This window comes from Puma concolor, chromosome A1 (genome assembly GCF_028749965.1).
Source record: "Puma concolor isolate L17-30 chromosome A1, mPumCon1.1.hap2, whole genome shotgun sequence".
NCBI classification, from domain to species: domain Eukaryota; kingdom Metazoa; phylum Chordata; class Mammalia; order Carnivora; family Felidae; genus Puma; species Puma concolor.
This window is the reverse complement of record NC_141667.1, coordinates 41,521,258-41,665,436: the sequence shown is the minus strand read 5'-3', so window position 1 is coordinate 41,665,436 and position 144,179 is coordinate 41,521,258. Positions and strand designations below refer to the sequence as shown.

General features: G+C 43.0%; 1 protein-coding gene across 6 annotated transcripts; it reads left to right on the top strand.

Annotated features, from left to right (window-relative positions):
* The first annotated feature begins 39,334 nt into the window (after positions 1 to 39,334).
* LOC112860480 (chondroitin sulfate proteoglycan 4-like) lies at positions 39,335 to 114,663 on the top strand. 6 transcript variants are annotated; one of them, XR_015241213.1, is made up of 13 exons: positions 39,336 to 39,672; positions 58,233 to 58,396; positions 58,738 to 62,304; positions 63,741 to 64,211; positions 68,770 to 68,946; positions 77,274 to 77,472; positions 81,104 to 81,235; positions 83,617 to 83,691; positions 90,514 to 90,686; positions 104,583 to 104,766; positions 105,653 to 108,127; positions 111,813 to 111,850; positions 113,138 to 114,663. XR_015241213.1 is itself a non-coding variant. In XM_086678670.1 (11 exons), exons 1-11 carry the CDS (start codon positions 39,594 to 39,596, stop codon positions 107,698 to 107,700), a joined length of 7,269 nt encoding a protein of 2,422 aa, XP_086534796.1. In that variant the 5' UTR covers positions 39,336 to 39,593; the 3' UTR covers positions 107,701 to 111,061. The 6 variants fall into 6 exon arrangements, 3 of the variants coding, with proteins under 3 accessions (XP_086534821.1, XP_086534796.1, XP_086534816.1); XR_015241215.1 differs by lacking the exon at positions 111,813 to 111,850; XR_015241212.1 differs by having other exon boundaries at positions 111,813 to 114,663.
* The last annotated feature ends 29,516 nt before the right edge of the window (positions 114,664 to 144,179 follow it).

Sequence of the window (144,179 nt, the reverse complement as noted above, 5' to 3'; positions counted from 1 at the left end):
CCACCATTCAACACTCAGGGCCCTCATTATGCAGATTTAGTGCACATCACCCCCAGGAGACTAGCTTTCTCCTGTCTGGTGTATCCATCCTCGCCTTTCATTTAGCTCAGTCACTAAGCTCTGGTCAAATCGGCTGCAGCAATATTACAGTAGATGTCTTGGTTTCACTCAGTGACAGTGGTAAAAATTATGGTTACTTGGGCAGAAAAAATCCCATTTAGAGCCTCAGTCACTAAGCTCTGGTCAAATCGGCTGCAGCAACATTACAGTAGATGTCTTGGTTTCACTCAGTGACAGTGGTAAAAATTATGGTTACTTGGGCAGAAAAAATCCCATTTAGAGCCTCCTCCCCTAGAAGAGATGGGGTAACTGATAGGCACATAAAAGCATTATGACCTTTCCAGTATTCTTTGGCTTTTCTCTCCAGTTCTTGACATGGCCAAAGCACACTGATCGTCTGCCCTGGCAGACTGCCCCCTACCAGCCCTGAGGGAAGTGTGACTAGAATGAAAGAGTGATAAGTAGTAAATAGGACTGATAGCGTAGAAAATATTACTATTGTAATATTTGACGCCAGAATTTCCCCTTGAATTTTCCAAGATTCAATTGGTGCAAAAAGGGGGGAACCCCTCGAGTCTGGAAGTGCTGCGGTAGCTTTAGGGAAGAGTGAATTCCTCTGCAGGAAGAAAGAAAGGAATTTATTTGTTTCTCTAGGTGGGGAAAGAGAGGGTGGCATTTGATTTCACCTTAGTGATACTGGGCTGCTTTTCCAATGGCCACTGAAGCCTGCTACGTTCCATTTTGGAAATGGAGATGCTAGTAAGTTGATCTAAGCAATTAAAATAATATTCCTTTTTTTTTCCAACTGAGTAGCGCTAGAGAGACCAAAGAACAGAAGAGAGAGGAACCAACAAGATGGAGAGAGGCTGAGACCAGGTAAGATGAAGGTGCATGAAGTTCAAACTCCTGGTGGGTTAGCTGGGGACCTTTGAGGGACGGTGATGTCTCTGATTTAATTTGCAATCATGCATGCTGCTTTGTTGTAAATGTGTTCTCCGTCACCTCTCAACAAACCCAAAATCTTCAGGCGTGTCTACCACTCCGTCAAATTGTTTTCTCCTTCCTCTGTGCCTCCTTAGAAATTTGCTTGTTGCCCTCTTCCGTACTTGTCACATTTTGCCTTGTATTATAGTTATTTACAGTTTGCCTTGTATATAGTTATAGTGTGCTTGTTTCATTATCCCTCCTAAAGTGTGAGCAGCTCAGGAGTGGAGACCATTTTGGTCAGCACTGCTTCCCTCGCAGTGCTGTCTGGATCTTGCACATTCAGTAAATGCGTGTTAAATGGAATAGACCATGCGCATTCAAGAGGGAAGAGGAGATCAGCTTATATTGACACATATCTTCCATGGGCCAAGCTCTGGGCTGGCATGTGACATGGGGTAATGTGTGCAATCTTCACACTGTCCCTTAACTTGGCTGTGTAATGACATTTAACATCACCCTGTCCATGTAAATCCCCAGACAGTGGGGAGGACCAGCAGGGGTGTGCTGGAAGCCTGGCCAGAGATTTGTTGCAAAAACTGCCTTGGCTGGTATCATCCTGGCAAGAATTCAATTTCATGAACTTAAGAATCAATCATTCTCTCGTCAACAAGGAAATCCTTCTCCTTAAAATCAAATCAGAGATGACTAGATACAAAAGGGATAGAACAAAAGTTATTTTTCTTTCTGCTTGGAAAAGAATCTTATAGTGAAGTTTAAGTAGAAAAATAGAACCAACTGAGTATAAATTATAAATGCTCTATTTGGATAGATGCTTCCCCTCCATTCTTTCTCATCACACTATGATTTTGTTTATTCTGTTATGCTTATGTTTATATTACTTCTTAGTGCATAGTTTTGAAAACAATACCCCGATTAAGTGACTTAAATAAGATTGTATAAATTAGATTACATTAGTTTCTTTTTTTTTTTAATTTGTTACACACTTTTTAAATGTTTCCTTATTTTTGAGAGAGCGCAAGTGGGGGGAGGGACAAAGGGAGGGGGACAGAGGATCTGAAGCAGGCTCTGCGCTGACAGCAGGGAGTCCAATGTGGGGCTCAAACTCACAAACCCTGAGATCATGACCTGAGCCAAATTTGGAAGCTCAACCAACTGAGCCACCCAAACTAATGAGCCACATTAGTTTCTAAAGAGGAACTTCAGTGTACAATGTCCAGTGGCCCTGTCTGGCCAAGACTTGCGGGGTCTTGGACAAGCATTTTAATGTTGAGCATTGATTTTCCCATCTCTAAAATGAGGTGGAAAATGATGGAAAATACCGCATCCTAGAGTGGACAAGTGCAGTTTTTCTGGGCTTATCAATGATTCGGTTTTCCTTCCACGTGACTCCCAGGTGCTGTGGCCTTCAGAACCGCATGTAGGGCCAATAATGCAGAATAACTAGTGATGACAGCCCCTTGCATTAGTGGTATGTGCCACTGCTCACGTGCTGTCATCACATCTATCATCTCCTGGAGCCTTCACAACCACCTTGTGGCGCAGCTCTCATTTTGTACGAGTGAGAAGTCCGGGCTCAGAAAGGAGAAGTCACTTGCCCAAAGTCATAAAGCTCCAGGTAAGTGGCAGATCCAGGACTCAAAATCCGAAGTAGAGGCTTTCCCCTAGTTTTTCTCTTGAACATATTTAAGAGATCAACAGGCTGGAGGTGAGTCTGGGGGAGGGGAGGTGGGTAATAAAATCTGAGAGACCCTAGAAGGAAAGGGCCCTACGTGAAGGGCAAATAGATCATAAAGGTAATATTTCAACAACTGATTTCTAGACTTACAGGCTTTGATGTCCACCTAAATGTGCACTTACATCTGATGCTTAAAGGAGGGGAAAAGAAAAATGAATAAGCATCAGGCAAATGGTCTGTTGGCCCCAGTAAGTACTATTGCCCCAGGACACAATATTCCTTCGCAATCCCCCCCTCTTTTATATATATTCCTTATTCATTATTGAGGTTTACCAGATCTATATACCCTATTAACTTGCTTCCAAAATGAGCCAGAACTGAAGAGGACAGAGAAATGTAGAGAGATGCTGGGCTTAAAAGGCCACTTAGACTGCGGGAAGTATTCAGGTGGAGTCTTCAAACCTAAGTTTGAAGTTTAGCTGCAATTTCCGTTGGTAAATGTTCATCTCAAAAGGTATTCACTTTCTAGTTGTGGGATTTTAATGCAAGTTGAGTCCCATCTTAGAATATTGCTGTCCAATGATAGAAACGTCCAGTAATGTCTGCTTTCCAATTAGATAGCCGCTAGCTACATGTGGCTATTGAGTAGCTAAAATGAGGCTAGTGTGACAAAGAAACTGGAATTTTACTGTTATTTAATTTTAATTGCTTAAATTTAAATAGTCACATGTGGCCAGTGGCCATGGCATTGGACAGTACAGTTCCAGAATGTATTTGCTGGTGTCAGTCTTCAGTGCATGTTTTATAAGCATATTGATACAATGAAAAGAAGATTTATAAAAACAGCTGTTTTCCTGAATGTTTTTGATGACAAGGATTCTTATTTCTCAAAAACAGTAGACACTGAAAATCATGATAAATATGTATTAAAGAGACGATAAGAAAATCTGTGTGCATGTCGTATCTTTCCAAGTTTTATAAAGTCTCAATTCAGTAGTGGAGGAATACGAATTTTCTACTTTAATTGGCACAAAGCCTTTGGCTCAGGAGAGTTCTAATCTGTATTGATTAAACTAACTACATGGTGATTTGGCAAGTAAAAAATCAAACTTCGGACTCCTGTAGTTTGGAGCTCAGAAAAATCAATTATTTCTCATTGATAGGTCTTTTCAATTGTTTTCTATTTTTGTATGGGCTCTTTCTAGACTGTGGAAATTCTCGTATGTGCTATAATACACATTCACTGACATAGCTATCAGAAGCACGTGGGAAACAGAGAGAACAAATGAATGATAACCAATTGTCTGTCCATACAATTCCACAGCGTTTGCGCCTTGCCAGAGTGCTCAGTCCCTGATGAAAACACGTTTGTGAGGTTCCCAGATGATATCCCACGACTGTGATAATTGTCACGTGCTTATTTATTTTTCCCTTGAGAAACTGAATGAGTAAAAAAAAAAATCACAACTAAACAAAAGCATATCAATAACAGGAAACTGTTGGTGAGAAATACCCTGATGTTCCTGTAAATTCACGTCACCAGATTCCCCAGGGACAAAGGTGCATGAACTGCATGGGTAAATAATTATGATTTAATACAGGGACCTTGCAATGCTGTTTACATAAAACAACAAAAAAGAATTGTTTCTGGAGGGGCAAATAAGCAAATAATAGAAACACATATCAATATAATCAGGAAGCGGTGATGTTATGTCTAGGTCAGCTACTGAAAACAATTTGTAATCTATCAAAGTATCTCCTTTCAATTGCAAGCAGAGCGAGGTGGTCCCTGAAGAGGAAGAATCATCCCCAGGGTGATTAGAAATGGTGGACTAAAATGGGATGCCCATCCTGGAAAAGTTCTGGAAAGGTTTCGGCGTCGTGACACCTGTCTGTCTGCAAGGTTTTCTTCCCATAGATGATAAGAGAGAGAATGACCGCAGATTCTCCCTCCTTCTTTAAAAGGATTTCCAGCTGGAGAGCAATGTGAGCTTGTGAGAGTGTGCCAATGGGTATGTGTGTGTCCCAGCTAAGAAAAGAAGTGAGTGGCTGTGCTTCGATGGCTCAACCGTGTTCACATATTTAGGGTCTTTCCTCTCTTTTTGTTATAAATGATGTCTTTCTTGACAAAAATGGGAAACCCATAATTTTCCACTTTTTCTCCAAATGTACTTACTATAAAAAGCACTCAGGCATTTGTCTAGTAGCCTGAAGAGAAACCTAAAGTTGTACTGGAGAGTTTGGTCAGAGGCATGAAGGGAAGGAGCCAGCAGTAGTGAGAGTCAGACCAGAAGCCATACCTGAAATCTCTCTGCTCGGGTCATGGGATAAAACTCATTCTCAGGGTCTAAGCAATTTTTAAATTTCTTTTCAATTTTTTAAAATGTATTTTGAGATAAAGAGGGAGAATTCAGGGAGAGCAGGGGAGGGCAGAGAGAGAGAGAGAGAGAGAGAGAAGAGAGAATCCCAAGCAGTCTCCATGCTGTTGGCACAGAGCCTGGCAGAGTGATCAGACCCACAAACCATAAGACCATGACCTAAGCCCAAATGGAAAGTCATACACTTAACTGACCTAGCCACCCAGGCAGCCCTAAGCAATTTTTAAAATTTACCCAGCTATGCAGCCAAAGGCAATTGCACTTTGATGGACCCCTGCTACCATTTCTCCATTCTGGAAAGATTCTGTGGTCGGCAGAATAATTGACCTCCCAAGATATCCACATGCTCACCTTGGGAATACGTAAATACATTACTTCACGTGACAAGATAGATGTTGCAGATGAGATTAAATTGAAGATATTGAGATGGAGAGATGATTCTGGATTATCAAGATGGGTCCCCTGTAATTATAAGGGTCCTTATATGTGTCAGCGGAAGCAGTGAAAAAGATTTGCAGATGCTAGTTTTGAAGATGGAGGAAGGAACCACAAGTCGAGGAATTCAGGTGATTTCTAGCTGCTGGAAAAGACAAACAGGTTCTCCCTTAGGACCTCCAAAAAAAATGCAAATACCTTGATTTTAGTTCAGTAAGACCCATTTTGGACTTTCGATCTCCAGAACTATAAGATAATAAATTTGTGTTGTTTTAAGCTACTAAATCTGTAATAATTTGTTACAGCAGCAATGGGAAATTAATATAGATCTAAATTGTGCTTTTTTTTTGTTCAATGGCAGTATTAGACCTGTGGAATTATTTCCCAATTTTATAGTTTTAATGTTAGACCATTAGGCTGCACATTGGAATTATTTTGGACGCTGAAAAAACACAGAAGCCACAGGGTTCCATCCCCAGTAATTTAGATTTAGTAAATCTGGAATGGAAGTGATACACTGGTATTTTACAGAACTGGCAGATGATTCTTATGGTCAGCCAAGGACGGGAACACCATTGTTAAAGGATTACCTCCTTCGTATGATCTCTTGGCTGTGTAAGCTCAGGGAATATGCCTTTCGTCAGTACAAATGAAAGGATCACTTAGTAAAGTGACCAGGGCAACAAAAAGTGTTGTCTAACTTTTTGGTCTTTAATGCTGCATTTGATTTTTGTCGCCAGCTGAACATAGTCACCTCCTGGGAGTAGACGCCTGGGAGGCAACCCCCCCCCGCCCCCCCCGCCCCGCCCCCCCCCCCCCCCCCCCCCCCCCCCCCCGTCTCCATTTCTTCCATTTCCTCTGGGGCTCAGTTTCTATTGAGAAGCAGTGGAGGATGACTTCCCCAGCCAGGACCCCTCACAGCGGTAGTCTGACAGTTATGTATAAAAGGTGTTGAGTGGCATGGAGTATATGGCAAAGATCGTGTTGTGGGATCAGGGAAATGATACTCAGAAAAGAGCCCACTCTCCCCTGAGAGCTTGTGTATTCCATGAGAGAAAGATGGAACTATGGATTGGATATCCTTACTGGCCCTGTTTCCAATAAACATCATAGTGGAAAAGGACTTGAAAGGGACTTGAATGCGTGCCAGACAACTGTACTCTGATCCTTTCTCTGCCACTTAGGTTGATAATACCGGCTCCTCCTCTTTGGCTATGCGCAATGTGCTGAGTGTTTCGCACAATGATGATCTCATTTAATCATCATACATTTGTATCTTCATTTGGTTGGTTCAGTCTTCAAAGAATGGTGAGACTAGTGGTCTTTGAGGATTCCTGGATGTGTCAGTTACAGAAAGGAGCCACAATTTCAGATAATTGAAAACGTACAGGGGCGCCTGGGTGGCTCAGTTGGTTAAGCGTCTGACTTCAGCTCAGGTCATGATCTCACAGTCCGTGAGTTCGAGCCCCATGTCAGGCTCTGTGCTGCCAACTCAGAGCCTGGAGCCTGCTTCAGATTCTGTGTCTCCCTCTCTCTCTGCCCCTCCCCTGCTCATGCTCTGTCTCTGTCTCAAAAATAAATAAAAACATTAAAAAATTTTAAAAAAAGAAAACGTACATGGTGAGCTCTCCCAGACAGTACAATTTTTTCTATGTTTTACCATCCTCTGAATTCTATACCAGTCACCATCTGACACCTTATAACAACTGATTTCTATTGGGTCTTGTAGTTGTTTGGGTGTATGTCCTACCTCCCTGGAGAGGAAGGAGTTGAAGCAGCTGGCCCAAGATCCATTTTCTCTCCCCATTACTCAGTGGGGTGGGGTGCTCCTAGGGCAAGAAAAGAAGGCAGGTGACCTGGTTGAATGTCCTTGTCAACACGATAAATGGACTTCCAGGAAATAGACTCATGGTATTTCTTTTTTTTTTTTTTTTTTAATTTTTTTAATGTTTATTTATTTTTGGCAGAGAGAGAGAGAGAGAGAGAGAGAGAGACAGAGCATGAGCGGGGAAGGGGCAGAAAGAGAGGGAGACACAGAATCCAAAGCAGGCTCCAGGTTCTGAGCTGTCAGCACAGGGCCCGATGCGAGGCTTAAACTCACAGAGTGCGAGATCATGACCTGAGCTTTAGTCAGACGCTCAACCGACTGAGTCACCCAGGCTCCCCAGACTCATGGTGTTTCTAAGGAGGAGAGTCTTCTTCTGTGAATTGCTTTTAACAGGATGTCTTTGGTTTGCTTAGGGAACATATCTGGTATTTATGGATTATGAAGCATTGGTCCCTGGAGAGTGTCTTATAAGCGATACAATTTTCTTGGTTTTGAAATGGAGATACGTCATAACGTCCATACTCCCTGCTATTTAAGGTGATCCATGACTGTCACTTAGAGACTTTATCTACACTGGCCAGAAGGCACATGTCTAATGTGGGAGAAAGGATCTGGAGTGGGGGGGCCACATGGGATATTCCAGATCTCCTTGTCTTTTGTCTGGGCTTCCTGAATGCTTGTATCCTTGCATTGTTAATAAAGCTTGACATTGGGTAAGATGTCTGATTCACATGAGTTTGATTTGAAAATCTAACCCTTTGTGTTAGCTCACTCTCCTGTTGGACTGGAAGCTCATGGAAGGCCAGATCTCGGTGGGCATGACAGTGTGTCTTTACAAAGTAGCTGTTCAATAAATACACACAAATCAACATATTGAAGGATTGATGGGTTATAAGAAATCCAAAAGGGGAAGAGCCAATGGAAAATGTAGGAATATAAATGTATACAAAGAAGTGATGCGTTTTGCCAGTACTGTGACTATTACCGTACCGTTCTCTCTACTCTGGGCATAATGTCTCTTAAATGTAAATGTAGCTTATTTCCACATTAAACTCAACATTTTTTGTATGAGTGCAGTGAAAACCGTAAAACGGTGTGGGCTTTTAGAGGTTTTTCCACTTGAATTGAATTATAGGGCTTGCAGACATATTTTGAATGCTGCTTGACCATTTTGGTTCATAGCAGTTCATCAATCAATGGTTGTATGCAGTAGTGCCAAGTTTGACTTCCCTCGGCTTCTACCACATTCATAATTTGCAGTTCAAATTGATCCCCATAGAGAAAAAGTAGTTTATGTCTTTCCCTAATGAACAAAGCAGCTTGTTCAGGCATGGGACCTCTGTTTGTTACATTGTGGTTTTAAATGTAAATATGGAGGGCATGTTCTCATGTTCACATGGGGCAAAAGCATCTACATATGGGTTTACATGGGTGTTTAGGGATATGTATAGGAACCATGTGCCTTTAAGTGTCTCTGCTGTGGACTATAACAGTGCCCCCCAGTCACCAACTCCACTGTCACCTCCTTATATCAAGGGAATCATTTTTATTTCTCCAGAGAGGGCATCTGTAATCACTCAAGTGTAATCTAAAAATGGCAACTTAATAATACAATGACTTGTTGACAGATAGAATAAGCGGTATCTCTTTAGGGTTTCCCACAAAAGGCAGACCTTTACATAAAGACTCCTGTGCAGGCAATTTTCTGGAAAGTGATTCCAGGTAGGTGGGAGGAAGGAGTGGAGGAAGTCAGATGGTGAAGAGAAAAAAAATCATTAAAAGCTGTACTAAAGAGAGAATGACTGCTGTTGGCAATGAGGCCTCACTCCTGCTGAAGATCCTTTAAATGTAAAGAAGATGTATGAAATGCATATTAGAACTATTCCCTTGAGATCAGGTACTACTCTCCTGACATCCATCCCTCCATGGCTGAGGGTTTCCCCTGGGGTGTTTAATTCCTGGACCACCCAGGATGCCTGTGCATGGGCGAGGCAAGTTCCCAAGGCACAGGAGAAAGCCCCAAGCAGAGGACAGCAGGATGGGAGTACCTGATGTGGGCATAATGCACAAGAGTTCCCACAGCAACTGCAGGTAAACTCGGGTGGGGTAAGACAGTCTGGGGTGGGCATCAGTGGTGTCTATCTCAGGTGGGTTATCCTGAGATCTAGAACAAAAGTGTGAAAGAACAAAACAGAGATCAGGTCTGAGTTGTTTTGGGGAGAGGAGATAGAATGAGGAAGAGAAAAGTGAACAAAGTTGGGATAGCAGTCCCTGAAGACAGTTGAAGTGACAGTTCCAGCTTAAGAACGCTGGGAGATGGAAGGAAACTAGAAGATACGCTTCGTAGCTGGTGTAGAAACTGCTCTGACCTTTTTGGTCGTTCTGTACTTTGGGGATTCCATCAACATAATGACAGAGTAGGGCTGTGCTCCCTTGCCTCATCTCTCATCATTTGCTTGCTTGGTTCCTTAGTGCTCTCTTCCTCGGGCTATTGGGTACATCCCTGTGGGTGTGGGGCCAAGTGCATGAGACCCACCTTTCCTCACTGTGGCTGGGCACAGGACACAGCTGCAAAACTTGTTAGCATTCACAACCCACTTGTTCTTTCTAATCCAGCTCTTAAACTTTTAGGATGATCTGGCCCCATGGATTCTTCTAGCACGACTGTAGAGTTTTGTTTGTACTGATTCATCTGCATTTCATTATTCCTTGCAACTTCTTTCTGTTGAATGCATGTTTTAGACATCTACCCAAATCCTACCCAGGTCTTCACAATCTCCTGCCTAAAATATAGCAGTAGCCTCATAAATTATCTACGTGCCTTCCACTTTCCCTCCCCCAACTTTCTTCCCTACTTTCTACTCCATCAACAGATTAACTTTTTTCTAGCAGAACTCACATCACTCCACTTTACTGCCCAAAAATATTCACTGTCTTTTTTTAGAGCAAACAAATTTAAGCACAATTTCCAAACCTAGAATCGTTTGTTTTTTTTTTTATAATATGACCCCAGCCCAACCATATTAAATGTTTCCCATTATGTCCCACTGTTAACATCACATTAGTGGTTGCATAGAGCCTGCAGCCTGCTTATTCACAATCTGTAGACTTTGTTCAGTTTGTCTTAAATTACTAATTTCAATTACTGATTAAGGTTGTTAACTATTACTAATTCAAATTACCTGTTAAATCACTGCTTATCTTAAATTACTAATTCGTTGTTCACATTTAGACATTGAGGCATTTCACACACACACACACACACACACACACGCAAATATAGATTTCTGGCTTCTCCTGAAACAGTGAAAGATTTGTCAAATTCCCTGGGATTCCCTACAGCTATCTCACAGTTGATCTTAGATGATGGCTAACAATTGGGGCAAACAATAAACAAAAGCTTAAAAGGAAGTGCTGGAGAATAATGTATCTGTAGGTGCATTGAAACACCCCAACATATTCCTGAAAACCTAGATGACCATGTGCATACATAGGGCTGTGTGCCTGCTCATTAATGACACTTGGAGGCCCCAGTCTTTCACCTCTGGTTGACTTTGAGGCTCTGTGATTATAGGAAGTGAAGGTTAAGGCAGAGTTGTAAACTGAATGTCAAAGGCATGGCCCGATGCTACAGAGCCCCACAGCAAAGACTGGAAGATTTACTAGGTTCAAGCATTTAAGAATTCTGATTATGAAGCTGAGTAGAGACTTCAGTGATAACACGTGACAAAAAATATATGTTTTATGGTATTAGTTCAGAAGAGTCACTGAATAAAGAACTATAATGGCAGCAACAAATGGGGGAAGGGAGATCTGATTTCCAGAGTTGCCAAATTACATTATTTTAAATGTCCAGATTTCAACCAAATTTGTGAGATATGTAGGGAAACAAGAAAGTCTGACCCATACACAGGAAAAAAAAAAAAGGCCATCAATTGAAACTCTGCTTTTGAAAGAGGGAGAAACGGCCATTTCTCCCCTTGTCATTTTCAACCTTTTGAATGTAAACCATTGATTTCAGGAAGAGAAAGGGGAAAGTCCCTTCCCAGGAATGCAAACAAGTGTTTGGCTCTTGGGGAGATAGGTTTTACTCCTCTGTGAGTGGAAGCCTACCGCTTCAGATCTAAAACCAGTTCATTTCTAAGGTTTGTCCTCTCGCTCAGGTTTTAGTTTCCTCTGCCTGAAAAGCCCTCACTGTGCAGGAAAAGGGGAAATATTTTCTCTGTCATTTCACAGTCAGGCCAAGATGAGGGCCACCAAAAGAATGCCTTAGGAGACACAGTAATTGCATGCTCTCACTTCTCAGCTTGCCTCAACAGTCCCAGTTTATGCCTGCTGTAGTTCAATCAATGCTTGTTAATGATTTGTTAGTACCTAATTTCACTGGCAAAATTGTCCCAGTGTGATGATTAGTTATACCATCACCTGACCTAAAACACCACTGGAGCCCTTTACACGGAGAAAGGTGGAAGAAAGCCAGAGGGAAGGGGATGGGGCCTGCGGGTCCTTACTAATTCGTCACAGAATGAGTCACACGTTCACAGTTCACAGAGCCTGATGTTTCATTTTATACAGCCAGTATTTCAAGCTTGACCCCATACTTAATTAATAAAATGAGCTGCTTATGAGATAACTGTGCCATTTTGAATGGAATAAGTCACAGGGTAGGGGAAGTCTAAACTTCAGGAAGTTTTAGAAGGTAGATAAGCTTCAGCCACAGACAATAACAAAGGAAATAGCACAAAATAGCATAGAAATGAACAAGCCCTGAATCACAGGTAAAAAAAAAAAAAAAAAAAAAAAAAAGCTCCTGGTCCACTTCAAAGATATGAGACACAGAAAAAGGAAGAAAGAAAGAAAGAAAGAAAGAAAGAAAGAAAGAAAGAAAGAAAAGGGAGGGAAGGAGGGAGGGAGGGAGGGAGGAAGGAAGGGAGGGAGGGAGGAAGGGAGGAAGGAAGGGATGGTCCCAGGTCCCAGAAGAGTTTGACTTTCAGGGAAGCCCAAGAGTTGGTGAGTATTGACTCCGATCTGTATTTTCCCTCAGGAAACACTTTGATATGAATGATGCAGCTGCGGGATATTAGGTTCTTTACATTACCTGAGCTAAGCTCTGATGTTGTTGAATCCCAGGGGGCAATCCTTCTGCTCTTCAGAGTGGAATGGTAAGATGTTGAGGAGATTATCCCAAAGCTTTCTTGTCCAAGGATCCTTCATAGATCCATAAAGTCTTACCGGAAGCAACATTTCTGTGAGGCTCTCATTGATCTCCTTTGCCTCCTGGTTTCTCAAGCATTTTACCCTGACATCGACTGTAGATTGATCACATTTCGTTGTTTATATATGGCATCTGTCTTATACACTTACAGGGGCTAGGTCTTATTCACCATAGTAATGAGTACCTCAGCATTTGGCTACAAAGTATATGCAACATGGCTTATTAAAATGAAACAAAAGTAGTAAAATTCATTTTGTGCCTCTGTTTCCAGACATTTGTGTGCCTTTGTGCCAGAATCATGCATCTAAGCCTTTAACGTAGCAATGCCTGTCCCATGCCTGTTTCCATCAGCAACCCACTGTTTGGGGACGTTGGCTTGAATTTGTGAGCCAGGAGAGCCTGGAGAAGAGATGTAAAAAAAGGGAAGGCTGTTAACTTCTCCCTCTCTGACCTTAGACATTTCTTTAGACATCTATTTTGGAATAATAAGATAGTGGAGAACTAAGTCCAGCTTTTGGGTTCTCTACCCACACATACTCTTCTGTCCTTTATTCAACCACACACGTGAACTAAGTCCAGAAGTACCAGACGGCATGCTCCAACAGAAAGCCACCCAGTTTCTTCAATACCAAAAAGATGGGAAATGGGTCACAAAGTTGCTACTTGGAGGTGAGCCGCTCCATCAAGATGACTGGTGTTGGACTGTTGGAAGAAACCAAAATAACTCACTTGGATTGTTTGTTACAATGAAGAGCCTTCCTGACCGATAGACCCTGTATGAGATCTCCATTCTGTAGATAACTTTTGCTGTGTGTCAGTGAAAATAGTTGTCACTACCTCCAGGCTGACCTGGTTCCAACGGAAAGAGAGCTCCCTTCTCTCTCTCTATCCACACATCAATGCCAAAACAGCTTTGATTATCACTGGCCAATGGCTCTATTCTTGGACCAGTTATGGTTTCTGAGGTAATGAAATGGTGTGACTTAGTATTTGTGAGTATGAGTTCTCAAGCCGCACTGTCTGGATTCAAATCTAGGCTCTAACATTGTCTACCTGGAATATATTGGACAGGCTACTTGACCTCCCCATGCCTCTGTTTATCCATATGTAAAATGGGAATAATAAACAGTACACTCTGCCTTACTGTGAGGAGCAAATAAGTTAACATGTAAAGTTAGAAGAGTGACGAGGAAAGCAAGTACTTACATAGCATTAGTCCAGCTGGGTCATCTGTCTATTACAGCGACTGAGAATATGTGCATGCTAGGAGATGTAATTGAAAGAAATACCAGACGTAGGAATGTTTTCGCAATTCGCAAAGTACTTTTTATATCTCTTTTCTCATTTGATTCTTGTCTCAGTCCTGCAAGCAGGTCATAGAATACGCAGAGGCTCGGCTAGCCCTAGACCACACGATTAGTAAACAATAGGGCTGAATCTTGAACCCAGAACTTAGAAACTTTCCAAGATACCCTGAGGGCTATGGAGATCACCAGAGAGGGTGGTGATTATAGGCACAGACTGGCCTGAGCTGGATAATACAAGTCTTTGCAATCTATGATTTGAAGCCATCCTCAGGAAACGATCTACTGGAGGCTGCAATGCCAGTAGCATCCTCTGTACTTCCGGGAGCTGACATCTAGAGGCACAAGCATTATGCCTTGTTTCCATCTGTTTCCGGGTCTCATTGGTTTGATGTTTGGGGTGACCATGGCGTTTGATCTTTGGGGATATTATTCAGTGTTCTTAAGTCTATATAAAGAGTCTTATTAACTCAGTGGCACAAGCAGGTTGCAAATCCAAAATGATCCGGGCATAGAACACAATCCCTAATTCAAATGAGGCTTTGCCACCATTCTCTTTTTCACAAATCTGAATGCAGCGTATCAACGTCGTTTCATTTACACATAGCATCAGTAGTCTTTAGGCAAGCCGGCATTCACTGCAGGTTAGAGTCAAGAACTTGGGCACCTGACCCAGATTTTGTTTTTTGTTTTTGTTTTGAGTATCAGATTAATTTTCCTTTGGGATACGTGAAGGCAAATAGACATAAAACACAAAGGAAGGTTAATATGCTCATCTGGGGCCTTAAATTTGGGGATGCGGAAAAGGGAAAGTTGCGACTTCCTCCCTTCCCTGTTACACGTGCTGCTTCATCCACCAAGAGATGGGGTCCGTTTCCTTTCCATTTGAATATGAGCCAGACTTGTTATTTACTTTGGCCAACAGAATGGGTTAAATAACACTTAGCCGGTTCTAGGCCTACCTTTTAAAAAACTAGGCAGTGTTTACTTTCCCCCAGGAAGCCAGATGCCATGCTGTAAGATGACCATAGGAGGAGCGATGAAGGGGCACAGAGGTCTTATGACGTCGTCCGTGGTCATATGTCTTGTACATGTGGGTGAAGCCTTCTTGGGCTTTGTAGCCCAGCCCGGCTGCCACCTGGAGGCAGCTGAGTTAGTGACGCTAGCCAATGCCTTGCAGAGCGGAGCGACCCAACCAAGTTCTAACTCAATATCTGATTCACAGGATTGTGAGAAAAGATAAATAATTGCTGTTTTAGCCAGTGAGGGTTGAGGTGGCTTGTTACAAGGCAGTAGATCTTCCTGAAGCATGGAGTATCCCTCAGTAGTCCCCGAAGGGAACTCAACCTGGTTTATATTCTTGACATGAATTCCAGAATGATGATGACAGTGGGAAGTTAACCAACACAAGAAAAAGTTGCAACGCAAGAAGGACGGCAGTACTTTCAAAGATGAAGCCCTAAGGCTTATAGCCTCTGTCCATGTTCCTCTTCTGAGATAGCAACTTCTGACCATTGAATAATGGCATTTTGCTGAGTTCATCGAAGTGAATCCAAATTCTTCATTCAATTCCACATAAAAAGTACGTACTGAGCCCCTTCCTTGTACCAGATGCTCCCCTAGGAGCTGGAAGCAGAGAACTGGACAAGAGAGACGGGGCCTCCGCTCTAATGGAGCACACATTCCAGTAGTGGAGCCTGAGAAGAAATGACAAATATGCTGTCATAGAAGGCACAGGGAACAAAAAGTGGGAAGGGTTCGGTGAGGAAACCCTTTAGGTTGGTACAGGATGGGGACTAGGACCTGACCACGTGCAAGGGCAAAGGGAGGTGAAAGGGACAGAGGAGGGCCAGACAGGGGCAGTAAGAGCAACAGAGACTGTCACTCAGGTGAGAAAGAGTGGGGCCCAGCTCTCCAGAGCTGAGGAGTCTATTGTCACACAGACTAGCACAGGTTTGCTGCACTGTGCAAGCATTTCCAGGCACTCCTTGTTTTCAGTCTCCTTCTAGAATCAAAGCCCATTCACAAGCTCGAAATGATTGTGTGGCTGTTTCCTTTCTTTCTAGTCCAAGCCTCTTCCCTTCCAGATGTAGATTCCATTCTGCTTCTCTCGGCCCCTCAGGTCACTTCGTTTGCTCATTCAGGCAGGGTCCCATGGGCTCTGTTCACAGCCATCCTATGAGCGGCTTTTTCTTTGGTCCTGGTGCTTACACTTCCATTGTTTCCCTGGGTTCAGTTTCTTTCTTGAATCAGCACAAGTGGATTCATTGTTATTCTCCCTCTGTCTTTCTTCCTGCCTCTTTTATTCCCTTTACACACACACACACACACACACACACACACACACACACACACACTGGTGTCAGCAATATCCTTTTCTTCGTAAACCACTAGGGTTCTCCTTTGCAAAGCTTATATAGCTCTCTGGGGTTTTTCTCCCAGAGTCATCAAACATGGATTCTACCACTTATCCAAGATGATGAAACACTAAGTCACCTGTCTTATCTGAGAGTCAGTTTCATCATTTATAAACTGGTAAAAATAATATCTGCCCCTCAGAGTTACTGCGTGGAATAAATGGATTTATACTCATGAAAATACTATTCAGACAGTTATCTCTTTACTCTTCCTGGGCAGGGAATCCAAAGTAGCCTGTATCTGACGCCAGCATGAATCATGATATCAGAAAGGTTAAAACAACAACTACAAGAAAACACATCAGTCAAGTAGAAGCTGGTCGCTGTGAAAGGTAGCTTCGGCCTTAGGCAACTATTCTAGATTATTTTGTGAACATCTAAGTGCTGGGGCCACTTGCTGGGTGGTCAGAATAGCACGATGGAGACAGTGGGAACTTAATGAGTGCATTCCGCTTCCGCGGATGTGGATGACGGCGGTGCTGATGAATCTACGTCCGGAGTCCTTGCGCGTATGAACATTGGGGCGCCCAAGTGTCGCTGACAATTGCAAAGATTCAGCCATTTTTGTAATGGTGCTCTCTGAGGACTTCTCATACCTAGATTCACTGATGAGTGGGCAATTCTTTCCCACTGATCTGGTTTTACTCTTTGGCTTTCCAATTTACTGCCTGGCTGCGGAGCTAATCAGCAGCTATTTGCAGTGGAGTCTTGCTGCTTGGCTGAACACTGAGCCTGACAGCTGTGTCTGGAGGGCCACAGGCGATTAACCACACGGCTTTCTTTCAATGAACCAATCTTCCAGGGACTCGTGATGGGCTGATGTCTTCTGAAATCATCTTGTGGGTTTGGATAGAGGACAATGGGCCACATTTCATGATTCAAGACACACGACCACCTTGACTGAACAGTCAAATTTCCAGACAAATAACCAGCAGAGTTTTAGGGGGAAAGCCAGGCGAAACAAGATAGTCCCTGCATCATCAAGTAATACAAACCCGTGGTCTTTGAGGCGTCTCCCGTGGCAGTTCAGGCTCCTGAGGAAAGTATACTGAGCCTTCCACGCTGCCGGGGCACAATTTAGTAAGCTACTGCCATGTTTCAATAAATTAACTAATGTTCTGGTGATAATTCATATCTGGAGACTAGTTTGATTCCCGCCTTATTTTAAAGTAACCCTCGTTTCTCCAGGCGGTACAACCGGGCTCCAGTGGTAATGAAATGATAACCCCTGGTTCTGCTTCCAGAAGCAGCAAAATCACTAGAGCCTTAGTGGCGTCCATTGCCACCGACTGAAAAATAATTCTCTATGTTCTTATGGACACCTGGGATCTGAAACATGATTACTGATGGTTACCTACCGCTCCCTCCTACCTCTTTGCCCTTGTTGGGCTTTCCAGTTTCTGGAAGATAAAGCTGCTTGGTGTCTTGATCAATGGGTGGTCTCAGAGTCGGAGCATAGGTTTATGTCCCAGCTGAGCGATGGGGCCCTGGGTGACCACCCACCCAGCCCCTCTGTGCCCAGGCTTGGTTCAAATTTCCCCTTCTCTTACACTGTATGGGAACTAACTGGAATTTAAATAAAAACTGGAAAAAGGATAAAACAACAACAACAACAAAGTCCCCATCTCCTCTCTTTACGTTCTTGCCCTTGGCAATCTCACAGCTAAAGCTATTAGTCTGCATCAATAATTCAACATGCATTCAACTAATATTTAGTGACTGCTCACCATGTGCCAGGCACCGTTCTTAACGCTTGCTGAAACACACACACAGGCACACACCCGCGCACACACGCGGCTTCTAGTGTCAGAAGATGGACAATAAAGAGTCACTTGGGGTGGGGTTACTGTCACTTGAAAGTGAGGGGTTGCAGGAGGCCTCGCTGAGAAAATGGCGGCTAAGCAAAGTCCTACAGCGGGGAAGGGAGTGAAGCATAGGGCTGAGTGGAAGGAGAGGCTGTAAGCAGAGGAAGAGCCCAGGGCGGAGGCCGGGGTGCGGGTGGGCCTGGCCGACACGCACTTCAGGCAGGAGGCTGGTGTTGCCGGAGCTGGGTCAGCAGGGAAGAGGCAGCGGAGCATGACGGCTGAGGATGATGACGGGGCCACTGTCCTTCAGGTGGGGCCAAGCAGGCAGGCCTCTGTGAGGACTTGGGTATTTACTCCGAGTGTGGAGGAAGGCCATGGCAGGGTCTGAGCTGAGGAGGGAATTGAATGACACTCTAGAAGGATAACATGACCCGCCCTATTGAGAACAGGTGGGAGGTGGGGGGCGGGGGGCGGGGGATGGGGTACGGTGCCAACGCAGAAAAAGCCAAGCCGGTTAAGAGGCATCCACAATAATTGGGACAAAAAGCAATGGTGGCTCCGACCAGGTAGTGTGGTATCAGGGGGAATGAAAAACAGTGAAACTTTGGATGATTTTTAAGTCATGGCCAACAGGATGGGTTTCTCTCCCAGCCGCCAGCCCTACGGTTTTAAGCTGTGTCTGGGCAAGTCCATCTGGATGTCTTTTTAATGCTACAAGTGTATCGTGCCTCTAACCCCTCTCACTCTAACCACCTCCCCTCTGAGTTTTTTTTTTTTTCCTGGACATAGACTCTTAGAAGCATATGAAAGTCTTCCTCACTCTCACGTGTGCTAACTAGTTGGTAATTCTAGATTTTTTTTTTCGGCCCTATGTTTCCTTTCTGGCCCTACTACCGTAACCGTAGTTAGACTTGCCTATCTCCCTCCGGAAGATTCAATGCCACAGATAGTGAGTGCCAGTGATGGGGAAGGCCTTGCTGGAAATGCAACAGGGCGTTGGAGGCAATCCCAGCTCTCCAGGTGGCCACCTAATAATGAGAGGAGACCACAGTGAGATGGGACGGCTCCAACTGGTCACGTGGCAACGCCCGCAGGGCTCAGAGCCCAGTCCCCTTAGAACCAGGGAGGGGCTGGTGCTCCCAGCACCCACAAAGGCTGAGCTGGCAGCAGAGGGCTGCTCTGCTATCCTACCCCAGCTCTGGCCGAGTGCTTGCTCGGCCTGCGGCTTAAAACCCCACAGCCATTATCCCAGAAAGGCCTCCGTGTAGTGAAAGGGTCCTAATCTTTGCATCACATGCTCAGAGTTTGAGTCTCAGCTCTACCAGCCAGTCACCCCAGGCCTTTGATGCGTTGCTTAGTTCTCTCCAAGCAAGATTCCTGGAGCTTAAAGAGAATAACTAGAAAGTGGCTTGCACAGAGTCAGCCTCTGATAAACAATAATGAATTTGGACACCGGTTTTTCCTTCTGATAAAACTTTGCAATCCTACCAGATTCTTTTTCCCCAAAACACAGCTCTTGGATTGTTTTTTAATTGACCTTAAAAAAAAAAAAAAAAAGCCTCAGTGGCGGGTAGAGAACGTGCATGCGTTTGTGTTGTAATATTTATTATTGAAGTCTAGTTGACATGCAATGTTATATTAGTCTCAGGTGTACAACATAGAGATTTTCCAGTTCCATACAGTACCCAGTGCTCCCGCATTTGTCACAGTATAACATTACTGCAATATTATGGACTATATTTCCTGTGCTGTATTTTTTATCTTTGTGACTTGTTTACACACACACACACACACACACACACACACACACACAGTGGAATTTTACTTAGCCATAAAAAAAGGATGCAATTTTGCCATTTGCAACAATATGGAAGGATCTAGAGGGTATAATGCTAAATGAAATAACTCAGACAGAGAAAGACAAATATCATAGGATTTCACTTATATGTGGAATCTAAGAAACAAAACAAAAAACAAAAACAGACTCATAAACACAGAGTCTGGGGGACTGGGCAAACTAGGAGAAAGATATTAAGAAGGACAAACATCTAGTATGTATGTGTTTTTAAACTTGGATCCGTATTTCTTTTCAAGTCCTTGACATCCTCAAGCTTTTTCACTAATAGAAATCACCTTCTTTTCCTTTAGAGACAAGCAAATGGAAGGAAACTCTTTGCATCTTCTTATTTCTCTTTGGATAGATGACTCAGTAAATTTGGAAACATTAATTATGTGCCCGACATGTTCTTGGGCTGGGCAATAGGAATGACAAAGATACAATATTTGTTCCTTATTTTCAGGGATCTTATAGTCTAGTGGGGAAGCCTAGATTCACATGTGAAACAATTAGAGCTGTATATATATATACACACACACACACACATATATATGTATATATATATATATATATATATATACACACACACATACATACATATATGTACATATATGCATAAATTAAATATAATGCATACATTAAAAAATTAAGAAATGAAATGATCATGTGGAAAAATAAAAGAAAGCTCTATGAAAATCATGGACCTTGCACTCAGTACCAAATATTGAATAGATTGGGTTAGGTGGAAGGCGGGGAAAAGAAATACCAATTTGGATCAATACCACTCTGTTGTGTTCTCTGTAACTCTGTTACAATCTACTTTCCTTTTGGATACCTCATTCTGAAAATTCTTCATAAACACTGATATGTTTCACTGAATTTGAAAATTCACTCTCAAGCTTCACCCACTCTCCCACAGGAGCCCTCTATAGCACCTAGTTTGGGAATCTAACCCCACCACCCCTCCCCCACCATCATTTTCTACTATTCCCCTCTGAAATAGGACCTGTGTCGGGAAGACAAAGGCTGATAAGGAAGCTAAGGTCACATATCAGCTTTTCTTTTCTGTGGGAGTTTTCAAATCCCCAAGTAAAGCAAAGTTTTCCCCGTGGAACCCAAACAGTTTCAGTTTCCAGTTTAAAGTCAAGAAGGCTCCTATTATGCAATTTGTTCCCACTATTTTTCTCACTTCACGTTGGAATGTTGATCTTAAGCAACTGTCTCTTCTACAAAAATACACAGAGCATCTTTTAACACAATATCCCTTTTTATTTCATTTGGCTGGGTAAAGGCTGCTTTGTAAAAGGGAATTTAGAACTTGTCAACTGAATCTTGGTTCATCCCACTTGAGCTTAAAGAGACTAGATTACTGTTTCCCTTTCGTTTCCTAGAAGTGAGACCCAAATTAAGTCTTATTTCATAGAACTTGTTGGATATATATATTGCTCCCAAAGAGAGCACTTGAAAGGAACATAAAGTTCTTTTCTTAAAACCTGATGGCGCCCTCAAGTGGCACATCCCATTTCAGGATCCTAAATCTCATCATCGTCCTTTGAGAAGCTTTCTTTCTTAGAAATTGGAGCTTTCTAAGATTGATCTAATGATCAAAGCTATCAGGTAGGTTTATTATCTTTTAAGATGACTATCCAAATTCTCCCTTCTTAGCCATTGATCCCTGGAGCATGGGAGATATTTCTTGCTACCTGCTGCCGTGAGAACAAAACTTAGATGCATACACTGATGTTACAGCGCATGGTTGATGGTTTCTCTGAACATTCTCATGAGAAGGGTGAGTTTGCTCTTATAACCAGAGATTCATGCTGAGTTGGTGTTTGAGTAACATCTTTTACCTTGAAAAGAATAAGTAAGTACTTTCAAATGAAGCATAGTGTGGACCTCTCCCTCCTACACATACAGTCTCAAGAACCACAGTGATTTATACTTTACAAGGTAGTAAATACTGCTTCGTTCTCTGGCTTCCTCTGAAGTGTCAGTGGTCAAGTTACTGGTGGGATGAAAGAACCACTTGGGGCATTATTCTTCAAGACTGACTTTGAACATAAAATCTTTGAAACATTCTCGGTAGATGGATTCAGAGTTTCCCACAGGTTGGCCAACCATTCACCAGACCTCTTCACAGCCCCTCGCACAGTAGAAATGAGGCGGCTGATATGAGAGACAGGAAGCCAAGGGCTGTGGCTGGACAATTCAATCTCTGTTGTGTGGGTGTCCTATTAGTCACTTGAACCAAAGAATCAGCCCTCTAGAGGCTGAGAAGCGCTGCACCTCCCCTCATTCTACCAGGCTGAGTAATTTGATCAAAAGTCAACAGAAGCCTAGCTTGGCACATGTGGTCTGGGGCCGGAGACAGCGAATAGCTTCACCCAACATGAGTCAGAAAAGAAGGTAGAGGGGTGCCTGGGTGGCTCAGTCGGTTGAGCGTCCGACTTTGGCTCAGGTCATGATTTCACAGTCTGTGGGTTTGAGCCTCGCGTCGGGGTCTGTGCTGATGGCTCAGAGACTGGAGCCTGCTTCCGATTCTGTGTCTCCCTCTCTCTCTGCCCCTTCCCTGCTCCTGCTCTGTCTTTCTCTGTCTCAAAAATAAATAAAAAACATTAAGAAAAAAACTTATAAAATAAAAAAAGAAAGAAAAGAACGTAGAATGAGTCTCAGGCTTACACTTTACCAATAATTTGGGTATTTTATACAGGCTTCACATAAGCATCAAAGCGATTATCTAAGAGCTTAAACACTACAGAAGTAAGAAAGAAAAGCTCCAATAATGTGTTTTCATTGTTGTGCAAATGAAAGATCAATTTAATAGGGTGTCAGAGATCTAGGCACAAGTAAGGAGGCTTGTTGGTTTCACAGACATCAGAAGGAAGTGGTTGTAGTTGCTAAGCTCATTAATATGCCCAGGAGAGCAATGAAGACACTACTGTGCTGGTTTTGGGAGTACAAGTCCCCACACTGACTTGATGCGTTTCCTTGGCACAAAAGAGAACGAGTTCCCTGGTTTACATGCTTCCTCTTCAGAAAAGGGCACTCTGTACCTTTCTCTTGCCACTCAAAGCTGTATTCATAAAGTTAACAGACTGGCGAATTGGAGGAGTTTCATCATGAGGAGAGAAGCCTCATGCTCCATGCTTTCAGATAAATTCATGTGCGTGGGGGAGGAGACAGTGCCTGCCAAGGATAGGACACCCTTTCCAGTTCTTCCACTGGAAGTTGAGCCAACAGTGGGGAAAGGATTGAGACCTGCAGCCACTCACGGATTTCGGCTCCTGAGATTCGCAATGGCCACTGGAGGGCACCCCTGGGACTTAGGCTCAGATTGATCCCTGCCCAGAAGCCCAGACAGGACTCCAAGCCGTACAGGTACAGCTCTAGATGTATTAATGCAGTTTCTCAACATCTGCACCGCTTCTGTTTTGGACCAGATAATGTGTGGCAGCATATCTGGCCTCTACCCACTAAGTGCCAGTAGACCTTGACCAGCACTCACCCCTACCCAGCAAATGTGTCTGGGGGCAAAATCACCCTCACCTGCCGACCAGCTGTGGATTGAATGTTGGGTCTGGGCGTCATTCGTCCATTGTTCTTAGGCTCAAATTCACTTTCTCCAAACTCTTGCTTGGTCTGGGGTCAAGGGACAACCCTGTATTAAAAAGACACAAGAGTTGTCATGGCCAACATCTGCCGTCATTGTGCAGTGAAACCCCAGACACGGGGCTCCCAGACTGATATGATGTCGGTGTCTCCCCACTTTCTGTCTCTGCACCTGCCTATGCCCTCTCTTCGGAGCCTCCTCCTCCAGCTCTGCCAAAAAGTGCAGACCTCTAGGAGGTGAGGCATCTTGTAAATTAATGCACACTAAGCTTTGTTTTTCCTCTGGAATACTTCATCACGTTGTCATACTGAGGAATATGTGCATTTAAATGGGGAGAATTGCCTGAAAGAGGATGTGGTTTAAATGAATCTCTAACAGCAGGCACCATGGAATCTATAAAACAGAGATATTAACAGCATTTATCTTATAAAGTTATAATACGGACTAAATGAGTAAAGCACTCATAACATGTCTGGCAAAAAGTAAACACTCTCAAAATACTAATTTTTGTTGTTATTATTACTAATTTTTTTCCTCGATCCAAGAGGTATGTGGGAAGAGGTAGGCTAGCTTACAGCCTGAACCAACTTCTCATTAAACCCTTCTTGTCTCCAAAATCTGACCTGCACGTCTTTTCTAGATACCTGGAACAGACCCACCCAGGGAGCAGAGCTCAATGCTAAAAATTAAATCATCTTGAAATTGCCCCCTCGGAGTCTTTTTTGAATATTCCACCCTGAGTCCAAAAATCATTGAATAAGTCAATACCCTACAGAGAAAATGGAAACACCTATTTGTGAAGCACCTATCCTGTGCAAGGTGCCATGAGGCTGTTTAAAATATTAGATTGGATCTAACTGTGTGGCTTATAAGAAAGATGTGAGTACTCAAATCACCAGGGCACAACAAGCCAATGTCAGTGGAGGAGACTAGAAGGGGTAGGGTGTGGCATGAGGAGGAGGAAGAGGTGACCCCCACACAGCGGTTTGGTGGGGAAGGCCTGTGACTGGGTGGGGGAGGAGACTTTCTGTGGGAGTCCTGGGGTGTGACCGTGTTACCAGGAATCCGCTGCCCCTCAGTCGCAGAGTCCCATACTTGGTGCAGTGGGAGTTCTGCAGTTTTCACAGCAGTATTTGTAAGATCTGAAACCCCAGGGGTGCCTGGGTGGCGCAGTCAGTTAAGCGTCCGACTTCAGCCAGGTCACGATCTCGCGGTCCGTGAGTTCGAGCCCCGCGTCAGGCTCTGGGCTGATGGTTCAGAGCCTGGAGCCTGTTTCCGATTCTGTGTCTCCCTCTCTCTCTGCCCCTCCCCCATTCATGCTCTGTCTCTCTCTGTCCCAAAAATAAATAAACGTTGAAAAAAAAAAAAAAACAGATCTGAAACCCCAGACTCACACAAAGACCAAATAAGCCGTTTCAGAACCTTCCAGTCATGCTCCCAGAATGCATGTTCCCTACGGTTTCTGAGAAATGCTCCATGGAGAGTAAATGAACTAAATCATCAGTTTTGCTGAGCTAGAGAAATAGGAGCCTTGTGAAAGTGCACACTGCTGCCTAATTTTCTCTGTTCCTTCCCATTCAAGCAGAGAAGTGTGTTGAATGTGTGTGTGTGTGTGTGTGTGTGTGTGTGTGTGTGTGTGTGTAAGAGAGAGACAGAGACAGAGAGGGGAGAGGGTGGAAGGGAGTAAATGAGTGAGAGAGAAATACAGACAGAGAAATTGATTACTAGTTGCTTTAGGTGGGAAGGAAGTGAGGGCTACCCGTGAGTAGGGGGTATTAGCTGTTATTCTTGGCAAGTAGCAGCAGAGTCAATGTTACATTGTCTTTAGATTAATTGACTTTAAAATAATTTGTATCAACTGTAATTTTTGTGTGCAAGTTAACTCCAATCTGCACCCTAGAGGTGATTAATAATTTTTGAAACTCACAGTGTTATTAGTTATGCAGAACATTAAACAGAAATCCAAACCCCAGGAGTAGATTTCGGGGCACTTAAAGTATTCTTATTGCAATAAAACCTAAAACAGTGTGTTAATTAGCATAAAGGATGTCAGATAATTGTAAGTGGTAAGTTTCATGGTGTGAGATAGAGTTTAATTTGGATACTGTAGGAGACTCACTGTCCTTGAATGAATGGTGTTTAAAATTCTACAAAGTGCGGAACTTTAATAATTGATTTTCAGACCTAAAATCCCTTTGGACCTGCTTCTGCTGGCTATCAGGAGAACTTTGTCACTGGACTTAACTACAAAGATGCACCCACTCACTTTGGAACAGGCCTTTCATGTAAGGGCGATTGTGTGGCCAGCGCAGATAAGAGGCCTCTTCTCAAATGCATAGGCTCTGTGGGACTACATTGTGACTTTGGGTGCAATTTGTCCCTCTCATTGTCCCCCCACCTGGTAGTGGGTTGTGGAGGAGGCAATGTCTACCCACCCAGCCCCCCACTTAGAACAACCAAAAAAGATCAGTTTCTGATATTTACCGAGAAAGAACTGGACATTTGCTGAACGGTCAAATCAACTTAGACCAGTTTGCACCAGTGTAAGCAGCCCTTTGATGGTAGTTCTGGGGACAGGGACCTGCTCAAGACTTCTTGTTCAAGCCTCTTTTAGGAAAACAAACTTCATGAGGACGGGGGACACAGGGCTCCCCCACATTCTGTGAAGTGAGTCATGGAAAGAGTCACGAGCAGGGGGATCTCTCCAATCCTAAAAGCCTCAATGAAAAGGCACAGAGCAGCTGTCCCCCGGACACACTCTGTGGGTAGGTCACAGCAGCTTTTTGGAAACTGTTTCATCAGGTGACATTTTCCAAGCATCTGCCGATGCCTGCGAATGCTCTAGCAAAGTGCCTGGCACTCTGCCGTGGCTATGGGAGGCAGTATGGCATAGCGCCTTAAGGGCCTTGGTTCTAGAGAGACTCGGCTTTTGGTCCCAACTCTCCTATTAGTAGATGAGGAAGAGAAACAGGGAGGAGATCCACCACTCATCCAAGAGGGTCCTGAGTCACATTTCCCTCTAGATGCCTGTCTTTCTCTCTCATGATGCAAAGACAGAAGCTGTCACCCGATTCCTGAATAGGCAGGAGAGACCATGGGATTCCGGGTAGAAGGAATGTGATGGTGTCGTGTGGAATGCCACCTCTCAGTTTCAGCAATTGTTCCTGCAACCGTGGGGTCTACGAAGGACTTTTGTGGGGCTTGTGCTGACGGACTCGCCGCAAATATGAATGTGGCTAAAGGAAGTGCCTCACACTGCCCTGAGTCTCCAGAGCCGACTCTTGGAGGAAAGAGAAGAAAACCCTCCCGGCCCCTATCTGCTTTAACTTTCTTCCACCATTTCAGGGTCTTGCTCCCAAATGCTGTGGGAGAACCATCCTGGAAGCAGCCATCACTGATGTATATTTCCGTACAGGAACCCTCAGGTCCTATCTTCAGCGTAGGTTTTCATTATGACAAGTCACGAAGACAGCAGAAGAACAGAAAGGTCCCTTGGGAGCAAGGGCAGGGCTGGCGTTTTGGGGCAAAAGGAGGTACACTTCACTGATGTCTAAATTTTTCCTGGGGTCTCTGAGTTCTGCTGGGAAGGAATCCTTGGCTCTCACGTATTCTCCCACGACATCAATAAACTGACAAGTCCACGTTGAAAAAATCATTGCAACTCATTCCTTCATCAAATATTTGTTGCATACATGCTACGTGCCAGCCACTGTTCCAGACCCTGGGATATCTCACAGAGATGACGGTGACTTGCGTTAGGGTAGCCGTCGAGATGGAGCGAAGCAGGTTGAGGCGGGCCATGTAGAGCAGGAGAGATGCAGAACTTGGGATGTGAGGAAAAGAGACTGATGGAGGTTGATTCCTAAGAATGGACTTGAGCCACTGGATACATGTGGTTTCATTTACAGAGATGAGGGAGGACGAGGCTTGGGGGCAGCAATGAGGGGCTCTATTTTCATCACATTAACTTTGAGATGTCTATTTGACCTCTGAGAGAGGAGGCAAGTAAGCTTTCCTTATGCCGCCCAGGCTGCTCTCACAAGATACCATAGACTGGGCGGCTTCAATGATATGCATGTATTTTTCATGGTTCTGGAAGGTGGGAAGTCCAAGATCAAGGCACCAGCAGATCTGGAGCTCGCTTTCTGGTGCACAGACCGCCCTCTTGTCCGTCCTTGCGTGGCAGAGAGCGGAGACGGAAGGACAAGCGCTCATGTCTCTTTCATAAGGGCATGAATCCCACCAGGAGGGCTCCACCCTCGTGACCTGGTCACCTCCCAAAGGCCCCCCTCCTCATACCATCACACTGGGGAGTAGGATTTCGATACATAATTGCAGGGGAAGGGGCCACGAACACTCAGTCCATAACAAGGCTTTTGGCAACACAAGTAAGGCTGAAACCCAGGGGGGACGTCGGAACTAGAGATAGGAATTTGGGAATCATTTCCATGTAATACTTAAAAGCAGGGAGTGGGAAAGAGTTTGCTGATGGGGAAGAAAAGAGGAGGCAGGGCTGAGCGCCGAGGCGTTGCATCAGGCAGAGATGCTTGGAGCTAAGCCAAGGAGGCCGTGCAGGTGCAGTCGTTGAAGCGGCAGCCCAACCAGGAGCCTGTGCTTTATGGAAGCCAAAACCGGTAAATGTTTCAAGGAGGGAATAATTAACTTGAATGCTAACCGAAGGTAGGATATTCTGAGAACAGAGACGCGCCATTGGATGTGGTGACTGGGGACCATGATGCGGACAGATGCTGGAGAGCAGGGAGGAGGAAGCCAAGTGAGAGCTGGCCAAGAAGAGTTTCTGGTGGAGGAAGGGAGAGGAAGGGAGGCATGCTGTGCTACGGAAACAGCATGAAATATGGAGTCAGAAGACGAATCCTAGGATAAAGACCCATCCGTTGGATGGTTTTGGGCAAACACTGTTCCATGTCTCCATGTCAATCCGCAACGTGGGTTTGACAATAATGCCTGCTCCCCGGGGCTTTTGTTTCTAGTTTTAAATATTAATAATGTTTTATACCCTTGATCTCGGAAACTGAGCATTGCTTTCCTGCCCAGGAGATTTTCCTGAGGGGGAAAGAAGCAACTGGCCTACTCACATTTTAAGAATCCAGACTCCGTTCCTGTCTTAGAATCTATCTCCCCAGTTTGATCATGACGACTTCTCAAAATTCCATGAAAACAGACACTGCGTTAATACGCCGAGTAGCCTACTTATTCATTTCTTTATTTATTCATTCATTCAACACATACTAATTAAAAACCCATTATGGTCCAAGCATGGTTACAGACACTGGGGTTACTGCAATGATCAAACCAAACCCCTGCCCACATGGAGTTCACATTACAGCACGGGAAGGCAGACGATAAATAAGGACGTATATATTTACGCGATCATAAATGATATGGAGAAAAATAAAGCAGCTTAAGTGGGATGGAGGAGTTATTTTCCAAAGGTGACCAATGAAAGGACATTTCAGCAGAGACCCGTAGGCAGGGAGGGACGAGCCATGAGGATACAGGAGCGTTGCAGGCAGAGGGAATCAGGTGTGTCAGGACCCTGAGGAGGGAATATACTTCGGGTGGCTGTCTACTGTGGGGTCGACTTTTCCCTGTCACTCCAGACATACCTGGCATCTTGTTGTTCCTCAGAGCTCCAGGTTTCACAAACTGCTACTCAGAGAAAGGAAATAAAGTTTAGTAAAATGATAGGTTGCTGCTGTTCAAGTAGGAAGCGTTGTAATCTCTTTGAAAAGCACACAATTGCTGTTCCTTCCATCTGGCCCTTTGATGTTTGCTGACTTAGGGGTACAGTATTTCCCATTTTCCAGCGATCCCTAGAGGTCCCCTCCCCTGCCTATCACAAGTTCCCTCCAACTTTGTGTTTCACAGACATCCCACACCCCTCCTTTTGCACAAAGACACTCCCAGGTGGTGGTGGTTGGGGTCTGTCTTAGGTTGTAAAACCAAGTCTATAACTTTGATGTATTAAGGATCTGGGCTGTGGTGTTTGCCGAACTTCTTGGCATTTCCTTTCCTCCTTCCCACCGTGCAGTCCTCACGTAAATTCTGAGGCCAGCTACTTTTCCACAGAGGAGTAAATAAGAGAAAGGTGGTGGGGGTTTGGAGGTGAGCACAGGTCATATGGGCCTTGTAGGCCTTTGTAAGGATGTTGGCTTTTTCCCTGAGAGATCCCTAAAATCGTGAGCTTTTCTTGTCTCCTTACCTCTAGGTCACAGAAGCAGCACTGATAGATGTCATCGTCCCCATGTTACCCAATCGTCAGAACTTTTAAATCTCATGAATATCTAGCCTTCTACTTCGCTTACCTAGAAAAATGCCGACACTGGGTCAATAGTATACTTGACCTCCTCTGTATCTGATGCAGAAGCTGGTACTACAGGAGAAAAGAACACAGTTGTGCAGGCTGATGAAAGACCAATCTCTCTCTCTCTCTCTCTCTCTCTCTCTCTCTCTCTCTCTAATATATAGTCACCATATAATTTATTGATCCAACTGGGACACGGTAGGGATTGAATGGTTACCATACATAATTATACCGTGAAAATAGACATAAACCAGGACTGGCTTGGACACACCAGGAGTAATGTCAATGTCCATATAAACAAGTTTACGTAACTAAAGTGAGATAGGGAAGCTACAGGATTTCATTTTAGAAAGGTTCCACTTCTTCTGTTTTCCTGCTAGGCCCTATTTACTCATGTTCTGTATCTTACTTTGCATCTGGGTAAAAACCACTCTGTTCCCAGTCAAAGGATGAAGCAAGAAAGTTACTCATTCTCTTGAGTTTCTCCTGGGCCCCCAAACACCTGATACATCTAAGAAGAGCACGATCCCAAACATATTCCAGGGCATTAGCTTTATTTTTTTATTTTTTTAAATTTTTTTTCAACGTTTTTATTTTTATTTTTGGGACAGAGAGAGACAGAGCATGAACGGGGGAGGGGCAGAGAGAGAGGGAGACACAGAATCGGAAACAGGCTCCAGGCTCTGAGCCATCAGCCCAGAGCCCGACGCGGGGCTTGAACTCACGGACCGCGAGATCGTGACCTGGCTGAAGTCGGACGCTTAACCGACTGAGCCACCCAGGCGCCCCCAGGGCATTAGCTTTAAACAAACCCTGGCTGGTACTGGCGTCAATGCCTCTACCTTCAATGATTTATAAAATAACACCTATTGTTCACCTGTCATTCACCTTTGATCAGATCTCACCTTGGATTCCTGGAGAAACATGGACCCTGGATCCCTTTCCAGTACAAACCTCTAGTCCCAAGCCATGAAGAGACTCATTCCCCTTTCCTTTCTGAGTCTTCCAGACGCCCCATCTGTTATTCTCTGTCACTCAAGCCATTCAGTATACTCTGTTTTCACTTTTTCTGGCTCAATCCAGGGAGCCCCTTGGCTGGTCCTGCAGGAGTCCCCTCTGGGTCCTCAGACCCTGCCTGCCTGCCTGCATCGAAAGGAAAGGGAAGGATCACGCCAATGATGAGCCTTCCGTGCCCATATTGAACCCACCGATACTTAGCAGACACCTTTCATCCCATTTCATTGAGAAGAGTGAGGCTACCCAGCTCAGTTCTCTGTGCTCTGGCCCATAAACTTGCCATATGCCTTAAGTTCATCCTCCCCTCCTCTTCTCTTGCTCAGGACTGATCTGCACTTGTGTCTGGACCCCATTTCCTTCTGCTTCTTCCAGGACCCACCTCTAGTATCCCTTCTCCTGAATATTCCAACTCTCCTTCTCTATTTTCACCCCCTAAAAGCCAGCTCTAATTCTAAACATCTCTTCCTGATATTGTGTTCCCCCTCATTCCTAGTTGAACTCCATTCCTACTCTCGCTCCATTCCTACTCTCCGACCCAAACACTTGAAGCAAGAGCCACCCAGGATGCCTCTTTTCTGTGTCCCACCCACGCAGGGCAGTATCATTCCTATCTTCCGCTGAGTTATTACCGCTACACTCATCAAAATCAGCTTTCTCCAAGGGGCCCAAACCATTGGACAGTTTTCACCTTTATCTTCCTTGGCTTTTTTTAGGTTTTGATGCCTTTAGCACTGTTGAACATTTGTAATAAACATTCTCGACTTCCTCGACCCCCATGCAGCCGGGAACCCCTGGTCTCTTGGCACCTCTCTCAGGCTGCTCTCATGTCGTGTCCTCCAGAGTCATTGTCACCAGTACATTACGATGAACTAATACCAGAAGGTAGGAAACACTTGGAAGTTGCAACTTCCTGCAGGTGGCACCAGAGACACAGGATCACTGGCAGGTAGGCTGAGCAGGGGCTGTGGAAAAGTTGGTGCTGCTCTTTATTTTTCATGAAAATACTCAGCGCTCTGGATCTGGGGGAGCCACGTGGCCCAGGGGTCTCCTCAGTGCATGTTAACATGTTAATCCTTCAAGGCTCACCCAGTCGTGGGTGGAGGCAGGACTGAGTCACACGAATAACTTGCATGGGGGGGGGGGGGCAAATAGTTCTTTGGAAAGCAGAGTTCAACAACTTAAAAATCAATTTTTTGTTCTAAGATAGCCAAAAATGGTTGCTTGTGGTTTCTTCTGTTTCTTTAACTAGGGGTACCAGAACACAGCTTTGTGTTAGAAATGCAAGGTCAGCAGTCTTGCCTAATGAGGTCTGGAGCCTGCTGGTATTGTGTCTGAGCCCCTGGGGCTGTTCAGTGGGGGGTGGTGGCACTTTCTGATTTTCCAGTCGCTGAGAAGTCCACAGCCCCTTGTGGACATATTAAATGGCCACAAACTACCCTGGAGCTTTGGGCTTCCACATGGGGCCTGACTCTACACAAGCCTTGCGGTGGGCTTGTGGGGAGCACTTACCTCCTAGAGCTGGCCACGTAGACCCCTGTCACTCGGTGGGTGACTTTCCATCAAAGCCTGTGACCTGACAGAGGCTTGATTCCGAATAAAGCCAAGCAGGAAACGGTGTAGTTGGAAACAGTGGATCGCCACTTGTGGGAAGGTTACAACGATTCCCACTGTGGCTACAGACAAGAGCCAGCTTTGTGTGTCCTGTGTTGCTGAAAGGTCCCCGTAAAAGTTCACTTGTTGAAGGCAACACGGAATGTCAGAGCTGACAGGGTCCACAGAGACCAGCCAACCCAACCTTCTCGTTCTTTTTTATTTTTTAAAAAAAAAATTTTTAATGTTTTTATTTGTTTTTGAAGGAGAGAGAGATCCAGAGCATGAGCGGGGGAGGAGCAGAGAGAGAGGGAGACACAGAATCCGAAGCAGGCTCCAGGCTCCGAGCTGTCAGCACAGAGCCCGATGCGGGTCTCGAATCCACAAATGGTGAGATCATGACCTGAGCCGAAGCCGGACGCTCAACCGACCGAGCCACCCAGGCGACCCATCCTTTGCGTCCTTCGTAACATAGATTTCAAAATGCGGATTGTGGTTTGAGCCTCATCGTTGCATCCGGCCACATGATTTCAACATTTTTTACATCCCTTCAATGTTAAGCTGTTTGTTACTGACCGCAGTGCAAGAAATGACAGCCAGGTAAAACGTGGAGATTTTTGAAGCTAAATCCTTCATACCAACTGCTTCCAGGACATCCCTCATCTCTTTATTAACCCGTGGCCAACTGACTTCTGTTCTCACTCTGTACAGAAACAGCTCTCAAGGCCTTTGTGTTCCCCATCCTCTCGTGTTCGTATGTTGTCTCCATAGACTCATTCTTCAAAGTGTGGTTCGAACACCGAAAAGGTCTCCCGTTCCGCTCACGTTCATCATCAATGGCCTTTTGTTCTAGTTAAAACCCCTTTCGTGGGGTTTTGTTCCTTGCAAGCAAACTAGTGTGGGGGAGTAATATTTTTTTAAATGAAACAAATCCCTGCATCCCTCCACACCTATCGCTTCCTTTTTTCCCTTGGTCTTTGCATGCCTTTGAACAGAATCTTTCAAGGAAAGGATAACTTACTTTGCTTAAAGGCAACAGGAATAGTCAGCATTCCAAGTTGCTGCCTCCCATCCTGTGCCAAGCACATCATGTAGATGATCTCATTTAACCTGGAAACATCCACATGGAGGTAGGTCCTACACCGTGTCCATTTTTCAGGTGATAAAATAGAAGTACAAGGTCAAATAACTTGCCTTACTGAGCAGTGGAGCTGGGATTTGAACCTCTCACCGTTTACCCAGTTAGAGATTATAGAGCCTCCATGAAAAGCCACCCCCACAAATGATGGCGCTGTTACCAAACTGCAGCTCAGTTGTGTTATTTCCCCCTCCCTTCCTTACAGTTACTGTTTAAACTTGGGCCTGGGGTTCTTTGACCTCCCGGGAAAAAAAGGAGCTGAACCTAGGTTCCTGCAGAGTCAGACTGACCCAATTCCAGTCTTCTGGTTTCCAAGCTGCCCCCTGCCAGCCACCAGCAAAGATGCCTCGGCCTCTACATTATTAGCTGTGGGTTCTCTTTTCACGTAGACTCTCCCATAAAGTGTTTATCTTCCTATATTCGAGGAAGGGCAAAAAAATATTTGCACTTTCCCACATGGAGGAATTTCCTCTTTTCTACTCAGAACAGCTATCTTGAAATAGCCCATGCCTTGGGCTAAGCACAACTCTCCTGTGGCCTGGGTAGAAGACTGTGTTGTGCTCCAGGCCACTGTGTTATATCAGTGTGGCACCAACTGGGTTTTGCAAGGTAAGAAGGGACCTCTTGTTTGCTCGAGGTAGTTGGTTTAGAATCACTCTGCTCCTTCCAGGCAGTGGTTCTGTTGAGAAATTCAGAATCCTTGACAGAAGCCCTCGCTTTCCTCAGGCAGCTTTCTAGAACTCAGAGAAGTTAATCCTGCAGCAAACTCTGACAAAATCACATTTGCCCTTTCTTTCTTCCTTCTGTTGACTTCCCAGGAGATTTAAAACATCCTGAGATGTTCTTTTAAAGACTGGTGTTTCAGAGCACCTGGGTGGCTCAGTGAGTTGAGCGTTTGACTCTTGATTTTGGCTCGGGTCATGATCCTAGAGTCACGGGACTGAGCCCTGCATCTGGGCGCTGAGCGTGGAAGCTGCTTAAGATTCTCTCTCTTTTTCCCTCTGCCCCTCTCTCCCACTCTCTCTCTGAAATAAGAAAAATAAAAAACAAACAAAGACTGGTGTTTCTGAAGATAGCAGTGACTTCTCAGAGTCTGCCTCATTTCAACCCCACTGAGGTCACAGCCATTGCCACAAAAAAATTGGCTCAATTGTCTTTAAACTAGACTGAGAGTAGGCTCTATGGGAGTTCTTAGTGCTCTTGGGTAGGCTCTTTAATATGGCAAATACAAATCCCAGTCTACATCTCAGATTTGCAAGAATGATGACTTTATTTTTTAATAGTCAAATTTCATGATTCCATATCCTTTTCTGCGGAGTGGCTAAACTCCATCTTGTTCTAGGCAATGTTCCTTCTCAACACCCAGAAGGCTGAGAGGAATAAGATTTCCTGCTCTGGGATGCAGGATAATCAGGGGGAAGCAGTCAGAATGGTGACATTGGCGGGTCCTAAAGAAAGGCAGGGCCCCATGGAAGCAGTATAATCCCTACATGTAGATTTATGGGCTTCAGGAAGACAGGAAGACACCAGGAGAGAAAAATGGCTGTGATGTGTCTTGGCAGCCAAGGCCTTATCCAGCCTCACAAAGAATATCTACACCAGGTTGGCTGAGAACGTCCAGAGTGGCTTGGGAGAAACAGACAAGTTTCTGACAGAGCCATTCATGTGGCAATGAGGTGTCTCTATGGAGCCTATATGGATTGATATCCAAAGACCCCAGGGGGTGAGGAGTGTCTCAGGAACCACCCCCACAAGGGCATTGAAGAGCAGATAACTGCCAGCCCTCTTCTCTCAGTCATCCCTGATGCCTTGGTGCTACATAAATCTCATGGAACTTCAACAGCTTGGGGGAGCGAGATGCAGGAGTGAAAACTTCAAGGGACTGAGATACAATTTTGCATCCACAGCAAATTGGGAGGTCAAAACTGAAAGCAAGTTGAGTTTGGGAAAAATATAGAAAATTATCATTCATGCACACCTGAATCTGTGAAGCTAGACTTGTATACCAGTCCTAGTGAAGTATGGATTCATCAAAAGAACTCAGAAGAATCTTATGGAAACAAAATCCGGAGGTACACCTGAGCTTTGCGGGGATGAGAAAACCAGGAGCAGTTGCTGCCTGTGGCTTTGACTGTCCCTTCTAATCAGCTTTTTCTCTGGGCCATGGGGCCAATCTCCTGTCTGTAAAGACTGAGACAGAGGCACACGGCTTTCTCTTCTGACTCATAGTCCCTCTTCCTCCATAACTTCAGTGAACATGGGTCTTTGGTTGGTGCTCACTAAGGAGCCATGTCCCTGTGAACCACTGGCCCTGTGGCTGCCACAAAATCATTGCATTCATAGTGCCTCTTGGTTGAAATGTTCTCGTTTGCCAGGGTAATGCCCTTTTGATCAGGAACCCACCTGGTTCAATTCTGCAGGGTCAGAAGGTGAGGAGTCAGGTAAATCAGACATGACTGCTCAAAGCAGTCACATCGTCAAAGGTATATAGGTTGGAAAGTTTCAGAGAAGAGGGTCTTGGTCCCAGAGGCTTTGCCCAGTCTCGAACTCCCCCGTGTTAAAATTACTGCTGTACATGTCTTGTACACCTCTTTACCTTGTAATGTTCTTGAAAGTAGAAGCTCTAATTCATTCGTTTGCGCCATGATATCTTTGTGTGCCTTCTGCATCTGGGAGGGTTCAGCGAGCACCTGCTGAATGAGTGCACATCTCTCTAGTCTTACACCTTCGTATCTCTGTATTCCTTTTCTGTTCTCTATACCTTTATTTCTGAGCGAACAGCATTCTGGTTAAAAACCAAATAGAATAATTCTGGTTGCTGAGATGTCACAGGTGAGGGCCAGCCAAAATGATTAGACTTGAGTATGACCCTGCTGCATGTGCATTTCCTGATGAGACGCTCTTAGGAAACATCCTGAGGTCACCATGGTTACAGTTGGGCTTTCCCTAACAACCGAGCATCTTAGTTCCTCATCATTTTAGAGCTGTCTTAACCGCTATGGAAATTAGCTAGAGACCACATTCAATCTTTGAAGCATTTAAGTGATAGATTACAACTAATTTAAAGAAGAGGAGCAAGTGGCACTCTACAGGGAGATAATTCCTAGTCCCTTTTTGACACTTGGAACGATCTTTCTAAATTAAAAGCTTCAAGTTTATTAGTAATCATCCCCTCGGTTTGAGTCAAGAAATGAAACTATTTCAAGTTTCTCTGTGTGCTAATTAAAAGAGCTCTGTTTAAATGGCAGAGCTGTCCCGATGCCAATGATGGTAAAAGAGAATCATAAAGTTTTGAGCCTAGAGGGAGTTTACAGATCATTTAATCCAATCCTTTCATTTTATAGGGGAGAAAACTGAAGCCGCTATAAGGTATGTGACTTGTCACACAGGTAGAGCCCAAGCTATAACTCCCAACCACCTGGTCCAGGGTTCTTCATCCTCAAGAAGATCAGAACTACTGTGGGCAGTGGGGTGAAGCCAGAAATTACTATCATGGGGTGATTTGTGATTTATAATAAGAAATATATATTTTGTCTTAATTTTTTGTTTGTCTTAAAACCCTTGGAAGTTCCTAGGTGATGAGAAGGATAAAAAGTGTCTCTTTTGTTATGTTACTGAAGCTTTTTGGAAAGCCCCAGGTAACCTTAAAGATGGAGGCTCCTTGCCCAGGGAACCAATCCTGTGATTAGAAGGTAGGAACTTTCAGTCCCATTCCCAGACCCCCAAGGAGGGGAGAGGGGCTAGAGATTGAGCTCAATAACTAATGGCCAATGATTTAATCAGTCGTGCTTATTGTAATGATGCCTCCATGGAAACCCAAAAGGAAGGGGTTTGGAGAGTTTCCAGGTTGGTGAACTGGAATGTTTCCATGTGCCACTGGGCCAGGCCCCAAACTGCATGAGAACAGAAGTTCCTTTGTTTTTGACCTTGCCCTATATATCTCTTCACCTGGCTGTTGGTTCCGATAACAAGTTTCAAGTTCAAGTTGACTCTTACAAGTTGATTCATGTTTTTTCTGCATAGCTGGGGTGCAGGGGCCCAAGAGCAGCTGGCTCCAGGGGTCCCAAACAGACGGGGTTCAACCACTCACCACTGATAAAATCCGAAGGCAGAGAGGCCAGCAGTGGTGAAACAAGAAAGGAATTTATTTCCGTCAGGCTAACACTGGGAAGGAGGACTAGAGACCCAAAGACTATCTCCAAAGTGCTGAAAAAGCTTCCAGGTTTATGTAAGGAAAATGTGGGACAAAGGTCAGTGGGTCCGTGCAGGTGGGCTGTATGTCTCTCAGGGATGCTCAGAAACTGGCTAGAGAAATCCATGGGCCTGACTGAGCTCCCTGGTAAAATGAGAGTGCCCAGTGATTTCTTACCATGGACCAGGCACCGTGCTCAACAAGAAATCCTCATGAGCTAGCTAAACCACACAACCCACGATAGGATCAGCATTTTCTTCATTTTACAGACCAGGGGACCCAAGCTAAGACAAATGAAAGATTTGCCCAAGGTCACATACCAAAGTCACTAACTAGTACCCAAGCTGGCATTTGCACTCAGATCTCTTAAGGTACCCTACCTGTGTTCTTAACCAGAGGTGATATTTGAGTAGAGCCTTTTGGGGCACACCGATGAATAGTCTGGGGCCTCTCGGGGGAATCTTGTTCTGCACTGCCCATGTGTTAAACTTACGTGAGTACCTGAGGCTGTCAGGAGAAATTCTGCATGTCTATATCAGCCTGAGCCGAACCGGCCCTTCAGCCCTGGGCTGATTTATATGAGAAGCTGCCCCTCCAACTTGGGTAGAACGGATCCTGCCAGGGGTGGGGGCCAGGGAGAGGCAGGAAGTAGAGAGCAGTTCCCTTAGAGAAGTAGGGTGAGGCTGCCAGGAGACTGGAGGGCTGCTGAGCAGGAGAAACATGTCTGTTCAAGAGCAAAACAAATTACAGATTGTCTGCTGACGAAAAGGTCAAAATTGGATTCCACGCTGTAAAAAGGAAAAAAAAAAAAAAAAAACCCTTCATTACAGAACTAAAAAAGGAAAGGAAGGGGATATGAAGTCATCCTTAATTTGATTAGGAACAAAATATCACCAGCATCGATGGCCTCTGTGGCACATTCGTTAGCATTTTGTCAGACTTCTTAGTTGCAGAGAACATAGCCAGGGAAGCGCAGCACCCAGAGAAGTTGATCTAGAAGGCCCCTGCTTTTATTGGTCAAGCCCTGTTCTCGGCAGATTCTGCTCAAGTCCGTTTTACCAGAAACCTCACACCTGGGCGGAGGCTTTTCCTCTCTATGAGCGTGTGCCCCAAATCAGAAGGGGAGAGTTTCTGCCCAGGACTCTTGGGCCTTGATTAATCCCTCTGATAGTGGCTCCAAAAATTTCAATGAAATAACTTGACGGGCCGTCCTTTAACATTCATACAAATGAGGCTCACATTTGATAAGCAATGATTATGTCCTCTTATCGCCTCCCACTCTCAGTCGTTCGGCCCACACGTTTGCTTGAGCCAGCGCAGCAGGTATACATTGAAGACACAGCAGTAAGCGGAACGCGCCCCCTGTCCTTCTGGAGCTCAGGCGGGTCAGGGGAACCGTCTGGCTCACGGCTGGTGTGACAGTCCCACCTCCTTAACTACCAATTCCCCTAGCCTCCCTTTGTCACCACCTCCTGCTTGCACATTTCACCCCGCCGTAGAGGTCGCCCGGCTGGGGGGTGGGGGTGGGGGGGAGCACGCGCCCTCTGCCCGCGACGACTGCATGGGCGCAGGGCCCCCGCACCAGCTCCGTTCGGTTTCGCCAGCGGCCTGGGAGAAGGTCGGGCCGGGCCTGTCGCTGATGGGGCGCAACAGCTGCAGGTCGCAAATGGCGCTCCCCGCCCCGGCCCAGCCCCCGCGCTGGCTGGGGGCGGCGCCCCCCGGCCGGGCTGCGGGCCCCGGCCGCGGGCGGAGAGGGGGCGGCGCAGGTAGCTGGGCGGCCGCCCCGAAGTAAGCGCGGGCGCGGGGCCGCCGCGGCGGGATGGGGCGGCTCGGGGCCCGCCGCCTCTTCCTGCTCGCCGCCTGCCTGGGGCTCTGCGGGGCGCGCGGGGCGCTCGGAGGTACGCGCCTAACTCCCCCTCCCGGTTCCTTCCCCGGCCGGCCGCGCCGAGCCCGTGAGCAGAGGGTGGGCGAGCAGAGGCCAGGGCGCGCGGGGGGCTCTCCCCGGACTCCGGGGGCCCCGGAAACCCCGCGGCGACCCTGACTCTGCCTCTCGGGTTGGGCTTTCCCGAGCCGGGCGGCGGGGAGGAGACGGCTCGGCCCTGCGCGGTGGTGCCCGCGCGGCCGCGCGAAACTTCCAGCTCCCGCCCCGCGCGGCCCGGCCCCGCTGGTTCCGGGGAGCCCCGGGGTGGGGGCTGTTCCCGAGATCCGCGCGGCCCTCGCCGCCGCTGGGGGGTTTCAGAGTTGGACTCCTGGCGGCACTCGGACGAGCGGGACGAACGAATCCTGTCGTCCTCCCTTCTGCTCCTTTGCGGCTCTGCGCCTTCCCCAGGCCGGGTGAGGGGTCCTGGGCTGCACAGGACCGGCCCGGGTTTGGGGCCTTAAACTCGTGAAATTCTTTGGTCGCTGGCCTGGCCTGTTGTTCTGTAAGTCCCTCCACCAGTCCGCCTACATTTTCTGGACCTCATTCACTGGAAATGCTTTGCACTTCCATTGCGCATTCCAGAAGTCAAGGATTACTAATAAAAGCATGATTATTTAGACTTTTTACATAACCGAGCCCTGCACTTGGGCCTTCCCGCCCACCGTGGCTCCCTGAAATTTAATTTAGTTCAATGAAAGACTTCCTTTGTGACTTTTTAAAGATAACACATTCTAAATCTACGGCCTTGGACCTCTTTGTAGGATTCGGATTAAATTCTGAACGCTTATTTACTGCACGTTAGGCATAGAATAGGCAAACAGTGCCATTGCCGCCTACACCGCCTGGTGATTTCACTGGGCGCTTCAGAGTAATGTTGCAGCCGTAATGGCATCTGGAGTATGGACACTTCACTCTCCTCTTACCCTTGTTGCTCTGTTCCAAGCTCCTCCTCTCCACCCTCCTCCCTCCTTCCTGAATCCTGCCAGGACTGAAGGGTGGATTGGCCTGGGCTTGGAGGTCTAGGGCTGCGTAACTGAGGCTTTGATGTGGCTTTGAGAGGGACGGTTCCAGTTGTACAACGGGGAGATCTGGGAGGGCAGTGCATGGTTCTGATTCGGTGGTGATCAGGGATAAGCCAGTAATCCAGTGGTTGGGGTAGGGGGATGGTAAGTCCAAGCTTTGGAGTCAGATGGGCTTCAACTTGGGTGCTATCATATGTTCCCAGAATGTCTTTGCGAAAGTGGCTTTCCTTTCTCTAGGTCTTAATTTTGCATCTGTAGAATTGAGATAATCGCTTCTTCAGGGAGGCTTGAAGAAAATACTCTATAAGACTTATTCACAGCCGAAGAACTACTTAGTCATTCTCATTTCCCTCATTTTCTACGGATTAGCATCTTTCTTTGTCATCCATGCAATTATTTGGGAATGAGGCTAAGAACCTATGGATTAGATATCTATTTAGGGGTACGGAATGTGGATAGGGAATGTTTCTTGAAGAATTCCATGGGGTGCCTGGGTAGCTCAGTCCATTGAGTATCTGACTCTTGATTTGGCTCAGGTCATGGTCTCACTGTTCTGTTCCTGGGATCAAGCCCCGCTTGGGGTGTGGCGCTGACAGCACAGGAGCCTGCTTGGGATGCTCTCCCTCTCTCTGCCACTCCCCCACTCATGCACTCTTTCTCTCAAAATAAATAAACTTTACGTTTATTATTATTTCTTTTTAATTTAAATCCAAGTTAGTTAATATACAGTGTACTAATGATTTCATGAGTAAAATTTAGTGATTCCTCACTTACATATAACCCCCAGTGCTCATCCCAACAAGTGTCCTCCTTAATTCCCCTTCCCCACTTAGCCTTTCCCCCCACCCAACATCCCACCATCAACCCTCCGTTTGTTTTCTGTATTTAAGAGTCTCTTATGGTTTGTCTCCCTCCCTGTTTTAATATTATTTTTGCTTCCCTTCCTTTATGTTCATCCGTTTGTATCTTAAATTACACATGTGAGTGAAATCATATGATGTTTGTCTTTCTCTGTGCGACTTATTTTGCTTAGCATAATACACTTTAGTTCCGTCCACGTTGGTGCAAATGGCGAAATTTCATTCTTTTTGATCGCTGAGTAATATTCCATTATATATATATAGACACATATGTCTCTCTCTCTCTCTCTCTCTCTCTATATATATATATATATATATACACCACATCTTCTTTATCCATTTGTCAGTCGGTGAACATTTGGGCTCATTCCATACTTTGGCTATTGTCACTAGCACTGCTATAAACATTGGGGTGCATGTGTCCCTTAGAATCAGCACTCCTGTATCCTTTGGATATATACCTAGTAGTGCAAATGCTGGGTTGGAGGGTAGTTCCATTTTTTCTTTTTTTTTTTTTTTTTTTTAATTTTTTTTTTCAACGTTTTATTTATTTTTGGGACAGAGAGAGACAGAGCATGAACGGGGGAGGGGCAGAGAGAGAGGGAGACACAGAATTGGAAACAGGCTCCAGGCTCTGAGCCATCAGCCCAGAGCCCGACGCGGGGCTCGAACTCCTGGACCGCGAGATCGTGACCTGGCTGAAGTCGGACGCCTAACCGACTGCGCCACCCAGGCGCCCCGGGTAGTTCCATTTTTAAGTTTTTGAGGAACCTCCATCTGTTCTCCAAAGTGGCTGCACCACTTTGCATTCCCACCAGCAATGCAAAAGAGATCCCCTTTCTCCGCATCCTCACCAACATCTGTTGTTGCCTGAGTTGTTAATTTTAGCCATTCTGACAGGTGTGAGGTGGTATCTCATTGTGGTTTTGGTTTGTATTTCCCTGTATTTCCCTGATGATGAGTGATGTTGAGCATTTTTTCATGTGTCTGTTAGCCATCTGGATGTCTTCTTTGGAAAATTGTCTATTCATGTCTTTTGCCCATTTCTTCACTAGATTCTTTGTTTTCTGGGTGTTGAGTTTGATAAGCTCTTTATAGGGATACTAACCCTTTCTCTGATATGTCATTTGCAAACATCTTCTCCCTTTCCATCAGTTGCATTTTAGTTTTCTGATTGTTTCCTTCCCCACGCAGAAGCTTTTTGTCTTGATGAGGTTCCAATAGCTCACTTTTGTTTTTGCTCCCCTTGCCTCCGGAGACATGTCGAGTAAGAAGTTGCTGCGGCTGAGGTCAAAGAGGTTGTTGCCTGTTTTCTCCTCTAGGATTTTGATGGCTCCCTGTCTTACATTTAGGTCTATCATCCATTTTGAGTTTATTTTTGTGTGTGGTGGAAGAAAGTGGCCCAGGTTCGTTCTGTGTGCCACTGTCCAGTTTTCCAACACCATTTGCTGAAGAGACTATTTTTCATTGGCTATTCCTTCCTGCTTTGTCAAAGATTAGTTGACCATATGTTTGTGGGTCCATTTTTGGGTTCTCTATTCTGTTCCATTGATCTATGTGTCTGTTTTTGTGCCAGTACCATACTGTCTTGATGATTAAAGCTTTGTCACACAGCTTGAAGTCCAGAATTATGATGTCTCCAGCTTTGCTTTTCATTTTCAGGATTGCTTTGGCTATTCAGGGTCTTTTCTGGTTCCATACAAATTTAGGATTGTTTGTTCAAGCTCTGTGAAGAATGCTGGTGTTATTTTGATAGTGATTGCATTGAATATGTAGATTGCTTTGGGTAGTATCGACATTTTAACAATATTTGTTCTTCCAGTCTATGAGCATGAAATGTTTTTCCTGTGTGTGTGTGTGTGTGTGTGTGTGTGTCTTCTTCAATTTCTTTCATAAACTTTCTATAGTTTTCAGTGTATAGATTTTTCACCTCTTTAGTTAGGTTTATTCCTAGGTATTTTATGGGTTTTGGTGCAATTGTAAATGGGATCAATTCCTTGATTTCTCTTTCTGATGCTTCATTATTGGTGTTTGGAAATACAACTGATTTTTGTACATTGATTTTATATTCTGTGACTTTGCTGAATTCATGTATCAGTCCTAGCATTTTTTTTTTTTGGTGTAATCCTTTGGGTTTCCACATAGAGTATCATGTCATCTGCATCTGCGAAGAGTGAAAGTTTGACTTCCTCCTTGCTAATTTGGATGCATTTTATTTCTTTGTGTTGTCTAATTGCTGAGGCTAGGATTTGCAACACTATGTTGAATAACAGTGGTGAGAGTGGACATCCCTGTCATGTTCTTGAACTTAGGGGAAAGCTCTCAGTTCTTTCCCATTAAGGATAATATAAGTGGGGGGTCTTTTCTATATGACCTTTGTGACTTTGAAGTATGATCCTTCTCTCCCTACTTTCTTGGGGGTTTTTATCAAGAAAGGGTGCTGTATTTTGTCAAATGTTGGGGTTTTTTTTCTCCATCTATTGAGGGGATCATGTGGTTCTTATCCTTTTATTATTGTGATGTAGCACATTGATTTGTGGATATTGAACCAGCCCTGAATCCCAGTAATAAATCCCACTTGACCATGGTGAATAATTCTTATAATTATCTTTGGATTCGGTTGGCTAGTATCTTGTTGAGATGCTTGTTTGCATCCATGTTTCTCAGGGAAATTGGTCCGGAGTTCTCCTTTTTAGTGGGGTCTTTGTCTGGTTTTGGAATCAAGGTAATGCTGGCCTCATAAATGATTTTGGGAGTTTTCCTTACATTTCTATTTTTGGAAACAGTTCCAAAAGGATAGGTGTTAACTCTTCCTTAAATGTGTGGTAGAATTCCCCTGGAAAGCCATCCGGCCCTGGACTCCTGTTTGTTGGGAGATTTTTGATTACTGATTCAATTTCTTTACTGGTTATGGGTCTGTTCAAATTTTCTGTTTCTTCCTGTTTCACTTAAGGTAGTTTATATGTTTCTAGGAATCTGTCCATTTCTTCCAGATTGCCCAATTTGTTGGCATATAATTTCTCCTGATATTCTCTTAATATTGTTTGCATTTCAGGAGTATTGGTTGTGATCTCTCCTCTTTCATTCATGATTTTATTTATTTGGGTCCTTCCTTTTTTCTTTTTGATCAATCTGGCTAGAGGTTTATCAATTTTGTTAATTCTTTCGAAGAACCAGCTCCTGGTTTCATTGATGTGTTCTACTGTTTTTGTGGTTTTGATATCATTGATTTCTGCTCTAATCTTTATTATTCCCCTTTTGCTGCTGGTTTTGGGCTTTATTTGCTGTTCTTTTTCCAGCTCTTTTATGTGTAAAGTTAGATTGTCTATTTGAGACCTTTCTTCCTTCTTTAGGAAGGTCTGGATTGCTATATACTTCCCTGTTATGAGCACCTTTGCTGTATCCCAGAGATTTGGGCTGTCATGTTTTTATTTTCATTGGCTTCCATGTACTTTTTAAATTTCTCTTTAATTTCTTGGTTAACTCATTCATTCTTTAGTAGGATGTTCTTTAATCTCCAAGTATTCATGGTCATACCATGGTTTTTCTTGTGGTTGATTTCTAGTTTCATAGCGTTGTGGTCTGAAAATTCGCAAGGTATGATCTCCAACTTTTTGTACTTGTTGAGGGCTGATTTGTGACCCAGTATGTGGTCACTTCTGGAGAATGTCCCATATGCACTTGAGAAGAATGTGTATTCTGCTGCTTTAGGATGAAGTGTTCTGAATACATCTGTTAAGTCTCTGTGGTTCAGTGTGTCATTTGAAGCCATTGTTTCCTTGTTGATTTTCTGCTCAGATGATCTGTCCGTTGCTGTAAGTGGGGTGTTGAAGTCCCCTGCTATTATGGTATTATCATGAATGAATTTCATTGTTTCTGATTAATTGATTTATGTATTTGGGTTCCTCCACATTGGGGGCATAAGTATTTATAATTTTTAGTTCTTTTTGGAGCATAGACCCTTTAATTATGATATAATGCCCTTCATCTCTTGTTACAGTCTTCATTTTAAAATCTAGTTTGTCTGATATAAGTATGTCCACCTGCCAAGTGGCACCTCCCTCCAGAATTTTATCTCAGATGGGGCTGTGTTTCAAAAACCCCACACTTCAGGGGCACCTGGGTGGCTCAGTCAGTTAAGCATCTGAATTTGACTCAGGTCATGATCTCACAGTTCATGAGTTCAAGCCCCACGTTGGGCTCTGTGCTAACAGCTCGAAGCCTGGAGCCTGCTTCAGATTCTGTGTCTCCTTCTTTCTCTGCCCCTCCCCTGCTTGTGCTCTGTCTCTCTCTCTCTCTCTCTCAAAACTAAACATTAAAGAAAAAAAGTTTTAAAAAGAAAAAAAACCCCACACTTCAGAGACCCCCACTGCTTGGACCCTGGCTAACTCTCTGGAGAAGGTCTCACTGAGCAATGGCTGGGTGCCAGCTTGCCCCAGAAAATGTTCGTGCAATTGTGAAGTGGCAAAGATTCAGAGATTATGGCAAATCACAACACACAGCCATTGCCAGGTTTCACCGCACTCTGTCATCTTTGTCCCAATACCAGCAAACGTGGCTGCTCTCCGGGGTCCGCTCAGATCTTTGCCTGTGTGGAGGCCGTATAGCCTCTACCAAATGGACTCCAATGGGGGGAACCACTTCTCCCCGGGTGGCACACGGACCCCTCAGACCCCGCTGTGTGCACTGAGCTTCAGAACTTCAGACTCTGCACTCCACTGTTTATAGAATCCTGGCAGTATTGAAACCCTCTCCTTTCTTCCCGTCAGTGGATTGGGAGAACAGATTTCTTGTTCAGCCCCCTGTGAGTGTTTTCACTCTTTCTCTTTCTCTCCAGCTACTTTCTAAAGAGTGCTTCTCTTGCACAATCCCGATGCACCGCACTCTCCTTCCTTTCTCTTTGTCTCTGTCCCCTCTCCGCAAAAGCAGCTGCTTACCATCCATGGCTTTTCTCTCCCTCGCTCCTGTTCACCTCTCCACACCTGTACCTGTGGAGTTCTGTGGCTCAAGTTATGCAAATTGTTGTGTTAATCCTCAGATCAATCTCCTAGGTGTTCAAAAATGGTTTGGTGCTGATCTAGCTGCATTTCAGGGACATGACAAGCTCAGGGTCTCCATGCCGCTCTGCATCTTAACTCCTCCTCCTCGTAAATACACTTTTAAAAAAAGAGAATTCCATAACGTAGACAGTAGCTCCCCCTTATCCGTGGGAGACACATTCTAAGACCCTCAGTGAATGCCTGAAATCACAGGTAGTACCAAACCCTGTATGTACTATGTCTTTTCCTATAATACATACCTATGGTAAAGTCTAATTTATAAATTAGGCATAGTAGGAGATCACCAAAAACAAGAAAATAGAACAGTTGTGAAAATATACCATATTAAACGTTGTATGAATGTGATCTCACTCTCTTAAGATATCTTACTGTACTGCTCTCACCCTTGTTGTGACGCTGTGATATAATGAAATGCCTATGTGAGGAGATGAAGCCGGGTGAATGATGTCAGCCTTGTGACATAGCTTTAGGCTTCTATTGCTCTTCCAAGGATATGTCAGAAGGAGGATCGTCAGCTTCTGGACCATGGTTGACCATGGATAACTGAAATCGTAGATCGGGGGGGGGGGGGACAACTGTACTGTCAGCATATATACTGTTCTTCATCCATAGCTCTGATTGCAAGACAAATATTGGAGACTGGGGTCTCATCCAAAGCTACTTTGGGGCACTTGGAAGAATATTTTTTGAGTAGCTAGATATGTGATCTGATTTCAGGTTTCTTCCTTACCTCCTTGGATAAATCAGGCTGTTGCTTTGAAGACTCTCCCTGTCAAAGGCTTAGGTGAACTTTTCTCAGTCCCTGGGGGACACTGGGATATGTCCTCAGCTTGGAGAGTGTCCCCACCGCAGGGAGCCACTTTGTCTGATAAACATACTGTCCTGGTAAGGATATCTTTTAGCATACAGGACATCTCTATTTGCAAATCAAATATCAGTCCTACTGTCACCACCTACTTTCTCAAGGTACAATATACACTTAACACTAGACCCAAGTAGGAAATAGTTCAATAATTTCTAATTTTTTTTAATGTTTAGTTCATTTTTGGGAGAAAGAGAGAGACAGAATGTGAGTGGGGGAAGAGCAGAGAGAGAGGGAGACACAGGATCCAAAGCAGGCTCCATACTGTCAGCACAGAGCCTGACACGGGGCTTGAACTCACAGACAGCGAGATCATGACCTGAGCCAAAATCGGCACTTCAACCGACTGAGCCACCCAGGTGCCCCAATAATTTCTCATTTTTGACTACCTTCTTATCAGATCTCGTTAGAATATTATTGCTTTGACCACATACCAGCACTGATGAAGAGCTTGAACAGGAAGAGGAGAAAGTGCCAGCACTTCCAGTTCCTTTGCGTTACTGGCCCTTGCGTTATTTCCACATATTTTTCATCTATGGCTTATTTGCAGGAATTGTCAAAAGCGACTGATCCTTTTAGTGAGGGTTTGCAGATCTGCGTGTGGTATGTCACTGAATGGGAAAGAGGATGAGGCCATTCGGTGTCAACGCATTGTAGGATTCCCGCTGCCCGCCCAGGGAGACTCGAGTACCCAGCAAGTGAGGCATGTGGCTGGTCTCACACAGATGACTGAGACAAGATGCCCATCAATCTGTAAACTAGACACGCATAAAGTCTCAATTCTTACTTTTATAGAACAAGACAACCTGCGAAGTCTTCTGGCTCCACAGTGGATATCTTGGCACCACGCTTTACCATTTCTTTTTTTCTTTCTTTCTCCACGTTGCCATTTCTACCTGAAGCTGGGGTGCCCGAACCCAAATGCTGCCCCCGGCCAGTGTGTCCTGGTGAGCCAAGCAACAGCTGGTGCAGCAGGAGGTGACCCGGAGAGGTGAACCGTGGGGCTAGAACACCCAACCACGCTCATGGTTGCTGTGCTGAATAGGTCCTGGGGTTGCCTGATCAGCTGATTTGCAGGGAGACCAAAGAGTTCAGGTGTTTGATTACAGTCTCTTTCACTTAAAATATCTTAATTAATATTAAAAAAAATGGGTGCGCTTGTGTGGCTCAGTTGGTTAAGCGACTGACTTCAGCTCAGGTCATTTCTCACGGTTTGTGAATTGGAGCCCCATACTGGGCTCACTGCTGCCGTCACAGAGCCCACTTCCAATCCTCTGTCCCCCTCTTCCTCTCGCCCCTCCCCTGCTCGTGCTTTTTCTCTCAAAAATAAATAAACATTATATATGATATATATTATATACTATATAATATATGATATATATTATATACTATATATGATATATATGATATACTATATACTATATGATATATATGATATATTATATAATATATGATATATATGATATACTATATAATATATGATATATAAATTATATACTATATAATATATTATATACTATATATATATATTATAGTATATAGTATAATACATTATAATATAGTATATTATATAGTATATTATATCAATTATATTATATTATATTATATGTATTATATTATATTATAATATATATTATATAATATATATGGGCGCCTGAGTGGCTCAGTTGGTTAAGCATCCAACTCTTGATTTCAGCTGAAGTCACGATCTCATGATTCATGAGTTTGAGCCCCGCATTGGGCTCTGAGCTGGCAGTGCAGAGCCTGCTTGGGATTCTCTCTTTCCCTCTCTCTCTCTGCGCCTCCTGCATGCACATGGTCTCTCTCTCTCAAAAATAAATAAAGTTATATATATATATATGTATATGTATATAGTATATATATATAACTTTTATATATATATAGTATATACTATATACATATAACTTTTATGTATATATAGTATATATATAACTTATATATAGTATATATATATACAGCATATATATATGTATACATGTATGTATATATATACATGTATATATATGCATATATGTATGTATATATATACGTATATATATGCGTATGTATGTATATATATGTATATATATGTATATACGTATATATATATAATATTTTAAAAATAGAGCTGCATAGGGCATACAAAGCACAAACGTCATAACCTCTGCTTCTGGGGCCCTTCCCAATGCTACTGCTTTATTCACCTCTGCATTCCCAGCATTTAGTCTAGTACCTACAAATGACAGGTGCTCAATAAACACAAGCAACTGAATGACAGAATGTACCCAGGGACTGTGGAAGGCAGAATAATGGCTCTCCAAAGAAGTTCACATCTTAATTCCCAGAACGTAGAATATGTTGCTTTACATGGCAAAAGGGACTTTGCAGATGTGATCATATCATAAGAGGGAGAAGCTGATATGTTGGAAGCAGAGGTGATGGCCGGCTGGGGACACAAGCCAAGAAACGTGGCAGTCTCTGGAAGCTGCAAAAGGCAAGGAAACAGATTCTCTCCCGGAGCCTCCAGAAGAAATGCAGCCCTGCAGACACCTCGATTTTAGCTCAGTGAGACCTTTCTTGGACTACTAGCCTCCAGAATTGTCAGACAATAAATCTGTGTCATATTAAGCTACTACATTTGTGGTAGGTAGTCTGTTGCAGCAGCAATAGGAAATGGAGATGAAAGAGCAAACAGAGACATGCATAAGGGCCACGTGTGGTGCATCCAGGATAGGACTTGGGAGCTATGTCACTAAGGAGGGGGTTGTCAGCTCAATCAGCGCCCAGCTAGGGACCAGGACTGCCTCACTACTTCATTTCAGGGGTGCTGTGGAAGTGACGGAGTCTATAGGAATAGCTCCCCCTGGCGTCGTGCAGGACACAGTCTGCGCGACCCTACGCAGCAGGCGTGGAGAATGCCGCCCTGAGAGTAGCCGAGGGCAGGCTAAGTGCTGGTTTTCTCTTTGCAACCTGAGCAGTTGGCATAGTGACTAATGTTTGGGGAATGAATGAAAAGTGAGAACCTGGTGGATCCTGTTCTACAACAGCAAGAATTCCATGACTGTGGATTGCTCTGACCCCACTGGAAACCCAAGATTGGCATCTACACAGTGGCTCTGGGCCTACTCTCCATTCTTTCCCCGCCCCTTACCATGCCAGCAACACATTTAGCATAGAGATGTGGTGCCAGGGGCCCCCTCTCACCCCCCAGCCCACTAAACAACCGCCCATCCTGCAGCCATGGAGAAAAGATCTCTTCCTGGTATACCTTGACTTCCTGTCCCAGCTTATGTGTTAGCGGACCTGAGCTTTGTGGAAGAGAGGTAGAACCCCCCCCCCCCCGCCCCTTGTTGGGGTTTGCATTCAATGAACAAAGGAGGTTGCGCCTCTCAGGCATGTTAGATGTTGGAGCTAAGTTATTTCATACTTGGAAGTTGTCTTCTTTCTTAGCATGCTCCGGATGATTAGGACGGTTAGTTGTCTCTTGAATAAGTATTCAACTTCCGTTTCATAAAGCATGCAACGTCAATGCCACAGTAAGGCAGTGCAGAGATTCCCCAGAGCAGATCTGGGCGTTAAAGTGTGGCTTTCCTGTTCAAGTGCAGTGACCCCCTTCACAGGGTCGGTGTGAGGAAGAGCTGCTTTGTAATGTCAGCCTTCCTCCTACCACCTCGTCTTAGGACTCTGTGTAACTCAAAGGCTCTAGCAGAGAAGTTTGTTTTTGTGGTTTTGTATTTTAATTTTTCAGACAAGCTTCTACACCTATTATCATCTATGGAATACATTTGGAAGAAAGGCAATGCATGAAAAGGTATAATATAAAATTGCCAACAATGTTATACTATGAAAAGGCAGTCCTAATTCCCAGCTAAAGGAAACAGTTCTGAAAGCTCTCTCTCTCTCTCTCTCTCTCTCTCTCTCTCTCTCTCTCTCCCTTTTAAATACTTTTGTAATTAGTTTTTATCCCACTTTTGTTTTGCCCCCACAGTCACCAGGCCGATCTTTCTAAAATACGGAACTAATACGTCTCCTCCCAACCAAGAACCACGTCTTGGGGGCCTGGGTGGCTCAGTCGGTTAGGCATCCGACTTCAGCTCAGGTCATGATCTCGCGGTTGGTGGGTTCCAGCCCTGCGTCGGGCTCTGTGCTGACAGCTCAGAGCCTGGAGCCTGCTTTGGATTCTGTGTCTCCCTCTCTCTCTGCCCCTCCTCCACTCATGCTCTGTCCCTCTCTCTTCCTCTCTCGAAAATAAACATTAAAAAAAAATTAAAATAAATAAATAAATAAGTAAATAAATAAATACCACATCTTCCCCTGCAGTCTTCTTAATATGGTTTCTAAGGCTCCCCTCCCCCCATCAGTGGGTCCCTGCCCACAGGATCCAGTTAGTTGTTCAGTCAGCCATTTGCTCCCCAAATGTTCTGGAGAACTTCTTGTCACATACGTACCAACAAACGAAGCGAAATGAAACAGAAACTTCTCTCTCAGGGTCCCCCTCTCAGTAAGGGGATATCCAGGCAGAAATCTCAAAATTAATCTGGATTAACCGCCTGTCCTCTCCCTTTCCCTGGACAATCTAGCTTTTTAAATGTTTCTTGAACCCACCCACTTCTCCCCTGTCTGCTCCCCACTATCCCTTTGAGCCCATTTTCTGTGCTTCAGCCAAAATCATCTAAATTACAATCATTTCCCTGTTTGGTCCCTTTAGGGCTTTTTTTGGATAGAGTCTGAACTCTTGCCTTGGCTTACAAAGCCATCATTTATTGAGTGGTTACTATGTGCTGGGCACTCTTGTAGGTACAGAGGATTGAGCAGTGACCAAAACTAGCAAGGGTCCTGCCCTCAAAACTTCACATTCTGTTTGGGGTGGTGTGGTTGGAGCTGGATAATAACCCAGGAAACAAATAAAGAAGGTAACTAGACATGATGTAGGGGCCTCAGAAGGATTAGCCACTTTATTTTTGTTGTTGTCGTTAAGTTTATTTATTTATTTGAAGAGAGAGAGCATGAGCAGGGGAAGGGCAGAGACAGCGGATAAGAGAGAATCCCAAGAAGGGTCTGCTCAGCACAGAGCCCAAAGCAGGGCTCGATATCATGAACCATGAGATCATGACCTGAGCCTAAATCAAGAGTCTGACTCTTAACCAACTGAGCCAGTCAGGTGCCTCAAGGAGTAGCCATTTCAAATTGAAAGTTCAGGGATAGCCTTTCAGCTGGACACAGCAGCAGGTGCCCTCTGACCTTTACCCCCTCATATGTCTGTAGTTTTTGCCTGGCTACTCCCCTCTCACTCTGTGCTCAGCCAGGTTGGACCTTTGGTTCCTTGCAGTCACTGGTCTCTTTGTCTCCTATTCCTCCCCCTTGTCTCTCTCCTCTTTCTCTCGCCTGTCCCTCATTAGGTCTTTCTGGAAGCCATCTTCCTGCCTGCTGGAAACACCTTTCATCCATCCCCCTTGACTAGGCTGAGTGTCTCTGTTGCGGTCTACATTTCCCAAGTAATAATCAAGCCGATGTAATTGCTTGACTGGCAGTTACGTCATTCACCTTCAAACACCCAGGACCAATCGAGCATTTGGTATATTTGTGGGCAGCATAAGTTCATGCAGGGTGGGCACTTAAATCTGCCAGGGAGAGACACTTTATGGGAAGATTGCTCCTTTCTTCATAAGAACAAGTTGCTGATGTACCAACTTTCTACTCTCACCTGGGTTCGATATATTCTTCTTTTTGAGCAGCTTTCTCTTCTGATAGTCTGCAAGCCCTTTGGTCTTAGTAATTTCCTACCTCCGACTCCTGATAGTACTGGCACATAGGAGGTACCCAATAAATAATAAATCAGAAATCCCTAAACAACACCAAAGCCAAACAAGAAAAACAGAAAGCTATAGTTTGGAAAAAGAAATGGGAACCATTCCTAAGGTAGAGAAAAATGAATCAAATAATCATCTTCTTGGGAGAAGTTATAGAGAAATATCAATGTTTATTTTTCCTGAAAAGTCTTTTACCCACCTGACTGCCAATCTTTGGCTTCCATTCAACCATTTCACCTTTTATATAAGCACATAAAACCAGGAAGTTGCTCTGATTTTTGCTCACTTTGATTTGCTCTACACATGTAATGCTGAAGTCACACCTTTTCCTTCACTGCAGGTGGAGATCACCTTTCTCTTTCTAGAATTTCTTGTGCTTTGATTTGCTTTTTACTGTTATTTTGAGGCACTTACTAAGAGCCACAAAAGTGGGGGCCCATTTGGAGATATGTGAGGACACAACTGGTTCCAGGCTGTCAAACCAGAAGTCTTAAACCCGATTCCTCGTTTTTTCCCTTGAGGTCATGGAAATTTCTAGCCACCAGCTGAGCCTGGAATTGATTTAGTGCCAGGGAGGTGAGCCGTGGGAAAATAGAACATTACTTAGTCATTCTCAGCAGTAGATTTTATGATTTAGAAAACATTTCCTGGCTTTGAAAACTTAACAATACAGCCTCTAAGTCAGTCAAAAGTCAGAGTAAGGGGATTCGTAATGAGAAATTCCAGGACTATACACACCAAGTGGGATAGCTAGTGGGTTTGTAATAAATCGTTTCATCTCTACAAACTTATTGCTACAATCTGGTTTTACGGAATTATTATTTCATTACTAATGGCTGTTTTTAACTAGAGAGAAGAGTGCTTATACGTATCTGAAAAAGTGTGTAGAGATCAGATTCATCTCTGTAAGAGCTTTGCATCTTAGTGAAAACACTGGATTGGTGGTGGGGAATGCTTGGTTTTTGTCTTCGCTCTGTTTTGAAGTAACTGTTGACTACGTAAGTCCCTAAGCTTCTCTAGGCCTGAGTTTACTCAACTATAAAATGAGGGTCTCCTGGGTTAGTGTCTTTTGGTTCAATAAATTCTTGTTTGCTACTTACTTTAGATTGGGTTCCCTAAAAAGAGCAGCATGGGCAGAGATTCTTGTGCAAGTAAATTACTGAGTGAGGTGACCAGGAAAGAACTGTAAGAAAGGAGGGAAGCAGGATAGGGCAGGAGAAGAAGCTAAGCAAAGATCTGGTTTTAATTGATCTAATATCGGCCTGATCCCAGAGAGGGCTCTGGGATATGAATAGCAACTCAGAGCTCTACGTATTTGATACGTCTGTTTCAATCAGTCAACGACCATAGGTTGCTCTCTAGGGCAGGGGGTATAATTTCACTGAAACTCCAGTTAAGCAGCTGGAGGATGGGTATATGAACCTTTTAAAGGGGGTCTCAATGAACTACCAACAAAACCTAAGATACCACCTGTGTGTCAGTCACCGTGTGAGATATTGGAGAGGGAGAGATAAAAAAGAGATGACTCCTGGTCATAGGAAACTCAGGGAATAGTTCAGCAGATAGATGAATAAACAAGTAATTTCAGTACAACACGGTGAATCCTAGAATAAGGGAATATACAGAGTGTTGTAGGAACAGAGAAGCAGACATTGCCGATCGTGTGCCTCAGGACGCAGAATCTAAGGTGGAGAGAAACAGGAGCCTTCCTTATTAGGGACTGTTCTTAAGATCAACATTTGAGGAATGGAAGGGAACTGGAATGGGAGGAGAGAAAATTCCACTTGCGATGCAGTGCCAATGGAACTGACCTTGAGGAGAGTTTTGAAGATGCTGGGGGCTCTCTACCAGCAAGGTTCATAGCAGCCAGGGTAGAAAGGCCTTTATGCCTGAAGGGTAGTGCATCACAGAATCCACCGCCATCCACACCTTGTATCACTTGGATCCACTTGTTTATGTAAATCCTGGGAATAGTGCCTGGGTGATAATCTTCATGTTCCTCCTTATTCACCGATTCCTGTACCCTCCACTGTTGTCTCTGCTAGTCCCATTGGCTCTCTGATGGTGCGACTAAGGCCTTTACCCCTGAGGGGTCTGAGCTTTTGTCAACACACTCTTCTCAAGACAGGTAACTGCTTTATTATTTACTGCCAAAGAAGTTCCAAGATTCATCCAATAGAACCACATGGGTGCCCACGTATTCCTCTGTGAACGCCCTGTATAACAGTAGTTCTGCCTGCTTCTGATGACTGAGCGTCAATTACCCATCAGATTAGAGATGACTCTTCTTGCCTGCTAGCTCCTTGATATAATGAGACTGAAATGTCCAGGCAGCAGCTATAGCTTATTATACACAGAGAATCTTGCTGTGTTCCCTGGTGGAAACATTCACCTGTGGAAGCCAGGTGCTTTGAAACCATAGATTTCTGGCTTATGGGGATGGGAACACAAATCTCTCAAGTGGGACACTGAGAGTGATGGTGAACAAGGCCACTCCTATCTACTTCTTGTTCCCAGACCCATGCATTATACTTCCCGGAGACACAGCAGGAGGTGTTTAAAGAGCTTTAATGTAAAGAACAACATCAGGTTGTTCCTACACTGTCAAGCCCTCACTTTCAGCGACATAGTATATGATGTGCCAGTGGATCCTATTGGCTTATGCCCATTACCACACCTTCCTTGGAGTATAGGGCATGTCTTTGATTGATGTGATGTTATTTGGCATCCCTTATTCGTGGATTAAACACTCCATGAGCTTTTCAGATGATAGCACTATCTGAGTCAAGAAAGATAAATATATACCCAGAACATGTGTCTATTTTTGTGGAAATGAATCACTGACAATTCTAAAGAGAAAGGGTTTCACTGAAGTCGGCTCACCACCAAATGGACAGTTGGTCTCTGTTCAAGGGATAGTAACATATTAGGGATTGGTGTCGGACTCTGTTGGAGACATGTTGGGCATTCAGCAGTAGCAGTAACTAGGAAAGCCTTGGTAAGAGGGAACCCGGACTGTTGGGTGCATGCATAGACTCCACCCCGCCACCATGGCTACCTCATCATGAGCCTGTTGTGCCAACATCATGAGCCTGTTGTGGCAGATGACAGAAGCTGGCTAATGTCAACTGGCCAAGTCACAGTCTGTCTGGTTGTTTAATGCATAGTCTGTGGTGGATGTTTTTTTGGCGGACATTAACATGCAATATAAAGATTTTCCCACTTCCTGCATCAATCCCAGACTTCCTCGTTCCTACTCTTTCAATCTTTCGCATTCTAGGCTCTTGACCATCTGGCCAGGCCATTTGCCACTCTTTATCGGTCTTTATTTATTTGACTCTCAGGCCACTTCTCTCTGTGTAAAGTAGATGACTAGGTGTTCCACCCAAAGTCCTATCCATTTGGAGGACTTGCCCTTGCTCGTGGTTTTCATGGCCACCACTAAGAGGAGCTATGGTGCGGTTGGAGTCTGTTTTCATCGCGCATCCGTAGGATGAGGCTGGCTCATCTGTGAACCACGCTCACGTGTTTTGTTCCTCCATCAGCTGGCAACACGGGATTGCCCCATGCAGCCATAGGTGTGAGCTGATGAAAGGTGCTGGCACAAGAATGGTGATGACTGGAGCTCTGGGCTGCCCTCTTGTGCACTTGCTTGTGCCTTCTTCTGGTCCTATTTATGCTCAATCCCGGATGTACCACTTCCATCTCTTTCATCCAGCTGTCACGGTCATTCTGTCACGTCTGTCCCGCTGATAGTGGGTCGTTGCAATTTCTATGCATCTAGGAGCCACTTTAGCGGTGAGTTCGCACCAATTTCCAGTAGTCTTTTCCAAGGTATTATAGCCTATGTCCCTGGAGAGTGCCCCAACTTTATGCTTTGTCCCCTTGTTCAGGTACCCTCAGTTGCATGTGTGTTCTTGCAGCTACAGGCAGTAGAATATACCTGGAGCGGTCCTACAGCTACACTAGGATCTAGTCCTTTTCTACTGATATCAAGCCCAATAGGTCTCCACACAGGTTATGCTATGACTTAACCTTTGTTTTAGGCCTAGCGGCCAGGAAGAGAGATGGTTGTGTATCTTCAGCGGTCAGATGTTACTTGTGAGGAGAAGCCTCTGCATTCTCTTTAAGCAAGGCACGTGCCAGCCTTAATAGGGGAATAGGCCACTTCTGCAGGCTGAGAGGGTTCAGAGAGATCTGGGGACCCAAGGTATTTGAATGCATCAACCCAGATGCCCCCAAGTCCATATGTCGAGGTCCTATTTCTTTTCCAACCAGGGCCTTAGCTTTGTCAGAGCAAGCCTATCATAGAGGAGACTTTAACTCTATTTGCAGCTGACTACTCTGACGATTAATTCCTGAGTGGGAGTCTTACCTTCTACTGCTCTCCTGCTGTAGGAAAGGAGAAAGACTTTGTATGCTGCCAGGGAAGCCCTCTAGCTTGTAATTGTCAACTAATCTCTCCTAGTTTTCCCTTATCTTTGTCCAAAGCTTCATTCAAACTTAGCAATAAACATCCAATTCATAGTCCTCCTAGCTATTACTTGCCCCATATTTTTCATAGCCTGATCGTTCATAGCTGGCTAAGGTGTTCCCTTCTGCTCTTATACCAGTTCACCACCAGTGGTTTGAGATTATCCCTGTGGGAGGGAAGGAAGAGGAATTGGGTACATGACTTGGATTCAGTTTCAACGGAAGCCTTGGCCACCCTTCTTGAGAGTTCTGAAGAGGGACTGACCCATCAGAGCTGTTTTGAGTTGGGGCAAGAAAATATTGAGCCTTTGTACCCCCACATCAGATCTGTGGGCTACCCCAGCTTTCTTCAGCAGGGTCAGTCCCTGAAGGGAGATGACAATACAAAGTGGAATGGTCATTGTGTAATAAATTTACTAACTTATACTTCTCTTAAAAATGTTTCCCTAGCATCTTTTTATGGTGAAAGTTATGTGGAGCTCAACATCATAGAAGTTTCCTCTGAGTTATCTCTTCAATTAAAATTTCAAACCAGCAAACCACGGGGATTACTTTTTCTTGCAGCGGGGAAAAATGACTACTGTATTATAGAACTTCTATCAGGAAACTTACGGGTAAGATTTTCTTAAATCTTTAAACACATGTAAACATCCAATTAACGGAGGAAAAGCCATGAGAGAGAAAGAGAACAAAATAGCTGTCCATTTGATTACTATTACTAGAATAAAGTCATGTGCCATTTGAAAAGTTTGGATCTCCTCTGAGTTTACGAGCATGCCTGAAATATTCCAACTCTGACATTTTTTAACCTCACTGTATAGCCCATAAATGTGGAAAGCAGTTTCAAGTCCAAGTTTCTCCCCCGCCCCCCACCTCCCCGCCTTATGAATGGCCCTGTTTTCTCAACAAAATACAATAAGATGAGATTGATTAATTATGATTCTTTCTGTTTCAGGTGAGGGTGAATTTGGGTGCAGGTAAACAAGTGCTCCTTTCTGAGGAAAGACTTCGTACAGATGACCTGGTTTGGCATTTAGTGGAACTGTACTATGTTAAAAACAATGTCTCTCTGGTTATTGACAAACATTATGAGACAACGGGCCATATCACCGGTGAGGTGCACAATTTGCACTTTCAACACGGAATCTACATAGCAGGCCACGGTGGACTTGATGTCCCTTACCTGAATGGAGAGCTCCCCAATTTCCGCGGATGTATGGAGGATGTGCTATTTAACCAGGAGGAGATCCTGGCATCCCTTAGATCTTACCCTGGCTTTAAGAAGGTTTATGAAGTGTCACTAGGATGCAGTGACGAATTTTTTGCAGGAGAGGATGAAGCCATCAATTTCTTCAGCTCCAGATCCTACGTCACCTTCCCAGAATGGAAGGTGCCAGGGGAAGGGCTATTGGAATTTGCTTTACAGACTGGAACTCAACAAGCCTTACTTTTATTTCAGTCAGGTAGAGAAGGAAATTTCGTTGCTTTGGAAATAGTTAACGGTCTATTGAGGGCTCATGTAGGATGGAGCAAAAGCAACACCCAGCTCTCTTCGTTTAGCTTAGTTAGTGACAACAAGTGGCACGTTATTCAACTGAAGTTCACTGGAAGTTATCTGGCCCTGATGGTGGATGAGCAAGGGGTAAGGACATTGCTGCCTTTGCAAAGCAAGCCATTTGTATCTGAAGGCCCCCTCTTTGTGGGAGGTCTTAATGCCCGTAAGGGAGAAGAAGTTAAGAAGTTAGGATTTGCCTCTGTGCCTAAGAAATCTGCTCGAGGAGTTTCTTTCAAAGGATGCTTAAGAGGCTTGGAAGCCAACTCAGAAAAGAGAGCATTGAAGGATGCCCTTGTTTCCAAAGATATAGCTGCTGGGTGTAAGACGAGGAGTAGTGATAATGAAAATCCTTCCATAACGACAATGGAAAACCTGCTTCAGTCAGAAGTTCCCCTTTCCACCACCGTCGTTGAGGCAGGCAAGCCTTTTTTTCAAGATGCGAGTAGCTGTTTCTTGAGTCTGAGTAACTTGGAGATCCAAGAAGGTGGGCGAGCCTTACTGGAACAAAGGCATATGAAAGTGGATGTGGAATCTGAAGATTTGGGTGTCCATCATTCTCAAATTCTATTTAAAATAGAGGAAATGCCCCTTCACGGGTTCCTTCAATTAGATGTTTCCCCTGTTCAGGAAATGGAGAAAGCTTTCACGATGTTAGATTTGAGGCAAGGGAAAGTTTGGTATGTCCATGATGGTTCAGAAGAACCTAGGGATTTTTTCACATTTTCAGTCTCTTCCAACAGCAAGCAGAAAATGCCATTTTATCTGCAAGGCCATGTTCCATATGTGTTCAACATTACTGTCATTCCAGTAAATGACCCCCCGCACCTTAAGCTCCCCGAAGGAAACTTGCTTCTCTTGTTTGAGAATTCTAAGAAACGACTGACTCCAAATATAATACACGTGTCAGACCCTGACACAGATTCCTTGAGTCTTAGTTTCTCCATTCTTGGCAACTTCAATTCAGATGCTGGGTTTGTAGAAAACACCAATGATCCTGGGAAAGCGATTAATGGTTTTACACACGGGGATTTAAGAGATGGCAACATTTTCTACGTGCACAGAGGTCCTCGGAACTCCCGGATCCTTCTGAGAGCAAGTGATGGAGAGCTGGTTAGCAATACAGTAGTGTTACGGGTCATGGCTGTTCCTTGGGGCTTTGAAGTGACCATTAGAACCGGTGTCGTTGTCCAGCAGGGTGGCACAGTTCTGATTACACAGAGTAACTTGTCGGTGGAGGTGAATGGTGAACCGCATGAGATGGAGACCCGCTATGCTATCACTCAGCCACCCCAATTTGGCCAGATTCAGCGGCAGGGGTCAAGTGGCGAATGGAAACAAGTTAGTACCTTTTCTCAGCATTCCATTGATCAGGGTCAGGTCCGGTACCATAGTACATTTCGAGAATTACAGCTAGGAAATGTTACAGATCACTTTAAATTTAAGGTTAACATAGAAGGAAAAGTCAGCGAGGAGCTAATGTTTCCGATTACCGTACGGTGGCTAAAGTTTACACTTCTCAAAAATGTTCCTCTTAAGGTCAGTAAAATAAGCAGACAAGTATTGAATTCTGATCATTTGCAGGCTGTGACAGAGGGTGTGGACGTAGCTCAGAAGGAACTGCATTTTAAGTTGCTGACCCCACCTAAGAAAGGAAAATTGCTACTTGGCAATAAAGTGCTAAAAACAAACTCAGTCTTCAGCCAACAAAACATTACAGACTCTAAGATAAGTTACGAGCCACAGGAGAGGCCCAGGGAAGACACACAAGATACCTTTAGGTTCTTGATTGTTGCGAAGCACATAGCATCAAAAGATTATACTTTCAGAATAAACTTCGAAGCAGATAAGACACGCGTTACTGTGACTAACAGAGGATTATTTGTAAAAGAAGGAGAAGGGAAATTAATTACAAAATCAGAATTATTTGCTCAAACACTGGACAATCAGACCTTCCAATATAAAATCACCCAGAGTCCTCAACACGGGAAGCTGAAACTGATTAACTTGTCAAATCCTTTGAGAAGTCATGACAATATCACCGCATTCACTGATCAAGACCTAGTGGGCGAGCGACTGATGTATGTCCACGATGATTCTGAGACCCAGCGTGATGAATTCCTCCTTGTGGCCTCTGCCATAGCACCAGGCCAAGACGGAGTGGTCAGGGATCTTGACACAGAGCATTTATCTACAGAAATCAAAGTTACCATTTCTGTAGGGTTAAAGAATGATGAGAAGCCAGTGCGCGTGGTAGATAGGGTCTTTCATGTTGTGAGAAATGGCCAGCGCCTGCTGACCCTGGCAGATCTCTGTTACCATGACCCTGACTCAGATTTTGATGATGGGCAGTTGCTCTATACCCGGCGGGGCATCCCAAATGGGGACTTGGTGACAGCCAGTGACCTCTCTCAGAAACTATACCAGTTCAGGCAACATGACCTTCAGGAAGGGCGAGTGCTCTTTAGGCATTGGGGTGCAGACTCTGCTCGCTTTGTGCTGTTCGTGACGGATGGTGTCCATTACACGTCCTTCCTTCTAGAAGTCAGTGCCTCAGACCCTTATGTCCAGATAGCCAACAACACGGGATTGCTTGTACAGAGAGGAGAGGGCAGCAGCCTCACAGCAGCTAACCTCAGTGTCACCACGAACCAAGATATCAGAACGGACCACGAGATTGAATTCCACATGGTACAGCCCCCAAAGCATGGCCGAGTGCTGGTCAACCACTCAGTGTCCCGCTCATTTTCCCTGCACGACGTGAAACAAGGCTATGTGTTTTATAGGCATGACGGCAGAGGCAATTCTGATATGTTCAACCTGACAGTGAGAGTTAAAGAGGTGTATGTAGACGTAGGCATCTATGTGCGCATGTACTCTGAAAGCCACCAACATGGCACCCAAATTCTGCTCCAGACCCTTGTTGTTGAAGAAGGAAAACCAGTAAAACTGAATAGAGGAAGACTGCAGGTAGGTAGTTGCCCTGGCGAGCATTCTGTCTCTCTATGAGTAATCTGTTTGCTTCTAAGAGCTATTTTTGTGTTAATTTCCCTCCTGGTATTCAGAATGACTTTTTTTCTCTAAATGTAAATGCCATTGAAAAGAAAGGCTGGAAGGTTTCAGGATTTTGACACTATTGAGCTTCCTATAGTTGGAAATGGAATATAAGGAATCCTAAGTCTTATGTTAAAGCTTAGTGCACACCAGCACATACACTATCTGTGTATGTTTAGTGTAGGATGCACTACACTAAATGAGGAGGTGATGTGTGTATTGGAGTAAATTAAGGAATGAGGAGGTGATGTGCGTATTGGAGTAAATTAAGAGATCTTTACGTTTTCATTTCTTATAGAAACACTGCCAACATTTCATTTCATCTGAATTACATTCATAATGGGATGAAGCAGGGTATAAAAACTTAGGGCAGCTTAAACGTAGAAAGGATTCCTTGAAGAGCAGAGGATGCTATATTACACAGTTAATTTCCTTCATGTGGTCTCATTTGGTTTCCTGAAATTGATGGATAAAATTGGCCTAGACTTGTGGAATGTCTGGGGTGAGACCTCACACCAGAAGGTTTCCTGGGGCTCCTCCTTAGAAGCTTCCAGCAGGCAAAGCCCCACTGATCACACTTAGGAGATCGTGTTCTTTTTAGGGTAATCCTGTATAGGGTGTGTAAACTGTGATTTGTGACAACTGGCCACAAATACAGGCTATTCTGAATCTACCCTCAGGACTGCAAAGAAGTTTACTTGTTTGCAAAATGCAGCCAATAACATCAAGAAGAAATGAACACAAATCAAAAGCAATTTACTAAATGAGTTTGACTATCGGAATATGGGGGTCACCAGCTTTCCTCATTTCTTTTTTAGGATCTTGGAGAGTATGTGTTTCACCACCAGGGGGCATGTGTAGTTTAGTGACTATAAATCAGTTACAATGACTGAGATGGATTTTGCTGAATCAATAAATTCAATATATATTGAAAACGTTGAGCCAGTTAAAGTGGGAAAGAAAAGTAAACTTTCCTCTAAAGTCTTGAAATTTTAGTGATTCAGCTTCTGCTTCTTCAACCATTTTTTTCCTTCTCCTTATACCATTTTATTTCTTTTTACCTCAACATTCTGAGTCCAGGGTATCTTCCTGCTGAGAATGATGCCTTGTTAATGCATTAGTAGCTTATCAAGTGTTGTTGACCATTACATTTCTTTGCAACCACGGCTAAATGCAAATATTGACATGGTCACCAGAACCAGACCCAGGCTTACACTGTGTATTAACCCTGATTGTAACTTAAGCCATTTGTAGACATTAATAGAAAACAATTTGGCTCATCAAAGGGTCTTGACTCTTATGAGTATTGTGTTTTTCTTTTTGTGTCTGTGTGTTATGTATAAAAACTCAAGGCTGTGCATGAAGATAATATTCCTGCAGAGGCAATGTTCATCGTCAGAATTCCGCCGATGCATGGATACCTCCGAAAATCTTTACCTGAAGAAGGCAGCTTGGGTGCAGATGAAAAGTCCCCTCTGATTTTTACACAACAGGATATTGATGATGGCAATATCCATTATGTACAGATAGCTCCTGAGCAACAACAGGACCATTTTTTACTGGATGTGGTGAGTGGTATCCAAGCTGTGAATGGAATTGAAATTTTGGTGGATATCGTCCCTAAGCGGATTCCTCTGGAGGTACAGAATTTCACAGTCCAGGAAGGTGGTTCCAAAGCACTTCTGGAAGACTATCTCAAAATTCCAAGCAAATATTTTGAGGGAGTTGACTGTGAATTTGTTCTGCTCAAACCACCACAACATGGTTATGTTGAAAATTCTAATTTTCCAAGAATAAAGCTAATGAAGTTTACCAGGAAACAGGTAATAAATCTCAGTTAATACATTTGGGTATATGGGATAAGAGGAAAAAATTGCTATTTGTTATTTAGATTAATGGACTCTCAGGAGTGATGAAACTTGAAAGAGGGTCCAGCTTAACCTCCTAACAGATGCTAGAAGCCTCTTCCATGGTAACCCTATAAAGAGGTCATCCAGCCATTATTTAAATATATTCAGCAATGGAGAACTCACTTCTTCTTGCAGTGGACACTTCCAGTTTAAAAACACGTCAAATGTTAGAAAGTTCTTTATGCTGATCTGAAGTCTGCCACTTAGACACTTCTCCAAGGTCCTGGTTCTGATAGCTCACAGAACAAATCAAGACCTCCTTTTGTAAAAGCTCTTTAAATATTTGAAAGGAAAAGTTATCAAGTTCCCTTGGGTTTTATCTTCTTTGGCTTAAACATCTCTAGGTTCTCCCACTTTGCTCCTGTGTCATGGGCTTCTAGCCCCTGCATCATCCTGGCTGCCTAACGCTAGAGGACCTCCACACTCACTGCCCCACTCGACGTGTCACCCTAGATATTTAACCTAGACATGCTTTAGTCCCTAGTGGATTTACTCCTTTATTCGTTCCATTATTCAATCAACAGATGCTGATAGAGTGCTTACTTGGTACCGTGCCCTATGTGAGCATAGTGCTATCAATGGCTCCATGGTCCAGTCCCCACAATACAATACAAGCTGGGTACAACTTCCAATCTAGTGTTCAGTGTAAAATAACTAATTAACTCTGGGCTGCTATCAGGTTTCTTTGCTTTGGGCTAGGTTGGTATTATTGTGAGACTTGGCTTTCTTATCATGAATAAAAGAATGATTTCCATTACTTTCTAAGTATTGAAAAGTATCTTACCACCATTTCCTGTATAAGATCCTAGGAATACGCACTCTTCAGGTTAGAGACCTTTAACAACCACCTGGCATCTCTGGGTATCTTTGTCTAGTTAGCTGTAAACCCATGTGGGCTGCTTTATTTTGCTTCTCAGGATTTCATCTTATCAACGGACTTGAATCGATTTATTAAACTCTTATTCTGTTTAAGTTGCTATGCAAGGTTGCCATGATAAGGAGCCATATTGCTTGCTCTCAGGAGATGCTGTGGGGGGGGGGGATGAGGCATACAAGCTTTAATATGAGGTACCCCCTTTTGATGCCTCACAGAGCATTCTTCAGTGGTGCTAAGGAAGTTCAGAGTTGTTACATCTGACTCTAATTGAAGAGAATAGGGAAGACTTCACAGAGGGTATAACGTTTAAGCAAGACTTGAGGAAAGAGAGAAAGATCAGGGAGATAGCAGAGGAGAAAACATTTTTAAAAAGCAGCATGAACAAAGGCAACAGCCTAGCCAAGGACATGGAGGTATTAAAGTGAATTGGGTCTGGGAGCTGCGGAACACCCCGCAAGACTTGTGGATGGGCTTAGGAGCGGCAGAGAGAACTGGGGCCAGACTGGGGGAGAGTCTTGAATTACATGTTGAGAGGGTTAGACTGAACCAGGAGGCATTAGAGAGCCATGGGGAGAAACAGAGAATCCTGAGGACTGAAAACAACCTTGGAAATCAGTGCTTCTCTACTGGGGACCCAGGGAAACTGATCCTTTAATGCCTCCCTGCAGACATCTCTTCCTCATGGCTTCCGTCTCAATGGCTGAACAAACCCTCCAAGATGACCACTTGCTCTGGTGCAGGTTGAATCTACTGTTGTTCACCTTGTGTGCTCTAGGTGAGGGAGAGAGCACTGAATTGTGGTCCTGTCTTGGCCAATTCATTATTAATTACACTTTGTAAGAAGCGTGTCTTTAGAATGGTTGGTTGAAATCTGTAGGTCAAGTCTGTGTGTTCCCTGGAGTATCTATGTGATTGTGTAGCCTTGTTCACAGTCAAGGTCATGTTTGTCTGCTCTTCCAGATGACCCCTTCACGCTTTCTCTTCCTATGTGACTCTAAGGTCTCCAGGTTTTGCGACATCACTGTTTTCATGTAAAGTGGCACTAATAATCCCTAACAACTAGTGGTTATAGTGTTAGTGACTGGGAGAAGGAGCCCCTGACCATGTTTGCCCTTCATTCATTCAGCAAATTGTTTTTGAATACCTATTATGTGTCAGGCATGCCAGTTGTAGGTCCTGGGGATACCGTGGTGAACATATCCAGCAATAATCCATGCTTTTTTTTTTTTTTTCAACGTTTATTTATTTTTTTGGGGGGGGACAGAGAGAGACAGAGCATGAACGGGGGAGGGGCAGAGAGAGAGGGAGACACAGAATTGGAAACAGGCTCCAGGCTCTGAGCCATCAGCCCAGAACCTGACGTGGGGCTCGAACTCACGGACCGCGAGATCGTGACCTGGCTGAAGCCGGACGCTTAACCGACTGCGCCACCCAGGCGCCCCAATAATCCATGCTTTAATAATCTTTTTCCTGGTGGAGGAAAGAAGGAGGCAGAGTGAGACAACAGACAAAACAAATAAGTGAAGTAAATGGCATATTGAGTGAAGATTAGTGCTGTGGGGAAAAATAAACGAGAAAAGGGAGCTGGGAAATGCTGGAGCCTTCAGTGGTGTGTGTGTGTGTGTGTGTGTGTGTGTGTGTGTGTGTGTGTGTTCAGTGTCAAATCAAATGGTCGGGAGGCGCCATTGAGAAGGCAGCATCCAAGGAGACGCCTGGAGGAGGTGACGGATGGGTGAGTGGGTAGATATGGAAGAAGAGCATTCAGGCAGAGGGAAAGGCAAGTGAACAGCTGTGTGGAGAGCAGGAAAGGGACTCCATGCTGTGCCGGGAGAGCTGTAGATGAGGTTAAGGAGGTCCAGCACAGGAGGGCTTTCTACTTCTCCTTTAACATGAAGTGAAATGGGGAGCAAGGAGGGAGGGAACAGACTGGTGACAGGAGACCGAATACTTTTCAACCTTTTAAGATTTTCTGTAAGTTTGTTATGTCTTTTAAGCTCAGGTGAGCTGATATTTTTCTAGTGTTAGAAGTCTAGAAATAGGCAAAATCCCCACCAAATCTTCTCTTTGCCTTTGGATTAATGCATATTAAATGGCATGTAATTTGGGGGAGTACCACTCCAGTGAAGAAGCGATGTATTTCTCCAGGAAAAATACTGAGGAGGCAACTTGTACTTAAATACTATGTTCCTAAAGCATTTTCGATATAAATTCTCTCACATTCTGATCAATGCCATCTTCCATGTTTATTTTCAAATAGCTTAAACCAGCATCTTTCAGAACTTGTGCTCAGATCTATGTTCTGGAATTCTTCTGCCCACAGAACTCCAAAGAAATTCCCATAGCACCTTTGTACAGTGGCCAAAACTTTCCCTTGAGACTCTTCATGAACTTTTCAACTCATCAGAAACACCTCTAAGAGATCAAAAGTATTTGCTCAAAGGAAGTGCACCATAGGAACGGGCAAAGTTGAACAGTTGAATTCTTTGGCAGTATTTTATCAAAACAAACACAACCTCAGAGACTTTTTCAGAAGTTCAGCTACTCCTGTTGGGCTTTGGAAGTTGTCTGCCATTGTCTGTTTGGGTCACAGGCTCACTGAAGCTAAGTTCCCTTCCAGCTTTAAAACTCTCTTGGTCTCTAATTATGATCTTGTGCTCCTCAGTATTTTCCGTCAGAGCCTTAAAGACATGAAAGGCATTCTGATCAAATTTGTGGTTATTACAAATCCAAGAGGAATAATTAATTCACTTACTGACCGTTTCAGAATGAAAATAAGAAAGATGAACCCTAACAGGGACCTGAGTAAAGGTTTTCATTTGTGTTATCAGGGTGAGGGAAGTCTGCCTTGATAGACAATTTGGTTTTGATGTATTTCATTATATTCTGTCCACAGGAGATGTGTGGTAGCTAGTTACGGGTAGTGTCTGTTAAGAGATGTATCAAAAAATGATTGTGTTCTGGAGGAGGAACAGGATTAGGAAGTAACATGTATAGTCTCTCATACAAAGAACAGTTAAAGAAATAATGCATGCTTAGTTCAGAAAAGAGAAGTTTGGGGAAACTTAATAGTTGCCCTGGTCCAGATGTCGCCAAACAACCGAAGTCCAACAAGTAAGTAGAAGCTTCAGAGCCTGAACCTAACATTCGGAATTGTCTAACAAAACATTCTACAACTTTAAACATTAGTCACTGTAAATAAGCAAGTAGAGTCTGAATTTTAGTGGGTGTCATTTTTAGTGGGTGTCATTCCACTGGAAGAGCAGCCAAATGATATCACTTACCTACAACACATTTTGTTTGGAGAAATAGCCTTTGAACTCAGGTTTCCCGATTACCAGTCTAGAGTTCTCTTTACTACCCCATGTTGCAGCATCATTCCATTCCTCCTCAAACTTATTTCCAGGATGTGGCATCGCTTCATAAAAACTATGCCATCCATCAAAATCTCCACTCTGATTGTTGGAATCCAACCTCATAGGATGAACACATGCTTCTGTGTTTCAGAGAGGCATAAAAATTAGGATGATAGCAATGTGTTCCTGTTTTTAAATCACATTTCAGTAAATTGGTGATTTTTGTTATTGGTGGTTATAGGTGGAAAATGAAGCGATTTACTATGTGCATGATGATAGTGAGGAGCTTCTTGACAATTTCACCATCTTTGCAAATAGCTCAGAGCTTGGAAAACAGAGTTTGCCCCAAACTCTTTTTGTAACTGTGGAATCAGTAAATGATGAGGCTCCAATAATAACAGCCAACAACATCCTTCAGGTAAGTGCTCCATGCTTTTTATCATAGTAATCTCAACACTACCAATTTGATTTTCTTTTGTATTATTTCTAATGTTAAATAATAAGACATAGGACTATGTATGTATAATTAACATATTCCTACTGGTTTTAAATAAATGTTAGTTGTTACCAGGACATTCTGTTTGGTAACTGTTGGGAGATGATGAATTCCAATGAGTTACCGTCAGATTGTACTTCTTGAGTGGGTGTCATTCTCACTGTATTCCCCAAGGCATAGCCTCTTCTAGTTAGGGTAGGCAGGTGAGCATCAACTCCCTAGTGTGAAGTGTGTGACGTTGGGCAAGTTATTTAGCCCTTCAGTTTGCTTTTATCGAGGTGGTGGGAAATGGAGGCAGACTTGTGAGGAGTAAGCGATAAAATGATGTAAAACTCTCCCACAGTGCCTGACACGTGGATGGGACCCAATAAATGGTAGCTATCATTACTGAAAAACCCCAAGGCTGTACCAGTATTAGAATTAAAACAAAACAAAACAAAACAAAAACACTATACAGTCATGTGACAGTCTTTTGCTGTTTCTGGGAGCTTCCATCACTCTTCACTCTTTCTGAGAATCCCCTGGGGTGCTTCTTAGGCACTCACAGATAAACAAATGTGTTTTGGCTGTCGCACGGTGTCCACCACTTGGCTCCTCCCCTGATCTGAAGCCTGTTTACGCTCAAGTATCCCAAAGCTTTCATTCAGCAGATTTTCTTGGTCTTAAATCACTCGTTCTCACTGATCCTTCTTCTAAAGACTTGGGCATGAATTTGCTGTTCTGGCTTGGAGAATAATTACAGCTATTGTAGTAGTAAGTGCTCAAAAAAGAATTGTTAGCTATTTACGGTATGTGCCAGGTAACACTCTTAAGAGCTTCTAGCTCACTGAGATGTGCTACCATTTCCCTCACTGGACCATTCCTCATTGGACAGACGAGGAAATCGCATGACAGCTGAATGACAGGCTGAGGACAGAGTGACAGCACGGGAGCCCGATGGCTTGTTCATGTCTTTTGTCATGCTCTCCAACAATGACTGACACCTAGTAAACAAAAAATATTTGGTGAAGGGAAGAGTAAATGAAAATATAAACTGCAATTCCCCCAGCACTGGCCCACGTTTCAGAGACCGGGCTTTTGTCTCCACTCTTTCTTCCTTTAGTGTAGCTGTATTTCTGGAAGAATCCTTGGCCCTTCTCACATTAAAGCTCCTGGGGGACTCATTCTTCAGATATGCCCAGGTATGGGAATCTGAAGTATTCACTTTCAAATTTGGATGAGACAATCTTCCAACATATGTATGTGTCAATTTCAGCCTTGTTTATACCTCTTGTGAGAGTAAATAGTTAATAATAGATACTTTAGGGGTGCCTGGGTGGCTCAGTCTGTTAAGCGTCTGACTTCGGCTCAGGTCATGATCTCACAGTTCATGGGTTCAAGCCCCGCATCAGGCTCTGTGTTGACAGCTTGGAGCCTGGAGCCTGCTTCAGATTCTGTGTCTCCCTCTCTCTCTCTGCCATCCCCCCCCAACCTCAAAAATAAATAAATATTAAAAAATTTTAAAAAAATAGATACTTTAGAAGTCCAGAGGAAGCTGGATAGTCATAAGGGATGCAGGAGAAGTAGACATGAGTAGAGCTCACCAGGGGCTAATCTAATGAGAACATTTTATGTTGTTAAACATGTAAACATTCTGGGGTTTAAAAATCTGTTTTTACTTGCTCGAAATAGTTGGATCTAGGAATAGACTTGTCAGTGCTCTTATTTTACAGCTTGGCTCATTATTCAGCCTCTACATTTTAAGTGAGAAACTAATGGTGTTTATGCCTTTGTAACTTGTCACTTAATTTTGAGTTTACTTCACGGTCATTGTCCCAACAGCCTGGGAATGGTTCTAGCTGGTCACATTGGTAGGCCTACCTCTGTTTTCACAGATTCTTGTTGTACTAGTATCTACTGAATTCATTCTCAGCAAAGCGATCTGAGAAGTAGGTTGTCGCCAGAGTGAGGGATTGTAGGTGTCAGTGATGATTAAGCACAGTTATAAAAGCTTACGTTTATTGTGTGCTTACGGAGTATAGTACTGGGCATCTTCCAGAAGTGGTATCATTTTCACAACCCTACAAAGCATCTTGTTATGAATGTCCTCATTATAATGGGCACCCTGAGACCCAGAGTGGCACCAAGGGAAGGTGTGGGAAGTCTGACTGTCTCACCATCATGCTCTGCCGCTTTGCCCGCCACCCATGACTGACTCAAGCTCTGCCGGTGCATCCATGTGATCAAGGGCTGTGTTTATTAGTAAGAAAAAAGCCCCAAAGCTGTTGTGCCTCTGGCTCCTACCAAAGTGGACTTTACGGAATAGGTCTGTGGCAGTTGGATTGACACACAAGCGTTTGCCCAGGAACCTCGGCAGAGGAGTTGGGCATTTTACTGTGTGGTGCAAAACTGCAGGATGAGGAAGATCCAGGGGAGCGGCCTAAATCTAGACAGACATGGGGGAAGAGCTGGAGTGGGCTGAGGGACAGGAAGACCGAGGAATAAAGTAGTGAACTCTCAGTCTTCCTCGTGGAAAGGAACTGAAGCCCTCTCCTGGGTTTGGCTTGCAGCTTTGAGGTGCCGTCCGTTACAAGATGCACCATCAACTTAACGATACTTTATTGTACTGAAAGATTCCCGTCCATTTAAGGCGTTCAGAACATTAAAATGTGGGAGGAAAAATGTGTACATTAGACTGTGTACATTCTGTCTTCCCTTTAAATTAGCGAGATACAGTCTCTGCCATGAACCTTGAGCTTGCTCAGGCTGTTTGCCCAGACCCTTTCCCCGCCCCCCGTCCTCAATATTGGAGAGTTTCTCTCAAGAAAAAAAGAAGAGTAGCTGTGGGCAAGGGCCATTTCCTTTCTTCTTACCTTCTTCCCTGGATAGCCTGGATCCAGGCCAGGAAGGGGGCGACTTCCCAGTGTTAATGGATGTGGTCATTTGATACTGGCTCTTTCTGAATTTATTCAGTAAGAATCTCATTCCCTGCCTTGAACGTTCTGGATTAAAGTTAGAAGAACAGAGTTCAAGTGTTGTAACTTGCCCAGTTTAGGCAAAATTTCTCTGAGACTCCTCTTCCTTGACAGAAAAACCATGATTGAGTTGTGGGTTGGTATATGTGTATGTGTAAAGATACATAGATTACATATATGTATATTTATTATAAAGAATTATATATAGATATATAATAAATACATATATTATATATATGATAAGGAATTATATTATTACATATTTATTATAAGGAATTGGCTTATGTGATTATGGAGGTGGGCAAGTTCCAAGATCAAGGGTGAGTTGTCAAGCTGGAAACCCAGGAGAGCCAATGGTATAGTTCCCCTATGAAGGTCACAAGAAGACCTGATGTCCCAATTCAAAAGCAGTCAGACAGAAAAGAATTCTCTTTACTCCCAGGAGAATCAGACTTTTTATTCTCCTCGGGCCTTCAACTGATTGTATGAGACTTACCTATGTGTGGGAGACTTCTCTGCTTTATTCAGTCGATTGACTTCAATGTCAATCTCATCCAAAAACATTCTCATGGAAACACCCAGAATAATGTTTAACCAAATATCTGGGCACCCCATGGCCTAGTCAATTTGACACATAATATTAGCCATCATAGTCCCGAGATTCTATGCTGCCTTTGACTCTCTAAACAGAATCTTCTCAAGACCTTCAGCTTACCACATGACCACTTACTCTCCTTACTTGTCATCAGAGCTTGGAGAAGTGGCAAGAAGGGTTATCTGCAGTCTATTTGGGAGAAGGAGGTGGGGGCATAGATAGCATCACTGATAGCATCTCAGACTCTCGATAGGACTTCACAAGCAGAAATCTGAATGTTAACCATTCTGTCATAGCATTTCAAATACACCCCTTTCTCCTGAAGTATTTTATTTTTTTTTTAATTTTTTTTTCTTAATGTTTTTATTTATTTTTGAGACAGAGAGAGACAGAGCATGAGCAGGGAAGGGGCAGAGAGAGAGGGAGACACAGAACCGGAAGCAGGCTCCAGGCTCTGAGCCATCAGCACAGAGCCTGATGCGGGGCTCGAACTCACAGACTGTGAGATCATGACCTGAGCCGAAGTCGGACGCTCAACCGACTGAGCCACCCAGGCGCCCCTCTCCTGAAGTATTTTAAACAGCATGCCATTAAACCATGGAACTTGTGACTGGTTGGACTCCAAAGTCATTCAGTGGTGCAGGAAATCATTTCCATTGTGACACCCTGGAGTTAGGACGTGGAGTTAGACCAACTCAGGTGAATCCTTTGCATTTTATCATGAAATATATTCTCCTGAGTACTTTTGTATTCAAGTATGACCAGGAATTTTTGGGCATAGCTGACCAAACGTATCTGTGTCCACAAGGGGGCTTCATTTTCCTGTTTTTCAACTTTGGCTTTCAGTACTGTACATTTTGTTTTGTTGTTGTCTTTTATACCCAGAATAGAACCATTTGTTTGTTTCTGATAAGTACTTGTCATCACTAAAAAAAGCTTTGAGAGCTTGGGACAGTGGAAGAATTAGGGCAGCAAAGCCTGAGATTTTGTCTGAAGGCCTAGAAGGGTTGGATAGTGGGATGGTAACTTTAGAAACACTTCACATCCCTCACATGAAGCTCAAAACAGAGGTCTGGGTTTTTAAACATTAGGATCATAATTAGGATTATCCTGGATTGTAATTAGGTCTCTGAATTCCACTGGCCTTCTGTTTAATTTAAAGGTGAATTTAAAAAAATGTATTCCAATAAATGCGTTAAAATTTTTTTTTAGATATGACTATTTTACCAGTGACCGGGCACTAAATCGAGCCTCACCCAAAGCAGTGGGGCAGTGAACTGAACTAAATTTGGTTTGAGTGGAAATGAAGACCTGAAGTTACCAGGTCTTGTTTTGAGTGGCAGGTTTTCCACTTGTTTTGGAAGATGGTATATTACAGAGGCAAGAGGGGACAAAAGGAGAGTAGCACGGGGGAGTAGCCACAGTGGAAAACATGCTTCATCCAGCTTCTGTATGCACAGTCCTGGAAAAAATGAGTATCTGCGAGTCACAGGAAGAGAATGGCAGTGCATTTCCAAACCAGCTTATGTTCCTAAAGAAAGGAGAATAAGACACGTGGGTGGATTTTAAAGTGTAAAAAGTGAAAGAGTAGAATCAGCGGCCTTGGAATTTTGTTAAATAGTCCAGTTGTATATTTTAGAGACACTGGCGGCTTTCCGTGATGAACTGAAGACCAAGGCCCTATCATTTGAACATTAGGCTGATCAGCAATCCTGGGAGCGATGAAAAAACTGATGTCCTGGGGCGCCTGGGTGGCGCAGTCAGTTAGGCGGCCGACTTCAGCCAGGTCACGATCTCGCGGTCCGTGAGTTCGAGCCCCGCGTCGGGCTCTGGGCTGGTGGCTCGGAGCCTGGAGCCTGTTTCCGATTCTGTGTCTCCCTCTCTCTCTCTGCCCCTCCCCCGTTCATGCTCTGTCTCTCTCTGTCCCAAAAAAATAAATAAAAAAAAACGTTAAAAAAAAAATTAAAAAAAAAAAACAAAAACAAAAACTGATGTCCTTAGAGTTTAGGGCTGAAAAGTCCTCAGTGGGCATATTCCCAAAGCCAAGATGTAAGAGCATCCATTGACAGTACAATCATGAAACAGATGAACTATGCACCCCAAATTATGGAGAGATGCTGTGGAATTAAAGAAAAGCTGAAGTTCATGTTATAGAAGGGCTCCAGTAATGGTAATCATGACACTCCAAATGATTTTTAAGCAATGTTAAAAAAAAAAAAACGTATTCTATCTTTAGAACCAACTCTGATGAAGGATATGGATAATGTAAAGCTAATATTTATTGAATTCTTACTATGCGCCAGGTGAAGCTTATTGTAAGTACTCTATATAACTCAAATCACTCATTATCCGTAATAATTCTATCATTCCCAGCTTACTAATGAGGCAATTAAGGCACAGAGAAATTAAGAAACGTGCCCAAGGTTACATAGCTGAAATGGTGTATCATGCCTCATATGAAAATGTACGATCATGTATTTTCTGATATCCCTTTCTCAAATTCTATTTAAATAGTTATTAGATAATGAGTGGGAATGAATTAAGATATTTCATCAACTCCCTACATTACTAAGGAAAGCAGCCCCTTAGACCAGAGAGATATCTTTTAAATCACTTAGGATTGAATTTTTAAACAAGTTGGTAACAAGCATAGATGATAAGGCTCTAGAGAGGGAGCAAAGAATGACGTAAGCTTGAAAGTATGCATAGTGTTTCTATAGGGAAGACATTTATAAATACAGATAGAAATATGAAATTTTAGTTAGCGATAATGCCACCCATTTTTAGTGTTAGTGAAATACCATGTGACTGCGTGGTTATAGAAACTCAAGACAGCCTCGTTCCATCAAATGTGATTCAATGTCTAAATATATATTTTCAACTCAACATGTTCACGACTGAATTCCTGATCTTACTTCCCAAATCCACCCTATCTGCAGGTCTCCTCATTTCAGTTGATGATCATTCTGTCCTTCTGGGTTTTGAGGCCCAAACCAGGGAGTCGTTCTTTCATTCTTCCACCTTTCCTTCTTCCACACCTCACTGCATCTGATTCATCGGAAACCCTGTTGGCTCCTTCTTCAACATGCACCTAGAATTTGACCACTTCTTACCACGTCAGCCACTTCTGGCCACTCTGTTCTCTCATCCCTCTCTGGGATTATTAGTCACCAGCTAAGTGGTCTCCCTGCTTCTACCCCTGCCTTCCCATGGTCTATTCTTGACACAGAAGCCCAGTTACTCCTCACCTAAAGCCCTACGATGATTCCCCATTGCACTCAAGTAAAAGCCAAAGTTCTTACAGTGGCCATCAAGACGCTGCAGGATTTGACCTTCCACTACGTTCTTGACTCCTCTTCTTGTCTTCTTCATCTCACTTGTTCTTCTCCTGCCATACTGACCTCCTTGCTGCTCCTCATACAGCTGAAGCTTGCTCCTACCTTTGGGCTGTTCCCTCTGCCTGGATGTTCTTTCCCCAGACATCCACATGGCTCCTCCTTCACTTCCTTCCAGTTTTCCTCAAATGAGCCTCCTATTTAACATCCTCCCACTTCTGAGCCCCTCATTTTGCTCTATTTCACTTTTTTTTTTCACAGTGCCAGGGAACTTCTAACAGTCCACGTGGCTCATTTCTTTATTATGCCTGTTGTTTCTTCCCTGTATCCCTTCATCCCCTCCTGCTGGAATGTAGGCTTCATGAGGATCGGACTCTGTTTCTTTTACTGATGAATTGTAAGCACCCAGAACATTGCCTGGAACATGGTAGATGCTCAATTAATGGTGAATTGTGGAACGAAGGTATTTGGGCAAGGTAAATATATCTTAAATGTAATTGGAAAATAGAGACTATTACTCAGAAGTAATTGTAGATGAGCTACCCGCACAGCAAACATTGCAAGGCCATAGGCACCAGGTATGTGTTTTCCTGCAAGACAGGTAAGATAAAGGAAAATGTTTTCAGTGTGCAATGTGTGTTTTCCCTCAAATATTTAAAATCTGGTGAAATCATTCGCCTCTTAAAATAATAAATAGAAATCCTTAAATCAACCTCATGAAGTAGGTTCTAGGATTTTCTAAAATTCCGTGTGGAATCTTTGCATATGCTTCCGTCCTTAGCATATGCCAAGCGTACAGAAGGAGCTTAGCAGCCATCAACTTTTATTATTATTATACTTTATGTAAGTAAATGTGCACTTTAAACAATTAATTTTGAATAAATAATTACAAATGCTATTTTTTAATTGGGACTTCATAAACCTCATAAATTCAGCAAACACTACAGCATGTCCTGTATTTCATCAGGTATTTAATTATATGTCTGTTTTGAATTTAGAATCCTCATAGTTTAAAAGCTGTAGTGAATTGCTTTCGTTTTTTTTTTTAATCGTTATTTATTTTTGAGAGAGACAGACCTTGAGTGGGGGAGGGTCAGAGAGAGAGGGAGACACAGAATCCAAAGCAGGCTCCAGGCTCCGAGCTGTCAGCACAGAGCCCGACACAGGGCTCGAACTCAGGAACGGCGAGATCATGACCTGAGCCGATATTGTACGCTTTAACTGACTGAGCCACCTAGTGGCCCCTGAATTGCTTTAGTTTTTCAATCTTTGTGCAAGAAGCCAGAGTAGCATAGCTATCTAGTTTACTTGTGGGACGTGACTGGAACTGGTCTTTGCAAGATCTGTGCTTCTCTTCTTTTTAAGGTATGGGCGAATTCTGTCACCGAGATTACCAGTGGGGACCTCTGTGCGGAAGATGAGGACTCCTCCCCACAGGACCTCATCTACTGGGTCAGTCCACCCAGCAACGGGCATTTGGCTCTCAAGTCCTTTCCTGGCCAAAGCATCCAGAACTTCACCCAGGCTCAAATCAACAAGGGCCTGCTAGTGTTTGTACACACTGGTATGTCATAGAAACGATGTGAAATTAAAATATGTTCCGATCAGAGGCTAACATGAGAGTCAAACCTAGCAGTTGCTGACTGAAAACCACAAGCCATCCCAAAACCCTCTGGGCCCTGTAATTTTTTTTTTTAAGTGGCACATTTTTGTAAGGCTAATGATAGCAAACATCAGAGAGCACCTATAACTCACACATGGCTTACTCACATGGTCATGTAAGGTTGATGCTCAAATATAACGTTCTCAGAGAGCCTTTTCCTGACCGCCCATTAAAAGAGCATCTAGTCTTTGTCCCTCCCCCTCCCTTACTGACTTCCTGACTTGGTAGTAGAGAGTGCTTTGTTTATTTGTTTGTTGTCTGTCTTCTGCACGAGAGTGCAAACATTTGTTGAAAGAATGAAATTATATTGAATACCTATTATGTGCCAAGTAATGGTCCTTATGTTAGAGATACATTAGTGAACAAAACAAACATTAAATAGGTGAACACGTAAATAAACTAATGAGTGACTATAACTGTAATTCTAAAAGACTCTGACTTTAAAAGCTTTTTTTTTTCCCTTCCTTCTGTTAATCAATAAGCCAGACAGTCACTGTAAATCTGCAGAAGGGGTGATCCAGCCTGGCTTTGTTTCCAGGCTGCCTTTGTCACTGGACAGAGGGGGGAATGAGCCCATTCCCAGCCTGTAGGAATGAATGGGAAGGTGTATGAGCCAGGGGGCATGATGGGAAAGCTGGCAGTCATACCTGGTCAGCCATTTTTATTAACTTCTTTGAAAATATAGTAGAGAAAATAAAGTTAAAAAAAATCTTCTAAATTCAAATATAGTAATTTCCTAATCTTTGCAGTTAATGGAAAGAATCCCCAAATAATCTGAAAATAATTTATTATGTGAGCGCTCTCAACTAGCAGTTCCAAACCCGTAGCCCGAGGACCTCTAGGGTTAATTTTATTGCAACAAGATACTAAATCTACCACATACGGACGAAAGCATTGTTCCTAGACTGGATGATCTTTTCCATGTATGCATGTTCTCATTTTTTAAATGTGTGCAGATGTGCTGATTAATAAGATACAATTCATTTAAATAGGCACTGAATTAATAGGAAGTTTCCGCCAACGAAGTGTGGTTTTGATTATTAGATACTGACAATCTGAGTATTATTAGACGAGGGCCTAGAAATGTTTTTATTTTTCGAAAAGATTATCGTGTTTTCAAAATCCGGAGAACTGTTCTAGCGACTCCCCCAAGGGAAGTTTCCGATTCCTACAACTATGTAGTTTGCAATGAAAAGGAATCATTGACTCTCTGGCCCTTGCTGGCACCGCAGGAAGTGTGGTCACATGACCCACTTCATTTACTCTGCAGAAGTTCTCTGAGCCATGCGAGGTAGTGACCCCATTTTAGAGATGAAGAAACTGAAGCTCAGAAAGATGTAAGTTGATCTGACCATAAAGCTGGGCTTTCTCCACTCTCTGCCACCCCACTGGAGGCCAGAGTCAGTTGAAGAACTACAGTGATTATTTGCAGTGAAGGACTAAAATGAAAATTAGCGCTCTGGACTCATTTAATTGTCAACTACCAGGTCCGTGTTCGCTTTTGGCTGGTAAGGGAAATAATTTCTCCTAAAAAAGTAGGAAGGACAGTTAAGGCAAGCTCTTTGAAAGTCAATCCATTCCATCTTCTAAACGGCTGCAGAGGCAGTGATGACCCTCAAAGTGGCTGGAGCCCAGCTGCAGGGGGGGCTGTTGCTGAGACCAGCTGGTCCCCTCAGCTACATCTGTCCATCATCGACCCCACACACAGGCTTAGGTTTAATTAGTCCCTCTTGGCATTTATATTTGCAAAGTGCTCTGCCATTAACCTAATTCATTTTTCACATAACAACCTAAGTAGGTTGATAAAGGCATGACGTGGGAGGCTAAGTGATTTCAGGCTGCCCTTCGCAAAGTACTGTCAGAGAGATCTGAGGTTGTACAACAGAAAATCTATAGGTCACCCCTACGCTCACATTTCTGTCCTTTCCTCTTTTTGGCCATAGTGTGATGGTTAGGGCATTCCCAATGTATCATTCTAGTATTCATTTTTTTTTTTAATTTTTTTTTTAACATTTATTTATTTTTGAGACAGAGAGAGACAGAGCATGAATGGGGGAGGGTCAGAGAGAGAGGGAGACACAGATTCGGAAGCAGGCTCCAGGCTCTGAGCTGTCAGCCCAGAGCCCGACGCGGGGCTCGAACTCACGGACCGCGAGATCGTGACCTGAGCTGAAGTCGGACGCTCAACCGACTGAGCCACCCAGGCGCCCCATCTAGTATTCATTTTGATAGAATTCCTTTCGATTCCATTCCCACTTTGTTTCTGGATTCGTGAAATGTTGAAAGTGCCTAGTGGCAGAAAGCATTCTCTCCCTAATTTCATGTTCCATTAAATACAACTCTCAAAGTGCTATTTCTAGTGAAAACAAGCAAGCCAGCAAACAAACAAACAAATAAAATTTGATTGTGGGTCCCTGTTTTAAATTAGGCAGACTCAGAATTTTCTCTCTCTCTCTCTTTTTTAAACTATGACTCTTGAGTGTATTGGGAACTTTTATAAAGTCTGTAAACTTTTTTTGTGAGGACTCAGAATTCTGGGTTTGCATAGATAACAGAAACTCAAGAGGCTGGCAGGCCATCGACCAGCTCTTTATTAAATTGTGTTATTAAGGGAGTACTTGTACGTAACTGCAGAGTCTGACCCTGCCTTCTTTGTTCCTTGCCACATGTCCCTGAGGACAACAAAGAGGACATTTCTACCCATTACATGATGCAAAGACCCGTGGGCCTCCAGATTTACTGCTGGCTGAACATTTTCAAAGGGTGATGGGAATGCGAACATCAGGCTGTCTACATTGTGAGCTTGCCTGGTGCTTTGTGAGTCAGACTGGTAAAGCGCTCCTGGGGATGGGATCGATAGGGGGCCTGTCTCAATTTCTGTAACACACACAAGTTAATTTATAACTTTATTGATAGCACTAATCCTTAGACAGAAGTGTGGGAGTACCTTTCTCCTCTTGGAGGAATATAACAAAAGCCGGGCCTGGATCACCTTCCCCACTCTTTGCCACCTTAGCAGAAAACAGCTAGTTTGAGTTCAGTGAATAATTAGAAATTATTTGGAGGGAGGGACTAAGTGTTATTTACTACCCCCTAGTTTTGACTTTAGTATTATTAAGTAAGCATTATCAATATTTCAGAAACTGCTTGTGTGTGTGTGTGTGTGTGTGTGTGCATGTACATGTGTGCAGCATGCAGACATTACTTTTGGTGGCGTAAACTGATTCCAAGATAATAAAATGCAGGTGATGAATATGTTTAAAAGATTTTTTTTTAATTTCTTGGAGGTAACATCTTTGCTTTCTCTTATTAGGTCATGGCGGGGAGGAGAAATATGCATTTTAGACCTTTATTACTCTTCTTTTAACTTCACATTTTGGCAACATTTGGTTTGCTGAGCTCAGTGACTCTATGAACACATTCTTCCGTTGATAGGGGGTGCTTGGCAGCGGGATCAGGTGGGAGACAGGGTGAAAGGGGGTGGCTTTTGCAGAACAACCAAAGTGACCAAGGCGTAATTCTTCTTTTGAAGGAGCCATGTCAGGAGGCTTTAACTTTCAGGTTACTGATGGTTTGAACTTTGCACCGCGACAAATATTTAGCATCACCGCTCGAGCCCTGACCATTAGCTTAGAAGTAAACCGAGGATTGAGCATCTTTCCAGGTAAGATTTTAACTTGAGTGCATTTGGGGTTAAGTGGTTTTCAATTTATTTAGAAAGTTCTACCTGCAAGGTAAGAAGTGCCATCATTTACCATCGAGTGATACCAACAACAGTTATAAAGTCACGGAAAGAATTCTGTCTTTGCAGGAAGTCAGCAGAAACTAGGCTGGCTCTGTCCACCCCTTCTCTCTTTCCCTTCTCTTGCTCCTCAGAGAAGATGTGCCGGTGAAGGGCAGTGGGAGACCAGAGTCCCTGAAAGAGTCATGACGCACGTGCACTTTTTCCCTACTCCCTCCGTAGGGTCCTTGACAAAGCAAGGAGGGCCAGGCTCTGCAGTGACCGTCTGAATCTTGGATTTCCTTTTTCTGAATATAAAAACCCTGTGCATCAGAGGGCTGTGAGGGATTCCATTGAGTGCTGGCTTCAGGGCCCTGAAGCCTCTGGACTGCTATTTGCCAAGAATCTCGGCTTGGCGGAGATGGAAAAATCAAAGTGCACATCTCTGGCTCAATACCCTTATTGCGGGGATAGGGAAAGATTTACCCAATGGCAGAGGTGATAAAAAAGAAGAACAAATATTTAAACTTGCTATTTAAAAAGAATGCACTGAGGGAGACCAAACAGAAAACAGTTAAATTTATATTACAGTTTAAAAAAACAAAAACAAAAATGTGCACAGTGACTTGTTTACTTGGTGTGTGTTACCAGTAACACATAGATGGAGAAAGATATTAATCATTTCATTAATTATGATTATTCTATAGTCACTTTAGCCGGTTGTTCTCAACCAGGAAGCTTTTAAAAATAGCAGTGCCTCAGGGTGCCTGGGTGGCTCAGGCAGTTAAGCATCAGATTTCGGCTCAGGTCATGATGTCACAGCCGGTGAGTTCGAGCCCTGCGTCAGACTCTGTGTTGATGGCACAGAGCCTGGAGCTGCTATGGATTCTGTGTCTCCCTCTCTCTCTCTGCCCCTCCCTTGCTCGCACTCTGTCTCTCTCTCTATCTCTCTCTCTCAAAAATAAATAATAAAACATTAAGAAAAAAATTTAAAAAACATAGCAGTGCCTGGGCCTTACTTTATACCCCTTATACTGGAGTGTCTGCGATAGGAACGGCCATCGTTATGTTTTCTAAGTTCCAGGTGGTTCTGAAGCACAGCCAGGATTGAGATCCGTGGGGCTAGGCACTGTTCTAATCTTTGAGTCCTTACATCCATGTGAGGTAGATGATATATTTACAGGGGACCTGGCAGGATTTGTGGCTTACAGAGACAATGTGATTTAGCTGTGCCACCAATAAATGATGGATAAAACTCGCATACTTCTAAGGGAAACCTAGGGAAAAGTCACAGTAACTTCAACAAAAACACAGTTTTTTAAGAGAAATATTGAAAGTTTTAGTCGCCTTAGCATTTGAGCTCCTGAAAAGAAACCTTATTAAAGTCCAGTTAAAGATACGTTGACCCAAATTCTTTTATTCCCCAAACGGTTTTATGTCCCATAATTTTTCTCTGGGAATAACTGTGATGTTTTCATAGATTTTTTTTTCAAGGCAATTCGGGCGGCATTTAGTGTTTAAAAGTAAGCAAACTAGGAATCTGAAAATGTAGTAATTTACCAAAAAAAAAAAAAAAGTTCTGAAATCAGAGTAAATCTGGTTGCCGCAAAAGACTAAATACTCTTCATCTATTCTGGCTAAACTCTGGTTTAGTAATTGATGACAGTTGTGTTAGCCTACAGGGGAGTTAAAGCCACCACAGCTTAGAAAGTTTTGGGTTTCTGGCGCCTGTTTTACTGAATATTAGTTTAGCAAGAAAAATATGTGAAAGTGGACCAAATTGTCACTTTTGTGGAATTATGCAAAACATGTAGTTTTCATAGCCCTCTGTTTAATATTTGGGCTCAGCAGGGAGTAACTGACTCTTTTCCCTTTCCAATGTGCCCTGCCCCCATCCTGACACGGCCTCCCCGTGTCTGAGAACTCCACACCGGACCTTGTGCATTCTTCCTACATCCCAACAGAAGCGGCTCCATTTTCCAAGCTTCCCCCTAGCTAGCACCCAAAGTCTGCTATTGGTTTCCGAGTCGCCCCCCATCCCCAGATTGTGACTTGTTTCCAACTCTGGCTCCTGGCCAGTAGGAAGGAAGTTGGAGTTTCATGTACATTTCCATTAGGTGGCTATGTCTGATAAAATCTCCACTTGGGTGGGTGTGGAAATGACAAGTGCAGAGTCCCAGATTTACGAGTTGGGATGGACCTGACGGGTCAGTTGGTCCAGTTGTTCTTGGTGTTTTTCCTATCCTAACGTCCCGAGTGGTACGGGCCCCTCTCGGATCTAGTGTGGGCGTGGTTTGGATGACCACACCTCCTCCTCTCTCTAGGGACGCAAGTGAGCCTTGCTCAGTTGGCTTCTCCACTAGCCACTGAAGGATGTTGGTCTCTGCTGCTGTGTGAAGGTATGGGGGAATGATGATAGATGCCCCACTCTTCCTCTTCCCTCAGGACACCCCTCATCATGACAGGTGCTGCTGAGAACAGGCTCTGAGTGACCTCTGCCTCCCTCATCTATTAGCCAGTACTTTGGCTGAAAGGGAAGGGAGGCACTCCATGCCCCTCTTCCAATGTGACTCCAGGTATCAGCTGTCAGCTACTGCTGCTCTTGTCAGACTCCAGTTGACCTATAGGTTCTAAAATATCAGGGAAATTCTAATGCTTTTTATAGAACTATAGATTTTATAAAACCATAATAGCAGGAAATCTATTCTTGTTATAGAATGGACATTCAGATACTATCACTACCTGTGTTTTTACTGTGCTTTTCATCTTTATCTACTACAGTGGATTGTTTTAAGGATTTAAATGAAAGAATGTCTATAAAAGGAAGTTGCATCACCCCTATTTGGCATGATGCAATGTTGATAAAAAAACATTGGTGCTCAGGCAGTTTCAGAGTCATAGAACTAATAGGAATCATAAGCCCAAGACCGAGTGCCAACTCTCAACCCCAAATCTTATGCTGGAATCATGGCAGCTTTTCTCCTTTCTGTGTGTGACTGTGTTCCAGGGCTGTGTCCATTTTAGAACAGCAGTTCTCCGAGAACGAGGTCATCATGGAGTCTCTTTATTTTGTCTCCGCGATATATTATTGGTGGATTGACATACACAACCAGGAGAATATGCACAGCAATTTAGTAACGGCGATGATGATGTAGAAATTTTGTGTGTTTTGCTCCCTTCAAGTAAGGAAATACGGCAACCCAGCATCAGTTCACTATTTTTTTTTTTTTTTTTTTTTTTTTTACTTACACTAGTCCCCATACCAGTTGGACTTTGACCACCAGCCTGACAGACTTTGGCCATGCTATTTTGCCTCCCTTGTGGACTCAGTCTTAAAAAGTGGCCCTGACTTGAGACCTGTAAGAATTTGTAGGATGAGCCAAAATACTTGTAGGAGTACTTAGGAGTACTTGTAGGAGTACTTGTAGGCGTACTGGGTGAATATTTTAAGGTTAACCATAGCTTCTGTGCCCTGCCTAGTTTGAAAGGCATTTTTTAACTCAGTTATTTTAAAGTAGGAAGGACTGCACTTCTAAATGACCTCTTTTTGTGTATGAATGAAGAAGAAACATCTACTCAATGGATATTTTAATTTTGTTATTTTGTGTATGTATATGTATAAATACTCATACACACATACACACATGTTCTATTTCTTCCTGCAAAATTTATTCCCCAGAAAATTTTATAATTTTATAATCAGTTTCTCACCTTGAATGCTACTATCGAATGTGTTTGTTTTTCTTCAGTTGTGACATGTTAGAACATATTTTGACCTCAGGACCTAGTTTTTCTGCATATCCAAATGGTACTTGGCTCTTTTACAAAGAGTGTTGGGGAGGGGTTGACTTGGAGAGTTTTTTCAAACTAGTCTAGAATATAAGCTTACACAGTAGCTGATCAGTGAAGGGTATTCATAGCAGACTGTGTTACTTCAATCCCCTTGGGGTTCAGTCATGCTACAGAGGGAATCACATCTCACCAACGGGCCATCTGTTCTTTGAGGTGGGAATTGAGGGAGAGAAGAAAGCAGAAGGAAATCACACTGTGTTGCTAGAGTTTGGAGCAGAGATTCCTAAAAACCTTTTAGTCAGCTAGTCTTGCAACACTGATTTGAATATTGTAAGACTTAGTGGGAGATAATCCAGAAGTGTAAGAAGATTGTCAATTCTCAAGGAAAAAAATTAAAGGCTTACTAATTGGTGAACTAAGAGACTTAGACTTAAGAGTACACTAACCATGCATAGCATATGCTAAGGGTCCAGTGAGTAAGCGACCATTGGGTAAGCGACATGAGTTCAGGGGAGGGAAATCTCCCACAGACTGCAATAGTCAGGGGGAGCTCTTTGACCAGACAGGTCCTGAGCTGTCCCTTCAGAATAAGTGCATTTCAGTGAGTGGCAACAAAGAGGGGTGAGCATACCAGAGAGCCCAGCATGGCTGTGGAGGAGAAGACCAGGGAAGAGGTTTGGCACGATGTGTTCGGAAAGTGGAGAGGAGAATCTGTTGGATTTGTTGAGTGATTCGTCACATTTCCTAACTCAGTTATCAGTCCAGCACTGAGCTTAAAGTAGTATGGTAGAGACAATATAGTGTCAATTTTAAAAATATTCATTTTGGAGTAAGTGAGACCTACATTTGGCTATTAGGCAAATTGTTTAACCTCTCTGACACTTTTTATCCCTTCTTAGTGAGGAAAAAAAAAATCTGTATTTCTTGGGATTGTCATGATATCCACAAGGAATGGCAGGACTGTGTCTGTGCTGTTTCCTAGTACATCTCTACCCCTTATGTAGAGGTTGTCATGTGCGAGGCACTTGCTAATGTCTGTTGAAGAAATGAGCAAAGCCTTCTAGCCTCATGACCAGGAAACTCTGGCTGTTATGGAGGTGGTTGTTTTTCGTGAAACAAACACAATAGGATATAAGTATGTTTGAGAAATGCTGTATTTAAGAGAAGGATAAAGTAGATTTCTTTACTGGGAGACTCAGAGTCTTTCACATGCAGATTTGCTTTTCAAATCTCTAAGAGGTGCATATGGAGTGAGGCCTAGCCAAACAGATATGGTCATGAGCCTTTTATTGCCACACTTCTTATAGGATGGTCACTCTATGGAATATACAGGTAGGTAGGACCTTAGAGAAATCCTTCCCAAATTAAGTGCCTGGAGTTCACTGATGAAAATATCAGTGCTTGCAATAAAACGAGGTGGGGTGAGGGGAAAATGGTGTTTGGCTTTCTGTGAATTGGGCTGGACGAGAAAAGATGCTCATCAGTCAGTTACAACATGGAGCCAGCTAGTCTTGCTGACTGAGCATGCCCAGGATGGCTGCTGAATAGGAATTAAACCCTAGAAACCCTTCAGGGTTAGGCAGATGGACAAGGGAATGGGGACTGATGTACCGTGGCTGAGAGAAAAGCGCTCTCGGTCTGGAGCATCTCTGGTGGGTCTTCTCCCCAAAAAGGTTAAGACATAAAAGGTTATGATACTGTTTTAAAGAAAGAATCCCTCCTATCCACCACTACCTGCCAAAGGTAGCCCTGGAGGTGAAGGAATAAGTGAAAAGTTAGAGTCCTTTATAAGAAGGAGATAATTAAGAAGGCACAGTGGGATGGATGCCTGAGTGGCTCAGTTGGTTAAGTGTCCAACTCTTGATTTCAGCTCGGGTCATGATCTCACAATTCGTGAGGTTGAGCCCCGCGTAGGGCTCTGCCCTGACAGTGCGGAGCCTGCTGGGGGCTCTCTCTCTCTCCCTCTCTCTCTCTCCTATCTTGATCACATACTCTCTCTCTTTCAAAATAAATAAATAAGCATTGGAAAAAAAAAGAAGGCTCAGTGGGGAAAAGGTCCAAAGAAAAGCTGAAGATAGAGAACTTTGGGTACCCAGAGACTGCACACATAAAAACACAATCACCTGACAGAATGAGGGAACCCTATGTTGGCAGGTAACAAAGAACGGGCCATAGTTTTGACTTCATGTAACACTGACTATTGGCCTCCCCTGGAAACCTCAGATCCTGGGCCCCCAGCTCCAGAAGCTGGAAGAGGGCAGTGTCTGCAAAAATTTCAGCAGCAAAGAAGTAAGAGAAATGTGGGAGGCAGTTACAAGCATCACATGAGTATTTTGGGGTAACTGCCAAAATTGTGCCAAGGGAGTCCTGAACCTAGGCCTGAACTGTGTCCCTGAGGCTGACATTGGCAGACACTCCTGCCTCACCCCTAGAATCCCAGGACCCAGTACCCAGCCCAGGGGCTCAGACATTTTGTTTTGTTTTATTTTGTTCTGTTTTTCAGATCTACAGAGACGTATACTTAACAAATTTTTAAGCTAACCAAAGTATGCAAAATGATGATTTGATATACCTACACATTGTGAAAGGATTATTCCCCCCATCAAGTTAATTAACAAATCTATCACCTCATATATTTATCTTTCTTCTTCTTCTTCTTCTTCTTCTTCTTCTTCTTCTTCTCTTCTTCTTCTTCTTTTGGTGAGAACATTTAAGTTCTACTGTCTTAGCAAGCTTCAATTATACAGTATATTGCTATCAACTGTAGTCACTGTGTCATACATTAGATCCTCAGACCCTATTCATTTCATAACTGAAAGTTTGTATTGATTATCAACCTCTTCTTATATTTTCCATCCCCTGGCAACCACATTTCCACTCTCTGTTTCAATAAGTTCAACTGGTTTTTTTTTTTTTCAATTTTTTTTTTTTCAATTTTTTTTTTTTTTTTGTAGGTAAGTGATAACATATAGTATTTGTCTTTCTCTCTCTGGCTTATTTCCCTTAGCATAATGCTCTCAGCTACATCCATGTTGCTGCAAATGACAGAATTTCATTCTCTTTAATTTTTTTTAATGTTTATTTATTTTTGAGAGAGAGAGAGAGACAGAGAGACAGAGCATGAATGGGGGAGGGGCAGAGAGAGAGGGGGACACAGAATCTGAAGCAGGCTCCAGGCTCTGAGCTGTCAGCCCAGAGCCAGATGTGGGGCTTGAACTCAGCTGTGAGATCATGACCTGAGCTGAAGTCGGATGCTTAACCAACTGAGCCACCCAGGCACCCCCAGAATTTCATTGTATTTAAAGCCTGAATAATAATATATATTATATATATATATATGCATATATACATATAATATATATATTTGTATGTATGATTTGTTTCTTCAAGATTATGGTTTTGTTTCCTTTGGATATATACCAAGAAGTGGAATTGCTGGATCATATAGTATCGCTATTTTTAATATTTTGAGGAACTTCCATACTGTTTTCCACAGTGGCTGCACCAATCTACATTCCCTCCAACAGTCCGTGAGGGTTTTCTCGTCTCCACATCCTCACCAGCATTTGTTATTTCTTGTCTTTTTGATAATGGAGATCCTGACAGGGGTGAGGAGATATCTCATGCAGGTTTTGATTTGCATTTCCCTGATAATTAGTGACGTCGAGCACTTTTTCATGTACCTATGGGCCATTTGTATGTCTTCTTTAGAAAATATCTGTTCAGGTCCCTTGCTTATTTTTAAATTGGGCTATTTGGCTTTCTTGCTATTGAGTTGTATGAGGTCCTTGTATATTTTGAATGTTAACCTCTTACCAGATACGTGGTTTCCAAATATTTTCTCCCATTCCATATGTTGCCTTTTCATTTTGCTGATGGTTTCCTTTGCTGACCACTTTTCAGCTTGATGTAGTTCCAACTTGTTTACTTTTGTTTTTGTTGCTAGGCATTTTTTAAAATGTTTATTTATTTTTGAGAGACAGAGAGAGAGAGAGAGAGAGAAAGCACAAGCCGGAGAGGACCAGGGAGAGAAGGGGACAGAGGATCCGAAGAGGGCTCTGTGATGACAGCAGAGAGCCCTGTCACAGGACTCGAACTCAAGACCCACAAGATCATGAAGTGAGCCGAAGTCGGATGCTCAACTGACTGAGCCACCGCAGGGCCTTTGTTGTTCAGCGTTTTAAAGGGAGCCTCCAAATCGAAGGCTCAGAACAAAGCTCACACGTCTAAAAATCTTACCCAAAGCCAGCTTCCCCCTTTGTTAGTTAGGTCCCACTTTTAAGAGCTTGATATGGTTTAAACACTGTAATTAGAGGCCCTTGCTTTCTAAGGCTACAATACTTGATAAGTAAAGCAAAACAGATGTCCTTCAGGAGGTTTAGTTCTTATTAGGTGGTTGACTGATGAACTTGTTTCATAAACAATTTATAAAGTGCCTACTTCAAGAGCTACCCTGCGCAAAGCATAATGCTAAGCCTTTAGCAGGGCTAAGACAGAATAGATAAAGTGAGACTCTGGGCCAGGAGGACTATGAGACTCGCTTTCAGACCTGCCACCCTGTAAGGCTGGGGACATTCCCTCCCAGTCAGTGTGAAGTAAAGGGGTATGTAGTCCGACTCTGTGCTCCCAAACTGTGGTCCACGCACCTTCTGGTCTGTGAACTGATAAGAAGAGAAAATATTTAGAATTTTGTATGCCACTCTGACCTTGCTGTGACATTTTATTGTATTTTATAAAACTATCAGTGAACAGAGGATTGGAGGAGGAGGGAAGCCCTGATCCTTCACCACAGACCATTTGAGAACCACTGCCCTACCCTGCATGTCCCAAGCCTCTCTGGGCTTTAGTTGCCACATGTGGTCACATTTGCACACAAACTTGTGTGTTCCTGGTTCTTCGTCCCTTGGCATTTGCAAAGGTCCCTCCCTCCCCACAACGTCCCTGAAGCCTGCAGGTCTGGGGTCCTCTGGAAATGTTGCACGTTTGCTCAAGAACCCACTTCTTCCCCAGATGCCCACGGATGGACACTTCATTGAACACACACAGCCACAGGCAGGCCAGGGTGCGCCTGTCCCCCCCAGGGGAGGGCACTGTCTTTCGTTCTCTCGGCTCACATAGCCAGCTCCCCCGTTCTGCACTCCGAGCCACACACACTGCTATTGCCTTTTACCCGTGGGGATCAGTAAGCTGTGCAGGACCAGGCGGGGACTGGGGAGGTATGTTTCCCTCCTTCATCTCCAGCCCTAGTGGCCAATCACATCCTTAAATAGATGCCTTCAGGGTCATGAGCCCCTCACAGCACAATTTCCAGTTAGAGCTGGCCAGTCCCGTGTGTCTTCCAGAATTTTCAGGGCTCTTTAAGGATCATTTTGTTATCTGGCAGCCTTCATAGGCTTCATACTTAAATGCCTGCTTTCATCTTCACTTAGGTTCCACGAAACCCCTTTCATCCGGTGACCTGAGAGCTGTGACCAATGATGCGGACAGCACAGGAAACAGAACTGTAACTTTTACGGTTATAAGTTCCCCTAGACTTGGGAGGTTGGTGCGAGTAAATTCTGACAACAGCACAGAGGATGTTTCCGTGTTTACGCAGACTCTGGTGAGTCTTGACATCCATGCAGCTGGGCAGGCCTGGGTGGCTGTGCAGGGTGGCCCCTGGCTCGCCTTCACCCTGTCAGGCCAAGCTCACGTGCCCCTTTGCCCAGGCAGTTACGCATTTCAGCCGTGCTGGTTTTCGAAACCAGACATTTAGTAGTAGCACAGGATGACACAATTGTCCGAAAACGCTAAGCAAATTCAAACTCTGTGTCTAACACATATAAAGGAATCCTTTTATCACGAAGACAGATTTTAAAGGAAGCCCAAAGCAGAGGAGCAGGAATAAATCCTGCAGGACACTTTTGGGTAACATTTATATTTAATGCGTAAAAATATCAACATTATTTAGTATTGTATTGTTAGATGTGTATATATAAATCTGTATTTAATCTGTGGCCAGAACCATCTGTTTCAAACTTGACTAGCACTTTACCACCACCACCATCCACGTACCTTTTTATTTAAATGGATAAGCTTTCTTGAATATGATTCTTGCATGCTGTTCACCCTTCTTTTCCCATTCTTAAACAGTGGGTACACGGATTCGATAGCTGATTTGGCTGGAGCGTTACGTGACTAGGAAATTTTAAAAATCTGAAGTCATGTTTAGGAGAAATAGCAAGAGTGTCCACCTTTAACCTTAGAGCCATTTCTCTCCAATGTGATATAGCCGAATTGAATCTGGCTTTTGCCTTGTAATTGCCTTTGTCCGGGATGCATGGAAGGGAGCAGATCATGAGGCAGTACAATCTCTGAATGTAGCCCTGAAAAGAGGAAGTATAAATTCTCTAGTTTACAAATGCGCTCTGGAGGAAGAAAAAAAAGGGTTAAGATGAACACTGCAGTGTGTGGGGAGCTTAACGCATCAACACTTGCCCAGGGTCAGTTTGGATTTTAAATAATGACAAGAATGGTATCAGTCCTATAAAGATGCCTTGGCTCTTGCCCTCGTTCTTTAAAAAACAAAACAAAACAAAATTAAAAAACCCTTTTTTACGGTGATCATGCCAAGCATTAACTTTCACTGGTTTTCACTGCAAATACACAATCTTTTAGCTGAATGTGGTCTAACTAGGCTTTCGTGAATATGTAGCCAGGATCCACTAGGTTATGCTGCGGTAACAACTCTCAAATGTCATGACTGACAGTAACAAAAGTTGATTTCACGCTTATGCTGTATATGGGCTGTGAGGTGCCTACAGGTCTGCTGTGCACCTCTCCTTTATTCCAGGACCCAAGGGGAGGGGGCAGCCCCTCTCTTGGACACTGCTGTATTTGCGGCAGAGGAAAAAGAAGTGACGCTAGAAACACACAATGACTCTTAAAGTTTGTGCTCAGGTATGCCAGGTATCACTTCTGCTCACATCTCATTGACGAAAGAGTCACACGAACAAGCCTGATGTCCGTGGGGCGGGGAAGGACAGTCCTCTCACAGAGAGCAGACCCTGGATAATTGGAAAACGACAGAACACTCTACCATAGGGGGCTAGCCTGGTAATCTGAAAGCTGTTTATGATACATTTTCCTATGAAAACAAACCACTTTCATCATCCAACACCATTATAAACAGGAATTAAAACCCCAGCCTAGTTAAAAGGCTTGAGGGCAGGCAATAAAAGTCTTGATTGATTAAAATCCAATTATTATAAGGTTTTAGTTTTCCTCTCATTATTCCTTCCTCTTTAAGAACCAAGAGGCAAGTGTCAAAACATATTAGCAGTGGCGGGTGTTGGCTGGGGCAAGTGAGGTGTTAGATTGGGGCTCAGGGCTATAAGGGCCCTGCCAAGGGGTGTCCGGGACCAGAGACCTTGGGTCCAACTGTTGGTCTTTCCTGTGGACACAGGGCAGGCTCATCTGGAAGCACAGCCTGGGCCGTGCCACAAGTCAGGCCTGCTGAGAGAGGAGTTTCATTTTTCTTGAATGAACCAGATGTATGGCTCTTCTCAACATACAAGGCCTTTTCCTCTCCAAGCCAAGCACTCACCGGGCCAGCAGCCTGTCCTAGTGCTTTTGACTCAGAGGACAAAGGCGAGCTCCCTTTATTGTATACAAGGCCCCAGATTGTGCATCAAGTCCTGATGCGAGTATATTCCTGGACATGACAATTCCTGGGTCCTTGAGCAGAGCATAGGCTTGAAGACAGCATGTGAGATATACTTAGAGATGTAGAAATTCAGCCCAGTGGCCCACACTCTGTGTCTGTGGTGTGTGAGTATGAAACAAACACCTCATTTATGAATCGGGCGCCCTGTGGCTGCCGCTTGATCTCCTGCTGACTGCTCATGGCTGACGACAAGTCTCTTGGCTTCTGAAATCAGACCTGGATTAGCTCTGTGAGTTAGGGCAAATTGCATGTCTTTTGAACCCCAGTTTCCTTATCGGTAAAATGAAGAAAACAGTAGTAATGATAATTGAAACCATTTTGAACATTCATCATGTCCCAGGCGTCATCCTAAGCTGTCTTCTCTACTACTGATGATCTCACTTTATAGGCTGGGATCCTAAAGCACAGGGAAGTTAAGCAACCTTCCCACAGTTACCCAACTCAGGGGCAGCTGAGCCTTAACTTGAACCCAGGACTTCTGACGCTAAGTCATGCTCCTATCCACCAGGCTGTCCTTTCCTCTAGGAGCATGTATGGATTAACACAGTTGACGGGTGCAAAATGTCTAGGACACCATTCCACACGCAGCAGACACGAACTAAATGCTAGCTAAGGCTGCTGTTACCCTTTTTGTTCTTGGAAATGTGTGAGGTTCCTTTCCTCTCCCAGTAGCTAAAAGACTGGTTTCACAAGAGGAGGCAATTTTCTGGGACACCAGAATTGGCTGCCATGTTTATCCTAATGTGCTACTGTGATCTAATGAATGGAAATGAGGTCATTAGAAGAGGGTGACATTTGCCTGTCACCTGTGACCCAATGACTGTGTCCCTTTGGGGGAGAGCCCCTGGTGTTCTGGAACACATTTCCCTGATGAGAGCAAGGGGGCTGAGGAAATGTCGGGATGGATGGAGCTCTTCAATATTGAGCAGAACATCGGCTGGAAGGCAGAATGAGGCCAGGGCTGGGAGGCCTCCAAAGATCCCACCCCAGTGGACAGAGCAAGGAGGACCCAGGGGAAGGACTCCTCCCCAGAGCAGCTGCTGCAGAAAAGTCGAGCTGGTTTGCAGGATATGTTGGGCTAAATGCCTATGAATAAACATCATCGAAATACCCTGACTACTTTTTCACTACAGTAGTCATAAAAAAAAAAAATCAATAACGTGGGGAGAGGAGAGGGTGTCCTGAGCAAACTCTGTAAGATAGACACCAAAGTGTGTCTCAGTGTGTGTCTGACTCAGTGTGTGTGTGTGTGTGTGTGTGTGCATGTGGTGTTTCTGAGTATGCAAATAACACATGCTTATTATAAAAATAAAATTAGAAAACATTAAAGTGGTACATCTGTATTGTAAAAAAAAAAAAAAACAGGGCACCATCAATAAATTCAATACAACTGGCGTTAATCTGAAGACATTCAATTCTGTTTAGCTTGTGTGTTCAAAAATGTACAGCTTTATTTGTGACTTGGGAAGAGGAAGACACTTAGTATTTATCTTCCTAGCTTTCCCATTTCTAGATCCTCTCTCCTTTTTCACATGCAAATGGAATGTAAATCGTTTCCTAAAATCTGCAATTTTATGGCCTCTGTTGAATAGGATACTGCTGGAGACTCTGGGCCGTTTTATCATGGCTCAGATTTACTACCCAGCAGCTCCAGAACAATTTGAGACATAAAAGAAGGGGCAGAGGCAGGCTTTGGAGGTGATGCAGATAATCAAAACCTTTTCTCTGGAATTACTTAATGAAGACATTTATCAAGCCCTCTTCAGTTTAGTTGGTGAAAAGAGACATGACTCAGGCAGGAATCAAGTTCAATTGTAAAGGGAGTTTGGAACTATGCAGCCATGTTCATGTAAGCAAATGGCTTTGATTGCTTTCTGGCATTCTGTACCAGTTTTTCTAACTTCAAATTTTCAAATTTCAGTTAGCCAATAACCTGCTAAGTGTCCAATTGGGAGAATGTTTTAGGCAGTTGATGTTTGAGTTCTCTTTCACACCTTTACCTTAAAGGACTAAATTGTTTCCAGCCCTCTACCACTCTCGGCTGGGGAGGCAAAGCCACCGTATCAGTGTGCACATAAAACTCACATCCTTTCTTGTTTTTTTGATGGATAAACAAAAATGACCATTTTAATCAGTGACTCTGGATGGCTTTAGCTTGTGAAAGAAACCGAGACACTCCACGATGCTTACTATCATACTTGATCAAAATAATTGTAGGCATACATTTGTTACGTTATAGCTCAAAATATTTTCTTATCCCAGAATAATCTCACCATTTTTTTCAAACCATACCACGTCAACCTCCCAAGGTAATCAAGTAACACTCTTGTTTTTTGCGGTACTATCACATCTGCCTAAATGGGAAAAGCTAAATCACAGAACTTGTGCTGAAAATCTTATATCCTGAAGAATTAAACATACACCGAGAACATGAATCGTGAAATTTTTGTGAAATGGAAACTTTTTACATTTGTAGACATTTAGTGTTCATTTCAAAGAATGTGTGAACAAAGTATGAATCGAATTCTTTAAAGCACTAGTCCTTTCCAAGGAGAGCACAGGGCTAATTGAGTGATTTTCATTCTGGTGCTTGCTTAGATAATTTGGAATCATTAGAAAGCAAAGTGTTCTGGTTTTGAGGTTTTTAATGTCTGGCCTTTTTTCTTTTCCATAAAGCCAGTAATTGCCTTTTAGCCATTGTGCTCTTGTGGCAGGATGGTCATCCATCTTTGTCTCTGCGGCGGCAACACAAACACAGCCTTCCAGGGCCACACTTAGCAAACAATGCAATGGATTCTGTGCTGTGAATTTTGTCCAATTACCTCTTCTTCCAGAGTCTCAGTCTGTTGCTCAAGATAACGCTCACATTTTAAGAAATTGCAAGCACATTTCCTGTGGGATAGAAATTAATTTATCACAACTTAATGGCGAACACAGTGGGATCGCTGAACTTTGGCCCTGTAGTTTTCTGAGCAGAGAAGGATCAGTGTCTTTGTGTTAATGATCACTCTGGCCTCCCTGTCCCTACTTTCCTGAGGTCTCTTCAGTAGCAAGCTCCATGGTAACTAGACCCAATAGTCATTTTGGGCACTTCCCACCAGTGTTTTGTTTTAGTAATTTGGATTTTGCCATTACAAGTCACTGGATTATGTGTCACCATATTTTCTACATGTAGAAATACTGCATTGTCACTTACCTACTCATTGTTCACACTGGACATTGGCTCGTGGGTCCTGGCCCAGTAGCTTTGAATAACCAAAAATGTTTCTTGTTCTTAGAACTGTTGGCTCTTTCTTTGCAAAAGCAGATAGAACTAATATCCATTTAAATGAGAGCGGTTTATCTTTCCTCCTTGTATTCATTTCCTACGGCTGCTATAATAAATTGCCGCAAACTTGGTGGCTTGAAATGGCAGAAATGTGTTATCTCATAGTTTTGGAGGCCAGAAGTCGGGACTCCATTTCACTGGGCTGAAGTCAAGGTGTCAGCATGTTGTTTCTCCCTCTGGAGGCTCTGAGGGGGAATTCCTTCCTTGCCTTTGAAAGCTTCCGGTAGCTGCCAGTATTTCTTGGTTTGTAGCTTCATCATTCCAGTCTCTGCTTCCACCGTCGCTTTCCTTTCTCCTCTTTTGTCTGTGGCAAATACCCCTCAGCCTCCCTCTTGTACAGATGTATGTGATTGCAGTTACCTGGACAGTCCAGGGTAATTTCCAATCTCGGGATCCTTAATGACATCTGCAAGGTGTTTGTCAAAGAAGGTAATAGTCACAAGTTCAAGGGATTTGGCTCTGATATTGGCCTACTACATTCTTTAGCGTACTACATACACTTCTCTACAAAAAAGCAAGATGTCCCATACTACCTTCTATTTCTTCCGAATGAATTGATCACCTTTTCTACAATCTTGTTTGGTGGTTTAATTAAAGGTTTCCATGCTTTTAATGGCATAAAGCCCATGAAAGTCAATGTTTACTTCCATATAATGTGGATTTGGACCTTTCTGCCAGGGAGGGCTATAGATGGCTATATTGTTAGGCTCCTTGAAAACCTTGTTGATGTGGCATTTTTATGGAAATTGGCTCAGTCATGGAGGGGGCATGGGTAATTATTTGGACTTGGTTTTCAGTTGCCCATTTCTAGCTGGAGAGTTCCAGATATCACCATTTAGGAACTTAGGTCTCCTAAAAATGCCTCTTCTATCCATTCTCATTGAGCATAATCCCTTCTGGGACTTAACCCAGTTCTACTTTTTTTAGCATGATGCCTGGGGTGCACCCTCTAAGCTGTGACTCCCTGGGCTGCCCCAGACTTGTGACCTCTTCTGGGAACCTTGAGCCCTCCATACCCAGCTGGTCTCTACACACATGATGGTGCCAGTCCTGGTAAAATTAATAAAGGGCACAGAAAGAAGAGTCATTTATCTGAGCTCATCCTTCAGGAGCACAGGACCTTGTCCTGTCCTTGTCCAAACCTTAGCGTATAGGACTTTTTGGTTAGCCCAAATGAAATCTTAGAGGCTTTACCATACTGAATTGTTTGGCTTTCTACAGTCTCCTTTCTCCGTGAACATCTGCCCAAGATAGAGACTTTTTGGACACTTCTGTTTCCCTTGCTTCTTCTGGACAACAATTGTCCTATCTAGAGACTTGGACCTTTAACAAAGCCATCGTGTCGTGGAGAATCAAGTGAGTGGACTGTATGTGACCCTTTCTCCCTCCCCCTTTTCCCAGCTGACTCTAAGACAGTATGGTTACTCTCTTCTCCAGTGGGAATTTCAAAGCTGTGATTGACTTTTAGGCCCCACTGTGGGAAAGATTAGTGTAAAAGGCTTATGCTGTGATTTTCTTATCAGGACCATAGGGAGCCACATTTACAAAGACCCTCGGAATGAAGAGATGCTCCAGAGTGCTCTAGCCTGCCTTTGGCTGAGTTTGACAGTGTTATTCTCTTAACACTCAGTCCTGTCCGCATGTACTTTTGTGGACCTACAGAATGTGCACACTATTTTAAGGGAAGAATGATCAGATTCTATATATCAGAGTGCTCCCACTTCACCCCTGGGTTCATCCAAGGCACTCTTAATGACCCTTAGCTCTCTGCCTTCAGGTTTCAAAAGCTTACCTTTAAGAAAATAGATGTCTGCCAGTCACCTTGGGGCCAGAAAGGGATTGCCTTCAACCTTGAACCAAGTGGAAACTCATTCCCACCTTCTTCCCTCTAAGGTCCTGTGAGAAAGTTTGTCCCTGATATACAATGGCAGTGGCATAAAAGAAGTCGAATACAGTTTTTCTTTAACTTGCCTTTTGTAATAAATACAGTATATAGAATGAGCTATTTGTTTGAATTCTTACAAGCTCTAGCCCATAGTGGTTTTCTCATCTTACACATACCTACCAACTGACTTTTTACATTACTAAACTCCTTGAAGTTGGAGCGCACATCTTACGAATTTCATGGTTGCCTAGAATCTTCACTGAGCTTCCCATGGTGAAGGAGCAGGACAGTGGAAAAAGCATGAATTCCAGAGTCACGTGGGACTGGATTAAAAACTGGCCTCTCCCACTTATTGGCTATGGGTGAATTATTTAAATGTTCTGAACCTCGGGGTGTTTTAAAATCTGTCAAATGGGTATAATAAGGCCCCTAACACAAACTAAATAAAATGAGTTATACAATACACCTTGCAGAGTGCCTGGCACGTACATAGGGCTCAGTAAAAGTTAGGTACTCTTTGTGTTTTTGTTGAATAAATGGTTAAGAAATGTCTTGGATCGCCTTATTTCTACTGCTTCCTGATATAAACATATAAACTTTATAATTAAATTTTGTAAAGCACTTGTTAAGTAGCTTGTTCATTTAACAAATGTTTATTGAAATGTCAAGTATACGATGGTGAACTGATACTTATTTACAAAGCAACTGGAAGTAAACTTCTGGAGCCTGTGCCAAAATCCAGCCTAAAACTTTCTTTGTTTGATGAGAGAAAATTTATTTTATTAGGTATGTTTTAGAAATTTCTAATTATTGAATATTTTCATGCCATGATTCTTTTTAAAAAAATAAGTCTAATCTTTCATCTTAACCAGAATCCTCTGATGTCCTAGTGAGGAGGTGATTATTGAGGACTTAGATGCTTTATTGAAAGACCCAGAAATGCCCAGGGCATGTGGCAAAAGACTAATTAAGTTAAATGTATATTTACAAGTGAGATATTAGTCTGTATTTTAATGCAGCAATGGAGGCTCAGAGAGATTAAATGACTTACCAAAAGCCACAGAGCTGAAATTGGGTAGCATTTATATTGGAATGTAGGCCTGACCAACCCAGGGTTCAAATTCTATTACACTCCTCTGCTTCCATTTTTATATCAGTGTGTGTCCTTTTCCTCCTGGGAGGAAGAAGAGTCATAATTCAGGCAGTTGGAGCCAAAGAGGCTCCAGTAAAGTGATCTAGGAGAAAGGGCTCTTATCTGTAAACACGGAGATATGGCTTCTGGTCTCAGCTCTCTTCCCAGTTAGGCTGGTGATTACGGGGGGAGATGGAGAGAAGTTCCCTAAATTTCCAACCTCTCTGAGGTTCTCAGCAGCCTCTCAGCTGTAAAATTTAACCCATCATAGAAAAGTCAGGAGGGCCCCTGGCCAAATCTGTCTCTTTGGCCTCTGACAAATGTTTTTCTTTGTGGTTCTGTAGTCATCAAGGATATGAAATCCAGAAGGTTTCGATCTCGGAGATCCAATCGTTGCCATCACATTATCACTTCAAATAAAAGCACTACTCGGGTCTAGGATTTTGACCTATGTATTCACCCACTTACAGGTTAGGTAGGAGTAGAGCCTTGTTAAAGTATTAGAGAAATGGACATAGTTGGAGGTGGGGGGTCGGTATATTGGGATAGGAAACCACCATTTCTTGATGTCAGAGTGCCCAAGGCATTTGAAGGTTGTCCTCACTCCCCCGTTCTGCATACACTTAGTCATCAGAGAACAGAAACTATTGGTCTCTAACTGAAGTTGATATAGTAGAATACTATGGGATTTACTTTTTTAGATTTTTTTCATTGTTATTTTGAAATAATTTCAAACTTACAGAACAATTGGAAAAGAGTACAAAAATTCCAGTATACTCTTCACTCATATTCCCTGAATGTTAACTTTTAACTGTCTGCTTTATCATTCCCTCTACACACACACACACACACACACACACACACACTTCTGAAATTTTAAGAGCCAGTTGCAGACATGACATACCTTTACCTCTTTTTTTAGGTTTATTTATTTATTTTTAGAGAGACAGAGAGAGGGAGCACATGTAGGAGAGGCCGAGAGAGAAGGAGAGAGAGAGAGAGAAAATCCCAAGCAGGTTCCACACTGTCAGTGCAGAGCCCCCATGCTGGGCTCGAACCCACGAACCATGAGATCATGACCTGAGCCCAAACCAAGAGTTGGTCCCTTCACTGACTGAGCCCCCCAGGTGCCCCTGAGGTACATTTACCTCAAAATACCTCAGTGTATATTTCCTAAAAACAAGGCCTCTCTCGTGTAACCACAGTATAATTTTCAAAATCATGAAATTATCATTGATACAGTATTAATACATAATCTATAGGCCTTATTCAAATTTCACAAGTTGTTTCAGCGAATATCCTTTAGAAAAAAGAGTATCATAGACTATCCTAGAAAAAAATCCACAGCGTAAAACATAGCATTTAGTCGTCAGGTATCCTTGGTCTGCTTTACTCAGAGACCATTCTGCAGTCATGCTGACTTTTGTGACATTGCCAGTTTTTGAGGAAAACAGACCAGTTATTTGTAGAATGTTCCTTGGTTTGGTTTTATTGAATGTTTCCTCGCAGTCGGATTCAGGTTGTGTGCTTTGGTGGAAATTGGCACGAGAGATGCTGAGTTCTGTTCCTGCTTCAGGTCAGGAGACACTGATGCTCATTTGGTCCTGTCACTGATGGTCTTTTATCAGTCTTTTAGCAGTTTTTCTGGTTTCTCCACTGAGAAGTTACTATTTTCATTTTTATAATTAAGTATCTCATGAGGGAATACTTTGGAACTGTTTAAATCCCGTTTCTCATCGCAACTTAGCTTACTAGTTTAAGCAACCATTTAGGATTCTTACCTGTGAAACATTTATTATTGTGGTGATTGCCAAATGGTGATTTTTCTCATTCTAATTTTCCTTCTGCATTTACTAGTTGGAATTCTATAAAATGGAATTTCTTTTTTAATGCTTATTGTTTTGAGAGAGAGAAGAGGGGGGGGGCAGGGAGAGAATCACAAGCAGGCCCCTCACTGTCAGTGCAGAGCCCGACACAGGGCTCAATCTCACAAACCATGAGATCATGACCTGAGCTAAAAATCAAGAGTCAGACACTTAACCAACGGAGCCACTCAGGTGCCCCTACAAAATTGAATTTCTAATGGCATTCCAGAAGGACTCCACCTGTAAAAGAGAAAGTATCTGGGCTAATCTAAATCCATGGGAAATGAAAACCTCCCTGCTCCTCTCTCCTTAATCTTAGAACCCAGGTATTCAGCTAAGTGGCTTATCTCTCTATATTTAATACAGCAGAAATTTGCAGAGCTGTTGGAAGCTGTTCCTAAGGCCACTTTGGGGTAACAAAATTCCTAATCCTGTCTGAGATCCTTCTCTCCTCAAGTTTACCTTACACCTTTTTTCCCCATAAAGTCTTGTTCTTCTCCCTTTTCCAGCTCTCTCCCATCACACACACACACACACACACACACACACACACCTTAGAATCTGATTCTTAAAGCTCACTGTCTTCTAAATATTAAAGATTCTACTCTAAGTTCCTTCAAGGCATGGCTGCCAAGTTGACATTCCACACACACACTCACTCCCTTTTACTTCTAGCTCAGACTTTCAGTTATCTGCTGTCCTGTCTTGAAGTTCAGACACTCAAGCTGATCTAATTTAATTCTCTCACTCTCCAGCATAGAATAAGTCAATAAGTTATTCACAATTTCTCACTTTTTGAATGACTTTTCAAAAACAGAACTACAGCCAACCTCTCCTCCAGTATACAGCCTCCTCTCCAATTACTTCCCTCAAATTTCTGAACTTCATCTCAACTGTTCCCATCTATAAGAACCATTCTTCCCCTGGGACAATCATTCCTCATCCTGTAGACATCAGAAGACCCTTAGATTATTCCAATAACTTATTATATATTTTTCAGAGAAGTTAACTTTTACTTAAACCAGAGAAGTGAAAGATAAGATCAACTAGCCTCCAAGAATTTTTTTCTTCCTGGTCAATAGACTGTGTTACTTTTAATATTAAGGAGCTACATGTATCTTGCCTTGTAATATTACACATCTCTCAAGCAGAATGGGAAACTTTAGGAACCATTCTCCAGTCCAAAATCCATGGCATGGTCACCTGTGAATGAATACATTTATGATGAATATTTTATTATAAATCTTAAGCTGATAATAGAAATAGAGGAACTGCTAAATAAAACTGACTTGTTTCCCAGAAACTTCTAAGGAAAAACTCCAATTTTTCATGAGTAACCTTGCTTCTTTATGAGAAACAATACTTTCTTCTCCTTGTTTAAAATCCCTAAATGACTGCACTTCCTTGTCTTATCCATGAATAGGAAAGGAGTGAGAAACTCGCCAACAGGTTTTGGCCACTGTGGAAATAGGAAGCTTATATTCCATGGAAACTCATAGACCCAAAGCCTTTCTAGAACTCTGGTTCTAGGTACGTCCATTGTGTCAGCGTTGAGCCACAGCAATACACAGCCAGACTCCTGTTAATTAATACAGTGTTTCCAAATACTGACTGATGAAATGCTCTGTAAATTATGGGATAATGTATACTAATAACTGCTGACATGGACATAAATACCTTGGAAAAGCCTACCTCTAAGTTCAGATATTATAGAAGGCAGGTCAGAAAAAAAAGATGTGACCTATCGGAATGAAAGGGTTAACCATTTTATCTCTAGTCTTCCTTTCTGTGATTAGAGTTTTAGAACTTTCAGTCACTGTTGTTGGAGGAAGGACTACCCACATGCTATCTGAACAACCAAACCCTGGGTGGAGCCTATCTCCATCAGCTGGGCCACAAAGGACATTGATAGGCAACAGGCATTAGAGACTTAGATGAAAATATTGAAAAATACCCTAAGCAAGGTGGGAAAATTTGAACATCCATAAGAATAACAGTTGCAATAGAATGAAATACATCATACATTAAAATTCATGAGTTTATAATGATCTCAAAACAAAACAAACGTTTATGTTTGGATATTGGAATCAGGGAGCTCATTTTTCTAAAAATCAGTATAAAGGGAAAGAATCAAGTATTTATCCTGTCTTTCCTACATATACTGCAGCATAGCATCAGTGTAGCCGAATAGCTGATGAGGGAAAATTCTTTTTAGAAGACTTTCAGGTAAGAATGAAGAAGGAATGTTTAAAATATCATTGCCTTGCCACTGCAAAAATCAGGTGTTTAAACAATCATATCACTGACTCTGTAAAATTATCACATGACCAGGCTGGTGGAGAACTTTAAAAGAGATGGATCAACCTGGAAGCATTTGAATTCACCGATTAATCTTAACATATCCAAAAGAGAAGCAACCCAAAATTATTTTGTCTTGCAATGAGATGCACAGAAAATATACAATACAACCTGTAAAACATTCCTAACAAAAACTTGAATCTGATTCTTATTACATTTCTAGATTTAATTACTAGTATATTGGAAATGTAGGGGACAGAGGAACATGTCAAACAACACCATTGGGATGCAAGCAACAAAATCCAGAATGTAGGAAACTCTATAAGGCAGATGACCCAATTACTTTAACAAATAAATTACAAGCAAAAAAATTAGAGAAGAGGAACCTATAGACTAAGAGATGCCTCTGAGAAGCATCAAACAAATGTGATGTGTGGACTTCTAAGGATCCTGACTCAAAGCAACTATGTAAAAAAAAAAAGCCATGTAGTAGATCATCAGAGATATTTGAACACTAATTGGATAGTTGATGATATTAAGTAATTATTGATAATATTTAGATGTGATATGGGGCACCTGGGTGGCTCAGTCGGTTGAGCATCCAACTTCGGCTCAGGTCACAATCTCACAGTTTGTGGGTTTGAGCCCTGCATCAGGCTCTGTACTGACAGCTTGCTCAGAGCCTGCAGGTTGCTTCAGATTCTGTGTCTTCTTCTCTCTCTCTCTCTGCCCCTCCCCTGCTCATGCTCTGTCTCTCTCTGTCTCTCAAAAATAAATAAATGTTCAAAAAAATTTTTTAAAAAGATGTGATAATGGTATTGTGATTATGTTTTTTAAAAGAGTCATTTTGTCAATATTTACTACAACATTTACAGATAAAATGGTGTTTGAGATTGGCTTCAAAATAAGCTATTGGGCAGAATATGAGTAATATTATATACAACAAGATTGGTTATGAGTTGATAGTTTTTTAAACTATCATACAGGCAAGTGAACGTTTATTATATACTTTCTGTAATATAAATACCATAGCCTAAGTCATCTCGAAATCAACGTGCTTTTTTCCTTTGATAAATAAACTATTTTTGTAATAGAAGAGCTATGTTTGACAAATAGGTTACCATATTGTTAAGTGCAAACACATATGTTTGCAGATATGTGCCGTAATTTAAGCATGAGAATGAACCCTGAAAAGACATGTATGTATCTCCTTCAGTTAGGATACATGTTAGTCCTTGTATTATCCCTGAAGCCAGGGGCTGATTTTTTCTTCCTGTCTTGACAGGTCAGTGAACGACTGATATTATATCAGCATGTGGACCGTGAGAACACTGGCTGGACTGCAGAAGACTCTTTCACATTCACGACATCCTCCCCACCAGCAGCTCTAGGCCCTGAGGAGTTTCGTATTACTATATCATATGAAATTACTGAACCTGGTCGGCATAGTCGTCTGCTTGCAAATACAGGTAAAGGCACCAAAAGATATGGTCAGTGTCTTATTTGTAATTATTAAAGTTGGGACAATTTGGAAATAAGTAATTCTCTTGTTAATTAGAAATGCCATGATATCATAGCAATGCCATGACATCAACCTTTGAAAGAAAACATATATAGTTTTAAAAAATTATTTCTTTATGCGTGCTCTTTCTCTGGTCCTCTTCTCTTTCCTCTCATAAGCTTTAATAGTTGTAGTTGGGGGGAAGATTGAAAATTAGTTCTAAAGAATTTTATTTGTACCTGCAAACGGGGACTTTACCATGCCTATGACTAAAAACTGTCCATAGAAAATGAAAATAACAAATAGGGCAAGTTCCTGAAAGAAAAGGGGTATTGAAAGCTGCACCTGTTTCCCTGGCAAGAGAAAGTCCAGTAGTAGGTAAGTGAGGAAATTAACATTATATAAGTGAATCTCAAGATTTCAGAACTCTCTTGCTTGTAATGTTGACTTAATAGTTTGGGTGTGTGTACTTAAAATTTAATTTATATGCCTTGGGTAACAAGGTCCCTGTGCAACCAAGGTATTTTGAATAATCCACTGGAATAAGGAAATCTGAGAGTGAAAGTGCTTTGCAGCTGTCATCTTAAAGTTCTATACTATTTTTTTAAGTTTTAGTTATTTATTAGAGAGAGACAGAGTGAGCAGGGAAGGGGAAGACAGAGAGGGAGAGAGAATCCCAAGCTGGCTCTGTGCTGCCAGCACAGAGCCCAGTGTGGAGCTCGAACCCACAAAACCATGAGATCATGACCTGAGCTGAAACCAAGAGTCCGATGCTTAACCGATTGAACCATCCAGGTGCCCCTGTCATCTGAAAGTTCTAATGAAATGCCACTTTGTTCTTTATATTTTCACAGGAGCTGCCGTCAAGGAGGGAGACAAAGTTCTCATTGGCCAATCTAATTTAGATGCTTCCAACCTCTTACTGAAATTACCCAAATCACAGCGATCTTCCTATGAGATCTGGTTCCAGGTTATATCTCTTCCTCACCATGGAACCCTTATGGTTGGAGAGAGGAATATTACCAAAGGAAAACCCAATTTCTCCCAGTATATAGTTAATAAATTTGGAATCATATACCTTCACGATGACTCTGAATCACTGGCTGATAATTTTACCTTTGCCGTTTGGCCAAATCAAAAGAGCAAGTCTGCCACCAAACCAAAGGCTGACTTCCTTGAAGAGATGTTTAACATCACCATCTCTCCTGTTAATGACCAGGCACCAGCATTAAAGACAAAGGGGCTTCGGTTGAAAGTTCTACAGGGCAACAGGTTAGTTGTGGGACCTGAAAATCTGAGAGTGGAAGATCTAGACAGTCCTCCAGAGGAGATCAGATATATGATCATCCGTAATCCTAATAATGGATTTTTGGCACTGGCTCACCATCCAGACATACCTGTTCACCATTTCACACAGGCTGACATTGACAACTCTAGGGTTTTATTCATTCAAGATGGAAGCCCATCCTCAGGCGTGTTTTACTTTAGTGTGACCGATGGTCAACACCGCCCACTCTATAAGCTCTTCCACCTGGATGTCATCCCCATCTCCATCACCCTTGTGAACCTCACTGACCTACTTCTCCCACAAGGCCAGACAATAGTTCCTATCACCAATACTCATCTGTCAGCAATGACCAATGGGAGAAGCCCCCAAATCACTTACAAGATGACATGGCCGCTCCAACATGGGCATCTGCTCATTGAAAACCAGGTGGTCATCAGCTTTGGGCAGGAGGATCTACATTCAGGAAGACTCTCTTACCATATGACAAATCTCACTGCCTCTGGGGACCAGCTACATTTCTCACTGTTTACACCAGAAAGCAACCTTACAGGACAAACACTGAGCATCAGAGTGCAGCCTCTACTGTGGGTTATGTCAAACTTGACCATTGCCAACAGAGTGGTTTATCAGCTGAGAAGAAAGGACCTTGATGCTACTGAGCTTGCTAATAGGACTAAGAGTGATCCCCAATTTGAAGTGACAGAACCCCCTGTCCATGGAAGACTTGTACGAAGAGTGGGCCGAGGTGCTGAAATGGAAAACGCTACTGTATTCACTCAGAGGGACATTGACCAAGGATTGTTAATGCTGAATCCACATGCCAACTTAACAGGCATCGATATGGTGAATGACTCCTTCACTTTCCTGCTCAGGGCAGACCATGTACAGCCAGCAATAGGTTATCTCCCCTTCACCATAGTGCCACCTGACCCCTTACTCTTGCAAACATTTATCCCTGATGTTTCTTTACTAGTCACTTCCAATAACCTTGTGACTTCAGATTTCTCTCAGGAAAAGCTTGTGGTTTCCTCAGGACCCACAGTACAGGCAGAAACTTTAGGGAAGCTGACTCAGGCCAGGCAGCAGCAAGCAGATCCCTGGGGACGACACCATGGTCAAGAGCCTACAATGGACAGCAGAGCCTCTCTAACTAGGATCATTTGGCCACCAAACACCACCGACGCCAGTCCTCAGGCACCCACCCAACCCAGGGAGAGCAATTATCCTGTGATAGTCATTGTACCCTCGGCTGTGGTGGTCTTCCTGCTGATAGTAACTGCCGTGACCTTGTGTATCCGGATGCTGGGCCGGAGGGCAGAAAAGGCAAAACCTCTCATCAAGCCCCTGACCAATCTGGAAACTACAACCCCAAGTCCTAGGCCAGAAAGGAGCATAGCTGTTCCCACCGTCACAGTGACACCCCTTCTAAAAAGCTCCAGCAGTCCTCCAGTCAGTCTTTGCAGGGACCCACTAAGTGGGCAAATGGCTTCTCCAGCTACTGAGCCAGTGGAGAAATGTGCTCCTTGGGAGACGTGGATGAATCTGGATCCTGACATGGTCAAGCTCTGCCGACAAACCAACCCAACACTGAAGCACAACCAGTATTGGGTGTAGACTGAGGGCTCTTGTTCCTGAGTGACCGCCTGCTGTACTGGGATAGGTACTGGGATCCAAAGGCAAAGGAATGCTGGGTGAATCAACTGAGAAAAGCTTGGCCGTGACAGTCACTCAGTGCTCAGTTATCGTCCCGTGGTTAGATGTTGGCAAGTGTTTATTGTAACGCGTACAACACTCTTCTGATGGGCTCTCCACAATGAGCTTTGTATGCTCTCTTCTGGACCTGACTCTGAGTATAAGGTTGTGTCAGTATTTAAGCCCTTTACCAAAGTGCTACCAAACATGCTGGCCTAACTGGGAACAGCAGTATTAACTTGGGTGCTAGAGTTAATGGAGGAAGACTTTGCATATTTCTCACTGAGGATTCACTCTCTCTGAGTGAGTCAGCAAGGAAATGCAGGAACTGTTTCAGCAAGTAGAAAAGGTAATTTAGCAAATCAGCAAGTTTGTTTCTAGTGTATTTCTATAATGTATTTTCCTCCTTGGAGCCCGTAGGTTTGACTTCTTGTGCAGGAAATGCCTTGGTGCTCTGGATAGTAGGACAGCTTGACTCCCTTTGAAGTATTCACTGAGCATATTGTGTTTCATTGAGAAGATTTATCTATTCTGACTTGTAAAACCAAGTCTGTAGTACAAATATGATTTGAAGCCCTAAAGAATAGAAAAGGCTGTTAAACGCATTTGTGATGACTCGATTTGGCTTAACATCACGATGAATTGAAATAATGGCAAATTTGTACCTGACTTGTCTGGTTGAGCCTACCATTGGCTCAACTGATTCAAACCTGTTTTGATAACTCTAAAATGAAGATATCAGTACTTGTATTAGTTACGAATGCTTTAGGTTACAAATCACAGGACATTAGCTATGAGTCGTTTAGATTGGAGATTGGCAAACTTTATTCGTGCAGTACCACATGGTAAAGAGCTTAGACTTGGCGGGCCATGTATGGCTGTTTATTTTTAACAACCTTCATTTTCTTAACAAAGTTTTAAAAAGGTAGAAACAATTCTTAGTTCTTGCCTTTGACCCACAAATCAGTTTGCCAACTATTGATTTGGCTAAGCAATAAAAGTCTTGCAACTACCAAGTAGCCTGAGGTGGACATTCCAAGGCCGGTTCAACAGTCCAAAGATGTCATCAAGTACTGAAACTCTTTTGTTCTTTCTTCTCTACCTTCCTCAAGCTGTTGGAATTCTGTTTTTCATTTTTGTTTTTGTTTTTGTTTTTTGGCTTAGTTCCTTGTGATTGTGAGGTACCTGCTAATGCTCTAAGCAGTACAGTCACGTTCAAAGGCAGACATTCTAGTGGGAAAAAAACAGATATGGCAAAAAGACTTTTTCTTAGGATCTTACTTATTATTATTATTATTATTTTAATCCTGTAAGGGTAGGCCTTCCCAAACATCTTCCCCCTTTTATGTCTCAGTCTAGAACTGAGCAATGGGATTCCCATCTCTGGAACAACCATTTGGCCAAGAAATGGAATTCTTCTGACTGACGATCTTTCCTGGGGCTGGGAGAGGATTCTGCCATGTCAGAGATCAGTGGATAACCCCACCCTGTAATTAGGGGAGGCTGGAGGATGGCAATTAGTTAAACAGTGAATAAGATCTATTAAAGTACTCTTCAAATATGAACTACTTGGGAAATAAGCATTTTGATCTTTCAAATGGATATCTACTTTAGTATCTCCTTTTCATATTTTAATGATTTTCTTAAAGCCAGCAACTAGTGAGTCTAGAGTGGAAGGAACAACTTCTTCTGGCAGGGGCATTTGGCAGTGTCTGGAGACATTTTTGGTTTTCACAACAGGTGCTGTTGGCATCCATTGAGTGCAAACCAAAGATGCTGCCAGATATCCAACACCGCATAGGACAGCCCACCAAAAGAATTACCTGATCCAAAATTTCAACAATGCCAATGTTTAGAAACCCTGGTTAAAACCACAATGAAGAGTTTTCTTGTCTACCCAATGAAGGATTAATAAACCCATTACCAAATGTAAGCAGCAACTATATTCTAAAAACAGAATAAAAGGGTGAAAATTCTATTGTACGGTTGAAACTCTGCTTGGCAAATTTTTTTTAAAGAGGATGTATTTAAAAACAAAGCTTGAGGGCAGATTCATTCCTTCATATTCCTTGATAAAAGAAAAAGATTTTACCTTGTGTTAACAGGTGGAACACATCGGGAGGGACAAAAATCGATATTTACAAAGGTAAAGATGAGGTCAAAGTGTTCCCCAAAGTCTAATGGCCTCAGATGTGTTCCATGTGGACAAGAATTTTTTCTCATCCTTTCCCTTTTCTGCTTCTCTGGGTTGCTTTTCTGTCCCAACCCAATTTTAACGGCTCTCTGTGGAAACAGACTTCATAATCTACAGACCAAATGGAAGGACAGCATATTTGGACCTAGAGATAACTAATCATGTCTTAGATCTCTGGTTCCAATGCTGGTGCTAAAGAAATCTTATCTACTCTTCTTCCTAAAGTGATTCCCTCCTGTCTTTCTGCATTATTGAATTATATGTAGCCCCTTTCAAGTGTTTTTGGACTTGATCCCCTTAGAAAGGAGGACTGTGAGTCTTAACCCAAGGTTGGTTTGATCACTATGCAACTCAGAATTATTCTTTTTTTTTTCTTTTTCCTTTTTTTCAATTTAAATCCAAGTTAGCTAACATATAATATAATAATGTTTTCAGTAATAGAATTTAGTGACTCATCACTTACATATAACACCCAGTGCTCATCCCAACAAGTGTCCTCCTTAATGTCCGTTGCCCATTTAGCTTGTTCTAAGGAGCCAGGTGCTCAGAAGGAACAGAATGGCAGTATGTGCTTGAGCTTGTACACAGAAAGGGAAGGCTGAGGAACATCTTTGCATCCAGTTAAGTGGGTTTTCTTTTCTCTCGGCTGGGCAAGGAGACTGCCTGTTCTTTGTGGAAGAGCCAGATGTAGTTGGCTCCATGACCATGTTGGCCTCTTCCTTGCTTCAGCCATGAGGTCTGTGAAGCTTATCAGCCTGACCAAACAAAAAAATATGATTTCCCCTCCCCTTTCCTGTTAACTCTGTAACTTCATAAAAATAAAATTAGTGTCCGTATTGGAATTAAATAGACACAGATGCTTTGAAATGAGAATTCACGGTGTCTGTGAGTGTGCCTGCCAAAGCAAGACCATCAGTGTGAGGTACAGATGTCAAGACTCAGTAATTAATAGAGTAATTAATATAGAGCTTGGAAAGTTTTCCAGAGCATCTAGAATAGTCTTCTGATTTGCAGATGGATTCAATTTTTAAAAATGCCTACCATTTGGTGCTGGCTCAAATAAAAAATGAAATAAAAAGTTTTGGCAAATTCTTGTTTAGTGTTGAAAATTAGTTTTGGAAATTGAAAATCAGTTTGAAATGGTTTCTCCCATACAAAGAGCTACAACTGCACGTCATAATGAATTTGCCACCTCTTAACAAATGACTGGGGAATGAATAAGGGGACACCAAAAGTTAATGTCAGAAGAATTGCTGATTCTTGCTTAACAGGAGGTATTTTTTTGGGTGGGCTGGGAGTGGAGGGTCTAACATTGTTCCATATCTGGAGGTTTTGGCAAATTCTAATCTTTCAGGGATCCTGCTCAAACACCTGGGTGCACTTCCTTAGAGTCCTGCATTAGGTAGATTGAGATAGGTGCTGTTCTTACCGTCTGGTTTTTCGGATTTCTGGGGCTGTTAGACACGGAGGGTGAATAATAGGTATGTATCAGATGACACTCCCTGAAATTGACAATGGGACTGTGCTACACACCTACATCTTTCAGAAGCATTGTAATTAATGAGTTTGAGGTTGGCCATGTGTAGGGAGACATATACGGTTGAAAGTGGGCATGGAACCCACTGTCGGGCATGCCCAGTGATGGAGCCCTTGGCTAAGGTGCTCAAGAACACCACTGACTGTTTGGCAAACACTTAGAAAGGGCTGCCTTTTCATAATGATTGGCAAACATTTATAAGGCACCTACTGTCTGTGAGACACCAAATACTAGACACTTCCCCTAGATGCAGATACGAGATGTTGTCCTGAAAGGATCTTTCTGGTTTGTTTCCTCTGATAGGTTCTTCCAGAATCACACAAGGAGTGACAGGAGAGAAGGTATGGAAAAAAGGACAAAGAGAAATAGAGGTTCAGAAAGGGCTTCGTCTTTTCACTTGAAAACTCAGTGGTGTGGTGAGAATGAGGGACCTCACTGGCCCACCCACCTCCACTTCCGCCCACCTGTCCCTCAAGGTGCCCCTCATGTTCCCATCGAGGCCTACAGAGTGAGACACTACAGAGTGGTTAGATCTAGACTCTGCCTCTGTTTTGGATCCTGGCTCTCTGCTTCCAAGCAGTGTGGCTTTGAGTAATGTATTCAATCTCATTGAATTTCGATTTTTTAGACAACAATTTCTTCCTCCAAACCTACCTCTTTGGGTTTTGTTAAGATTTAGTGATGTTAATATCATTATCATCATCATCATCATTACCACCTCCATACAGAATTTTCAGTGCATCAGGCACTATACTAACTGCTACAAAAACTTTTTCTTACCTGCACTTTTAATGCATTTTAAAAGAACTAATACATTAGGCCACTTCAGTAAACGAGAGGCTCATATTCTACCCAAAGCAGTACATGGAATTGAAGCAGTATGTGGTAATGGAATTTCAGGTGGGCGGTTTAAGGATAGGTGATGTGTTTTTCAGAAGGGGAGCTTCCCACATGCTCATGCCCCACTGGGCAGGCACTGCTTTCCCCTTTGTCCTTGGATGGAGCCTTGGCAAGAAAATGGATGAAAGAAAGAACACATCAGGAACATTTGTAAAATCAGGGATTTTAATGGTTCTCTATCTTGTAGGGGCTGCTGAACTGTTGATGAAATATTCTGCTTTGTTCCCTTCCTTTCCAAACCGGATCAAATCCCTACATCGGCCAGGGCTTTGATTTGAAACCTTTACCCCTTCTCCCACTTCCCATCCCATTATTCCCAAGCATTCACAGGCTACTACTTTTCTTTTTCTCTTTTCAAAGCTTAATTATGTATTTTGAGGGGGAAGGCAGAGAGAGAGGGAGAGGGAGAAGCCCAAATAGCCTCTGCACTGCCACCACAGAGCCCAACATGGGGCTTGATCTCACGCACTGTGAGATCATGAGCTAAGCCAAAATCAAGATTCCCACACTCAACCGACTGAGCCAATGAAGCACCCTAGTAATTTTCTTTTTAAGTCCAGGATTAGCAAAGGACTGCCACTTAAAAAAAATTAATACCATAACTTTACCAAAATAAAAAGTGCTGTTTACCATCACCATAATTTCCTCTCTTAAGGACAAACTCTTATAATAAAGAATTTTGGGGGGAAAAATAAGCAACTTTATGCAAAATTCTCTCCTTTGTCCAGATCTGACCACGGCCTGGAAAAACCTCAGCACACGCCAGCAGGGCCAAGAACTGTATGGAGGCCATGCTTATGGCTGCATGGCCAGACCTCAGGGAGAAGCAGGGAAGAGAAAAGTCAGCTCCTCAATGACGGTGTTCCTTAGGAAAATGTGGTCAGTCATCCCGTGTGTGTGTGTGTGTGTGTGTTTGTGTGTGTGTGTGTGTGTGTGCATTAGCAAGGTTTGGGGATGAGGACTAACTCGCTATTTAAGAGTCCAGACAAGACCAGCTCCACAGGCATATGCAACCAGTGCAGCCACACAGGCCTCAGAAGGACCTGGGCAGGGATTAATGCTCTGTGTAACCATCTTGAAATTCCAATAATTTTTGAACATGGCTCCCACATTTTCATGCTTCACTGCACCCTGCTAATTGTATAGCTGATTCTGAGACTGCATAGAATTTAGTTGATGACTGTTGCATCAGACACCTCTTAAGCATTGTTTAAAATTCTCTCAGCTTGGCTTTTTCCTCCAACTATGGCTCTGGCTACCAGTTCCAGGCATATTTATAGCCATAAATGAGGGTGTAGTGTGCCCTGGGTGCCGGTATCTCTGCAGCATGCCTGTGCGAACCTGTACTTGCACAACCCAGAAGTGAGAGAGTTAACTCCCCACAGAACAACCCTTACCCAGCAGCAAAGAGGAGCTAAGGAATAAATACCTGTTTATACCGGGCATAAACAGTTCTAAGATGCATTCTGTGAGGCTTCTCAGACTGTCATGAAGATTGAAGACAGATATATGGGTGTGTGGAACCTCTTCCTGCCCTGCTTGTTATCCCTGTCCCTCACTCCTGCTCCCACTCACAGATGAGCCTTTGCTGTTAAGGGAGCCCAGGCAAAGACAGTGGTCCCTATTTTCCTTGTATCATCAGCTGGGAGTATGAACCCTATGGCTAGGCATCCATTGCCTTATGGTTTTCATGGGACCCTTAGGAACAGTTACTCTGGGTTACTTGCCTTGAGGGCCTGTGCCCTGCCGGACCCCTTATCACACGCAGCCCAGGTCTGCTGGGACACTGCTGTCTGCCCACAGCTGGGAGCCAGGAGGCCTTGAACTAGCGGCAGACCCTAAGCCAAGGCTCTATCTTGGAATCAGCCAAGAAGTCACGGCTTTACCAAATCACCATCTAGTTAAAAATCTCACTCTTCATTGCAGTTTCTCCACTGGTTGTGTTGGGTTTAAGAAACAGTAGCTCATTAACCACAACTTTTAGCAAGACCAAGATTTACTGTATTTTGTAATAGTTTAGAAACGCTCTTCTGCATTTCATTTCAGCACTGCTCATGGTTTCTCAAAGTAAAGATTACCTCGCACTTGTTTTTAATAACAGCTTTATTTATTTATTTTTTTGGGAGACAGAGAGAGGGAGGGCACAGGTGAGTGAGGAGCAGAAAGAGTGAGGGAGAGAAAGAGAGAATCCCACAAGGGGAAGAGGGAGAGAGAGAGAGAGAGAGAGAGAGAGAGAGAGAGAAGTGGAGCTCAACCGAAGCAGGGCTTGTGTTCAACCAATGAGGAACTGGAACTCATGAACCGTGAGATTATGACCTGAGCTGAAGTTAGATGCTTAACTGACTCAACCACCCAGACACCCAATAACAGCTTTATTGAGATGTTATTTACACACCAAACAATCCACTCAAGGTATACAATTCCATAGTTTTTAGTGTTTTCACAAAGGTATGCAATCATGTACTTGGCCATTTGCATATCTTCGTTAGAGAAATTTCTCTTTAGATCTTTTGTCCATTTTAAAAATTGGGTTATTTGTTTTTATTCTTCCACTGTGTTATCTACATATCACGGATAATAATCCTTATCAGATATGTGATACTCAAAAAGTGTCTCTCATTTTGTAGGTTGTCGTTTCAGTTTTTGGATGACGTGCTAGAAAATATAGGAGGTTTTATTTTTTTATTTTTTATTTTTTTTAATATATGAAATTTATTGTCAAACTGTTTCCATACAACATCCAGTGCTCATCCCAAAAGATGCCCTCTTCAATGCCCATCACCTACCCTCCCCTCCCTCAAGGAGGTTTTAATTGTGATGTCTAATTTATCTATTTTTTCCTCTTGTTGTTTGTATTTTTGGTCTTGTATCTAAGAAACCGTCTCCTGATTTGAAGTCATAAAGATGGAGGCCTTTGCTTTCTTTTAAGACTTTTATAGTTTTAGGTCTCAAAATTATATCTTTGACTCATTTTGAGTTAATTTTAAGATACAGTGTCTATGGCATAAAGTAGGGGTCCAACTTCATCCTATTGCATGTGATAACGAGTTGTCCCAACACTGTTGAAAGGGCAGTTCTTTCCCCCATTTAATTGTCTTAACTCCCATGTCAAAAATGAGTTGACCATGAATGTGAGAGATTTCTGTATTCTCAATTCTATTCCATTGAGTATATATATAAATATATATACACCTATATTCGTGCCAATTTGTTTTGATTACAGTAGCTTTGCAGTAAGTTTTGAAACTGGGAAGTGAGTTCTCCAACTTTGTCCTTCTTTTTCAAGATAGTTTTAGCTGTTTTGGGCTCCTTTAATTTCCATATGAACTATAGAATCAGCTTGTCAATCCTGCACAGAAGGCAGTGAAGACTTTGATAGAAATTGCATTGAATCCATAAATTTGGAGACTAGTGTATCTTTTTTATTATTTATTTATTTTAATTCCAGCATAGTTAACATAGAGTTTTTTATTTGTTTCATGTGTACGATATAATGATTCAACAATTCTATATTACCCATGGCTCATCATGAGTGGGCTCTTAATGCCCTTCACCTATTTGACCTATCCCCTCACCCACCTCCCCTCTGGCAGCCACCAATTTGTTCTCTGTATTTAAGAATCTATTTTTTGTTTCTCTCTCTCTCTCTCTTTCTCTCTCTTTTGTTCATTTTTTTCATTTCCTAAATTCCAAGATGACTGAAATCATTATAGTATTTGTCTCTGACTGACTTATTTCACTTAGCATTATACCCTCTAGATCCATCCATATTGTTGCAAATAGCGAGATTTCATTCTTTTTTATGGCTGAGTAATAGTGAGTTCTTCTGGTCCATGAATATGGAATGTCTTTCCATTTATTTAGGTCTTTCTAGATTTCTTTTTCCCTAACAGTGTCTTGTTGTTTTCAATGTACAAGTCTTGCACTTTTTCCATTAAATTTATTTCTAAATGTTTTATTTTTTGTGTTGCTACTGTAAATTGAATTCTTTTCTTAATTTAATTTTGTTTTTGTTATTGTTCGGGTACAGAAATACAACTGATCTTTGTTATTGATTTTGTAATCTACAAGTTTGTTAAAGTATTTTTATTTTAATTGTTCCTTAGTGGGTTCCTTAGGATTTTCTATATGCAAGATTATTTCACTTGCAAATACAAATAGTTTTAGTTCCTCCTTTCAAAATTAGGTGCTTTTTATTTAATTTTCTTTCCTAACTACCGTTGCTAGAATCTCCAGTAAAATGTTGAATAGGAGTGGTGAGAGTGGACCTCCTTGTTTTGTTGTTGATCTTAGGGAGAAAGTTTCAGTCTCTTCTCATTAGGTATATTGCTAATTGTAGATTTTTTTTGTAGATGCCTTTTATCAGGTTGAGGAAGTCCCCTTCCATTCTTAGTGTGTTGAGTATTTTTATCAGGAAGGGATGTTGAGTTTTGTCACACTTTTTCCCTGAACTATGGAGATGATCATGTGGTTTTTGTTCTTTATTCTATTGGCATGATATATTCCATTAATTGATTTTTAAGATATTTAACCAATCAATCCCACTTGATCATGGTGTGTAATCTTTTATATATATTGCTGGATTTGGTTTGCTAGTGTTTTTTGAAGATATTTGCATTCTGTTAGCACTCTTGCTATAAGCTTCTCATTTCAGGAGCATGAGCTCCAACAGAAGAATGTATTTTGAATGGAAATCAAACAAGTTTTATCTGGGAAAGTTGGTTTTATTGTGGAATAGAAATAGAATGAATGTGGTCACTTGGAATGTTTGAATCTGTGAGGAAGAAGGAGAAATATTTCATCTTGGTTTAGTGTACAGATCACATTTGGAAAGGTAACTGGCATTTTAGTAGGCCTCTGGGACAGGAGAATCCACCAGAACTATACTGTTGAAGTTGACCATATATTGTTCCACGTCGGGTGGCTGTATCTGCGGCTGTCTCTATCCCAGTTCATCCCACCAGAGGTGCCCATGATAAGAGGTCAGCCCTTCCAGAGTCTGTCAGTCAGGTCAATGGGTGACTACATGAGTGTTTCTTGCAGGCCAGATGTGCATCCAGAGAACAAGCTGGCATGGGGTCATTTCAGGTCATATCCAGGAGGGTGATCTAGAGACCTAAGACTTAAATGGGGAGAAGATGGGGAACTCCTGGATTTCCAGGGAATGAGAAGGAAAGGAAGTTACCAGCCAGAGAATATTGGCATTTGCCTTGCCAAGGAATTACAGATAAGAGATCTCCAAAAATTTCTGAAGAACCATGTTAAATCTCATAAGAAAAGTCCTTTAAACTTGTACAAAAATAGAGATTACAAATTCTAACTATATAGCAGTACCAGGTAAGTAGAAACTTTTCTGTTCCCTTGACCTAGTACCCTTACTGTGCTTCAACCCTGGAGAAGTTGAAACATGATTAGTTAGAGGAAGAACAGATGTGAGGGCAGGGTGGCCTTTTCCTTCCCTGACTTCAGGCTCAAACCGTAGAAGGGGAAGAAGGCTCGACTGAGAAGCAAATTTGAAATTTTGACCATTACATAAGGCTGATATTTTAATGCTAATCTGAAGTCATAATGTGTAACTTGAAGCGACTCTAGAAGTGTGTGTATTATTCAAGAAGGACCAGAAAATTCTTGAGAACCTCCCCTACCCCCGCCTGAAAACTTAGCAGATATGATCTCACAGAGGTGATTGAAAGGGCCAGTGGAAGACAAAAATAACGTTTTCTCATTACGCTTTACCTACTGCTTGTTCAACATAACTTTTGTGTGAGAACGGTGCATTTCTACTTATCAGAATCTCACCTCCACTACAGGGCTAAGTGCTGAATGCTGTCCGGTTTTATTCCAAATCGGGTTTCACTACAACACTGGCCTATCTACATTCTACTTCCTCCGGGGGTCCTTGTGTGACCACCCCAGTTAGACAATCTCAATCACCATGATGGGCATTTAGCCTTCTTTCTGGCTACTGAGCATACTTATGTTGGGAAATCTCCTATTTTATGAAGGAGAGCTCCCTTCCCAGAAATAGAAGCTGAAATGTCAGATACTCAAGTCCCAACTTCCCCGCAGCCATTGTGCAAACATAGCCCAGCAATGGGAGGAAGCAGGGGCTGTCCCAACTCCATTCTGGTGACAGATGGTGGTAGTAGAAGTGACATCCAATTTCTAGAAGCAGAAATGACAGATGAGGGCCTGGCTTCATGGTGCTGATGGTGAGGCCTATAGCGTCTGTGCCTAGCATGGGCTGTGTAGTCTTTCTTGGCCCGGTTCCTTGGGCCAAACACTGGGTTTGGCAACAGTTTCTGGCTCTGTAGCCACCACAATTGGTCCTCTGGTGCTCCTGGAGACTCCGTGAACTTCTCTGTAGTCTGGTTTTTTTCTCTGAAATAATTTTAGATTTACAAAAAAGTTACAGGGATAATGCATAGAGTCCTCACGTACCCTCATCCAGCTTCTCCTAATGTTAACATCTTATATAACCGTGGTACATTTATCAAAACTGGGAAACTACCATTGGTATGACACCGTTGTCTAAGCTACACACTTTATTTGGATTTCACCAGCTTTTCCATTAATGTCTCTTTTCTTTTCCAGAATTCAAATCAGGATACCACTTGCCCTTTGGCTGTCACGTCTCTTGTCTCCTCTCATCTGCGATAGTGTCTTGATAGTCTTTCCTTGCTTTCTAAGAGTACCGGCCAGCTATTTTGAATTTTTTTTTTTTCAACGTTTATTTATTTTTGGGACAGAGAGAGACAGAGCATGAACGGGGGAGGGGCAGAGAGAGAGGGAGACACAGAATCGGAAACAGGCTCCAGGCTCTGAGCCATTAGCCCAGAGCCTGACGCGGGGCTCGAACTCACGGACCGCGAGATCGTGACCTGGCTGAAGTCGGACGCTTAACCGACTGCGCCACCCAGGTGCCCCGGGCCAGCTATTTTGTAGAATGTCTCTCAGGTTGGACTTATCTGATTTTTTTTTTCATTTTTCTATAAGAGTTATGAATTTGAGGGGTGAAGAATACCACAGAAGTGAAGTGACTTTTCTCTTCAAGGGGTAAATATCAGGGAGTACATGACACCTACATGACAAATAACTGGTGATCAATGGTTAAACTTGATCAATGGTTATAGTGGCATCTGTCAGGTTTCGCCACTATGAAGTCACTATTTTCTCCCTTTTTGTCCTCTATTGGTTATAAGGGAGTCACCAAGTCCAAATCACACTTAAAAGGAGGGGAGTTAACTTCCATTCACTAAAGGAGAAATATCTTCACATGTTACTTGAAATTCTTCTGTAAGGAAGATTTGTCCTTTCTCTTACATCTATTTTTTCATTTCTCAAGCAAAAGAATAGGGTGTTTGTTAGTAAATTTCAGGGCAATGTCTTAAGAGTCCAATGACAGGAAAAAGAGACAGCATGATAGGGTTTGCAGAGATCTTAGAAGCCAAGACAAGAGACCATATGGAGAAAACAAGAAAGATGCTCTCTGTGGCCTGCTCTGTTCCATTGGCCATGAACTGGCTTCTGCCACAGGTGCTTAGTTTCACTTTCCTCGTGGCTTCAACTAGCCAAAGCCTCTAGATGGTCTAAACCTCTGTCTTGTGCCCGTGCCACATGACTTTTGCTCAAGGGCATAAGGTCATTTCACTACAAAGGGGGTCGCCTGGCTCAAATTCTCAAGAGAAAGAAGCTTGTCTTTCTCAGCCTAGCCTATGGATGTATTCTTCCTGGGCCAGGTGTCCACTTGAATGACATCAGCTGTGGCCAGCGGTGGGGTGGGATTGCAATCATTGTGCCCCTCCTGCAGAGGCGCCCTAAGAACGAGTCAGTTCTAAAAGGAAGGAATGTGGTAGGCAGGCACTGTGACATGCTCCCACGGCACCTTCCTTCAGTTCTTCCTGGAATAAGCATTCTTCTACTAAAATAACACCAGAGGTCACATTCATTTCCAGTGTACATAGTGGCTTTTCTCCGTAACATACAGTGCTCTCCAACGATCATCTCCATTCTCTAATATTTTGGAATTTCTGCTGAAAATTTTGTTCAGCAGATAAAATAGAGCTACTGTAATTGAAGCATGGGTGGGGGCTTATCGCATCACACTCCACCCTCCTCAGCCTCCCTTCAGTGGCTGTCAGAATACGGGTTAAGGGAGGTAGACCAGATACATGATTTACTTCCTTGGACCTCAGTTTTCAAGTTGGAGAAAGAAAAGTCACTGATTTCATGTAACATTATTCTCCAGGGTTCTATAATGAGGGGTCCTGGGAGATGTAGAGTCCCTACTCCCCAAAACATCATAAAGATGGCTTGGGTACTATATCCTTCAGGGTCCCAGGAGGCACACCCAAACTGCATCACTGAGAAACATCTCGTAATGGACTCTACAGAGATATGGGCAGGGTTCAGGAAAAATAACAAGTATGGCTCAGTACCCCTCAGGGATTGCAGTTGTGGAACCATCACCACCCCTCAGGCAGAAAGGACAGAAGAAAAGAGTAGTTCTAGGAGGTGGAACACGTGGCTGTCTGGCTGTGGCCTTCAGTGGATAGAAGCAGCCAACCTTAAAGTGTAGAGAGAGAAAGCTGGGGAACAAATGCCCCACCCACCTCCTCCCTCTGATCTCCTGCCAGGCACTGCCATCCACTGACCCCAACCAGAAGCCAGAGATCACGTTGCTCTTGATTCAGTCCTTGGGAAGCAGCCTCTCAAGACAGACAGCAGGGTGGAGAGGGTGGAAAATGGATCTAAAGAAACAAAAGGAAGGTCTCCAGCACAAGACAGACAGATGGTTTGTGGCTGAGCCCGGCCTCGACCCCCTTTCCTGACTTATTCTCTTATTATTCTCCTTCTGCCTTCTTCTCGTTGTCTCCTATCAATCAGTACTCTAGCCAGGCAGTTCCAAGCTTCTTTCCTTGCTGCAGATGGAGAAGCTTAGTTTTGCAGACTGTGAGGCCTAATTTTGGCCTGCATTTCACACACTCTCCAGCAGTGAAAGACCTGGGCCTTCACTCTTGCTTTTCTTGGGTCTCCGCCCAGCCCTGGAGGCTGTAAGTCTCTGTGATGGCCCCTTCATCCTGACCTCTGAGGGACTTACTTCTAGATAGAGTGCTTTGCTGAGCAACCTCTCCTTTTGAACACAGGAAAAGCCCCCAGTGATTTTTGTTGTTGCTGTACAACGGAAAAAAGAAGCCTCAGATTGCTTTCTGAGTAAGTGAGGATTGCTTTCTTCCTGGAAAGAGTTTTCTTCTCTGAGGCTGCTATTGCCACGGTCAATTGAAAACTGGGAAGCTGCTTTCAGAAATGCTCGCCCATGCTTTGGAATGTAATTGAAAACAACTGTCCTACTGAAACATGTAAGGAGCTGGAACCATCCCTAATGGCTAGTCGAGGAGGGGGTGGGGACAGAATGGTTCAGAGGAGGGGAGGGGAAGAGAGTGGTTGGGTCAGGGCAGAGAGAGAAAAAGCGCTTATTGGTCAGAGGAAAGGAAAATAATTAGAGGTTTCCATGTAGAATAAATTTCCATCGGACCTGCCCTGATGACAAAACAGGTTGTGGATGAGAAACGCTGGGTGGCTTTTTAGAGTGACATAGTCTCAGATCCAGGCACTCAGAAGAAGGCTAGTCCAGAGCAAGACTGTAACCCTAGTCTCTTTAGAGTAAGTCAACTAGAGACACCTTCAAGAAGAGACAGGGAAACTAGTTCACAAAGCTACAGGGGATAGTTCACAGAAGACAGAGACACCTCCCCTTCACTTTTTAGTTATTGTCTCATTTGGACAAAGATGACTAGAATACTCACCCCAACATATCCTCTGCCTTTTGTTTCCTGCAGGCTCCACATTCTCTAGCCTTAGGCTTTCTGCGTGAATCATAATTTTATTCCTAAGCAAATGGCCCATACCAAATGCAGATGCTGGCTGAGTCTCTGCCAGCTAGGTCCACACATGGAATAAATCCTTCCCTGAGCAATGTATCTTCCAGCCCTGCAGAAATAGGGACTGGGGCTTTCTCCAGGAGGTCTCACATACATTCTTCCAGTGCCTTGAATGTATTTGGGGGCTAAGTTCAGAAGACAGGGCTCTTACATGTCTTGCCTTCTAAAGACAGCACATTTTCCCCATTATATTGGAGAGAGATCAGAACTGATCACATTCAGAAGCATTGAAAAAGACATTTTAAGGTAATATTACAATCATTTCTTCCTAGAGCTTTTTATGATTGTAACATTAGGAATGAATGTGAAGTGATTTGAAGTGCTTCATGCTAGGCATTTTGGCTGGGAATCTGGGCCTCTGAGGAATCAACAATAGTCTAGTCCATAGATAGGTTTCTGAGGGAGCATCTCTCCCTTTTCTGGACTCCCATAAGACTTCCATTAATGTGTTCAAGGTGAGGAATCTTTGGCGAAATGTTGAAAGATCATCTTATATACTTTCCACAGAATTATATCTTTTTGACCTAGAAAGAACATTGGTCATGCAACCCTTATCTTCTACAGATGAGGACACTGAAGTATGGAGGATCAGAGGGTTAACTAGTGGCAGAAATAGCTCTGGAACCTTGCACCTGGACTGGCATTCAAGAGCTCTTTCTATTGTTTTGCTCTTCCATTTTGAAAATCCATGAAACATTCCCAATATTATGAGTGTGTCACAGATGATTGGTGCAGTGATTATTACATGCGTTTCTCTAACAATTCCCAGCCTCCTTTGCATTTAGGTTGGAATCACATGACCATCTAGCATTGGATTATGAATAAAAGTGGAGTATGTGCCTGTTCTTGGCTGGTAGTGAGTTCAGATCAATATTCCTTCTCCACTCTTCACATGCTCTGCAGAGGAGAACTTAGAGATCAGATGAAGCATATGGCAAAGCTACAAGATGGAGGAAGGCTTCCCAACTCATATGTGATGTTACACAAGCAGGAAATATGCCCTTGCTCTCAGAAGAAACTAGGATTTCAGGAATTTGACCTTTGAGGCAGCTAGCATCTACTACCCCAAGTCAATGGGATTCTGTTTCAGCCATCTTGTCTGAAAAGGACATAATGAACAAGGTTCGACAATGGCAGCCCACCATTTGCAAAAAGTCAACAGGAATGTAGCACTCATCACTTGGACACTCATTGCTCAAATCAGAGGTGTAAGGTCTGGGAGAAGGCAGGAGTTCCAAGGCTGAGAAAAGAAAGTTAGTTGCTAGTTAGTCCCACTCTTCAGGAAATCAGGTTTCCACAAATGTAGAGAAGACTGTGTTAGACAGCTCTGGTGTGTTCTATCTCAGTTCTCTCTCTCTGCATCCGAGGATGGACTGTGGCCACATTGCTTTTCAGTCTGAGCTCAGCTGCATCCTCTCTCACAAGTGCCCCAGAAACTTAGGGGAGGAAGTGAGTCAATGTGACTTCTCTGTGAAACCTCTGCTGCAGACCCCACTTCATGTCCCCAGTTGCCAGTGTACCTCTTAGGATGTGGCTCTGGACTGGGAGCTTGTACAGCTTCCCCTGGGAAGCTCGTATAATTTTCCCCACAGTGTGACTTGCAACAAAACCCTTAAATAAGACAGAGGAAAGTCATTGTCTCTGCTGGGTTGTTGGCATTGCGGCTATCATTGGGTGACTTTTGGCTCTGGAACCTCAAGTTAAAAGGTGGATTGCTGGCTCATGTTGAATTCTGGTCAACTGGCCGTGTTGTCTTTGCATTTCCCGCCTCTGAGCCTGGCAGGCCCACAGTGGTGCGGTCCGTTGATGGAGGGCTGGGTTGCCTGTGTCATTCTCCCTCCACAGATGGAATCTTATTTCGGAGTGACTCCTCATGGGAGGATCAGGAACACACATCCCGGTACCAGCAGGTCCAAGGCCGGGCTTTCATACTCTCACATCATGTAGCTTCAGATCAGGCAGTCATTGATCTGCTTCACTGATCTCTCTTTTTTTAGGCATCATTCAAATCCAGAGTATTTTAATTACTGTGGCTTTAAAGTATGTTTTCATATCCGGGAGGGCAGATCTCCATTCATTAATCTTCTCATACATTTATTCTTCCAAATGAAAGTTAGAATCAATGTAGTTGCCCGATACCAAAAAAAAAAAAAAATGCTATGAAGAATTTATTAGAATTGTGTTAAACGTATAGATTAACTTGGAAAGAATTGAAATTTATATGAGATTGAATCTTCCTAGGCAGAAATGCAATATAAAAAGTCATTTATTTCAGTCCTTTATGTTTTTCATGGAATTCTTAGAAAAATATAATTCTAAAAAGACCCCATTTATAATTGCATAAGGCTATTTATTGTTGGAACTCTGTAAAATATTTAGGAATATCAACTATTTGTTATAAGCATAATTGTTTGATATTTAAATATTTACCTTTTACCTGAACATCTTAAACTCTCTTAGTTCTGTTTTTGAGGTATAATCATCTTGCAAATAACGATCACCTGTCTCTTCCTTTCTATTTCAGCCTGTCTTATTGAATTGGTTAGGACCTTCACAAAAATGTTAGACAATAGTATAAAATTGGTCATATTTATATTACTTCTGATAGAATTTACGACCCTGCAAGTAACTCCATTAAGTGAATGTGTTGTCTGTTAGACAAAATCTCCTTGTCAAGCAAAGGAAATGCCCTTCCTTATTGGTTTTATAAATTGATTTGTGTGCATGTGTGTGGGAGAGGACAGAATTTTAGGGCAAGGAGGAAGTGTCATGTTATTTTACTTGAACTTGGCATTTAGTCCCATCTCCTGTCCTCTCTTCACTAAGAATATCACAGTATTTAAAAAAAAAAAAAACTGTAATGAGACAGTAAAAGTCAAGATAGTCCCTCTCCTTCACATTTTTCACCTTATATCTATCTTTTCTACATGCAAACCACCTCTGTAAGTCTGTGTCTCTATAAGTTCCTGCATTAGCTTATTTGCCTCAAGTGACTTAAACAGTATTTTTTAAAACTAGGTCAACCGGTTTTTATTTATTAATTTTTAACGGTGCAGGGAAAGTTTACCTTTCTCTTCAAATTCTTTGATCGGTTACATTTATGATTTCTCCATCCTATCCAATTATTATTCTAATAATCCAGACCTTTCCCCTTTTTGTCTACATTCTAAAAAAAAAAAAAAAAAAAAAAACTTCTCTGGATTATTTTTCCTATTGTGAAAAGTGCTGTATTTTATCTTCTTTTAAAATATTATCTGGCAGCTTCTTTGTCTTTCTTGTCTTTGTTCCCTACCTTCACAACATTGTTTCCACAACCAACTTTTTAACCTTTTGAACACTGTATTTGGACATGAATTAGGCATGGAAGGAAAGAAATTTTCCTTCCAGAGTCCAGATGCTCACATCCTGGGACTCTTCTTACTCCAAGCCCCGACTCTCTTACACTGTGACCTCTGGGTTTCAGAGGCAGTGTTCCCTACAACTCCCAGAAGTCTGCAGAATATAGTTAAGAAGCCATTGGACTGGAGAGGCTCTGAGCGCCCTCCGTGCTCTGAAATCCTGTGCACCTGCCCTTACTTGTCCTCCCCACCTCCTCAAACCATCCCCATCTTTGAAGCCCGCCTTCTCCAACCCACACCCCTGACCTCGCATGAACATTTGTACCTTCCTCCTCTGTGCTCTTGCCATGCTGTTCCTTCCACTCCAACTTCCTTGCCTTCCCACCTTTCTTGGTCCCGAAAAAGTGTAGAATTTTCAAGTAATAGATTGTATTCCATTTGACTTGAGCACGGGACTTCTGAAGGAAAATAATAAGAACATTGTGTCCAGATCATAGAATGTAATACTTGTCTGTGGTAGCCACTTAGGTTTGGAGTGAGAGAATTAGCAACATACACAAGTATCAACCAGAGTGTGTATAAAATGATTCCCCAGTTCCTTCCCAGTCTAGCAGCCCTGACTAATGATCAGAGAAGTCAGTAGGTCTGACGGCAGGGGATGGAATGAACTAGATCTGGCAGGACTGGGGCCAGGGCCAGGGTGTTCTATTCCTTGGCTTGTGAGCCGCATAGAGTGAAAGTCATAAAAAGTCTCTTTGTGATGTGTCTAAGGGGTATTCTATCTCTCCACAAGACTGGGGAATCTGAAATCACCTCAAGTAAGCACTTAGGCGGTAGATGGTGTTTTTGGACTCTTGGCCTCTCTTGGAATTGTCTTCATAATCTCCATTTCTCTCTCTGTGCATATGTTTAGATGTTCACCTAGCATTTGCGACTTTTTGAAAGTACTTCCATATCCACAATGGTATTTTGTATGTATAGCACATTAATAATGGGAGAAATTATCTTCGTTTTATAAACGAGGAAATTGTTTGCCTAGCAGGTGAAACGACTTGCTAAGATCAGATACCATAATGAACATTAGTGGTAGAACTGCAACAGAAAAGCAATGAGCTGGGAGCCAAGGGACCAGGGAGGCATGTGCCTGCTCATATTGCTAAGAGAATTCTATGGAAATGGCCCCCACCCGGCCACTGTGCCCCCCGCCACGTTGGAGCTACATTATCCCCATGAAGTCATAGTCTACTCCATGTGAAGAAAATAATTTTGCTTTTCAAGATGTGGAGTTGGGGCGGCGGGGGGGGAACTGGACATTCTGGATGGCTCAGGAGCTGGCACAATCAGGATAAAGGAGGCTTTCAGAATTGGTTTGAGGCAAATGGGCCAAGAGAATATGGTAACCAGATTTTGCACATCTAAAATACATTCCTATTTAAGAAAGAGAGACTTTCTAAATTGGCTCAAAGCAGTACAAGATGGAAATAAAGGTCTTATGCCAAAACTCCAGGCACCACACAGCCCGTTTGGTCCCCTCAAAGTTGGCTGAGCCACGTGACAGGGTTTCTCTCATCCCTGCCCAAATGCTGCGTCCCACCCTCCCTACGAGCAATTTCTCTTTCACAGGAGGAGCTCTGGCACCTTTCAGAAGCTCCACGTTCAGAAGGGAGAAGCAGGGTGTGGTGGGGGGGCTCCGTGAGTACTGGGAAAGGGTGTGGTACCCAGTCTGTGCGCTGAGAGGCCCCACTGACGTCACCCCCTCACCTCCTTCCCGTTCACACTGGAGCAAGCACACAGAAAACTCCCTTTTGCAGCTGTGAAAACCGTTCTTGCTGATCTACATCATGCCCACGGCTCCCTACAGCTATTCCAAATCCCCAGTTTCATTGGCCATATTCAGAGGGAAATAAAAACACCTATTTCCCAGTTGGCCCTTTTTCAGTCAGACAAAATTAAAATAAAGCTTGAAGTTTAAATGAAATGCCCTTCCAGTTTATGCTCTGGAGTTTCCATGCTCCCTCCACCTCAGCCTGTTAGGGCCGAGCCGGCCGGCTGAGGGCTTTTCTTCCAGTGTTTGCTAAGGAACATCCTGGAAAGTTGGCCGTAAGTCTGCATTTCTGTCTAATATGCATCTGCTTCAGCCTTTAGAAGGGCCTCCTTCCCTCCTAGTGGGATGTGGAACAGTAGGAATCTATTCTAAGGGCTGGCCCTGTAGAGGGAAGGGGAGGGGAGAGAGTTCATCAGATCTTCCCTAGGTGTCACCAGACCTCCTTGCCCCCAATAGTCAGATACTACACAGACTGCCCGGGGCTCCATCCTCTTCCCTGGAGGACAGAGGAAGGAAAGAGGCCATTTTCCATGCTGGTAATGGGTGTTGGAAAGTACCTTTCATTGGAAGCTCAGGTGAGAAGGGACGAAACACCTCTTCCAAGTCCCTCTAAACTGGGCTTCTAGAGTTTAACATCAACAGTGGTGTTAGAGGTTTGGAACCAGGGGAAATGTGGTGCCCCTGGGGTCCTTCTGATCTCAAGTACCTTGTAAACCCCAGTGGTTTGGAGGTATGTATTGGAGGTATCTATGGAGCTTTCTAGAAATAGAATTGCCATGCCTCAAGCCCAGATGTTTTCACTCAGTAGGAAGGAGCCCTGCAGGGCCCTAGCATTTTTGTAGCTTGAAAAGGTCTGCAGTGATTCTCCTGCAGGTGGTTTCATATGTTTGCCAGTTTCCTCAGCTGGGATGTGTACCAAAACATTTTAGAATTCTAAATTAGATTTAGACACAGGTAAAGGATAGCCAGTTTTAAAAGACTGGTGGGTAGAGGCACCTGGGTGGCTCAGTCAGTTAAGCGTTCAACTCTTGATTTCAGCTCAGGTCAGCACCTCCCAGTTGTGAGATTAAGCCCCATGCTGGGCTCCGTGCTGACAGTGTGGAGCCAGCCTGAGATCCTCTCTGTTCCTCTTTCTCTTTCTCTGCCTCTGCCCTGCTTTGCTCTCTCTGTCTCTCTCAAAATAAATTTCAAAAAGTAAAATGAAACAAATTAAAAACTAAAAGACTGGAGGTTATAAAATCAGGAAGAGTTATAATATATAGGTATAAATGTCTCATTTGTAGACAAATGGAATAAGGCTGTCTGCCCACAGCAATATTCAATGGATAAAATTAATTGTATTCTAGCTGCAGAGATAGAACTCAGCGGCGGGATGGGACAAACAAGAAATCTCATCTCTGGAGGTCGGGTAGACAGGTAATATTAGACCCACCCCCGTTGAGGAGGGCACTTGTTGGGATGAGCACTGGGTGTTGTATGGAAACCAATTTGACAATAAATTACATTAAAAATATATTAGGCCCATCCCTGTACTCAAGGAGAAGGGATATATGTGGGCAAACACAACATGGCTCAGGTAAGGAACATGTATACATAAACACCAATATTTTGGGCTCTCACTTTTATTGATATCAGACACCTTGGATATGTTCCAGCTGCTAAGATTTTCATTTATTCCTTCATTAAATATTATTGCCCACCTGCTACTTTCCAGTCATAGGTGCTAGATTCTGGAGGGACAGCGATAATGCCACTAGAACTCTTTTTCTGATCGATTCTCTTCTTGCCTTATTTTTTACTTGGCCTTAGCTTTTCATTTAGAAAAAAAATTCCACATGGTAGAGAACTTGCTCTGTGCAGCCACTGGTTTACACCCTTCAGCTTGGAGAAACTCCAAGAAAAAAAAAGTAGCTTCTTTTTCTCAGCAGCTATGGTAGGGGCGAAGGGCAGACTGCCCCAGGATAGGCCACTCTGGCCTGAACGTTATTTTGAGTTAAAAGTAATCAACACCCAGCAGATGCAGAAAAAGCTCTCTTCTTGGTCCACAGCTGCCTAAATTTACATTGGAAAGGAGAGCCTGTACCAAGAAGAGTGCTATTAACAGAGACTCCCCTTTACTTAAGAGACTTATCTGAATAATAGGGCAAACTTTAAGTTGCAAAACATCTCCTTTCACCTTCCTGCTAATGGCCTTCCTTGACCCTACTCCTCTCCTTAGCTCATACAAGCTTCCTGTTGCCTCATGGTCTTTGGAACTCCATGTCTTCATGGATTGCCCATGAGCCTGCTATTAAATTTGATCTACTCCTGTTGATCTGTCTCATGTTAATTTGATTCAAAGTCCAGCTAGACGGAACTTGAAGAGCAGAGGAAGGTCCTCCTACCTGACACCAGCAATCACTCTAATGAAGTATTCAGATAAGCTCTGCTTAGATCACTCCAACCATCCGCCCAACCATGACAGATGATAATTCCCATGCATGAGACTTTCTCAAAGACCCCACCACACACCCTCCTTCTTAAACCGGCTTTCAAGCTCAGCCTCCTGAGTTACATAGCCGAAATTCAACTTGAGCTCAAACGTGCTTCATATAACACTTCTAAAATTCCGTTTCTTAGACCTTGCCGAATTGAAGATGGTTGCCTAAGCAGTAAATCTGAGAAACTAGGCATATATTACCTACATCATACTAGACTGCTCGTGATGTGGCAAATGGAATGAGAGAGTAAAATCAGGGTCTTTTTTTCATTTACTGTTGGTAATAATGACCCTGGCCTCAACTGTTCACTTACATATTCAGATATACAATAGAAAATAAAATATATATTCTGAATATTGCAATATTTTAGGTTGTAAATATAAAACGTCACATCTTCCCTTGGCGACAGTCATGGGAAATCATCCTGGGATGATCGCTGTGGGTTTGTGAGATCTCTCCGTCCTGTCTGCCAGCAGTCTTTCACATCTCTCTTCTTCTCCCCTGCTCACGATGTTCCATCTGCCAGGCAGCATCGGCTGGCCCAATGGACAACTATTTATGGGCTGTAGATCAAGGTGAATTTGCATAACTGCAGGTTGTACCTTAATTCCTCATTAGCAAGACAAAATATGCTCTCTGGATGTTTCTAACATGTTTTTTTTTTTTAAGTTTTGCTTTTTTTTTTTTAAAAGAGAGTCAACAAAAGATATTCTCAAAATTTATTGTGTATAATTATTCTCATGGACTTCTGATAAAAATTCCCATATACAGACCCATTTTGAAAGCTCAAAACACAGGAGGAGGAAACTATAAATTAAGTGTCCAAAATACGCTCTTTCTCACAGAAAAAAAAAATAAGTTTACTCTGCAGTCAATTTAAATGACAGCCACCAGAGAGGCCAGAAGCTGGGCTTCTGGATTAGGGGCTGAGATATAAAATGACAACACCTGCATCAAGGCTCATCTATAAAGAACAAACAAACAAACAAACAAACAAAATACAGACATTCGAGTGTTGTGTCTCTGAGAAAGGCAAGCTTTGGGAAAGAAGGAAAAGGTGAAGTTCGCTGACCCCAGCTCTCTGGTGGGATGGTGGTCAGAGAATTGAATATATCCTCTGCTCATGTTCCTTTCAAACGCAGAGATTGCCAGGACATGCAGGAGAATCCTTTTCACCTCTCTCCCTCTTATGTTAAATTTCTCATCTAAATCCACATGGAAACAGAAAAGGTGCAGCCCATTTCAGAATTGAGCAGGATTGGATCCTGCTTTCTGAATTTGGAGTGAAAGGGCTCAATTATGTGAATCTTGGTCAGTTTTTTAAGTACTAGATTTTTTTTTTTTTACAGTTGTAACATTTACATTGCAAAATAGGTACCCTTTTAACCATTTTTAGGTGTGCATTTCAGTAGCTTAACACTGAACAGTCAACTGTTGTATAACCATCACCATCATCCATCTCTAGAAATTTTCCATCTTCCCAAACGGAAGCTATACTCAGTATACAATTGCCCAAGTTCTGTTCCCAGCCCCTGGCAACGACCTTTTTACTTTCTGCCTCTATGAAGTTGCCTATTCTAAGTACCTCGTGTAAGTAGAATCACACATATTTGTCATTTTGTGACTCGCTTATTTCACTTAGCATTTCCATGTTAAAGCGTAGGTCAGAATTTCTTCTTCTTGAAGGCTGAATAATATTCCATGGCATGTAGGTCCCACATTTAGTGAGCTTTAGGGCGGATTATCTCCTCCAGTGATAATCCTCAGGACAACCTTAGTGGTTTCTATCATCTTCTCAATGTTAAACATTTGTTTATTTATTTACTTTCTTTTTTAAAATTTATTCTTAAGTTAACTAATAATACAGTGTAGTCTTGGCTTCAGGAGCAGATCCCCATGATTCATCACTTACATTCAACACCCAGTGCTCATCCCAACAAGTGCCCTCCTCAATGCCCATCACCCATTTTCCCCACCCTCCTAACCCCTCCATCCCCCTCAACCCCCAGTTTATTCTCTGCATTTGAGAGTCTCTTACAGGTTGCCTCCCTCTCTGTTTTTATCTTATTTTTCCTTCCCTTCCCCTGTGGTCATCTGTTAAGTTTCTCAAATTCCACACATGGGTGAAATCATATGATATCTGTCTCCCTCTGGCTGACTTATTTTGCTTAGCATAATACCCTCCAGTTCCATCCACGTTGTTTCAAATGGCAAGATTTCATTTGTTTTCATTGTTACGTAGTATTCCATTGTATATATATACCACATCTTCCTTATCCATTCATCAGTTCATGGACATTTGGGCTCTTTCCATACTTTGGCTATTGTTGATAGCACTGCTGTAAACACTGGGGTGCATGTGCTCCTTCAAATCAGCCCTACTGTATCCTTTGGATAAATTCCTAGTACTGCAATTGGTGGGTCATAGGGTAATTCTATCTTTAATTTTGGGGGAACCTCTAGAGTGACTGCATCAGTTTGCATTCCCACCAACACTGCAAGAAGGTTCCCCTTTCTCCATATCCTCACCAACATCTATTTTTTTTCCTGAGTTGTTCATTTTACCCACTGTAGCCATTTTATTTTATTTTTATTTATTTTTTGTTAATAACCTGTTTATGGTTTTTTTAAATATGAAATTTATTGTCAAATTGGTTTCCTTACAACACCCAGTGCTCATCCCAACAGGTGCCCTCCTCAATGCCCATCACCCACTTTCCCCTCCCTCCCACCCCCCATCAACCCTCAGTTTATTCTCAGTTTTTAAAACCATAAACATTTGTTTAAAGATAACTTGTTTCTTCTGTGTTTTATCATTATACCTGCTTTCTTCTTCCTTCCTATCTCCCTTCTTTCCTTCATCCCTTTCTGTGTCTCTCTCTTCCTTCCGCCTCTCTCTCCTTCCTTTGTAATAGCAGGTGATAAGTACTGCTTGTATCATAATTATATAAATATTCATCTCTTCTACCAGTTTCTTGAGAGTGGGGACCAATTTTTACCTCATCGGAGACCCTGAGCAAAGCTAAGTAAATGCTCAGTAGACAAAAGTTGAGTTTAACTTCACAAAAGTTGAGTGGGATGATACTCAAAGTAGGCAGCTAATTAATGATCCCATCCACAGATTTCTTGAAGTCAGCTAAGCAAAACACAGATCCATTTGTTTATCCATGTATTCATTTTCTATGGCCGCTATAACAAAATTCCACTAACCCAGTGGCTGAAAACAACGCAGATGTATCATTTTATGCAGTTCTGTAGGTCAGAGGTTCAGTACGGGTCTCACTGGATTAAAATCAAGGTGTCAGTAGGCTACATTCCTTTCTGAAGGCTGTAGGGAACTGTGTTTCCTTGTTCATTCAGCTTTTAGGAGAATTCAGTTCCATGTGGCTGTAGGATGGAATATATACTGTATAACTTGGTAGGCTAAATTATGGAATATATACTGTATAACTTGGTAGGCTAAATTATGTGGTCCAAGCACTGTAGCCTGGACAGAGCACAAAACCCTTTCCTTCCGGTCCCAACACAGAACTGGCAGCCTTTCGTGTCACCCGTTCTACCAGTTAGAGCAATATTCTCATGTGGGGGCACCTCTCCCTCCAAAATCTGAGGTGTCCTATCAGTTGTTGTACTTACTTTTTAATGGTTGGAGGTACAGGAAGTATTTATTAATTTATTAATTATTTGTTTGTTTGTTTGTTTGTTTTGCTTTGGAGAGTACGTCCCAGCTTGCCTCAGGCTATTGGGCACCTAAAAATTTTACTGATATAGTAGTACACCCTAGAATCTTCAAAGAATTTATCTTACATTCTCTAGTGTGCATGAGTCTCACCAGGGCCTCCAGTGAACTGAGCACTTCCTGCTCATCTGCTCTGATTAATATGAGGCCATCAATAGACTAAACCAATGTGAGGTTCCATGGGGTGTCCGAATCTTTTCAGACTATAGTTGAAGAGAGAATGGGAGAGTCGACACAGAACTGGAGCAAGATACTGAACACATACCATTGTACATTCCAAATCAAAATGAAACATCAAATTTTCTTTTCTGATATTATTGTAAAAGAATACATGACCCATACCATCCATGAACGTAAGACAGTGTTGATCCGCTCTAGCTGTCACAGCAGCTGTGATTGGGGCTACTCCTCCGTTGAGTTTGTGCCCATCCACTGTCATCCTTCAGGATCTGTCTGGTTCCTGCAGGAGGCAGACTGGTGAATTAAATGGAGATAAGATGACTGCCACATCTCTAAGGGGTGAAATAGAAAGGCGGGTGGGGGAGGGCTGATTGATTTGGGAGCTCTTTCCCAGAATATAGGACTAAATAACCTGGAGAAGACCCCAGGAGATGTTTTGAGCATAATACTAGGAAGGCTCAACCAAATGAGGTAAAAATGCCAGATATTGCCAAGGCATACTGTAGAAAGGTATTTAAAAGGCTCAGAGAAGAGGTCATGCTAGAGTCAACATACTATATCAAGCTGGAAAGCCCAGTCATGTTATGATTTAACCCTATTTATTGAGTGGCCAAGAGGGGTGTAAGGGCAGATTCTGGAGTGAGTGAGTTGCATGTTGCCTTATGGGAGAAAGACCTCTGCATCTTCATTAAGTAAGGCAGCCATATTATCCCTTAGCAGAGAGCAATGGCACAACTTTTGCAGGTTTAGAAGGTTAAGAGAAATCGGGGGAATCCATACTGTGTGGGGGAGAGAGGGTATCAACCTAGATGTTCCTATCCCATGTGTCCAAGTCCCATTCTTTTGCAGCCAGTGCCCTGATCTTGGCACAATACACTGTCTTCGTTGGGAGTTTAACCTTCCACCTTCCTTGTAGCTCAACTACTATGTCAAATTCTGGGCTGTTTCTCAGCTTTCTCAGCCCTCCCACTGTAGGAGACAATACCTCTTTATATGCTACCAGGAAGGTCTCTCCAGCATTCACTGTTAGCTTATAATTGTCAGTTAGCCACACTTAGCTTTTCATTATCTTTTTCCATATCACCAAGTTTACCAACAGCCATTCAGTGTCATTGTCCTTAAAATTATTATTTCCCTCATATTTCTCAAATGTCTGATAGATAGCACCACCTGATGAATTCCTTTCCACCAGTAAATCGTTCCAGTTCATTATTGGTCGGAAGTCTTAAAAAATGCATTGTTACCTAGTACTAGGGTACTGGGGATCACCTACCACCAGCAATGGGATCCCCTTTTCCAGGTGGGTGTTGGATAACTCACCTCAGTGCTTGACACTGAGGCTTCTGACTACAGTACTTTTGGTGGCTGTGGAAGAAAAGTACTTCGTTCCTATAGATGGCTGGTGTATCAGTTTCTATAAAGTAATCTTCAATCTTTCTTACAAACTGAAACACTTTGATCCAACTTCAGAAGAGCCTGTTTCAGGTAAAATTCTTCCCCTGGAAGGCTTTTGAGTAATAAGAGAATAAGAAGGCTCTCGTGAAATAATAAAATAATCTTGTGGCTCCTTGACCTTCATTTCGTTGGAAAAGCAGAACCCTTTGGAAGATTGTAGCTCACAGGCAGGTAATCAGTTAATGGTGCTCGTTAGTTGGCTACTATGTTCTCAGTCCCTCTACTCACCACAAAAGAGAAAAAGGAAAATTCTACAAGTTTCTAAGTGCATCTTCAAAGAAACAATGTGATTTTTCATCACTGTTGCCAATATTAAGTTGAATTTTGAAGTAGTAATCCCACTGCTATTAAATGTTAAAGTTTTTTTGTTTTTTTTTGGTTTTGTTTTGTTTTTTCTTTTGTTTGTTTGTTTTTGGTTCATAAAGGATGTTGTTTAACTTTGGCAAAATTTCCAAATGATCTAGGGCTCATGTTGGTGGATACTCTTGGGCAGGCCAAAGTGTGGGTCAAATGTACACTAGCCAGCAGTGGGTTCTGGAGAACATCTGGGACACCATCAGTCTCAATTCTTCCATCTTCTCAGAAAAGTAAGGAGTGTATGTGTGACAGAAATGCTTCCTAGGGACTTTTGAGGAGTCAGATGTCAGGCCTAGCGACGCCCTCCTCCCTTGCCACTTGTTCTATTGTTCTCTGATGCATCATATTGCCACACTACACTGCATCCTAAGACACAGTGGCCTGCCTGATGACCCAAGACAGGAAAGTAGTTAATGTCCTCCAGGGGTGACTACAGATACCACGGGTACTCCAGGAGACAAGTACCACCCAGGCAAGGCTTGGGAGCTCCTCTCTTCTAAGGATGTTATGGTTTTCCACCAGGTAGATTTGCTACGAGGAAGGAGTTCTGGAGTCAGGAATATTCATTCTCTATCAAAATGCCATTTGACCATATGTTAAGTTAACCTGTCTGCTTTTGACCCAATTATTTTTGACCCATTGTTTTCTCTGGATAAGCTTATCCAAAATAACTTGGACTCATTTCTCCTTGGCTTCCCCACTGCTTAACTATATAAAAACATAGAAAAAATAATAATTGTCAAGTCATCAATAAAAATACTGAATAAGACAAAGATCTCTCTATCCCAAATCCCACCCTTACTGGTTTCCCATCCTGTGATGTTACTCAGAATATTCTTGCTAAGAAACAAAGTACTTTCTGGAAATATTCAAATTCTTTCACAGATTTAAAAATTCCCAAGGGATGGGTATTGTGGCTAGGCATTCAAATACTTTCTAAGCACATGTGGCTCATCAGCAGTTTTCTAGATTTTTAAAATACAATATAGGGGGCGCCTGGGTGGCGCAGTCGGTGAAGCGTCCGACTTCAGCCAGGTCACGATCTAGCGGTCCGTGAGTTCAAGCCCCGCGTCAGGCTCTGGGCTGATGGCTCAGAACCTGGAGCCTGTTTCCGATTCTGTGTCTCCCTCTCTTTCTGCCCCTCCCCCGTTCATGCTCTGTCTCTCTCTGTCCCAAAAATAAATAAACGTTTGAAAAAAAAATTAAAAAAAATAAATAAATAAAATACAATATAGTGTCATTTTCTTCAGGCAGCAACAAGTTGAAGCATCAAATCGGCATCCAAGTAAATAAAATCACTTATGTCATAATTAACTGAATTTTAAACAACCTGTTACTTGGTACATTTTAATAAACTTAGAGTGGAAATGATAATATACCAGTAGCCATAGTTTCAATATGTAAAATAATAATAAGAACAGTTTTTAGTACATAAGAGGCGTTCAGTAAATGCCATTTAAGTGTGTTTGCATTATTAACTCATTTTAGGCAGGGGCTATCCCAAATAAAAAGAAGATATGGTCATCTTTTTTTCATTCTCTTTTTAAGCTCCGCCACTCTTCCTCAACCAATGCAACTCCGTGTTTGCATATTATATTATATTATATTAAACTTCTTTATATATAGAATATATATTATATTATATTATATTATATTATATTATATTATATTATATATAGAACTTCTAAGAAGAGTTTTTGTTTTGTTTTTTTTCTAGTAAAGATTTGTAATGAAAAAGAAGTTTGGAAACTAGTGCTCTAATGTCACAGAATTTGTCAATACTCCACCTCACCCCACCCCACCCCCCTTCACTGTTATCCTCTCCAGTGCTTCCTGGATGCTTTGAATCCCAACAACCCGCATCTGAGTCTTTGGCTGAAGGCACTCTCAAGCTGGAGCCAAAGCTCACTTTGTCCGTACACAGAATTGTGGATCAGAGGCTGTCCATAATTTGCGACTGATCTATAGGAGTATAAACATTCCAGCTCCCTCACCTCAGACCAGGAAGGCTCTGAGGTGGGAACTACACTGTTATCCAGAGCTTCCCCGTGAGCCATGGCCTGGCGCCTCACCCTTGTCTGTCCTTCAACCCCACTCTCTCCTCCTTTTCCTTCTGCTGTACGGATTTTCCCTGGGAACACTTCCTCATAAGTACTTAAATGTAGACTTTCGCAACCAAGGCACTCACTACTGACTTCTTGAACTGGACAATTCTTTGGTGTGGGGGCCGCTTTGTGCATTGTGGGATGTTTAGTAGCACCCCTGGGCTGCCAACAACACATCTCCTATCCTCTCCTCCTCTGTCCACTGTCATAACTATAAAAAATGTATCCAGACAATGCCAGATCTCTCCTGGGAGGCAAAATTGTCCCACTGTCTTTGAACAGTGGTTCAAAGACCACTGTTTGAGTATTACCATTGTGGATCCTGAAGTTCTGAGTTGGCTAAAGTAGGAAAAGAAAGGATTAAAAGCTAAACTTCCTGATTCCCAGGCCACTGGTTATTTCTTTCCACTACACTTGTGCTTCTAAACTTGTCTGACTATAAGAATCACTGGTGTATATGTTGGCGATGGGGGGAGGGCAATTGGTTTTAAATGCAGATTCCCAGGTCCCTTCCCTGAAGAATCTGACTCAGGAGACCTGAAGGGGGACGGTGGAACTCAGTGATTCTTTTGATCAAGCCCAGTTTGGAAACCAAAATGCTGCTTCTCAGATTGTCATGTAGGGAGAAATCACCGTGTGCATGGGGGGGGGGGGGGGGGGGGCACTATGTATAAAATATAAATATATACACAAAATATAAATTCCTGGGCCCTGTACTCTGCGAGTTTGCAGTTTTAATAAGTTTTCCATATTTTTCTGATATAGGTGACCTGAAGCACTTTCCATTCAATCATCTGTTAATATACACACAGAATAGTGTCTTTATACATACATTGAATGAACTCTTCCCTCAGTTGACATCAGGATTCCCAGAAAATGCACTCATAATATACTTTAACTCTTTAGTATTTATTCATAATTTGTGTAATTATCTTCTTATTTGTGTAATTTGTGTAATTGTCTTCTTCTCTAAAGCACAGTCTCCATGAACTCAGGACCTACCTGCCTTCTATCTGATTGTAATCCTCAGGTCAGCACTCTGCCTCGTCCAGAGTGAGCGCTCAGTAAATGTCTGTTGAATGAATGACATTAGATGCTAGGGTATGCAGAAAATGTCCCCCCAAAGATGTTGCCATTCTAATCCCCAGGAATTTGTATATGCCAAGATGAATATGAATATGGATATTACCTGGCAAAGGAGAATTAAAGCTGCAGATAAAGTTTAGTTTACTAATCAGCTGACCTTAACATAAAGGGATTATCCTGGATTATCCTAGTGCCCTACTGTAATCACATAGGTCCTTTAAAGTGGAAGAGGAAGACTGCAGAGGTCAGGGTCAGAGAGAGATCTGAAATGCCACACTGCTGACTTTGAAGATGGAGGAAAGGGCCATGAACCAAAGAATGCAGGCAGCCCCCAGAAGGTAGAAAAAACAAAAAAATGGATTCTCCCTTAGAGCCTCCAGGATGAACAGAGCCCTACAGACACCTTGAGTTTAGCCCAGTGAAACTCATTTCAGACTTCTGACCTCTAGAACTGTAAGAGAATATATCTGTGTTAAGCCACGACATTCATGGTAATTTATTACAGCAACCGTAGGAAACTAACACAGATGATAATGGTAGTTTAGGTCTTGGTCGCATTTATTGAACGCCAAACTTCCAGGCACTTTACCTCTGTCCTTCCTTGTCCTTATAAGCTCTTTGATGTTCCAGTGCTGTTCCAAGTGTGGCACTCAGTTGTTAGTGCTGCATATCAAATAAGTTACAGACATTGTGATGTGTGTTCAGACTTTCTACACTAATTCTTTCCTTTTTATAAATGATCTTGAGGGGCGCCTGGGTGGCTCAGTCAGTTGAGCGTCCGACTTCGGCTCAGGTCATGATCTCACGGTCCGTGAGTTCGAGCCCCACGTCAGGCTCTGTGCTGACAGCTCAGAGCCTGGAGCCCGTTTCAGATTCTGTGTCTCCCTCTCTCTCTGCCCCTCCCCTGCTCATGCTCTGTCTCTGTCTCAAAAATAAATAAACGTTAAAAAAAATTTTTTTTTAAATGATCTTGAAGTGTAATTTTATGTCTGTTGAATCTCGTAATACAACAATGGGGGCTCATTTTATATGTCTTTTTCATTTCATCTTTTAATCAAATCATTCTTATTGCAACCTGTAAAAATGCCAATTCACTGTGGATTAGAGGGGAAAAAACTGGTTCCAAATCGTAGGCGCTTTGAGAAGCAGTGCACAGATCACGATGCTGAGATTTCGGGTTGTGAATGGTTCTTGCCTCTGGCCTTCCTAGGCCCCCCAAAGCAAAGCAGTGAGAGTGGAGAACCTGGCCCAGAGCGCAGGGCCTTCCCAGGAGGGGAGTGGAGGGCAGAGGCAGCCTGGACCTCAGAAGTGCGCTTTTTCCCCTGGTCACAAAGCTTTCCCAGTTCTGCTTCCCAGTCTCACCCCAAACCTTATCATTTCTACCTTCTTTTTCTTTCAATAAAGGCTTTTCAAAGTTTAACTTTTTCTTCTCTTTCTTTGGTCAATTTTTTTTTTATAAGAGTGCATGCTCCCCACATATTTCACATGGCCTGCATTTTTATGAATCCAAGAATAAATGCATTTTTTGGCTAACAACTAGGAAGTATTTTTAGACTGATAGGGCTGTATTTTTGTCTTTTGCAGAGCATAACGTAATGCAAAGCAGATGCGGTTGCATGCAGGACCCTTCATTCAGCACCCGGTTTCAGATGTGCTGCCGGCACACTGCGTCCCTTGAGAAATACATTAACACTTTAATAAAAAACTCATCTGACCCAAAGTAGCTCAACCTAGGGGGATGAGCCAGCCAAAGAATGAGGAGCTCAGATCTTGCCTCTTTCTTCGAACTTCTTTGGGTCAGCTGCGTTTTAAGCTTGGCTTTGCAGGGGAGGGGGTTTTTGCAGTGGAGATGTTCAGCTAGCAAGTCAAGGAGAGTACAGAGGATAGTGGGAGTAGGGGTGAGGTTCAAAGCCAGAAGAGATTACCGAGGGCAGATGAGAACCCTCCAGACTCATCACTGTCGTTTTCCTCTACGATTCTCAGTTCCCTGACAGAGCAAGACCACACCCCAGAGGAGCCTACGTGACAAAGAGAAAGAACTCTGCCAACTTATCCCACTCACAGAATCTTCCACTTGTCAACAGATCTGGAAGCAACCTCTGTCATCACCTATTTCAACATCCTTGTACAGCTACGCTCAGGCCAACACTCGGGTCTACCTTTGCTTAGTACCATTATCACCTGAGTAGGTATCATGAATGAAATCGAGACCCAGAGAAGGTAAATCTCTCATCCAAGGCAACAGGGCTTGGAGTATAGCATACTCATTTCCACACAGTCCAGCAGGCTTGTTGTCAGGACCGATACAAAACTCCTAGAATATTCCTGGTGTGACTGAGGACTGGTTTTCTCCCTGCCAGCTGAGGGTTAAACCTGAAAATATGCCAGCAGGGTTTCACTTGCTCTGCATACAGGAATTCTATGCGTTTTAAATCAAGAGATCCTGGATCCCAGTAGATGAAAAGGGTCCATAGGGCCGGAAGGGCCAAGCCCGTATGAGCATTGTGCATTATCTTATTTCACTCTAGAGAATTAAAGCGAGGCGGTGGAGGGTTGGTCGTGCTTAAAATCCTTCAAGGCAGAGGGTTATTTCAACTCTGCTATGATTGGAGCTAGGCGGGCATATTTATTCTATCCCAATAAAATAAACAGTAAAAGCGAAGACCAACAAGAAAAAAAATTCTTGCAAATATCGCAGATTTAAGCCCCTATGAGAATCAAAATTAAGGAAATATCTACAGCCTTCTGGGGCTATACGCCCAAGTCTTCTTTTCTCTGAAAAATCTTTTGAGGTTTGAGAATAGCTCCAGGGAGAATAAATGGAAGGTAATTGGGATGTCGGCCTGTCAGTATCTGATTGGGAAAATGACCAGCCTGAAAGAGTGGCCATGAGGTTTGCCTTGCAGACGGGCAGCATGAACAATGAATGAAAGCTGTGACGTAGCTCGAAGAGCTGGCCGCTACAGGAAGATCTGATGGGGCAGGTGATAAGCCTTCTCAGAGCTTTGTTCTCTTCACTTGGAAGTAATGGTGATAATACTTCCCTCATACAATTGTTTTTACTAGGTTGATTGATGGCATAGGTGAATATTTAATAATAATTGTTAACATTTTTCTAACCCTTACTACGTGCTAACGCCCTGTCCTGGATTTGTTTGTTGGTGTTTTAAGTCTTACTTGTGTCAGAAGAAACTTCAGGCAAATGATTTACTCTTTATCCCTTTAGCCTTTCTTTATTCTCTGTGGAGAACAAAGCTCCGGAAATTAATCATTTTGCCTACCTCATAGAGTTGCGAAAATTCCAGAAGTTAGTCTGTGAACATGATCATCCGAGTCTATGACCTGGTAAGTCCTTAATGAATATCAGCCATTAAGATCCATTATTTTACACTGCCTGAGCCAAACCACATGGAAAGTCCTTGTGTGGATGCTCTGCCCTTTTATTAAACTAGGTGGATATGTCTCTCTTTTATTAAACTAGGTGGATATGTCTGTAATCTTCACCTAAGGGCTCATGCAAGATTCAAAGAGTAGATGACTTACACTGATCCGTCTTAGCATTGACCAGAGCCAGCTCAGATTTTGAAAGCAGTTTGTCTCCACAAGGCAGCCCTAGCCTGGGAGCCCGCACACCAAGCCCTAGCCCGGTGGCCCACAAAATGCTCTATGGGGGTGGCACAGACCCACTGCTTGCCTTTCCCTGCTGATCTACTGCAGATGGTCACTGGGGGACCTGGGTCTGGGTCTCTGAGGCTGCCAGGGATCATCAGCCAAAGGAGGTTTATTTAAGGCAGCCTGGGGCCATTGCAGCACCCAGGTTCACTTGGGGTGGTCATGAAGGAAGGGAACTGGAGGGAGCCAATAATTTTGTGAGGAAGGAAGTAAAGCTTCTATTAAAAAACATTCCTTAGTCATTCTTTTTAGTTCCTTAGCAGTTTATTTATTTAGTTTTTTCATTCCTTGCCAGTTTAAGGAAACGTGTGTGTGTGTGTGAGTATGTGTGTGTAGATGTGTGTGCAGTGTGGAGCGTGTGTGTATGGATGTGCATGAATATGAGTACACGTGCATGCATACAGCCCGTGTATTCTACCCCCAGGGGAAGTGAACTGACAACTTCCAGCAAACTAACATTTGCAGGGACCTTTTACCACGGATTCCCTGTAAGGATCTGTATTTTAAATATTTGGGGTCAAAACATATTTTCTGAACTGGTCAACAGGATATGCGGTCTCAGTGTTTCATGTCATGGGTTATTAAGATGTTTCATCCTTTACCCAGTTTTCCCTAAAATACTCAAAGTCCCCACACCCATCCTCCATAATCACTCATTTAAAGTTTATCAAAAAACTATATTTTTCCCTTCCCCAAAACATATTTCTTAAGGTCTTTTTATGCATTCAGCTTTGGTTCTGGAAGCATTGTCATTTTTTTTTTTTTTTTGCCAGAGATTTACTCAATGATAAGGAAGCAAAGATGGCAGGATTGGGGTGGGGAGGGTGGGAGGCCAAGGAGGAGGGGAGAGGTGGATTAATCTTCAAAAATAAGACATCTCTCCTTCAAAATAACACATCTCTACGATGTGAAGCTTAACTAGAAAGCTATCTCTGGTTTTTCAAGGCTGGTCCTCAGTGATTATTCTCCCTGGATAATTTATAACCATAAAATAACATGCCTTAGAATTGTCTCCATTCCTTTGCTACTCAAAGTGTAGTCAGAGGGCCAGCAGCTTTAGCAACAACTGGGAGCTCCTTAGAAATGCAGAATCTCAGACTCTGACTCATCCCCACTGAAAAGAATCTACATTTCAACAGGATTCCCAGGTGACCACACACAGAACATCGGAGAAGCACTGGTCTAGAGAACACCCCACTTCACAGATGTGGAAACCAAGGCCCAGAATAGATGATGACCATGACCTAGACATCTTCCTCTGTGGTAGGTGTACACAAATGACTTGATTTCCCTGTAATTGAACCTGGCTTTTGTGCCCAGACTTCTCTCTGTAGAAGAAATCTTATTCTTGCCCAGTCAGGGTAACGTGACAGTCGTGGATTTTCTCAGTCTTATTTGAGTAAACGATTAACTCAATATTGTCCCTCACTGTTTTCTCCTGTCCTTCTAGGCAGGGGTGGCCGAGCACCCAGGGGTCTCATTTTCAGTTTGGGAATCAGAGAGGCAAGGCAGGATTGCAATGGATAATTATTCCATCTGCCCATCATAAGGTGCCTGGATCCAGAGGCAAGTAAGGCTAACATTCTTCACCT

Excerpts from the sequence above, each read along its gene's own strand:
- LOC112860480 (XM_086678670.1), top strand. The coding sequence starts at position 39,594 with ATGGGGCGGCTCGGGGCCCGCCGCCTCTTCCTGCTCGCCGCCTGCCTG. Across the intron at positions 39,673-58,232 it reads GGCGCGCGGGGCGCTCGGAG|CATCTTTTTATGGTGAAAGT; the intron begins GTACGCGCCTAA and ends ATGTTTCCCTAG. Across the intron at positions 58,397-58,737 it reads TTCTATCAGGAAACTTACGG|GTGAGGGTGAATTTGGGTGC; the intron begins GTAAGATTTTCT and ends TTTCTGTTTCAG.